The sequence below is a fragment of the Budorcas taxicolor genome, chromosome 13, assembly GCF_023091745.1.
Source record: "Budorcas taxicolor isolate Tak-1 chromosome 13, Takin1.1, whole genome shotgun sequence".
Classification (NCBI taxonomy): domain Eukaryota; kingdom Metazoa; phylum Chordata; class Mammalia; order Artiodactyla; family Bovidae; genus Budorcas; species Budorcas taxicolor.
Genome location: NC_068922.1, coordinates 30,661,406 through 30,805,584, shown reverse-complemented (window position 1 = coordinate 30,805,584; position 144,179 = coordinate 30,661,406). Strand labels below are relative to the sequence as shown.

Sequence of the window (144,179 nt, the reverse complement as noted above, 5' to 3'; positions counted from 1 at the left end):
CACCCCAGATCTAAAATGATACGAGAGAGTGATGGTCTAAATTGCAGGTGCATGGAGTACACATGTGAAGAGGCCCAAGTTCCACAGAACAGGAAGAAGCCGCAGTCAGAGGGAACTGCCCTTGTTGATGGAGGGGCAGATGGACACAGGCTTTGGCTGTTCTTGGACACAGGTCATCTGTCTGCCTTGGGTACCAGGCTGGGTTGAATAGTGTCCTCTGCAAGGTTCATGGCCACCTTGAAACTTTGGAATGTGATCTTATTTGAAAACAGAGGCTTTGCAGATGTAATTATTTGAAGAATAATTAAGTCATATTGGATATATTGTTTAATTGTTAAGTCGTGTTTGACTCTGTGACTCCATGGACTATAGCTCACCAGACTCCTCTGTCCACTGTCTCCCAGGGTTTGCTCAAACTCATGTCTATTGAGTCTATGATGCCATCCAACTATCTCATCCTCTTGTCACCTCCTTCTCGTCCTGCCCTCAGTCTTTCCCAGCATCAGAGTCTTTTCCAATGAGTCAGGTTTTCACATCAGGTGGCCAGAGTATTGGAGCTTCAGTGTTAGCATCAATTCTTCCAATGAATATTCAGGATTGATTTCCCTTAGGATTGATTGGTTTGATCTCAATTTGGTATGCCCTAAATCCAAGGACATGTTAGAAGGACATGGAGCAGACTGGTTCCAAATAGGAAAAGGAGTACATCAGGGCTTTATATTGTCACCCTGCTTATTTAACTTATATGCAGAGTATATCATGAGAAACGCTGGGCTGGAAGAAGCACAAGCTGGAATCAAGATTGCCGGGAGAAATATCAATAACCTCAGATATGCAGACGACACCACCTTCATGGCAGAAAGTGAAGAAGAACTAAAGAGCCTCTTGATGAAAGTGAAAGAGGAGAGTGAAAAAGTTGGCTTAAAGACTCAACATTCAGAAAACAAAGATCATGGCATCTGGTCCCATCACTTCATGGCAGACAGATAGGGAAACAGTGGAAACAGTGGCTGACTTTATTTTTCTGGGCTCCAAAATCACTGCAGGTGGTGATTGCAGCCATGAAATTAAAAGACACTTACTCCTTGGAAAATAAGTTATGACCAACCTAGACAGCATATTAAAAAGCAGAGACATTACTTTACCAACAAAGGTCCATCTAGTCAAGGCTATGGTTTTTCCAGTGGTCATGTATGGATGTGAGAGTTGGTCTATAAAGAAAGCTGAGCACTGAAGAATTGATGCTTTTGAACTGTGGTGTTGGAGAAGACTCTTGAGAGTCCCTTGGACTGCAAGGAGATCAAATCAGTCAATCCGAAAGGAAATCAGTCCTGAATATTCATTGGAAGGACTGATGCTGAAGCTGAAACATCAGTACTTTGGCCACCTGATGGGAAGAGCTGACTCACTGAAAAAGACCCTGATGCTGGGAAAGATTGAGGGCAGGAGGAGAAGGGGACGACAGAGGTTGAGATGGTTGGATGGCATCCCCAACTCAATGGACATGAGTTTGAGTAAACTCCGGGAGTTGGTGATGGACAGGGAGGCCTGGCATGCTGTGGTTCATGGGGTCGCAAAGAGTCAGACACAACTGAGCGACTGAACTGAACTGATATCCAAGGACTGGTGACCTTATAAGAAAGCCATGTGATATCAGAGGGACACACACAGGGGGAGGCCACATGACAATGGAAGCAGAGACCGGAGTGAGGCAGCTTCAAACTAAGGGGTGCCAAGCATTGCTGGGCAACATCAAAAGCTGGAAAAGGAAAGGAAGGAGCCTTCCCTGGAGTCCTCAGAGCAGAGCCCTGCCGACTCCTTGATTTTAAACTTCTCACGTCCAGAACTGTGAGAAAATATATTTCTCTTGGTCTTAAGATGGTGGGACTGTGTTACAGCAGCCCTGGGAAATGAATACAGCCTCTGGAATCAGCTCAGAGCAAACCCCGGCAGCTTCCTGGAACAGGCCAGCGAGGCCCATTGAACATAATACACGGCCATCAGTGCCTGCCCTGCTGATCAGAACCGACGAGCCACGGCAGAGCAGTGCCGTCTGCGGCTTCTGTTCCGTTGTTGGCGGGCCCAGAAATCTGTGTGGCCAGCATCGTTGGAGCCAGTGGGTCAGCCTGGGCTGTGAGTCCCAGGAACAACTAAGGGAGATGCCTTTTCTCCTTCCTGGCTGTGCATCAGATTCTCCAGTGTAGAACCCGAAAAATTCCTGTTTCATCAGGTGTCTTCTATCATTGCAGGAAAAAATGGAATGGTCTCTCTTAAGGGAAAAAAAAACTTCTTGGTGACCTCATTCAAGAAATCTTGTCTCTTTATAGATATTGTGTAACATTCTGTATTCATGCTTATTTTCTGATCCAGAGCCATATACAAATACAGAAGCAATGTGAACATTTTTTTTTCTGAGATTGCTAAATTATTTTTTCCTTTGTTGCTGAGGTCAAGCTTACTTTATATAATTCTTTTATAGTTTTTATTTATTTTTCTTTTGAACTTTTTATTTTGTATTGGGGTATAGCCAGTTAACAATGTTGTGATGGTTTCAGGTGAACAGTGAAGGGACTCAGCCATACATACAGATGTATCCATTCTGCCCCGAACCCCTCCCATCCAGGCTGCCACATAACATTGAGCAGACTTCATGTGATTTTTGGACTTGTAAAAGGCCAGAATGGCTGGGGAAAATGGAGAGGAAGGCAAAGTGAGCAGGGACCCAGATCACACAGAATTTTCATTCATTTAGCAAGTGTTCAAGTGCCCACTTCAGGTCTGGTACTGTCCCAGCAGTAGAAACAGAGCAATAAGCATACGTAGGACTTTCTCAGCCATCTGTGGAGTTTGTGTTTCCTCGTGAGCCCAGAGGGAATCCACTGAAATATTTGAAGAGAATTCACGTCATCTAATGTGAAGACCACTTTGGAAAACACAGGTATCAGACTCCCTGGGTGTAGTAACACCCAGGTGATGACCTTTGTCGGGCTGCCTGGCTGTTTGGATACCAAGGTTAGCCATATAATATTTAGTTCACTGACCTCTGATAGCAAAATGGTAGCCATTCCCTTCCATGGCAATGGCATGCCAATTCTGAAAGTCTTTGAAGGACACCCAAAACCGAGAAGGTGGTATTTAATCTGGTTATTTATTTTGACCACTAACTTTCTTGAAGTTATAAGCTTCATTTGCACATGAAGAGCAATGGGCACAAATGAAGCTCCCCACTGCACCATCGTTTAGCTGACTGTCATAAACTTAGGCTGCCACGCAAGGGCATCAGAGTAAGTGAGCGAAGTCGCTCAGTCGTGTCCAGCTCTTTGCAACCCCATGGACTGTAGCCTACCAGGCTTCTCCGTCCATGGGATTCTCCAGACAAGAATAGTGGAGTGGGTTACCATTTCCTTCTCCAGGGGATCTTCCTGACCCAGGGATTGAACCTGGGTCTCTTGGAGGCAGATGCTTTAACCTCTGAGCCACTAAGATGGCACCAAATTGTCATGCTGAATCAATATTTCTGTCATAATTTTATTTACCATTTTACTCTTTAAGACCACTAACACAGCTCTCCCAGCAGTTCTTTAGTATTTTTTCAGTATGATTTCTGATTGCAAGAGAACAGAGGTCACCTATTTTCTGTTTTGGGCCTCCCTGTGTGGCATATGTGATCTTAGTTCCCTGACCAGGGATCAAACATGTGTCCCCTGCAGTGGAAGCACAGTCTTAACCCCTGGACTGCCAGGGAAGTCCCCCACCAACTTTACAAAGTAGTGATCATATGTGTGCATTATAAAAGTGTTCTAACCACATTTACATTTTTCACATTTTCCCGAGGAATGCTTCCTTGCATATAGTTAGCAACTTACGCCGTTATATATGGAGACGAGAGTAGAGAGATGTAAGTTCCCTACTCAGCCAATTTTGTGTAATCAAAGCTTCGGGAAATAAAATATTGCCATTTTATCCACATTCCCCCTCCCCTTAAAGATTGAGGTATGAAAACAAGATGCCAGAGAACCTTGGAGCTTTTATTCAGGCAAGGTTTTTGGAGACCATCTCTTCCAACCCCTGTATTTAGCAAATAAGAAAACAGACACACACACACGGACACATACACACATATAGCTGATTCACTTTGTTGTACAGCAGATACTAACAGCATTGTAAATCAATTACACTCCAATAAAAAATTTTTTAAAAAGCCATTTTGGAACGGTGAAGCAGAGCAGAGATATGAACTGAGATACGCACACCTATCGTTTAGCATTACCATGTTATGCTGGGGTTATTTAAATGTAGGTGAAACACACACCAAGATCCAGGCACATTTCTGAGGCCAGTTAAAATGAGAGATGGTTCCCTTCCTTTACATTTTACTTCGTTGTTACTTTGGGAGGGGAATCTAGTCCTGACACTAAGAGATTGGCCCAGAGAAACCCACTGACAGCCCATGTCTCTGTTAAATTGGGTTAGATGGATTTTTTTTACTCAAATGTAGTTCTTCAAAATGCAGATGAAACCTCCAATTTCATTTCACCAGCCTTTGATCATATTTAATCTTTCTCTAGATTTTTCCAACGATGCTCATCTTTGGAAGTATTTTTGCTCTGTTTTTCCCAAATAACTAGCGGAAGGTATTTGTTTTTGCTGTTTGGGGTTGTGTTTCCCCTGGTTACAGACAAAGCTCTGGGATTATCCACATAAATATCCTCTTACATCCCATTTCAGATGTGGGTGGGAGCATTTGCCATGTGGCCTTTGAGCTAGCTATAACTTGATTTGGGTGTTTGGCTCCAAATTTGGTGGTGGGGCTGAGGCTTTTGCACTATGGTTTTTGTAATATATTTGCATATATATGTATATATGCATATATATGTGTGTGTATATATATATATGTGTATGTGTATATATTATGTATATATGGTGGAGTGATTTAGTCACTAAGTCATGTACGACTCTTGTGATCCCATGGACTGTAGCCTGCTAGGCTCCTCTGTCATGGCTTTCTCCAGGCAAGTATATTGGAGTGGATTGCCATTTCCTTCTCCAGGGGAATCTTCCCGACCCAGGAATCGAACCCGGGTCTCCTGCATTCCAAGCAGATTCTTTACCAACTAAGCTATGAGAGAAGTGTATATATATGTGTGTGTGTGTGTGTGTGTGTGTGTGTGTGTGTATGCATGTGTATGCATATATATCCTTTTTTAGTTTCTTTTCCCATATAGGTCATTACAGAGTATTCAGTAGATTTCCCTGTGTTATGCAGTAGGTCCTTGTTAGTTATCTATTTTATATATAGTAGTGTGTATGTGTCAGTCTCAACCTCCCTATTTATCCCTCCCCCCATCCCCCCTAGTCACCATAAGTTTGTTTTCTACATTTGTAACTCTGACTTGTAAGTTCATTCGTACCATTTTTTTAATATTCCATGTGTAAGTGATAGCATCTGATATTTGTCTTTCTCTGTCTGAACTACTTCACTCAGTATGACAGTCTCTGGATGGCTTAAGTATTAAGCCTGATTGAAATGCAAAGAAGCATCTTACCATAACTTTGCCTCGCCTGCTCTCCCCTCCAGACCTCAGAATCCTCCATCTCCTTTAAGAGTTACAGTTCCTAAGCAGCTCACCCTAAGTAAGACGGAGGCTGAGTAAACGAAACATAAGGAGTGATCAGAATAAATAAGCATCTAGAAAATGTTTAAATGAGGGCCCTTGAGTAGGCTAGTTCTTGGATATCAAAAGCCTTAGAACTACTAGAATAAGGTTGAAAAGGTGGGGAAGTTTAGCAGAAAGGTGGTCATGAAAAGGCCTGCATATCAATGAATAATTGAGGTCATTATTAAAACTGGGATGATGGGATTCATATTTTCATTCAACATTATATGCAGTAGCAGTAGATAATCATTAGGTCTTCAGTACACCTTCACTTTAGACATGCAAATTAGGTTAAATTAATTTTGTTTTGCAGCCATATCAACCGAAATCCTCCTCTTAAGGGACACACAGCACTTTATATCATGATATTAATTCTTCTCCAGGAATATGTAGCAAAGCAATGCATGTCTATTCTCTTTTTGACAGCAACGTTTAAAATGGTGGAAGGTTTTAGGATGGTGTTGTCTACCATAATTTTATGCTTAGATCTGTATATGGTGCAAGCAGTTGTTAAGCATCAGTAGAAGCTATGGCTACATTCCACTGCTTAAAAAGGTTCCCAGGGGTCGGATCTGAAGCCTACAGTCACAAAAGGGTTCTGTGCTCAATGGAGGGGGTTGTATTACGAAGAGTCTGTTATAGATGTGAGTCTATTGCTGTATTTCAAAGGCTGTTTCTTGAAACATTTTAATGTCCTCCCTCAGTTGGAATCATCTGTGTCCAAAATAACAAATGGTCCCATACTTTTCCCCTTCTCTGTACTTCGGGTGGCTTGCTTTTTTGAAGTTGATGAAAATTGGTGTGGAAATCATGAGGGAGGTCCAGAGAGGGCTAAAATCAACCATTCAAAGCTGCCGGCAGCCCCTGGACCCCCCCTCTAAATGGCTATTTCCATGTCACAGAAAAATTTTTTTTCATTTTAAAACATTCTGAGATATTTTCATGGTGTTGTGGCTAACCATTTTTAGTCAGTTAAAAAAAATGCCTTTATCACCTCCCACCAGGAAACTCATGGAACACACTGTTGGAGATGCTGAAACTTTTTTCATTTCTCCTTAGAAAATATTAATGGTAAAGCATTAAAAGAGAAAAGAAGAGTCTTTAATTTGGTTTTTCCAGAAGCTTAGCTTGAAATTAAAAATTGTGCATACAAGCTGCAAGTCATCACAGTGAACAAATCTGATTGTCTTAATTGAATGGAAAGGCAGTGCTGGGTTCTCCGTCTCACCGGCTGGGCACAGGTAGTGTGCCAGGGTGCACCAGTGGCAGCAGCTCTGGGATGGTAGGTCCGGGTTTACAAAGTTAAAAAGCTCCAGTTCCCTAGCACTTGTAGATCCTGTGGAAAGAAAATCTGAGGGAAGAGGGTGGGGGGAGACAGGAGCTGGTAAAATGAAGGAGCAGAGAGCAGACTGCTTCTCAGCTTGAATAACCAAGAAGCCAGTAGTCCTGCTGGGGAACAGGAAGGAGAATCCCTATCAGGCCCCCTCTGCTCTTCCCTCTCTTTCCAGAAATGAAACCTAGTCCTCTCTTCCATCCGACTTCCCTCCAGGCCCAGGACAGAGTGACTGTGGCCCCAGGTAAAAGATGGACCAACAGTCCAGATGGTCTTGGTGTTTGTCTTGAGCAGCCCAGAGCACTCACTCAACTTTTAATAACTTACAAACTCTTCCTGCACCCAGGAGAACAGCGCAACTTGGTAGAAAGTATTATGCTTTGTTTTACTCTGTTGTTGTTCAGTGACTCAGTCATGTCTGACTCTTTGCAACCCCGTGGACTGCAGCATGCCAGGCTCCCCTGTCCTTCTGTATCTCCCAGAGTTTGCTCAAACCGATGTCCACTGAGTCGATGATGCCATCCAACCATCTCATGCTCTGTTGCCCCCTACTCCTGTTTCACTCTGTGGCCACATAAAAGCCAGGGCCCAGTTCCAGGCACAGTCTCAACCAGAAGAAAAGGAGAACAGCAAATAAGAATGTACTCCAGACTCTTCACTATTGTTTTTCTCCTCCATGTAGGGAAGAAATGCAAACACATACAAGAGGGTGTTTTTGGTCTTTTCTTAAAGAGGGCAAGGAAGTAGGTGCGATGAAATTGGAGGGGCGAGAATAAAGGAAATAAGGCCAGGAGAAGACAACATCATCCTTTACCAAAAGACCTCGATATATAAAGAATTCCCCATAATGGCTTTCACATCCAAATGCATTACAAATCCACCCATAGTCAGATAAAAGGGACTTGTCACCTAGAAGGGAGATTCTAGTGTGCTGAACACTTGACCAAAGCCTTTTCCCCTATTTTCTATCTCTGGAAATGTCCTTTTAGAAGTATTGATAAAGATACTTGCACTGAAGCACATTGCTAAGCAATGTTAAAACAGGTTGAATTTTGTCCCAACCCTAACATTCATAGGTTGAAATCCTAATCGTCAACACCTCAGAATATAGATTTGTTTGGAAATAGGGTCATTACAGATATAATTAGTTGAAAAGAGGTCATACTGCAATAGAATGAACCCCTCATCCACTATGGCTGATGACTTTATAAAAAGAGAAAAAGATAAAGGGAGAGAAGATGGCCATCTATATGCCAGGAAGAGAAGTTAGAACAGATCCTTCCTTCACAGCCCTCAGAAGGGACCAAGTCCTGCTGATACCTTGATTTTGGACTGCTGGCCATCACAACTGTGATACGGTACATTTCTGTTGTCTAAGTCACCCAACATGTGATACTTTGTTATGGCAGTTCTAGCGTAATATCACAAAATAATAAAAGCTAACATCCCTTGAGCCATTTCTATGTGCTAGGACCTATGCTTTATATATGCATTATTTCTCATAAGCCTCACAGTCTCACCTGTGGTGGCTTCAGGATGTGATGTCTGGAATTACAGCAGCCATCTTGACTCATGAAGCCAACACTGAGGATGTCAGTAGAAAGACAGAAAATACCTGGGTCCTTCGTGATGACACAGGGACACTGAATTAGTCAACTTTGGAACTCTCTGTCTTGAGATACTTTCTGATGTGAAATAATAATTTCATATCAAAATTATTTTTCATTATTTAAGCCACATTCTGTTGTATTTTTTGTTACCTATAGTCAAGAGCATCTTAACAGGTACAGTTCCCTCCAGTAAAGTTTGTTTTCTCATCAGCTTCATCCAAAGGTAAGGGTTATGTTGCTTTCAGTTTTAAATTTCTTGATCTACCCCAGGAACAGCATATGGAGGTAAAATTCAATATTTGTTGAATAAGTAGATAGATGAATGTATCCTCAAACAGATAATGTCAGTGGCATTTAACAGCTGGAGAGATACAGACTCCATGAATTGAACCACGTTGCTGAAAACTGTTCGGTGATTCCATGAGGGGGAGGGAGATGCCCCTGACCACCTCATTTCCACATTGCTTTGTCTTCAGTGCCATTTTGTGTGACTATTGAAATTGTCTCCCCAGTATGACTCTCTTCCCCTGTACTTTCAACTTGTATGTGATGAGCATATTGTTGGAATGTTTTATTATTTAGAATGTTTCATTTATTCTATTTATTCTATTCTTATTGTTTAGAATGTTTTATTCTATCTGTAAGTGCTTTACCTATTTGTATCAGTAAGAGTCTAGAAGTCAGGGACCACATCTGTGCTGTTATCTTTGTGCAGTACCTGATACAGCGTGAATTTAATTTGGCAATAAATAAATTCCTCTGGATGTTGATGATATCTGAAAACATAAAATGAACTCCTCAGAGAAATAATCTTCTCAGCCTGTATCTTATATACTCTTCAGGAGGGAATGGCTAAATAAGAAACTAATAGGATTGGAGACACTTTGTACCTTGTAGTCTGGGTCACATAGATGTTTTGCTTTTGTTTTTAAGTTTGTGAGTTCAGGTTCTTTGCAGAGCCAACCACAAGCTCAGCCTCACCATTTTGAGGTCATATGTCTACTCCTGGGACTAGTAAAAATGGAATGATTCTCTTAAACCACTCTGGTCTTTAGCCCTAATTGCCTGGTGGTCATTACTCTTTGGGTATCTCACTGTGACCTCAAATTCAACATGTTGATGAAGAAACTCATAATCATCTATGAGAGAAACTTGGCTTCCTTTTAAAAAATAGTTTTATTCATTCGTTTACTTATTCACTTATATTTGGCTGCATGGGGCCTTCCTTGTTGCACACGTGCTCTCTCTGCTTGTGGAGTGTAGGCTCCTCATTGTGGCGGCTCCTCTTTGGGGAGCACGGGCTCTAGAGCACGTGGGCTCCAGTAGTTGTGGCTCACAGGCTCCAGAGTACAAGCTCGGTAGCTGTGGTACACTGGCTCAGCTGCCCCATGGCATGTGGAATCTTCCCAGGCCAGGGATCAAACCCGTGTCCCCTGCATTGGCAGGCAGATTCCTAACCACTGGACCACCAGTGAAGTCCCATGGCTTCCTTCCTTGACATTCCCATTCCTGTTACTTTTACACCATCACTGTGGTCACTCAGGATCAGACAGGACATTTTTGATAGTTACAACTGGGCCAGAGAATATTACCTGCATGTAGAGAGGCCAGGGATGCTGGCAAACTAATTCTGCCATGGGCAGGACAGCCTTTCACAGCAAAATGTGCCTCGATTAAGCCAATCTAGCCTAGCAGAATAGGTACTGGGTTGGCCAAAAAGTTCGTTCAGACTCTTCCATAGCCTTATGTGGTAAACCCAATACAAGAAGCAATGGGGACAAGAAACAGCACTGCTGAACAACTTCAAAATGTTCCCTGAAGCTTGATGGCATTTCCTGTGTCAAATGAGGCAAGTGGGCCACGATGCCCTGAACGCTTTCCAACCCTTTCCTTCTTCTGACTCTGCTGTAATGTTCATGCATCGGTACTAGACACTGTGACTCTTCAGATGTTGTGTTGGCTGTTGTCTCCCGTTCCATATATGTGTATCCCTCCGCTCAGGGAGATCCTGACCTTCCCAGGCCTGAAGGACAAGGCCAGGTCTCATTCCTGTATTCCTCCACAGCGCCTTACCTCTTGAGCAAAACAAAAGCCTAAGAAGTCTGTGTTGCTTGATTGGATGAGCACATTCCCCAACAAATATGCCCACGCCTCTGTGTATTCACAAAACCAAACACTCCAATGTGTATGGTCAAGCCAAATGTTTTAGGTTGGGAATGTGTTGTTTTGCCTAATGAGGTAAAAGAACATCCTATTCCTTCAGTCTGTCCCATTTGGGATGGCTGAGAGAGCCAAATTCCAGAGAGAAGGATGTTTCTCCAGGGATTCACATAATTTAGGATGATTATAAAAGTAATGCATATTCATTAAGGAAAGTTATAAAATATAAAGATCTATGCAACACAGAATTCAGAGGAAATCTTAGTCCCACCATCCAGAGATAATCATTGTTACATTTTGATCTATTCACATGTATATTTCATATTTCAATGTATGTATGTATATATATGAATATATTGTGAAAAGTAAAGAGCAATGCAAATTCAAATACTTTGCTTTTCTTTAAACACACAGACACATTCTCATTGCAGACGTCTATGAAGACCTAAGATGACTTAAGTTTCCCCTCCTTATCTCATCAATACTTCACTACAATACTTTACCACTTTAATAGCTACCATTAACAATTAGAATGTAGGGACTTCCCTGGCCATCCAGTGGTTAAGACTTCGACTTCCAAGGCAGGGGTTGCGGATTCAGTCCCTGGTTGGAGAGCTAAGACCCCACATGCCTGTGGCCAAAAAGCCAAAACAATAACACAGAAGCAATATTGTAACAAATTCAATAAAGACTTTAAAAATGGTCCACCTCAAAAACAGAAAAAGAAGAAACAACTAACACATATCCGTTCAGATTTTTCTCTTCATACGTCTTTTTATTCTTACAAAAATAATACACATATTGTCATGCAACCTGTGTTTCCACCAAATACATTTTGGATAACTTCCCACATCATGTAAATCTACCTCTTTCTTTGAAAGCTGCGTAGTAATGTTATTTTTTTAATGTAGCAAAACTTTTAAAATCATTCTCCAGTGATGCTCCTTGGGTTGTTTCAGTTTTTGCCAGTGTAAGAATGTTTGCAAAGAATGTTTTTGGACATATGTGTTTGGATACTTGTGCAAATTTCCTGCAGGACAGATCCTGGAAGTGGAAATGCTTAGTCCAAACAATGCATAATCTAAACTTTATTTATGCCAATCTTTCCTCCAAAGCATTTGCTAATTACCTTTTTAAATGAGTTTATTTGGATCGACCTTTTTGAAAATTGGTAGAGTGTTAGGAGAAGGTGAATGTATACCAATATTCTTATTTTAACAGATTTGCAGTGTATTGCAAGGTCAAAATTATATTTCAGGTTGACTTTTAGATTTAGTATGAGTCTATTGCTTATTCTCTACAGAATCTCTGTCCCATTGAATACGGTGAGATTATCCTTGATGTCTCAGTAAGTAAGCACTGAGTTTCCCAGTAAGAAAAGCTGAATGCCTTGGTGACTTTGGAGTCAGACAGATTACATTTGACTCCTGCCTCTTCTGATTGTGAACTGTGTGTCCTTGGGCAAATTACATAACTGTTCTGTCTCAGTTTTCTTTTCTGCAACATGGAAAAGTAGCAATAAAGACTACTTTGTAGAGAGATTCAGAGGATTAAATTAAAACTTTCTACAGTGCCTGGTACTAGGTGTATGTACCTGTATTAACTTCGTGGTCTGAAGTGTTTAGCTATTGCACAGATTCTTTAATAGACCAAATCTTTTGTCACTGAAGTGTTCTGAAGTATCTGCCTTCAGTATTTACCTTATACTTGGTTCTTTTTTAAGGAAGGGATGGATGTGGATCAAGCAAGAATGAAGCTTATTACTGAATATGTTCCAAGAAGAAAAGCCAGACCCCAAATTGTATTTTCCACATCAGGTGGAGTCTCTGCTGTAGTGAATCCATTTCCCTAATAGCTACAAATGAAAAAGAAAAGAAGGTCTCAGGACTACAACCTGTTGTGTCTTGGGTCTGAAGGGGATCTTTCCACTCCATGTTGCTTGACAGGGTTACTTATAATCTACAGCTTTAGAATGAACCAGACTAGGAACATTCCACAAGGGTTAAGGCAGCCGGGGAATGCCGTCATTCTTGGCTAACTGAAGTCTGTTATTCCACTGTAACCAGCGCTCTCTGCAGTCATGAAACAATTCTTGTTCCCTGTGGATACACCAGAGCTCAAACTTGTCATGAAAAGGTAATGGAAAGAAATTCCACAAAAGAATGAGTGACAGTAATTGGAAATAATTTGAGTAGAAGGGAGATGAAAAAGTAGCTTTTTATTATTAATTCTCTTTTTATAATATAAATGATCATTTGTAACACATTTATTTTGACAGTAGTTTAAGCCTTTAAAGCTATTCCCATGAACCAGTTATAAACTGTGATAATCAATTTCTTGGAGATTATACTGATTAAGGAAATTATTCATCTACTGTATTTTTCATCTTGGATATTTTTCAAATGTCACTTAAGTCTCTGAAGCTTAAAAAACCTTGCTATTAACCAGTAAGCACAGTAAATGTAAAACTGATGACACAAATATTATGAATAGTACCTCTTAGGACAAAATTTGAATTGTTTGAAGGCAGATGACATTATAAAGGATAGTCAAGATGTCAGTAGAGGGAGTTGGCATGCTATTTGATTTACTTAGCATCTTTGTCACTTTATAGATTGAGATATGATTGATAGTTACATTAATATAGAAAGTATGTTAATATTAGAACAGGCTTTAAGATCCTCCTACTATAAAATTCTCCCCCTCCTCAAATTGATATAATTTGGAATAACGTGCCCCAAGGATACAATGCTTCTTAGACAGCAAGTCCTCTGATGTAGAGATTCTTCCTTTATTTTTCAGAAAGGTAAATCAATGTTTAGAAGTATACTTTATATATAGTAAGATGCACCCATTTTAAGAACACATTTCAATAAGTTTTGGCAAATGTATACAGTCTCCTCAAGGTTTGAGACGCTTCGTCACCCTAAAAATTCTCTTCTGCCTCTTCCTAGGCAACTGCCCCTCCTCCTCTGCCCTAGGCAACTGCTAAACCATTTTCTGTCACTATAGATTGGTTTTGTCTTTTCTAGGATTTTATATAAATCAGATCTTACAGAGTGTGGTATTCTGAGTCTGACTTCTTTCAGCATACTGCTTTTGAAATTCGTCCACATTGTTGCACATACCAGTAATTCATTCTTTTTTTTTTTTTTTTTGCCTTGTTATGATTCTAGTCTATGAAGATAGCGTATGTGTGTATTCATTCTCCATACACTTGATGATGGACAGTTTGTTTCCACTTTTCGGCTATGATAAATGAAGTTGCTTTATACATTCATGAATGAGTCTTTATGTGAACATATGTTTTTATTTCTCTTGGGTAAATATGCAGTGGTAGTATGATTGAATGCCTGTTAGGTGTATATTTAACTTTATAGGAAACTGTCAAACTCTTTTCAGAAGGGGTTGGACAGTTTTATCCTCCCACCACCAGTTGTTCTATATATTTGCCAACACTTGGTATTGTCAAGTCTGTTAAATTTTGGTCATTCTAATGGGTGTGTAGTGAAATCTCATTGTGGATGGTGACTAATGATGTTGAGCATCATTTCATATGCTTACTGGCCATGCATATATCTCTGCTTGTGAAGTGTCTATTGATATCTTTAGCTCATTTTTTAAAATGGGGTTGTTCATCTTGTAAAAGTTTTTTTTTTATTTTATATTTTTATTCCTTATATTTTTAGATATAGATATTTTCTCCAGTCTGTGGCTTGCCTTTTCATTTTCTTAACACTGTCATTCGAAGACCAGAAGTTGTGAATTTTGATGAAAAGGGATTCTTTTTAATACCTGCTTGTTCTACTTCACCACTTTGAATAGAGAGTTCTGAGCACACAAGTTGACCCTTAGGGAACCTTTGTTTACTAACAAACTGGGACTAGCAAAAATGTGAGCTCTGAATTGAGAATTCTGTTTTCAATATTGACACTGTGGCTTCCATCAAGTAAGTTATGCAGATTTTTTAAAGCAATCTGTGAGCCAGAAAAAAAAAAAAAAAATATATATATATATATATATATATATATAAATTGCTGCTCCCATTTTATAGAGAAATAATCTGAGGTGTGAAAAGCTGAAAACCTGAAGTACAAGACCTGAGGTGTTGAAAAGTGTCTGAGGCAGAGCAGGGAATGGGGTGAAGCTAATTGGTCACAGTGCTGGGTCTAATCCAAGCCCTTCAGGGGTCTGTGCCTGGTGCCCCAGCCCATTGAGCTAAGTAATTACAGCAGGCAAGGGCCTGAAGGGATCCGCCCTTCTCGGCTGGTATTGATTCTTTAAATCTTATTTTGTTTCTTTTCTTCCTCCACCCTCCTTCCCGTCCCTCTTTCCTTTTCTTTTTTCCTTTTCCTCTTTCTTGTTTTCTGCCTTCAGCTCCGTATGTGCTTCATTCAGCTCTGCTTTGTTTTGCAATTCTGTCTTCTTTCCACTCCTCTCTCCCTCCCTCCTTCTCTCCCCGCCTCTCTCTTTGCCTGTCTTAAAGGACAAACTCAACTCTTATAACTAATCAAAGCCCGATTTTCATGTTGTGCAGGAAAACTTACAACTGATAATGTCTGTAAAATCTCCTGATTGGGGTAGAGCTAAAAGCAAAACCCAGAATGCACTTTGGGGCCCCAGATGCCAGCTGGGGTGGAAATGCTAGATGAGATGAATAAGAGAGAAGAAATTCACCTTGTTTCAGGTGAAAACTCTGATGTGTTCTTCTTGGCGGTGGGGGGCGGGGGGTTGTTTTTGTTTCTTAAATCTTCTATTATTTTTATCGGAGTAATAATTTTAATTGGAATATAGTTGATTTAGAATGTTGTGTTACTTTCTGCTGTACAGTTAAGGGAATCATTTATACATATGCATATATCTACGCATTTTTAGGTTCTGTTCCCATAGAGGTCATTACAGGGTATTAAGTAGAGTTCCCTGGCCATACAGTAGGTTCCAATTAGTTATCTGTTTTATATGGAGTAGTCTTTTTGTTTTGGTTGTGTTTTAAATTTAGTTTACTCACAGTGATTATATTCCTATCACTAAGCATCAGTAACTAACAGCAGCCACCTGGGTAAATTTTTAAAGAGGGGATCTTTTTTTTTTTTTCCTTTTTACTCAGTCCTTTATTTTTATTTTTTTATTTTTCAAGGAGTGATCTTTTTATTATAGAAATTCTATTGTATTTCTCTGCTTCAAACTTGGATAAAGTTCTCGGTCCCTGAAGCAGCCTTCAAGGTCTATGTAATTAGGATCTCTGATCCTCGGCTCATCTCTAGCTACTCTGTCATGAGCCCTCGCTTCTGTTTCTTCCTTTCTTTTCGGGCTAAGACCCTCCTACTGCAGGCTGTTCCCTGGAGTACTCCACCCTGGGTCAGACTTTCTTCCTCCCTCCCAGTTGACCCTCCTCCTACTCTTCTCCTCACTTTCCTTCATCTTCATAACAACTATGTTTCTCTATAAAAAAGCATATAAAATGGAAATAAACTCAAGCAATAGAGAAGTTCAAAATCTAATTTTTAAAAAATTAACCCACCACTAAGAAATAACTTCCTTCACTTTCAACATTATTTAAAACCTTGTTTGTATGTATACACACATACAAATATGTATTTGATATGTCTGTATATATTCATATATATATATACATCAGTTCAGTTCAGTCACTCAGTTGTGTCCAACTCTTTGCGACCCCATGAATCACAGCACGCCAGGCCTCCCTGTACATCACCATCTCCCAGAGTTCACTCAAACTCATGTCCATGGAGTTGGTGATGCCATCCAGCCATCTCATCCTCTGTCATCCCCTTTTTCTCCTGCCCCCAATCCCTTCCAGCATCAGAGTCTTTTCCAGTGAGTCAACTCTTTGCATGAGGTGGCCCAAATATTGGAGTTTCAGCTTCGGCATGAGTCCTTCCAAAGAACACCCAGGACCAATCTCCTTTAGGATGAACTGGTTGGATCTCCTTGCAGTGCAAGGGACTCTCAAGAGTCTTCTCCAGTACCACAGTTCAAAAGCATCAATTCTTCAGCACTCAGCTTTCTTCACAGTCCAACTCTCACTACATGACCACTGGAAAAACCATAGCCTTGACTAGACAGACCTTTGTTGGCAAGGTAGTATCTCTGCTTTTCAAAATGCTATCTAGGTTGATCATAACTTTCCTTTCAAGGAGTAAGCGTCTTTTAATTTCATGGCTGCAGTCACCATCTGCAGTGACTTTGGAACCCCCCAAAATAAAGTCTGACACTGTTTCTACTGTTTCCCCATCTATTTCCCATGAAGTGATGGGACAGATGCCATGATCTTCGTTTTCCGAATGTTGAGCTTTAAGCCAACTTTTTTGCTCTCCTCTTTCATTTTCATCAAGAAGCTTCTTAGCTCCTCTTCACTTTCTGCCATAAGGGTGGTGTCATCTGCATACCTGAGGTTATTGATATTTCTCCTGGCAATCTTGATTCCAGCTTGTGTTTCTTCCAGCCCAGTGTTTCTCATGATGTACTCTGCATATAAGTTAAATAAGCAGGGTGACAATATACAGCCTTCATGTACTCCTTTTCCTATTTGGAACCAGTCCGTTGTTCCATGTCCAGTTCTAACTGTTGCTTCCTGCCCTGCATACAGATTTCTCAAGAGGCAGGTCAGGTGGTCTGGTATTCCCATCTCTTTCAGAATCTTCCACAGTTTATTGTGATCCACACAGTCAAAGGCTTTGGCATAGTCAATAAAGCAGAAATAGATGTTTTTCTGGAACTCTCTGGCTTTTTCCATGATCCAGCAGATGTTGGCAATTTGATCTCTGGTTCCTCTGCCTTTTCTAAAATCAGCTTGAACATCAGGGAGTTCACGGTTCACGTATTGCTGAAGCCTGGCTTGGAGAATTTTGAGGATTACTTTACTAGCGTGTGAGATGAGTGCAAATGTGCGGTAGTTTGAGCATTCTTTTGCATTGCCTTTCTTTGGAATTGGAATGAAAACTGACCTTTTCCAGTCCTGTGGCCATTGCTGAGTTTTCCAAATTTGCTGGCATATTGAGTGCAGCACCTTCACAGCATCATCTTTCAGGATTTGAAACAGCTCAACTGGAATTCCATCACCTCCACTAGCTTTGTTCGTAGTGATGCTTTCCCTTAAATCTATTTCTCACTTCCACATACATGTATATAATAGGCATACTAAAATATGTAATTATTTGTTATAATATATGTATCATATATAATGTAATACATGTGTATAATATGTGTTATATATTATTAATTATAAATATAATTCATATATACATATGTATGTACAAATACATATAGCTTTAATAATTGTAATATATCACAATATTATAATTAATGTATAGTATAATTGTATGTTATAATATAATATATTATATAATTATGATATTGATATGATTATGTATCCAATTATATATGTATAAATATATATGTTATATATATTTGTACATATATAATTTATATATAATATGCATTGTGTATTTTATAATAGATAATACATAAATATATATATAATATACTGTATTATAATATATACAGTCATAAATTGGAAATAAACAGTAATAAGAAACTCTGTAAAACAAGGGATTTTTATGCGGTAACTCCCAAAAGGTGAACAGACTTATTTTCTGTTTATTTCACAATCAGGTAGAGAGAACTTACTCATTCTTTCAGCATCTCTTGAGCATCTACCAGGCATCATGAACTATACAAGTCCTGGGGGCACAGCATTTAGCATAACATATAAGATTTGCCCTCAAGCTTCTGGCTTAGTGAAGTTTTGGGTTTTTTTATGTTTATTTATTTGGCTGTGCTGGGTGTTAGTTGTAGCATGTGAGGCCTAATTCCCTGACCAGGGATTGAAGCCAAGCTCTCTTTGTTGGGAGCACAGAGTCTTAGGCACTGGACCACCAAGGAAGCTCCCAGTTTAGTGATTAACATTTGAGGATTACATGCTAAGGCTTGCACCACAGAAACTGACAAGTACAGCCAGTCTGAGCTTGATTTATTGTTCTCTTAGTTTTCTACACTTAAGATTAAATGAAGGAGAAAATGTTAACCATGCAGATGGCGTTTAAAAGTTGGTTATATTTGTAGCTACTATACCAAGAATACCGCAAAAAGTGGAGACAGTATTCTCATATTCAAAAATTATTACCTGACTCGGCAGGGAAGTCGTTCATGTCACTGACAAATGAGTGAAATTCCAACATATGTCTTCTTTGTTGTTTCACCTTTTTCTTACTCATTAACGTAAACAAAAATATCAACCTGTGTTCACCTCAGAACTCTGCTCATTTATCATTGGTGGCCTTAGCTTGTCTACAGACACAGAATTCTTCCGAAGTCAATAGAAGCATTCTGTACATTCAACTCACTTTTGAACCCATTGTTGCTGTTGTTTCCATACACAGCGTCATTGTGAATTTCACAAACCAGAAAGGTAACCGCTCTGCATTGCCTGTTGGCATGTAACCAAACGCCTTCTCTGTGGGCGTCTCCATAATGGCGGAAGGTGGGGAATGACAGAACCGACTGACACGCCAGGGTAAGTGAGTCTTCATAGCGGCGCTGCGAAGCCAGCTGGGGTAAAATAAAGTTTGCATATCAGGAGGTGCATGTCCTGATCCTCTATTATGAATTAGATCACATTAGAGCGCATTGAATTGTTCTCCGCTTCTCTGCCTAATGCTAACGTTGGCCGCTTGTGGATGATACATCTGGTTAAGTCCAGCGATTGAGTCAGCCTTTATATGATAGCTTTATCTCTGTGAAAGGTCGAGAACTCATATGGAGCCCTAGTCCACAGTCCAGGCACTGCCTGCCTCTTTAATACATACATGGGTGTTAAATAAAGAGATGGTACAGCAACTTCACTTTTGTTGGGTCATTGAGCCTGCACCTGAGTGTCTCTTCCTCTTTTAAAAAGAAATTTTTTATTGGAGTATAGTTGATGTATGGTGTTGTGTTCGTTTCTGCTGTACAGCAAAGTAAATCAGTTATACACATACATGTATCCACTCTTTTTTAGATTCTTTTCCCATATTGATCATTACAGGGGATCGAATGGAGCTCCATGTGCCATACGGCGGGTCCTTACTATTTATCCATTTTATATATAGTATGAATAGTATGTATATATCAATTCCAGTCTCCCAATTTATCCCTCACCTCCTTTTCCCCTTGATAACCATGTTTGTTTTCTACATGAGTGTCTCTTCCTTTAATATTTTAATGTGTGGGGGAATTTAAGCCATAAGTAGTATACCATAAAAGGAGTAAGAGGGTTGAAGTTTTTTGATGGTCTAGGAAGTTACCTCTTTGGCAGAGTATCTTCACTTTATAACAGAGTTTGCCAAAATGAGCATGACCCAAAATGAGTGGGTTGCTGAAATGTCTTGCCTTATTATGGATGAAATATATTGTTGAATGACTAGGACACTGTGGGGACCACACCTTGCTTCCAGCACTTGCTAATTCTGGGCTTTTTGTGCATTTAGGCCAGTGATGTAACCTTATATTGAAGCTATGAGAAGATGATAGGGGAAGGGGAGGTAGAATTTTTCTTCAGAGTCCTCTTAACTGACTCAGCTTCTCGTACAGAAGACACGGCTGTGTGTACTCAGCCATGTCCAGCTCTTTGTGACCCCATGGACTGTAGCCCACCAGGTTCCTCTGTCCCTGGGATTTCCCAGGGAATACTGAAGTGGATTGCCATATTTCCTCTTCCAGGGGATCTTCCGTATGTAGTGATCAAACCTGCACCTCCTGCATTGGTGGTCGGATTCTTTTACCACTGAACCACCCGGGAAACCCTAGGGTAAGGACACCCAAAGATGTGTGACATAACAGATTAGAGAGCGAGGCTAGACTGGGGAATCCCGATTGTAATAAAGATCTGGCTATGAAAGCTCTCAATATGTCATTTTACTAAGTGCCAGAAAATGTATTTCTTTTTGAAAGTTTATTAATCAGTGTGAAAGCATTCTGGAAACAGTAGTCATCCATTGGACCTGCACTGGCTCATTCTTTTACTGAAAAAATTTTGTATGTAAACATGTGTTTCCTTACTCTGCCATCTTCTCCTCTACACGTTGCCAAATGCAGGTTCTGACACTGCCACCACTGGAGCAGAGGGGAGAGAAGCCTACAGATTGAAAGTGGAAGGTGGGCATGGATATCCTTCCATGTCTGGGGCTCTCAGTGTTGGCTTCAGGCTTTCTGGGTCTGGCAAGGATCAAACACTTTCTCCTTCTTATGGCTGCTTCTACGGAGACATCTTCAGAGCTATCCTATCTACAGTTTCCTTAATGAGGGAAGATGAACCCCTCTTCACACTGGTCCCTGATGGCACCTTCCTCTACCTCTGTGAGTCTGCATTCACCTCCAGCCTCTCTGTGCTGAAGTCCCTTTACTGGCCATGTAGCCATCTTAGGCTAGACTAAGACCAGCTCTTGTTGGCTTTCTCGCACATGGTCCTTCTTCAATTCCAGGAGACCCTGGTGGGATCCTTTGCTCTTGCAGATTCTCCCAGGCAGGGTGATCCCCAGCTCAGTCATCCTTTCTTCAGCTAACCATCCTGCTTTCCACCCTTCAGGGGTAGGAACCAGATGCACGTCCATCAAGCCCCACCATGTCATTCTAACCATGGGGTTTCAGGTGAAGCACCTGTGGGCTTAAGTGCAGGACACAGTCTCACCACCCTACTCTGAGGTGAGTGTGGTGAAGTGGAGCTTAAAACACACTAATCACTCTCTTTTGCACCCTTTTATTCCTTATATGTGGGTAGGTGCTTAAGGTAAAAGTAACTCTTTTTCTTTTCCTCTTTTGAGAAAACTTGCATCTTGACCAAGCACCTGACTTAGGAATATTATCTAATTAACTCAGTGATTCATCTGAAACATTTTTTCCCCCCAGATGGGGAATCTTAAAATCAAGGGAATTCCCTGATTGCATAGAGAGGACATACCCATGCTTCAGGGGAAACTAATCTATCTTCCAGCCCCCTTTTTCTCTCCCAGAGAGGGACTCAACTATCATGAGAAACTATCCAAGATACACGCCTGGGAAGATCATTTGATTTTTAGAGCTGAGAATCCAACTTCATCCTCAACAGCTTTCAGACCTATGCAGTAATTCTAATAAACTTAATAACTTGGACAAGTGTCTGTGAACATTATAAATCATGTTTCATCAGCAAGCTGTCATAAGCAACTTTAGTTGACTTACAGCCCAAGAAAAGGAACGGAATCCACTTCGTTTCCCTGCAGCTTTCTTGTTATGCCGTTGGTGTTTCAACGATTTCTCATGTCTCAACATTGAAACATCCATCTTGACTAATGGCAAAATTACACCCACGGGGTTTTACAAAAGACAAAAATTTGTCCTCATCTTCTGCGTATTCTCCTAGAATGTCTAAGCCCAGTATCTCTAGAACACCATGTTTCTTTGACGGTGTTTATCTCCATGTAGACAGTAGACCCTCTATGATTTTTCTTTTTCCTGTTTTGCTGAGAAAATTGCAAATGAAGATGTTCCATACTACAAATTAAGATGGAAAATATCAAAGTTGTATTTGGGTAGAGAAACAAGTTCTTCACACAGGAAAGCAAAAATCCACCCAAAAATAAATAAACCACACTTAGAAAGCAGTTATTTCACAATAAACTCTTCATTAACATAGATACAAATCCTTCTTTCTGGGCTTCTTTTCTGCCACCATCTTATATGTCTTTGACACAATTTCACATCTTTCCCAAGTATTCATTTTCTATCAGATATGCCTCATTGTCAAATATGTTTTTGTCTGCTTCAAATGCCATTCTTCTTTGTTGCCCAATAGCCAAGACTTACTTGAGATGTCTACCTCTTGTAGACAGAGTTGGTGCCTGATTTTTCATAATCCCCTCATACAGAGCACAGACGTTGGCAAACTAGAGTCCTGTGGGTCAAATCCAGCCTGTCACCTGTTTTTTATAAATAAAGATTTTTTTTAGAACACAGCCACCTCATTTGTTTGCATATTGTCAGTGGCCGCTTTCTTGTTGCGATGGTAAAATTGAGTCATTGCAGCAGGGACTGTATGACCCGCAAAGCCTAAATACACACTGTCTGGCACTTGGCAGGAAAAGTATGCTGACCCTTGGCCTAAAACATCTGCATATATATAGCAGGGCTCTTACCATCTTGAACTGAAATTGTTTGCATTTTTAACCGATTTGCTCACCTACATCATCTTTGTCTTAGTCCTTTGGGCTCTGGAGGTGGATTGCCTGCCTAGTTTCAGGTTTTAGCTCTGCCACTTAAGAAATGTGTGACCTTGAGAAAATTACTTCATTTGTCTACATTCCCTGGTTTCTCATGGGAAGAATACTGTTTATATTATTGTTATTGCTAATATAATCTCACAGGCTTGCCATGAGGATTAAATGAGATATTGTAAAAGGGCTCATTCACCTATCAGTCATCCTTGTCTCTCACATGCCTTTCAAATGCCCCACATTGTTAGATGCCTGAAATGTGGTCCTTTTTCCATAAAGATTTCTTGCACTCATTGAGTGAATGGAGAGGAAAAAACATAAATATTCCTAGAGGCTTAAACTAAGAGAAGATACCCACTGTTGTGGACAAATTCCACACATAAAACCAAAGTTTGACTTAGAGTACTTAAAGGAGGGACAATAAAGTAAAGACATAAAAGCCTTCCTAGAAGAAAGAGAAAAGGAAAAAAATGCAAAGCTTTTGTTAAATAATAGAAGCTCTTCTTGAGTTACATGGTTTGTTAATAGAAGAAAAATACAGAAATGTTGTAGGAGAGCTTGCCCTTCTCTATTCTGTTGGGTTTGAAAGGAAGGAAGCTGTGATACACACGTAACCTTCACCCACGGTATATGGTGAGGGAGGTGCTTTTCTAAATCCTTATGTGCCATCACTATGAAATTAACCAAATATGTACCTGTAAGAAATAACCTACCGTCTGGCTCCCAATGGGACTAGCTACTTCTCTAGTTTGTGCATATCCAGGACTTCAGCTGTGGCTCTGTCCAGGGTTGGTGGTTCCTATGCTTTTTTTTTAATCCTGCAGGCTCTAAGCAGAAGCCAAAGCCAGAGCACTGTAGCCTTGTCACTGCTAAGAGGAGCTGTATTAATTTGCCACGATTAAAAGATCTTTGAAGGTCTTTGCCAGTTTTTATCAAGGCATAAAAAGCAATTATTACAATTAATGCAATTTACCATGTGTTACTCTTCCAGAAAAGCTATTTCAGGGTAGGTCTGCCATCTGTCCCTTCCAGAGTTATGAATGTTGGAATTAAACTCTGTCCAGAATCTCAGGTTTTGCATGCTAAACTTCAAGGAGCATCCTCAGAGAAATCAGGTCGATGATTTGCCTGTTGAGCTATCCGAGGTCTCAGGTTCACGGACCCTCCTTAGCTCCATTGTAAGAGAGAGTTTCCTGGCAGGGCTGGGACCTGAAAGAATCAATCGAGCCTCTAAATGGATGAGATGTTTATTTCTGCAGAGAGCGGACAGCCAGCAGAGGGCGCTTCTCTTTTTTTTTTCCGCCAGTCAACAACCCTGTCCCCTAACACAATACAAAGCTTAAAGGTGCAGTCCATCAACAAGGCTTCTGACAACCAGGAAATAGAAAGGAAGCCTGGTAGTTGGCATATGCTGTCACCCAAGCCAAGGGAAATAGAAAAATGCTTGCCAGCAGAAAAGGAGACAAAAATGTGACTCCTAGTTTATATCACGTGTTTTAAAAAATTTTTAAGATGGACATCTAAGATCAAAGTTCAGCTATCAAAGATCAAGATTAAAATGTAAAACAACTACTTGTTATCCTTTGGGGAGGAAAAAAAACCACTTTAGCTCTACCTTGATTTTCCTTTTGGAATGATTTGGGGTTCTTGGGAAATACAAAGTGATATGACCCATTTTAAAATGCATCGTGCCAGCCAAGTGGCTGGAAAACTCGTACAGTGCTTCTCACCAGCCTTCCTCCTTCCTCAGAGAGAAATCTGGCTGCAGAGCTGCTAAGTATGTAGTGAAAAGAAAAACGGGGCAGTCTTTTCCCAGTGAAAACAGGATTCCCAAAGACAGTGAGAAATAAACCGACTTTCCTCCCTGTTCACGCATTTTGGGGGAAGCTGCCATTTCTCAGGTTTGGCACCTCTTTCTTTTCCAATAAACGAGAAGATTTTATGTAAGATGTTTGTACATCTAAGAAGCACTATAGTGTATGGGTTTTTTAAATGGCTAAATGTTCTTGTCATTTTTTATTCCTATGCTTTGGCTTGTACATCTTTTTTTTTTTTTTTCCACTGAGGTCCACATAGCCCTTGGATTTTTAAGACGTTGTTAGAAAACAAATTAAGTTCTTTGAGATGACCAGTAAAACCTTCAGAATTTGTTTTTGAGGACACAGACTCTTTACTCTTTGTCTACCTTCAGATGAAGCCAGGAAGCTGCAAGGAGGACGTTTGTCTGAGGTATAGTAATAAATGTGTCCTTCTTCAGTCAAAAGGGCTGGGAGGGCAGAGAGTTACACATAGTGTTGCTGAAAACTTTTCATTTTCCTCAGATCACGTGGGCCAACTTCATGGTCTCACCCACGTAGCAAGGGAAATAGGAAATTTTCATCTAGACCGAAATTCTTTCTGTTTTTTGCTGGAGTATAATTGCTTTGCAGTGTTGTGTTCGTTTCCGCTGTACAACAAAGTGAATCATCTCTATGTATCCATATATCCCCTCCTTCTTGTGCCTCCTTCCCATCCTGAGACATCAGTTTTCAATGTCAGCATCTTAAAATCTCATTTACTTGACAATTTTTAACCATCTATTCACTATCATATTTTATATTTGATATCAGGCTTTCTGTTTACAAGTTAGGATAAATATTGAGAAATTGCTATCAAGATAATTGCACTCAAGGTACATCTGAAGGTTTTTTTAACAAGGTTGGGTTTTACATATACTAGCTCATGGGCAAAGAAAATATAATTTGCAAAGAAATACAATTAGTAGATATGAAAATAACCAATAAAGAGATCATCATTGTTATATTAAGCTTTCAGGGCCAAGCTCTACTATACCATTTCAGACGGTGAGCCTTAATGCAGAACTTAGGTGGCAACTGAGATTCAAGTGAATGTCATGGTCACAGGCCCTCCAGTTACTCCTTCTGGAAGCCTGGGCTCTGACTGGACCAGTGATGTGGCCCACAGGCAGCCCCAGAGTCTCTGTCGCTGTAGAGTCAGCGACCTGTAGGGCCCTGAGAAATGGTCCTGGGCAGCCTGTCCACTGACCTGTGATTTCTTTATACGAAGGACTCTGCCCAAAGTTACTATAGTAATGAACTAAACAAAGAAGACTGGGTCCGTCCAGAATCTGAGAATACACAGAAGAAAGATCGATTAGGACCTAGAGAACTGAGCCCGCATACACAGAATCAGGAAAACAAGAAGCGAGACTTCAGATAGAACATGGACACTAGAAAATTGAAGCCAGGCAGAAACAGCAGCTTATTTTCTGATGGGTTTTGCTCTAGTGCATGGATGTTTTTCTACATACCCTTTTGCGTCTGTCACTGGAGTGAACCTCTGTTCCTTCTTTCAGAATAATCCCAATACCAGAGGTGCTACTATAGATAGTACTACCATGTGTGTGCTTAGTTGCTCAGTCGTGTCCAACTCTTTGTGACCCCATGAACTGTTGCCCATCAGGCTTCTTTGTCCATGGGGATTCTCTCGGCAAGAATACTGGAGTATATTGCCATGCCTTCCTCCAGGGGAATCTTCCCAACCCAGGAATCAAACCCAGGTCTCCTGCATTGTAGGCAGATTCTTTTTCATCTGAGCTACCAGGGAAGCCCAAGAATACTGGGATGGGTAGCCTGTCTCTTCTCCAGGGATCTTTCCAACCCAGGGATCAAACTGAGATCTCCTGCGTTGCAGGAGGATTCTTCACCAGCTGAGCTACCAGGGAAGCCCTACTACTACTGTTTGTTCAGTCACTCAGTCGTGTCCAACTCTTTGCAACCCCATGGACTGCAGCACACCAGGCTTCCCTGTCCATCACCAGCTCCTGGAGCTTACTCAAACTCACGTACATCGAGTTGGTGATGCCATCCAACCATTTCATCTTCTGCCATCCCCTTTTCCTTCTGCCTTCAGTCTTTCCCAGCATCAGAATCTTTTCCAATGAGTCAATGAGTCCACTACCATAGACTATTACAAATAGTTTAGTTTAATTCCTAGAACAGATATTGCTGTTATTGTCAAACATCTTATAAAGGTACTCTTAAACCTATGTAGAACAAAGATGACCACTTTTCACTTTCACATGGTACTATGTAGTCTTGATTTCCATCTTGAATATTTATTTTTCATTTATTTATTTGGCTGTACCAGGTCTTTAACTGCTTCCTGAGAATTCTTAGTTGCAACATGTGGGATCTAGTTCTCTGACCAGGGATCAAACCTGGGCCCCCTACATTGGGAGCACAGAGTCTTAACCAGTAGACCACCAGGGAAGGAAGTCCCATGTAGACTCAGTGACTATTTGGAGAATCTCACTGCATACCAGCCCTCTGTAGACAAGTAAACAGTTCTCCAGAGAATGTAGGTTCCTGGTACACTCTACCTAGTGAACCAGCTGCTCCTAGAGACTTCCCTGGTTAGAATGATGAGGGAAAAAAGTGAATATCTGTTTCCTTATGGTTTTTGCTTAGGTGCTTAAAAAATAACATCAGAGAAAATACAAATAGGAAAATTGTAAAATTTTGATGAGAAGGAAACATCAGGGAGCGTGTGGCATTTTTCCAAACTGTGGAAGATATGGGCGTGTAGATAGGACTGTTTCTGGATGGTGTTGACCCCCATTCCCTGTGAATTGTTCATAGAAAATAAAGGAAGGCTGTGAGGCAGTTCTTCCCTTTACCTGAGGGAAAGTGGTACTGAGATTTGTAAAGGGACTGGGAACAGACAGACAGATGGACAAGAAGTTGGTGTACATGGAGCAGCATAAAGCCATGTGTGTAGTTCACTTATTCAACAATATTTAATGAATTCCAAACATTATTTCAGGGGTTGGGGACATAGCAGTGACCAGAACCATGCCCCCTCCCTCACGGAGCTTATATTCTAGTTCAAGGGCATCCCAGGGCATTGTCTACAAACTGCTAGTCTGTGGAGTGTCAATAGTCTATAGTGGAAAGGGGGTCCTCTGATTTTAAATGTTGGAAAATACTTGGTTGAATGAAATCAAGTCGATTTTCTCATAGCAGATCCTCACAGCCGTATTGGTTTTTAGGGAAAGTTGCACAGACTGGGAAGCTTAAATGACAGAAATTTATGGTCTCTCAGGTCAGGAGGCTGGAAGTCCTAGATCAAGGTTTGGGTAGGATTGTTTCTTCTTCAGTCTTTCTCCTTGGCTTGTAGATGGCCGTCTTCTCCCCCATCTTCACGTGGCTTTCCCTTTTTATCCGTGTCATCATCTCCTCCTCTTATAAGGACACTGATTGTCGTTGGTTAGTGACTAAGTCATGTCCAACTTGCAGTTTCATAACTGTAGCGCTACAGGCTTCTCTGTCCATGGGATTCTCCTGGCAAGGATGTGGGAGTAGGTTGCCATTTCCTTCACCAGGGGATCTTCCCAACACAGGGCCGGATATGCATCTCCCGCCTGGCAAGCAGGTTCTTTACCACTGAGCCACCGGAGACCCCAAGGACACTAGTTATATTGCACTGAAACCCACTCCAGTGACCTCATGTTACCTTTATTATCTCTGAAGGGCCAATTTCCAAGTATAGCCACATTCTGATGGACTGGGGCTTAGGGCTTCAACATAGGAATTTGGGGGAGAAACAGTACAACCAGTATCAACAATTTTGTGAACCACATTCTTTCAAAATTTTAAGTCAGACCATGCCAATCCCATCCCCCTGCCTATGCTAAGACCCCTTTAATGAAACAGTGAATCCTAATATAAACCTCAGACTTCTGTTAATAATAGTGTATCAGTATTGGTTCACCAATTATAACAAATGCATCACACAAATGCAAAGATATTAATAAGAGGGAAAACCATGCAAGGAGGGCAGATGTGGGATATAGGAACCCTGTACTTTCTCCTCTGTTTTTCTGCACAACTAAAACTTCTCTTTAAAATACCGATTTTTTTAAAAAAGAGGAATCCTCCATAGACCACAACCGAAAAAAGACTTTTTAAATTATCAGAGGTCTTGAGGTGCTGTCCTCCCTGCCCCACCTCTTCATCCCCTCATTTTACTCTGTTGCAGCCACACTGACCTTTCTTGTGGTTTTCAAGTCGGTCAGTCTTGTTCACAAGAGAGGGTGTTTTGCTAGTGGGTTTCTTAACCTGGGTTATTTTTTTCCTTCCCATACATTCCAGGGCTCAGTTTACCTATTAATTCCTCAGAGGCATCCTAGGTGACTACTACTAAGGTAGCCCACAGGCCACTGTCCCATCACCCTGCTTTTATTTTCTTTACACAATTTATCCTTGCTTGGTTCATTATATTCTTGTGTCTATGAACTATCTCTTCATTTTTTGCCCCACTGGGTTCTTGTTCTCACTGAGCCCTCACTGACTACTTATCACCATCTCCTGGGATATGTGAGACCTCCTGGTCCACACCTCCGTCTGACCTGCTCTATTATAGCAACCTCCTAACTGGCTATCAATAAGATGCAAATGAAGATGGGTGGGAGTCCTTGGAGGTGATTCCAACAATTGTGTCCTTTTAGTCCAATCTGGATTTAATTTCATACAAGGATTCCCCCCACCCCCTTTCTCACTTGAACAGTATAGCTGTAAACACGAAGAAAAAAATGAACACCCTTCTTCCCATAAAAGATCTTTGTTTAGCATTTCAAATTTAACATCTTGGAACTCTTCAGGTAACCACCTGAGTTGATCTCAGCTGGCAGAGTTGAGAAAGGTGATCCTGAGACCAGCCAGAATTTATGAGGCAATTTAGCAAAAGATAGATTTAAAAACATTGAGTGTTCCTGGTAGACTTCGGAGCACAGGTGTACTTTCTTCTATTTGGAAAGAATTGCAAAGAAATACTGTCCAACACTGTACAATAACTGATGCATGGCAGCGGCTTCTCAATTACCTGGAAGTAAATGGGCTTTAATGGATGATTTGAGAGCTTCAGGAGGGGCTCAGGGATTTTTATTCCTCATTCTCTGAAGGGAATTACACCTATACCTCAAAAAACCATCATGGGGTGAATGCATTAATGGTTTTGGTTACTTTTGTTTTATCCTTGTGTGTTTTGCTTTGTTCTGCATACAACTGAAACAAACCACTTTAAGTAAAGATGGGACAAGAGAGGGAGAAATTGGTAACAAAGATACAAGGGTGTCTCCTGGAAAGGATGGGCAGAAGTGGAAGTTGGCTCCAGGTGGCTCCCAGGCTCCTTTCCTCTCTGTCTGGCTGCCTGCACCTTCAGTTTCTCTGTGGACTACCTTTCCTTCTGTGTCACAAGGTGGGCCTCAGTTGCCCTCTTTCTGTCATCTAAGTGTGCAAAAATAAGTCTGGCAGCTGCGAGAGGCCAGCATGAGTCTCTCTGTCTCAGTCCAAGAGGTTACCCTGGTGGGACAGCATCCATCTCTGGCCCAGTGTCTGTGGCCATGAGAAACTCATGGTACACACTCACCTCTATCCATCTGTACGCCGTGTACATTGATTGTGGAGGAGAGCTGAGAGGTGAGAAGAGAGGAAATCTTCCGAGAAGGAGAGTTGTTGGCACTGGACTAATAACTCCCCCGGGGTTCCACACCGCATGTGTGTTAGTCGTTCAGTCATTAGTGGTTTACTGAGCTGCTCTGGTAATAAAAGGACACATGCAGGTACTGAGAACAATCTCTGCCTTCTAGAAGCTGGTAATTTAGCCAGAAATAAAAATATACATGTGGAAGTTGTCGGGAACCATGTAAAGGGGACATAGGGATAAAAATTCACGAAGTACCTGTGTTTATAAGATGCTACAGAATGTTAGGGAGCAAGGGTACTGAAACCTAGCACCTTGTCCTCCCTGCCCAGGTTTAAGACCAATTGAGAAATAGTATAAAGCAAACAGAGACCAAAGTACTACCTTTATTACCAATAAAAGCTATGTTTTGAGGAGGGGTAGTTGGTATCTGCTGGCCAATGGAGTTCCCCAGAATTAGGCAGAGATGGCTGGAGCTGGGCATATAGAATGGGCTCCAAATTTCATTTCTTTGAACACCTACTATCCACCAGGCTCTAAGGTCTAGAAAATGAAGATACAGCAGTGAATAAAATTCAGTTTCTGCACTTTTGAACTTGACTTTCTAGTAGAGGATATGCTAAGTCACTTCAGTTGTGTCCGACTCTTTGCAAACCAGCCTGCCAGGCTCCTCTGTCCATGGGATTCTCCAGGCAAGAATACTGGAGTGGGTTGCCTTGCCCTCCTTCAAGGGATCTTCCTGACCCAGGGATCAAACCTGCATCTCTTAACGTTTCCTGCATTGGCAGGTGGGTTCTTTACCTTTACCACTAGCACTAGCTGGAAAGCCCCTAATCGAGGGAAACAGATTAAGAACAATAGGTAGTAATGTCCACACCTGTACTGTGCCACCATTTTGAAGGATTGCAGACTGGATGACTGCAACAACAGAAACAAACTTTCTCGCAGTTGTGGAGGCTGGAAGTCTGAGATGAAGGTGTCTGCAGGGGTGGTTTCTTCTGAGAGCCACGAAGGGAGGATTTGTTCCCAGCTTCTCCCCTTGGCTTATAAATGACCATCTTCTACTTGTATCTTCATTGGCTCTTCCTTCTGTGTCTGTCCTGATTTCCTCTTATAAGGACATCAGTCACGTTGGATTAGGGCCCACCCTAGTGACCTCATTTTAACTTTATCTCTCCTCTAATATCCATATCCCCAAATACAGCTGCATCCGGAGGTACTAGAGGTTAAGACTTCAACACAGGAATTTTTGAGGGAAACATAATTCAGCCAATAATAACACCATAAAGAAAAACAAAGCAGGGTGATAGGATGTCAGTGGATGGGGTATCATTGTAGACAAAATGGTCAGGGAAAACATGTCTGAGGAAGTAAAATTTGAATGCAAGTTTTCTTTTTTAAAATTTGTATTGGAGTATACTTGATTTCCAATGTTGTGTTTCAGGTATACAGCAAAGTGAATCAGTTATATGTACCCATGCATGTGTGTGTGCATGCTGAGTCGCTTTAGTCGTGTCCAACTCTTCGTAACCCTATGGACTGTAGACCACCAGGCTCCTCTGTCCATGGAATTCTCCAGGCAAGAATACTGGAGTGGGTTGTCATGCCCTTTTCCAGTTATATATACATATATCCTCTGTTTTTTGGATTCTTTTCCCATATAGCTCATTACAGAGTATTGAATAGAGTTGCCTGTGCTACAGTAGGTTCATATTAGTTGTCTGTTTTATATATAATAATGTGTATATGTTAATCCCAGTCTCCTAATTTATCCCTTCCCCCATTCCCCACTGGTAACCAGAAGTTTATTTTCTACATCTGTGATTGTTTCTGTTTCATGAAAAAAAGTTCACTTGTACCATCTTTAAAATTTTGCATATAAACAATATCTTATGATATTTGTCTTTCTCTGCCAAGTTTTCTTTTAAAGAATGATATGTCTCCTAAGAGCTGAGACCTTTTGAGATATTCCAGATGGAGTGATATAAGCAAGGACTTGGGCTTGGAAATGTGTATGAAATGTGTGAGAAGAAAGTTGAGGAACTTGATCTAGAGGGATTCAGAAGGGAGGCTTTTGGGGTATTTTTGGTAGTAATAGAAATGAAAGTCCTAAGCATGCACTTAGCATGACATTAGGAATGTAGGATTAATCTGAGAGAGCCTCCTTTGAAGGTTACAAGAAATGGAAAGAACAATGGACAATGTCTCTTGGGAAGAAAAATCTAAGCTTAATATGTACAGCAAGCAAGAACCGAGCCAACTGGAGGCCAGGGGTGGAACAGGAAGCTATTATGAGGGTCCTGATGTTGGTCATAAAGATCTGCTTTTGATAGCAGTTGGAGGAAGAAAAATTCAAAATTAGAGGTGATTTCAAAAGAAGACTCGACTGAGTCACAATTGATATTCAAACCTCATAGTTATATGAAAGAAGTCACACTCATTAAACTCCCAGGAAATGGTAACCTAGCATCAAGCGATGCCCATGTCTGTAATTCATCTGTTGCCACAATTAAAATGCAGAAAATGCAGCCACACTTGGATTGGAAATGCTTAATAGGTCTCCAGTCTCAAGGGAGACCAGTTTCCCAGCCATGCTAATGATTGGAATTTTCAGTGCTTTGTCTCTCAGGCATATCCACACTAGACATTGGTTGTGGACTGAATTGTGTCCCCTCTGCAGAATCCACATGTCCAAGTCCTAACCTCCAATATCTCAGAATATGACTGTATTTGGAGATAAAGCCTTTAAAGGGGTCACGAAGATAAAATAAGGCTGCAGTTGGGGCCTGGTCCAATGGGATTGGTGTCCTGTAGAGGAGATCAGGGCACAGACACACACAGAGGGAAGACCACACGGAGACACAGGGAGAAGACAGCCGTCTACAAGCCAAGGAGAGAGGCCTCAGAAGAAACCAACCCTGCTGACACCTCAGTCTTGGACTTCCAGCCTCTAGAACTGGGAGACAATAAATGTCTATTGTTTAAGCCACCCAGAAAGAATGGTCGGCTTCTTTGGAAGATATAAAATACCCCACAGGATTAGAACAGACAAAAGAGCCAGGGACAGCTCAAACAACTTGTCATTGTTCTCAATATTTATGTATTTATTTATTTGGCCATGACTGGTCTTTGTTATGGCATGTGGGCTCTTAGTTGTGGCATGTGGGATCTAGTTCCCTGACCAGAGATCAAACTTAAGCCCTATGCATCAGTAGTGGGGAGTTTCAGCCACTGGATCACCAGGGAAGTCCCTAACGAGTTTTGCAATTGGCATTTGTGAGCCTTTCTTCCATGGAACTGTCAATGTCCACGTCTTTCTATTCCACATCTCAAAAATCAGGAAGGAGAAGAATCTGAATGGCCCATTCTGAGCTGAAGGTCTACTCAGCCAAACATGGGTGGTCAAGAGATGGCCCCTTAAGGACAAAATGGTCATGTGATGTCCATCCGCGTTTCTTCCTCGTTATGTCAGGGATCCAGGAGTCAGTGTAAGTGGAGCCACCACCTCAGTTAGGGTTCAGTGCTCTGGATAAAGGTATCTCTTTAGTGGTTGATCTAGAACCATCCATCACATAGTTAGCATTGTATATGTTTTGCTCTTTTTGTAAGTCACAAGCAGCAAATAGAATGGTTCTCTTTATGGACTTGTGGACACAGCTGGGGCAAGAGAGGGTGGGATGAATTGAGATAGTAGCATTGAAATATATATATAGTACTGTATGTAAAATAGTAGTAGAAACCTGCTGTGTAGCATAGGGAGCTCTGCTCGGTACTCTGTGGTGACACAGAGGGCTAGGATATGGGGTGGGTGGGACGGAGGTTGAAGGGAGAGGGAGTATATGAATACACATAGCTGATTCATGTTGTCGTATGTTGTTGTTGGCCGAAACCAACACAACATTGTAAAGCAATTATCCTCTGATTAAAAAAAAAAAAGATGGTTCTCTTTACCCATTTTGACAAACAATTATTGAAGACTCACTTGGCGCCCAGGTGCTGGTATGGATGCTCTGGGAGATATAAAAGGGAATAGAATATATTGTGTTAAAAATACATCTAGTTCCTTCATACAACTCATTCTGTACAAAACCGAATCATCTAAGAACTGAAAAGAGGCTGGTTTCTCTGGCTTCTTTGGACCCTTTCTTTAACAACCTGAAGAAGTACTTTTATGCTTTTGTGGCTTCATCAGTATGAAACATTACACAAAACAAACAGCCTTCAAACCAGAGGCCCTCCTTTCCAAAGCAGCCACCTCGTTTACTTTCACTAGCTCTTATTGCCAAGATCATCTGTAGTGACATCTTGCCAGAGCCCAACATTTCATGTGAGTGAGAAAAATCCTGTAATTTTCCATTTTCATGAATAGTTCACTCAAAAAGAGTTTTTTGATTCGAATTCTGTACGTTTTATTTAAGTCAGCGTATATATAGCCCCCAATCATCCTGCAACACTGAGCTTTATCACGGCAGCTAAATTCCACACAAAGACTTCAAACCCCTTCAAAATATGCTCTCTACCATCAAGAGGCCACTTCATTTCAGAGAACTCAGTAGAGATTGAACTCTCTCCTACTTTAAATTGAAAAACGTTCCATGAATGAATCATTAAAAATGATTGCATTTGGAGTTGAAAAATTAAATCACTAATGAGTCCAAAATTAATAATCAGCAAACAAATGGAGGAGTATGTGGAGTGGGTGACAGCAAAAATGAATCTCCGGGCCAACAAAACAGGGGAGATTTTAATTTGGAGTTGCCCACTCCCAGCTATCAAGCCCCTGATGAATATGAGGGATCATAGTTTATCATGAGACCAGAGGGCTAAGCACTTCAACAGATTGGGGGTTGATCAAGGGAAATGGCAGCACTTGTGTGACAAATCTTCCCTTTCCCTCTGATTCTTTCCTATTCCTTATTTCCAATTTCACTGATAAATACTGTAATTGCATTTCCAAGGGGCTCCATTCTTTAGAAATGCTCGCACTGCTTCAAAGCTCTCCATGACCATGACAAGAGGTAAACGCAGAACTTAATGTGCAGCCATATTTGAAACTTGAGTTATTCTAAGAAAGCTCGGTTTGTAAAGCCCTCCAGGAAGGAAAACCAGCAAGTCGTTTTTCTCCCTCATTCAGATTCTCCTTACTAGTTTAAACCACCTGTATTTATTCTTGCATTTTTATCTCCCTGGCTCTGTTCCCTTTTGTGTTGTGAAAGAGTATTTATTTCCCCCTCTTTGTGTTATACGCTGTTTATCGGTTTGTAAGAGCAGTTTGCCTTTTATCTTTTGCTGATGCGGAGAGTGTTACCTTCTGAGTGATTTCTGAACCCCAGGTATTAAAGCACTCAGCACAGAGATGGCTTTACCATCCACTGAACCCATTTCAATTTCATTTGCATCAGCCAATACATATTTCTATATTTGTGTGTGGATCTAAGAGGAGCTGAAAAATCATTAACATTCACACAATGCTGCATGCTCAAAAATCTTCAGAAAATTCATTGGCTGTCTCAGGAGTACTGGGATGCTTTTAGTTTGCATACACTTGTCCATATTTTAGAGATCGCGAGTAAATATCCAATGAGTTACTATAGGCTAAAGTAAAGAGTTGTTGGTGTTGAAATCAATAGACTTACTTAAAACTGACCAGTTGAATGTGAAGGGAGAAAAGTGATTTTTTTTTTTATTTGCAGTAAGTAGATCAGTGTTTGTAATTCACAGGGGCACATACAGTTATTAATTTTTTATATGGATAGTTCCCAGTGTTTATGAATATCCTTGTCAAATAGTATATGCTTCATTTCCTGTTTGCAAACTTGGAGATTTAGGTGGGATTCAGTTAACTTCCTATCAGCTCAAAGTTGTTTTTATAATACAAGTAACATTTATATCTCAGTCATAATTCACAGGTCAAAATATGGTAGTCATGACTTGGGAACAAATCTGCCAAATAGTTTAACTTTTTTTTTTTCCTGTAGCTAATCACATTTGACTGATTTTTTCAAATTACACACAAAAAGGAAACAGAAATACGGAATTTATTTGCATTTGTTTTCACTGAGTTTTGTCACTCCAGGAATATCATTTACTGCCCTTTTGATTTTTATTTAAAAATAAGTCATCACCTCTTTTGCTCTGAACGTCACTCTTATTTTTACCCCCCATCATTCTGTTCTTGCTAATTATGTATTTTCTGAGGGCTGTATTTGCCTGTTATTCAATATGTCAGCTTTCTTTGAATGAATTTCAAGATATTCTAGGGTTAGTAAGCTGAATTAGACTTGGGCTACTTTAGTTCCTCTGTGGGGAATATATTTTTATTTCCTGCAGACCATCTTTGACTGTTATCCATAATATTGGTTCATACCCCCTCACTTGATAAACTCTTCTTACAATTCTGTGTGAGGAAAAATTCTCTTTCTCCTGAAAGTCGGATATGTTTCTTTCAATGAGTCATGAGCTAGAGTTCACTCATGATGTTTCCCTTTTTGCCTCGGCTCCTGGGGAGCTCAGGAGTATTTGATTTTCCATAGAGCAGCTACCATGTTTGCTATAATACTTCCGATGCAATTTTTTCTCCCTTGTCCAGCCTTTCTTTCAATCACATAGCTCAAGTTCTCATATTTTTATTTTAAAGAAACTACTTTTAAGATAATTTTATTAATTTATTTATTTTGGGCTGTGCTGGATCTTTGCTGCTGCGTGTGGGCTTTTTCTAGTTGCGGTGAGTGGAGGCTATTCTCTAGTTGTGGTGCACCGCCTTCTCATTGCAGTGGCTTCTTTTGTTGTAGAGCATGGGCTTTAGGGCATGAGGGCTCGGTATCTGTGGTTCTTGGGCTGTAGAGCACAGGCTCAGTAGTTGTGGCACACGGGCTTAGTTGCTCCACAACATGTGGGATCTTCCTGGACCAGGAATTTAACCCATGTCCCCGGTATTGGCAGGCAGATTCTTAACCACTGGACCACCAGGGAAGTCCTTGGGCAGTTTAAAGAGTTTTCAGTCCTTGGAAATGGGCTTCCCAGGTGGCTCAGTGGTAAAGAATCCACCTGCCTATGCAGGAGACACAGAAGGTTCGGGTTTGATCCCTGGGTTGGAAAGATCCCCTGGAGTAGGAAATGGCAACCCACTCTAGTATTCTTGCCTGGAAAATTCCATGGACAGAGAAGCCTGGCAGGCTGCAGTCCATGGGGTCACAAAGAGTTGGATACGACTGAGTGAATGAGCAGTCCTTGGAAATGTCTCATTTCCAGTCCAGCTTTGTTCAGTACATCTGGATTTCTTCAGTCTTTTTTTAAGATTCTTTTGAAAATGCTGCTGCTGATTCCCAGTTCAGCGATTCACATCCACAAACACATATTTAGTCCCTAGTAAATGTGTCTCTAGTGCATGTGGGTGGGGGAAGGAGTAAGTGGGGGGCTAAAGATGAAAGACTTGGGATTTTTCTCTGTCACAGGAGAAAGGACATGAGCCTTTAGGAAAGCAGAATGAGGTTAGTGCTATAAAGTGAAAGTGTTATTCGCTCAGCCGTGTCCAACTCTTTTGCAACCCCATGGACTGTAACCTGCCAAGCTCCTCTGTCCATGGAATTCTCCAGGCAAGAATACTAGATGCGGGTAGTCATTCTCTTCTCCAGGGGATCTTTCCGTACCAGGGATTGAACCCGAGGCTCCTGCATTGCTGGCAAATTCTTTACCATCTGAGCCACCAGGGTTGCCAGTGCTGTAAGACAAAGGGAACTCACCAGAGCTTGGGAGGCCCAGAGAAGAAAGAGGCAGTGAGGTGGGAGGTAGGGGAGGGGAGCTGTTGAGAAACAGGATGACAGAGGTGGCTTCCACAGGCGAAGGAAGGTGCCTGCAAATGCCGTGTGAGAGAGACAGTTTGCAGAAGGGAGAGACTGGAGGCAGAGGAAAAGACAGCCAAGTCCAGCTCTCTTCTTGCCTGTTTTCAATTAAATTAAATTGAATTAAATTGAACACATTAATGAGAAGATAATAGAAGTGACTTATCCAGAGAATTCATTCTAACTAGTGCCGTCAAACACCAGATAAAACATTAGATTACGGCCTTCTGAGCTTGTTCTGAATTTCTGAGGAAAAAGTTAATTATGTAGTTTAGGTATAATGCATGCTTTTTCCTCTGAAAACCACACTTCTCTTAAAATTTCTTCTGATTAGCTCCTATTTTTTTTTTCTTCTCTTTTCTGTCCAAGGCCTTTATAGAAAAGGGACCATGTGGAGGCCTCCCTCAAGCCCGAGGGAAATGGGCAAAGAGCACCAAGCAGTGGTCTGTGTAATGCAAGGACTAATGCTCACATGTCCTGGGGTGTCAAGGTCATGGTCTGGGGCTTTTGAGAAAGAGAAAGCACCATGGGTGGTCCATAGCTGGCTTTCATTATCTGACCATTAAGACTTTCTGCCCACCCACAAAAACAATCCTTACAAGTTTATGTAAAAGAAATTATATATAAATAATCACATATATATATATATATATATATATATATATATATATATATATATAAAATCTATGTGTATATATATGTAACAGAACAACAAATTGTGGGAAATTCTTAAAGAGATGGGAATACCAGACCACCCAACCTGCCTCTTGAGAAATCTGCATGCAGGTCAGGAAGCAACAGTTAGAACTGGACATGGAACAACAGACTGGTTCCCAAAAGGTAAAGGAGTACGTCAAGGCTGTATATTGTTACCCTGATTATATGCAGAGTACATCATGAGAAACTCTGGGCTAGATGAAGCACAAGCTGGAATCAAGATTGCCAGGAGAAATATCAATAACCTCAGATATGCAGATGATACCACCCTTATGGCAGAAAGCAAAGAAGAACTAAAGAGCCTGTTGATGAAAGTGAAGAGGAAAGTGAAAAAGTTGGCTTAAAACTCAACATTCAGAAAACGAAGATCATGGCATCTGGTCCCATCACTTCATGGGAAATAGATGGGGAAACAGTGGAAACAATGACAGACTTTTTTTGGGGGGGCTCCAAAATCACTGCAGATGGTGACTGCACCCATGAGATTAAAAGATGCTTGCTCCTTAGAAGAAAAGTTATGACTAACCTAGACAGCATATTAAAAAGCAGAGACATTACTTTGCCAACAAAGGTCCCTCTAGTCAAGGTTATGGTTTTTCCAGTGGTCATGTATGGATGTGAGAGTTGGACTACAAAGAAAGCTGAGTATCAAAGAATTGATACTTTTGAAATTTGGTATTGGAGAAGACTCTTGAGAGTCCCTTGGACTGCAAGGAGATCCAGCCAGTCCATCCTAAAGGAAGTCAGTCCTGAATATTCATTGGAAGGACTGATGCTGAAGCTGAAACTGCAAAACTTTGGCCACCTGATGTGAAGAACTCACTCATTTGAAAAGACCCTGATGCTGGGAAAGATTGAAGGCAGGAGGAGAAGGGGATGACAGAGGATGAAATGGTTGGATGGCATCACCAACTCAATGGACATGAGTTTGAGTAAACTCTGGGAGTTAGTAATGGATAGAGAAGGAAATGGCACCCCACTCCAGTACTCTTGCCTGGAAAATCCCATGGATGGAGGAGCCTGGTAGGCAGCAGTCCATGAGGTCGCTAGGAGAAACATGAGTGAGCGACTTCACTTTCACTTTTCATTTCATGCATTGGAGAAGGAAATGGCAACCCACTCCAGTGTTCTTGCCTGGAGAATCGAAGGGACGGGGGAGCCTGGTGGGCTGCCGTCTATGGGGTCGCATCGAGTTGGACACAACTAAAGTGACTTAGCAGCAGCAGCAGCAGCAGCAGCAGTGAGGCCTGGTGTGCTGCGGTCCATAGCGTCACAAAGAATTGGACACGACTGAGCGACTGAACTGAACTGATGTAAAAGCGATCATATATATGATATATACATATCAATATAGCGATCATTTATAATATACATACATGTGTTATGACATACAATATGTGCCATATTTAACATATATAATTGGGATTATATGTATATATACAAGTACAAATACATGATGACAGGTACTGGATAATAGACATGTTCAGTTAATTCTTCTAAGTTAGCCAATAATTTAAAATTTTTCTGTCATGAAAATTTACTGCAAATTCACAACAGCAGCCATTGGTAATAAAATGAACAGTCTTGTCTCTGTTCCCGCCTCTGTGAAGTTGCCGGCTTGCTGGAATGGTCCCAGCCAGGCAGCAGCAATAAAAGGCTAAAACACCCAGAATGATTAACATCACACTCAGAATCTTCCTGCCTGCTGATGTGTGTCAGAAGAGCCCCGAGTGAAACCCGAGAACCTTTGTGGATACTGACAAGTGGAAGGATGATGACTTTTGTCTTGAACTATCTAGGAAAAAGAAAATCACAAAACCCTGGTCTATATGGGATCAACTTTGACTGACCTTTTCCACTTTCCAGAGCCAAAGATAAAGTAATTCACTGAATTATGAATCGTGACAAGTTCTTTCAATGGGAAGTATTGGCATATACTGCCACTCGTATTGAATATACTACTACCCCTGATAGGTTTATTTTGGATTTTCTTCCTTTGAGCTTATTACAAATCTAAACTACCTTCACAATTTATTTTGGTTTCAAATTAAATCTATTTTTACACTGTTTAAGACTATTCCCAGGAGATTGCCTGCATCAGGGAAAAGCTGATATGTCTGTTGATGTACAAATACCCAAGGGACACAGTAGTTCTTCATAGCACATACATATTGTTCCCTTTTGAAGGTCAGTTACTCTGGGAGGAGTGGGAGTGGGGAGTGGGACCATGTTCACCTCACTTGATGCTCATGCCTCCTGCAGCCTAATTACTCTCTGAGCTAGTTTCTAGAATATTGGCTGCTCTTGCCTGGATCTGGTTCCCTTGGGAGCTCTCTGTAACCTCTCTTCTCAGAATGCCTAATGGTTTAGATTTTTTATAACAAAACATCAAGACCACCCTGGTTCTTATTGCTGCCTGTCAGTTCATCTGTCTGTTGCACAGCTTCTCAACTGTGTCCCCAGGATACATCTTCTGCTAGAAGTTTCCCGCTTTTAGTTTCTTTCTTTATTTCAAATATTTTAGCATATAGTTGATTTACAGTGTTTTGTTAGTTTCAGGTGTGTAGAAGAGTGACTCAGTTATGCATATATATCTATTCATTCTTTCCTAGATTCTTTCCTCGTATAGGTTATCCCAGAATATTGAGGAGAGTTCTCTGTGCTACACAGTAGGTCCTGGTTAGTTATCTATATATATAGTGGGGTGTGTATGTTCATCCCAAGTTCCTGATTTATGTCCCCCCATATTTCCATTTGGGTAACCATAAGTCTGCTTTCAATATCTATAAGTCTGTTTCTGTTTTGTAAATAAGTGCCTTTAGTTTCTTGAATTCATCCATCTACCTTGTATGACTGAGTTATCCTGGGCACAGCTTAGGAGGACTTGCCAGTTTCTTAGATCTCAGTCTTTGTAATATTTCCCTTCATTTCTATGTTAAGTAGAGTCGTAGGGACCAAAAATTTGACCCAAGGCAAGCAAGTAGGAAATATCATATCCATACTAGAGACTTCATCCTTCTCTGGACGGACAGAGCAAGAATTCAAGGCCAACTTGAAACCATGTATTGTAACAGAGTCTTACATAATGTGTTAGTTACGGTCTCCATCTGGCTATTCGATCATTTTCTGACAGTAGTTCTGCCATGCTAGCTGTTCCGCTCACTATCTTCTATGCAAGGTGAGTGTCGGAAATCCTCTCCTGCATGTGGTTCTGATTTAGGTCTGCAGCAGAGGGATGGCTCTTTTGGCTGTCTGTTCAAAGCCACCCTCTCTAATTTGTCTGCATTGTTGAGAATCACCATCCAGAGGCTCAGGTCCTAAATAACTACCTCAGTGATTTTTAAATACACTTGCTACTTCAGATTTGGAGAACTTTCAAAAAAAAGGGGACAAAAAGCATATTCTGATGCTTCCTTGCTGTGTTGTGCTGGGCTAAGTCCCTTCAGTCATGCCTGACTCTTTTGCAACTCTATAGACCATAGCCCGCCAGGCTCCTCTGTCCATGGAATTCTCCAGGCAAGAATACTGGAATGGATTGCCATGCCCTCCTCCAGGGAATCTTCCTGACCCAGAGATCTAACCTGCATCTCTTAGGTCTCCTGTGCTGGCAGGCAGGTTCTTTACCACTAGAGCCACCTTGGCAAGTCCTAGGTTTTAAATGTAAAAACTTGGCCTGGCAAACTTCAGTGAATTCAAACTGCTATAAGGTTTTTTTCTTCCCTTGAAGAGTAAAGTGATGCTTGTTTTGAGTTTTATCTTGCTTTGTTTTATATTATAGAAGGCTGCTCTCCTGGACAACTTCTGTATTCTTTCTCGTTTTATCTAAGTCTGTATTACTCATTGCTCATTGGATACAGTTTTTCTGAAGTCTGGTTCTTTAGCTTTAACTCCCTTGAGAGCCTTGTATTCTACATCCAATTCATAGACATACACACACTCCTCAGTAGGCTTACAATATATTGGGTTGGCCAAAATGTTCATTTGGGTTTTTCCCTAAGATGAAACAGAAAAACCCAGATGAACTTTCTGGCCAATCCAGTACCAAGATAAAAATTGACATTTACTGGCTTCTCACTGGGCATTGAGTATCATTGTAATTAGATACATTAACTCTATCTTCACCACAATCCTGATTTAGGTATTTCATAGAAAAGGAAATTAAGCCTCAGGAAGATTACAAGTAATTTCCCTAGCTACTAAATGAGGAAGCTAAGACTCAAATTGGGCTTCCCAGGTGGCTCAGTGGTAAAGAATCTGCCTGCCAGTGCAGAAGACGTGAGTTCAATCCCTGGGTCGGGAAGATCCCCTGGAGTAAGAAATGGCAGCCTGCTCCGGTATTCTTACCTGGAAAATTCCATGGACAAAGGAGCCTGATGGGCTACAGTCCACAGGGTTGCAAAGAGTGGGACACAACTGAAGTGACTGAACACAGCACAAGAGTCAAGTTAAGACCCTTCTGTTTCCAGAGCTTCCCTGTATAACTTGAAGCAGACTCTGGCTGGAAACCTCCAATTCTTCAATCAGAGGAGTGCGTGTCCTAAAATACAATATGAAGACCCAGAAATTAAAGATCAATAGCTGATCCAGCCCCAATTATTATTATTATTTTTTTTTGCATTTTTAATATCTATTTCTTTAGCCCTTGGGTTTGTGAATTCATTATTTTTTTTCCCCACTGTTATAAGAAATGCTATTTCTGCTGAAGTGCTGCTGGATTTGAAAATTATTCTCATGACTAAATATTTATCTGCCTCAGATGAGCAGGGCTGGTGCAGGGCTATGCTGGCAGTGAGCGCTCAATAAAGATTAATGGATGGCCACACACATCCGTGTGGGAGTCGTGGGTTGAGGATCTGCTCAGTTCTGCAAAAGAGACAGAAATGATGTGGGGAAGGTGAAAATCACAGGATTATCACAAGTCCAGATCATGGGCATTTGACTTTATTATTTAATGGCTCCAAAGACCCAGGTGCCATAGGAATGGGAAGATGGAGCCTAGTGTTTTCTTGAGAAATGACTGGGAAGTCCTGTGAAAATGAGATTCTAGGGCCTGCTTCCAAAACTAGTATCAATTATGAGATACAACTTGATTCTCTGATGAGGACTGAAAAGAAGCAAATATTTTTTTTCAATTGACACATTTTCTATTATTATAAACATATAAAGATGATGAGTAATATGCCATATCAGATGGTTTATTCAAACTGTCAGAATAAGGGCTGAAGCGTGAGTAACTTTCCAGAGAAACTTCTGAAAAATTGAAGCAGTGGAAAGTGGCAGAAATCAGCCATGAGTTCGTCTACCACACAGGTATCCCTGAAAATCTTGAGAAAAGAAGCTTCTCCCTAAGTATTGATATATGATTTATAGAGGAAAGGAAAGAGAAGGAGCATTTAAACTTCCTTCATTAAAAAGCAAATGTCCATGCACTGCCCAGGTGTGTGCACTCAAGGGAAAGACCAGGGTCAGCCGTGTGAACTCAGAAGGTGCACTTCTTATGAAGGATGACATGACAATTGAGCACCAGTCCACATCGCAGCAGAACTTTGAGATATTAAAGCCCTCATTTGCAAAAATCAAGCTCTGCCTTGGCATTAGAGAATGTAGGAGGAAAGCCTGAATTACTAGGAACAGTACCGCAGGTCTTGGGCTGGGCCAGAATGTGTCCATACTACCATGCAGAGGGAAGTGTACCAGCAAACACTGGATGGATTTCTATGGGTCAGTCTCACCATCTGCCAAGTGAGCAAGTAGAAAACAGCTTTCCAGGGTCCCTTTTAACTCTACTGTTTCATCCTTGATGGGTTCCTCTATGGGATAAGTATTCAGCCATGTATTGGATTGGCCAAAAAGTACGTTCCGGTCCATAAGGTGTTACAGAAAAACCCACACAAACTTTTTGACCAAACCCAATGTATTCATGTTTTTGATGAGAGTTTATTTATACAATTCTCCCTTTAAAAAAAAAAAAACTTTGCTTTTATTCCCCTACTCAACTCTTCTTCGCAATAAAGAACTCGGATGACATCTGATAATTTGGTGTATCAGGGAAGAACTTATTTGACACCACATTTTGTCCCTCACTCCTCTCCACCCCACAAAGAAAGGTAACTTTGAGAAGCAACCCAGAAGAGATGTTAGGAAAATATATACTGTTGCCTGGAGAGAACTATGTGTTTGTTGCTTAAACATATGAAAAAATAAGGCAACTCATGTGAACAAAAACAGTGTGAAATGTATGTGTAACTATGTCCAATGTAAAGGCAGATGTTTATAAAATCAACCCCTTCAAATAAAAGTGAAAGGTTTGAGAAGTGAGAAGGACTGTGTCCCACTAGCAGGAGGAAGGGCCATGTCAGCAGCCAGAAGGCGTGATCCTGGGGAGTAGGGAGACCTGGGCTAGGATGCCCCCCACTGCCCAATGCCTTAATGTTGATTCTCCGAGGAAAGACCTGACGAGCCGCTGACATTTCTCTTAGAAGAATCAATGAATCTTTGTTTCCTTCTGCCTCCTCATTTGACCTTATTTTGTTCTGAAATAGAGGAGGAGAGAAAGAACTGAACTGGTGGGGTGGGATGGGGGTAGGCAGAAAGCAGAGAGGAGAGGATGTCCATCCATGCTGTGGAACCCACAGACCAGATCACAGGCCCCTGATGGTCACCTGGGATGCTATTGTTTGCTGGTTGTGCAATCTTACTTGTTTCTGCTTCTCATTTCAATTCTCGCCCCGATGTAATAAGTCACTGTCTTCCCAGCCATCATCCCCGTATTGACAAGCAAATGTCACCCACGTTTGATTGACATCCGTTGCTCCTGAATGCAGAAGTATGATTTACGAATCAATTCTACTTGTTTATTTAAAGTCGTTCTTGTGTGTCTTATGTATTTGTCGGTGGGATAACTTGCTTAATATCTACTGTGGAGGGGCTTTCCATTAATATTATAAATTCAGGTTGGTCCTCTGCTTGCCATCACAAATGGGAGCTCTTCTTTCTCATATTTTGCCCATTTTCCCCCTCCCCCAAGACACATGCAGGAAATGTGCTTGACTTGCAGGGCTCTTTCTGTGTCTTCGGAAAAGATTTTGTCCAGTACTTTTGTGAACGCTGCCTGCTTTCTCTCAAGACTTCTGAAGGCATCCTGATGAGTGATTATTTCTCATGCATGTACTACCTTTAAGTAAATGCAACTTAGGTCCATAGCTGAATCTCCTGAAAGGTTGCTAGAATTGTAGGCCTATAATCAGAGTGCCTGTCTGTACTCACCATTTGCAGCATTTGTCAAAAGAGCCCCCCTGCCCCCTTTTATGTGGTGGGCATGTTCATTTAAAATCCTTGAGAAAGGTCCTTTGGCTTTTCAACACACCTTACTGTTTTTTGGGTAACATCTTATTTCACTTTGGAAGGCTGGTGAGGAAAATCATAAGGTTAAAAAAAAATCACATCTGCCATCTGGAAAATTCTAAAGGGCCCTCCTTATGTTAAAAGTGGCATTTTGAGAAAGGAAAAAAAAAAAAAAAAACACCTTAAGCGCCGATTGTGGGTGAGCCATTAGAGAAATACTGTCAACCCAGCTACCCTCCATTCAACCTTCAACTGCACCTTCCAACTGGGGCTGCAGGCAGTGGGGAAATAGAGGACTTAGGTGTGACCCTTGAGTTCTGAAGGCTCCTCCTGTACATCTGTCTCACCTCCCCCCACCCCCCACCGCATATGTCCAGGGAGAGCGCTGCCATCGCCTGAGTTCAGCAAGGGAGTATTCAGGATCTCACTGTTCATCCATGTGCAGGGAAGGAGAAAAAAAAAAAGAGAGAGACCGAGGGGGGGAAAAATCCCACATTGTCAGAGTAATGCCAAACTCTCTTTGAGTGGGATGAGCAGAGCAGATGCCGCAATGAGATGCCAAAGCGGCTCCCCTTCCTCTGCGCCTTGGGTGCCTATAAATTGCTCCGGCGCGCGTTTGTCAGCCTCCTCTTCTCCTGGCAGGTGGTACCCAGGCAGAATTCTGCGTTCAGTCTCTTTCTCGCTCCGCTCCCGGCCGTGAGGCGCTCGCCACTGCTCGCCAGCTCCTCCGATCCAGCCTGGAGCCTCTCCGAGCCGCCACTGGTGCCCAGCGCCACCGCTCCACTCATCCGGGGGGCGCCGGGCCCTAGCTTGTGCGGCCGGTGCGCGGGGTTTTGGGGATGCGCATCTATTAGAGTTCTGGTGGTTGCCGAGGAGGGGAAAAAAAAAAAAAAAAAAGAAAGAAAAGGCAGGAGAAGGGCGATCCCAGCGAGCGAAAGAAGAGAAGGAGGCAGAAAAAGGCAACTTCAGACGGAAAGTTGGTGCGAACTGGCGCAGTCGGCAAAAACGGGAAAGTCGATCGCAGGCGGCGGCATAAAAGTGTGAGCGGCCCGGGCGAGCGCGAGAGGCGGCGGCTGCTCTGCACTCAGGGCGGCCGCGCCGGCGCCCCGGCAGCCACAGGTGCGAGGGGCTCGCGGGAGGCGAGAGGGCGCCCTGCGCACCCCTCCCCCTGCCCCCACCCCCACCCGCACCCCCAGCTCGGGACTTCAGCTCAAGTCACTTGGCGTCCGAGCTCCCTCCCCAGCCGCAGCCTCAGCTTGGGGGAGAGCCAGAGCCCGCGAGGAGCGGCCGGCGCGCGCCCGCCCAGGGGACTTGGGGTTCGCAGGGGGTTGTTTTCGGCTCTGAGGAGGTCCCCGCCCAACCTTCAAAATTTTGTCCAAAAGCAGACAAGAGGATCGCCCCGCGCTGAGCCGGCTGGTGGGCAGCAGGAGGCGCCTGATTGCAGCCGGGGCGCTGGGGGTGGTGATGGTGCTGCTGCTGGTGATCCTCATCCCGGTGCTGGTGAGCTCGGCCGGCACGTCGGCGCACTACGAGATGCTGGGCACCTGCCGCATGGTCTGCGACCCCTATGGGGGCACCAAGGCGCCCAGCACGGCCGCCACGCCCGACCGCGGCCTCATGCAGTCCCTGCCCACCTTCATCCAGGGCCCCAAAGGCGAGGCCGGCAGGCCGGGGAAGGCGGGCCCGCGGGGACCCCCGGGTGAGCCCGGGCCGCCGGGCCCCGTGGGCCCCCCGGGCGAGAAGGGCGAGCCCGGCCGCCAAGGCCTGCCGGGCCCGCCGGGGGCGCCGGGCCTGAACGCAGCCGGGGCCATCAGCGCCGCCACCTACAGCACGGTGCCCAAGATCGCCTTCTACGCCGGCCTCAAGCGGCAGCACGAAGGCTACGAGGTGCTCAAGTTCGACGACGTGGTCACCAACCTCGGGAACCACTACGATCCCACCACGGGCAAGTTCACCTGCTCCATCCCGGGTATCTACTTCTTCACCTACCACGTTCTGATGCGAGGAGGGGATGGCACCAGCATGTGGGCTGATCTCTGCAAAAACAACCAGGTGAGAGCAGGCGTAGGGCGGGGAGGGCGCGCGGGAAGGTGCAGGCAAGAGGGAGGAGACCCCGGAAATGGGGGGTGGGAGCCCTCGGAGGAAGGGCGCGGCAGCTCCCGCTCCCGGGAGCTTCCAGCGAGGGAGAATGCTGTCTCCACCCTGGGGAGGCGGGGGTCGTATGCCGAAGAGCGCCCGGAGGCCGGGCGAGGGTGGCTCCCGAGCCCGGGCACCTGCGCTCGGTGCGCGCGACCCTAAGAAGCGGGAAGCAGGATTCGGTCCGGGACAGTTCGTGCACCTCGGGCAGTCCCGGAGGAGAAAGCGACACGCCCCCCTCCCCCCACCGCGCGCCCCGGCTGTGGGATGCTCACCAGCGTGGGGTCACTGTCAGGTTTTGCCGGGAATTGGGAGGGCTAGGGGAGCCAGAAGTGGGCGTGCCAGCGTGACAAACCCGAGGGAGAAAGACCTGGGCCCAAAGGAAAAAATAGAAGGGGCGCGGAGGAGTGAGTCCGAGCCCAGGGCGCACCCCGGGCCAAGGCAGGACCATGGGATCCGCGGTCGCCAGGCCCGGATAAACTCACAAGTAGTCAAATTCGAGATGCAAAACTCTGGTTTAGATTTCAGCTGAAGAAGGGGGAGAGGCAATAAGTGCTGCTAACAAAAGGAAAAGTTGAGAATCCTGGGTTTGTGCCATAAAACACGCTCCCAAACACACAGCCCAAACTCCACTGGCTGGAGCCGGAGGAGGCACATGCGGGTGGTCAGGAAGCTGGTGGCCCAACCCAACCCCGGGGCGATGAGCCTCCCTGCCAGCGAGCCCCAGGGCGCCTTCGTGAGGGTCTCTCCAACCCAACCTTTCCCTCACAAGCAGCGGTGGCCTTGGCCTGGACTGTGAAATAGCCTCAGGTTAGCCCTCGGCCAGACGGCTTGCTCCCCTGAGCCAAGCCGTTGCGCGCTGCTCCAAGGGCCACTGGTCTGCGGTGTTAGGCTGGGGCCACTTTCCCGATGCCTTGAGAAATTCGCAGTCCTTGCAAAACTGAAGTGTGTCTGATCTCTTAGTCAGGGGAGGAAAATCATATTTGTGTCTACCTCAGGGTGTAATCAGACCCTCAGCACACGGTAAATCAGCAGCCGCTGAGGGGGGCCTTGCAGCCTGCAGTCTGGGCTGAGTTCTTGGGTTTAACTTTGCTTCTCGGGTGGCACAGAGTGCCCCCCTCCACCCGGCTCCCCATGACCCTGCGAGGGCCAACTGTGATATAACAAGGATTCTCAGGCTTCAGGTCGCTTGTCCCTTGAATTGAGACCTTTCTAGCTATAACCCTGGTTTCTATTAAGCCACATTAAACCAGAATTTATTCCAAACACACAATTCACAGTGTCAGAATTCTTCCAAAGTGAAACACAAATGCTCTAAATAAATAAGAGAAAGGGCGGAATATCCTTTCGTTCTCATTCCTATCACCCCTCACTTCTAAAGGAATTCAGAAGTAAATGGCTTAAGGGACCCTAAGGTCGGATAGAACAAAAAAGAGGAAAAATGGCCACCAGGAGGCACTGACAGGGTTGTTTATTATAGTTATTATGCATGAAAATAATATTAAGATAAATAAAAATTATTCACAGAGCAGTGGCTTCGTTATAGGTAAATGGCTAAAAATGGCATGACTCATTGTAACCAAAATAGAGCTATTGTGTCACCCTAACAAAATGATTTGTGAACAGCCCCTCAGTAGGCAGTGATGAGGCACCCATTTATTTACATTTTGGCTGCCTTCTGACTCAAAGATTAAGTCTAGCAAATACTGTCAGGCTGAAGAGATTGTTTTTAGAGGTATTAATTCAAATTAAAAAAAAGATTCAAGTTGTTTCAGCCAGAGTATAAAAGCACAGATCTTTAAGTCTCTGGAAATTGCAATTGCATGAAAAGCTGGGGAGCAGTACATTTAAATTAGGTTAAATGTTGACGCTGAGGCCAGATTTAGATTCCAGGAAAACCATGCCATATATGTGTTCCATGTGCAGTTTGTTTTTTAAAATTATTTCATTGTTTGGAGTGTCGAAGGTTTCTTTGTATCATCCTAGGATATGCATTCTGTGAGGATCAGGGAAAAAAAAAAAGGCAAAACAGCTGACCTGATAATGTATAACGCTTTTCATTGGCATTATTAAGCTGCTGCTTCTATAAAAGGTGAGCAACAAGTTATTCAGAAAAACAAATACCGTAGCAAACAATATATTTTCGAGTTCAGCAAGGACTGTTTTGCAAAATGGTTATTACAATATTAGTGTTAAGAAATTCTATCTCCAGAATAGAACTATTTTGTAAAGTCTGGTCTGCAGGCATTACAAATGACAAATCTTACAAAATCTTTTTTTAATTAATATTAAAGAAAGGGTTGATCCTTGATTTTCAATTTTACTCTTGTCTGATCACTTCTCAGACAGCAGTACCCTCTTCTGAGCTGACCTAATTTGTTTTCATAAAACAGAAACTCAAGAGATCCATGTCAGTGTAATGTTCTATGGATTAAGCAGATTTGAGAAGCACAAAAAATTAAACTAAAAAAGCAGTTCACTCTAGGATAGAGGAATGCCTCTGGACCGTAACCATATGAGAGCCATTTTATTTATGCTTTGTGTTTGAATGCAGAATCACAGATGGAAACATCAAAGGCCAGTAAATTAACCTGATACACCACTTAACCTTTTGTTTATGATTCCACAGAAGTACAATGAAAATGAAATTATGAGAGCATCAGTAGCAATTAATTAAATTAGCAAATGTTACCATAAATATTGTCTCTAATGATAAACCCTCACTAATAAGATAATGCTAAGGCAACATAACCTATTATATCCTCACAAACAGAGAACTAAAAGGACCATGATTCTCATATTCCCCATGAAACCATCAACCTAAATTTAATCTTACCATGTGTTAAAAGCCCATGACAGTGCATATTAAAGGCAAAAGTTGGACTCAAATAGCTTTAACAGAGACAGGAATTTTTTTTTTTAAGTTTGTATCCTGAATAAAAAATGCAGCTATTTGAATCCAGTCACTATAATACCACTATAATAAGCTACTCTAATTTTCTGGAAAGAAAAAAAATAATAAGCTACTGTAATAAAAAATAAAACTGGCTTAAGATAAGAACTATAAAATAATTAAAGATCTATTTTTACTCTAAGAATTTATTAGTCATGGCACCAGTAAATATGAGATATATTGGAAATAATGGACAGTTTGTGGACTGGTATTAATTTATTAGCAAGATTCATTAAGTGTCAAATTAATTATCTTTTTAGGGGCTGTGAAACATGCACTAAAGATCAGCAGAATCTAAATAGTTAACTTATAAGATGAAAAGATATTAGAGTACATTTAGGTAGAAATGGGTATATGGGGCAAAGAAAAGAATGGATCAAACTCTCAGAGAAAATGCTGAAATCAGTACACATTTTGGAACCTGAAAATAGTCTCCAGGGTAGATACATCACTTTCCTCAATAGTTTGATGGGTTAAAGGAAGAATTGTTGGAAGTTACTGGGCTGGATACTAGAGCTTGAAATTTCAAGTTCCATTATACCTTCATAGTATGATCAGGTGAGCAGGCATACAAAAATCCAGCAAAGTACACTAGAATATGGCACGTATTTAATTGGGAGAGTATTATGGTACAGTACAGGTTAAAATCTTAGAGAATCACTTTCATTAAAAAGCAATCACACTGGCTTTATCCAACAAAGGAAGTGAAAACTGTAAGGGTAACCTGGGTAACCTTCCAGTCTGTGGGATCACCCTAATGCATTTGCAGATTTTCATGGTAACACCTACTGAATAAAAATGGTAACATTTACATGGGTTTGTGGTTAGACCCCATAATGCAATAGAACAAAATTGCATTATTTATGTGTTTAAGACTGTTATCTCTAAATCAACTGATTTTGATCATCCCAATTCTCAAATGCCCTCATGAAGAAAACAGTGTTAAAGCACAATACCCATAGAATTTCATACTAAATACCTAAAGTGCTAAATAAAAATGTGTGGCTGATTATTAGGAGAGAAACCTATTATAGATTGATAATTCATATATTACTAATATGGCTAGCTATTATTTTGTATTTTAATTTTTCTCACTCATTAAAAATCCACACATTAAAAAAAAAAAAATCAAGTCCTAAAAATGCTGTCCTCCTTGTAGATTATTTTCTCCTGGGAATGTAATGACTAGATGAAATTAGTGAATCAAAGCATCCAACTCCTATAATCTAATGAATTAATTTCTAAGAAATATTATGACATTAAGTTGTATTTTTATTAATGTTCAAAACAGATGACTTCACTAAAGTGGTGTATACATTTGAATCAGTGCTTCTCAGCATAATTATATATTGCTTTTACTATATTAGTGTCAATTAGCACAGTGTTAAATGATTCTAAATCTTTAAGCCCTTTTCTCCTTTTGCCATATGATATCCAGAAAGAAATGCTTAAAATACTACTCGAATTACAAGTTCAGCAGTGTCAAAGAGCCTTCTCCTTTTTTAACATTTCAGCATTACTGTGAGAACATACCACATGAAAATTTAATTTGAAAACCTATCATTTAAATTTTGAAAGAAAGGAAATGCTTGACTTATGTCTCATTTCTCATTTTGCCAAGTGATAAAATCCCACATATTGCACCCCAAGTCATGCATTATTACATAGTACAGGTTTACAAAACCACTAAATCACTCGCTGTGTTATTTGGGGAAATATCATTACAGTGGAATAGAAACAAGCCACAAAGTAGATGTTTTACTGAAATAAATCAAGTACAAGTCTGCCTATTGAAAAATTTTTTTTCCAAGGTAGACTCAAAATACAACTAAATGAATGTGAAGCCTAATTGGAGTTGAGAATGTGACAGAATGTCCATATTACTTGATATGATGGGGAATTGGACTGTTTGCAAGTGTCTGTCAGCTCTCTAATGAGATCACAGGCTCAACCTGAGTGGAATATAAGCAAACCTCCATCCTCAGAGCAAACCACAATTTAGAATCACCTAAATATAAAAGGGTATTCCATGAGATCATTCAAAAATTCTAGAAATTTTAGAGACACTCAAATCATGGGAATGTTGTTCCTTCTGTAAGTTTTAGATGTATTGAAATTAAATAGTTTAAGTGTCCACAAGTAAGTGATAAAAAGGCACAAATAGAAATAAGAGCTATGTAAACTTTTAAACCAATAATGTTTGATTCAGGTACAGAGGCTTTTCCTTGAATTAGATTTTGAAAGCCCCAAATCAAAACGATTTCTTCTTTTCTTCTTTCTGGATAGTAGAGTTAGAAGAGTCAGATTTCTCTGAGTCTGTACATACCATGAATCTCAGTTTTCTAATCATCAGAGGGACCAACTGAAGTTTGGTTTGAACTTCTGTACTCATAGACAACTGGTTAGAATACTGCTGCTTGGTTTAAATTAAAATACAAAAAACAACGGCCATTTCAGGAAGTGATTGGGTATAGAGATACAAGGAATTAGAAAAGTCTTGATTTAGGAAGAGAAGAGATTGGTATGCATTGTTTACCACATATAGTTGAGAAAAAAAAAAAAAGACTGCTACAATAACCATCCGAAAAGCACTATTTTCTGTTTTCCAATAGCGTAGTTGAAACCGTTGCAAAGATATCCTCATAAAGCCCCAAGGCCAAGGTGGACTTGGCTGTGCTAAATTCAGGGCCCTGATGGCCAGTCTATTTATGGTGCTGTGTGAATGGCAAAAAAAAAAAAAAAAAGAAAATCTCTTTTGCAGATTCTAATTCTTGTCTGTTTCACACAGGTGCGCGCCAGCGCAATTGCCCAAGATGCGGATCAGAATTACGACTACGCGAGTAACAGTGTGGTCCTTCATCTGGAGCCAGGAGATGAAGTCTACATCAAGTTAGATGGCGGGAAAGCCCACGGAGGCAACAACAACAAATACAGCACATTTTCTGGATTTATTATCTATGCTGACTGATTGTGCAAAAACTAAGCTTTTTGCTCTGAGTTCAGACCTTGGATTCATGTGGCTAACGTCAGTGAACCGAGGACCCCGGGGGATGCCGGATGCGGGGCACCTCAGCTGTGTATATGATGTGGGGGATTCAAATGCTACCTGACTCACATCTGTGTACTCAGAACATGATGTAAAAAAAATATATTAAAATCAAGATAAGCAGATGTGTGATCCACTACCGCCAAAGCAAATACTCCTTATTGTTAGTGTCCATGTGAATGAAGTCCTATATATAGATCACAAATTTTTATAGAAAAATCTAAGACACTGAATTATTTCTTCGATATATATGATACTTTGGTGTACTGTGATCTCACTGCTTTTATCCATATGTCAGCTTTGGTTCCTGTGAGTTTATCTGCTAATTATGAAACTCGGGGTCCATTTACAGTGTGGGGAAGAATGACTTTTACCCTGCAGGAGAGGGTCTCATTGACACAATGCTGCTTTGTCCCCAAAGAAATTGTTTGCCTTGTATTCTTGTTAACTTTAGCTTAGACCTGGGAATGATTCAACTTCAAGCCTTAACCTGGAATTTTCTGGATTTGAGGGAATTCCCAAGCCTATGGTCATTTTCCACATTTCCTTTGACTTAGGAATCTTCTTTTCTTTTTGGGTGATAGTCCTTAAAAATAGAGATTGAACTTGTATCATAGGATTACCCTCTAAGTGTGTAAATGTGTAATTATGTATGGTATTTAGAAAAATCCCCTGTGTCCAGTTTGTCAATAGAATGTGTTTAGGTTTACTTGGACAAGTCAGAGAAATTTATTCTTTGGTGTTAAATCAGACAGAGGCTTTTGCCTTCTTTGAAACAAAAGATTATTCATAACCCAATGCACATAGGTTTAATTTGCACTGCTGCATGCATCACCGAGGGAACACTAAATAAGGCCTTCAAATAGTTACAACAGGTCGTGGCCTGAGGTTATTTCAAAACAAACCATTTCACATATAACTAATATGACAACAAAGTGTATATATTTTATACAAATACCTGCTACATATATATATGTGTATGTATATATATATATGTTAGATGAAATATATATGGCTTCAGACCGTAGGTACAGTGGCTATATAGACCCAAAAATTTAATTTAAAAATATGTACATGTAGGCACAAACACAAACTTGCATAAATTACTTGACTTATTTTGGATTGAAATATATTTTGGAAGACAAAAATATATGCAGTAGCAAAATCATTCAGATGACTTGTAAGAGTGATCCAGAAAATTAAATTTTATCAGGTTAAAATGCCCCAGAAATCACATGTCTGTAAGTTAAGCCTATGGCTTCTGTATTACCATATGCCAATCAATACTTTCACTGCATTCTGTGACTGTTACTGTTAGGACTTCAGAGATGAAGTAGCTGTCCTTTGCAGTGTTTATGAATCATATGCATTTGAATGATCAATTTTTGTTTCTCAAGTGGCCTGAAGCTGACAGTAAGGTAGATTTTGAGAGTAGTGCAAATCCTCCCTCTCTGTTTAAAACACACTGCCAAAAGCCATCTCTTTATTCTAAGAAAAAGATTTGAAATGCATGTTGGTATATCCTAACTCTCAGACCACTTCCACTATTACAATGAAAAATCTGTTCCACTCTCAGTTGCCTTTGAAGACTCTTTGACAACTAGATTTCAAAAACAGAGACTGAAAAATCTGTCTCTTTTACTGGTGAAGGGCATTTGCATTTGTTCATTTAAAGGAATTAGTTTGCTCTCCTGGCTCCTTCCTCTTGGGTGCTTTCTGTTCTAATACACAGAAAGCTTGATCATCCTTGATCCACAAAAATACCTTTTATTTCACGAACCTCAACTTTCTGAATGAGTTACGCCTGGTGTTCCCATCTGCAAGTGCTGTTTGCTTGGTTTAAATGCCTTGGTCTGAGTAACTCTCGTGGTTTGCATGATTAGCAACACTTAGCCCCTTTATCAACACTAATGACTAACTCTATTTGGCCTTTCTAATATGTAAGATAAATTATAAAGGAGTTGCAGTGGATTTTATTTCCATTTAACAATATGTATTTATCGAAGAGGAATTAGCAGTAAGGGTTTGGAGACTTTTCTTTTTTAGGTAGCAAATAGTATAGTGAAGGATTCAACCAAAAGATTAGTTTATAAACAGCAGTATGTATCAACTAAGAGTTTCGAAAAATGTTTTATTTACACTAAACATCAGGTCTGGGTACCTTTTTAAAATTTGGCTCTAGAATCAGACTGTCATTTCTAATAGATCTGACCTTTTCTTCAGATAAATAAGCATCATTTCCTGTTCAGGCTCAAGGAAAGACAAATGAAAGGTAAAGAAAATAAAGGGAATATATATATAAGGCAAACATTTCTCTTTTTTTGCATTCTATATTATTAATTAAATTGTGGCCTTTGTTATTATAAATGTAATGATTCATTAAACTATATTGTGTAATATATTTTGACTTTTATGATTGAATTTTTATAATAGAATACTACGCTGTGTGTTCATATCCCCCTATATAAATTTTTCAAATCACAAGAAAATATAGGAAAACTGGATACCAGAAAGGCACAGGCAACAAAACTGATTTATTTTAAGTATATGAAGATAGGTGAACAGATATAATTAACCTTCCACAATATTTTTACTGTTGTGAATTGGTTATTGTATTACAGTATTGTTAAAATAAATGTCTCAAAATTTAGCTTCCTTTGCTGCAGAAGCTATTTTAAAGTGGGATATTATTCATTAAGCATTAATTAAAGAACAGCAGGATAATTAGTAGAATCATCAATTTTACAAGAAACATTAGATTCCTCCAGATGGGGGTAATTTAACTAAAAACAGTTTAAATTTTCTCAAGGAGTGCTGCTGATGGATTAAGAAAACAAAACAAAAGGAAGCAAAACTCTACTCAGGGGATCTAAACTGTAAATCATCATTTGGAAATGGCTACTTTTGTATTTATTTTGTGAAGGAAAAACAATAGGGCTTAATTAGGCTCCGCAACTCCCTAAAGGTACAGATGGAATAGCCAGTTTCTGAGAAGGCAAAAGTCTCCTACTTCTTATAAAAAGGAAATATTCTGTCATTAGTCCTTTGTGGATCTGATTAATATCTCACAGTGGGTTTAAAATCACTCTGTTCCCGGGCAAGCTTTACATTCAAGGTGTGAATTCGTAACAACCATCCTATTTGAAAGTTAGCCATTGCTTGGGGTTCTCGATCAGTATCTTATCAAGTGCACCCTCAGTTATCCCCCTCAGCAACATTTTAGGAACAATGTTGGTAAGGATATGGGAATAGCCGTGACCTCCATATTTCGTCAGCCGATTCTTCGTATGTATGTCATGTGCCATCAGAATTCGGTCCTCGTAGCCCTCATCCACCAGAAGTCGCACCCTGTGAAAAAATGGCAATTCATTATATGGCACTGGTTTCACGTTTACAACATTCAGAATGCTTTAAACTTTTTGCTACTCATAAACCTATTGTGTTGTCGTAAATATACCATCTTCCATTGCAAAAACACCCTTAATAAATATTGCGTGGTGATGCTAAAGATATTATCCTGTCGTACTAGGAAGAGGATTTTTATTCCATGCACACAGAAATTCCTAGCCTGTGATATTTATGATGATGCCTGGCAAGCCTGCATTAAAGATAGCTTCTAATCAGATGTGCCAGTTTGAATAAACGGCCATTTTAGCATTTCATTAAATAACTTTATCCTGAATTTGTATCCAGCTCTCCATTCTAAAATACCTCACTTACTGAACCCATTCTTCAGATCTCAGTCTCTCTGTCTCTCCTATTTTTGTTTTCTAGCAAGTAAAATCAATGACTATTTGGGATTAAAATAGTAAAACGATAGGAATCTTCGTACAAGTAAAATGTTCTGAAACTAAAATTGGTTGGTTTTAAAATGAAGGGCATGTGATGCAGTAGACATCTTTTAAAAATATTTATTTATTTTATTATTTATTTGGCTGCACTGGGTCTTAATTGTAACATGTAGGATCTTTAGTAGCGGCATGGGGGATCTAGGTTCCTGACCAGGGATCAAACCTGGGCCTCCTGCATTGGGAGCACAGAGTCTTAGCCACTGGACCAGGGAAATCCCTTGGTTGTCATTTTTCTAAATTACTTTTATTGAAGTAGAGTTGCTTTACAATTTGTGTTCATTTCTGCTGTATAGCAAAATGACCCCATTATGCATATATATTCTTTTTCACATTCTTTTCCATGATGCTTTATCACAGGATATTGAGTATTGCTCCCTGTGTTACACAGCAGACCTTGTTTACCCATCCTGTTTCTAGAAGTTTGCATATCTGCTAATCCAAAACTCCCGGTCCTCCCCGGCCCCCCACTCCCCTTCCTTGGCCACCATCAGTCTGTTCTCTATGTCTGTGAGCCTGTTTCTGTTTTGTAGCTATAGTTCATACGTGTCATATTTTAGATCAATCATCATTTTTAAAAGGTCAGTTTCAGTCCCTCTGCGTTAGTCCTTTGGAAGCTGATGGGTCTTTTGACTTAGTAGTAGTGTGGGAGCGTTGGATTAAATTGACCAATAAAAATTTACTCTATCTTCCTTCTATGGCAATAAGATTGCTATAAATAGTGAACTGTTCCTTTAAATTTATAGTCAGTGACCTATAGAACCGCTTTCTGCCTATTGTCTAAACATCTAATCCTGTTTGCTTTGTTAAGTGCTGTAATCCATAGTGTGAGGCAGTCCCCTCGTGACAGCCACCATCTGTGGATGTCTGGACGCTGGGCACTGTCTGCCGTGACTTCTATGGGTCTCTGAGGGCAGGACATGCAGCTTGGAGACCCTGGCTGTTCTCTGACCTTTTCTATATTATCTTGTTGGCCCCTAAATTCCCCAGTGGATCTAGATAGATGGGCAACACTTTCCTCCAAGGGCAAATTATTTGAAAGGTATCCTTTTTGCTTCGATAGTGCTTCTTGGCATTCTAGTGCATGTCATATTTAATAAATACTACAGTAAGCAAAGGGCTTCCCTGGTGGCTCAGTGGTAAAGAATCTGCCTGCTAGTACAGGAGATGGGGGTTTGATCCCTGGTCTCAGAAGATCCCCTGGAGAAGGAGATGGCAACCCACTTTAGTTTTCTTGCTTGGAAAATCCCATGGCTCCATGCCAGGAGCCTGGCAGGCTAGAGTCCATTGGGTCTCAAAAGAGTCAGACATGACTTAACAACCAAACAACAACAATAGTAAGCAAAATTTGGGTCGCCACAACAACACACTTGAACACAAAGCTTTGCCTTCTGAGAATGTGTGTTTTATTTTATTCTTATGAATTTTTATTGGAGTATAGCAGCTTTACAATGCTGTGTTAGTTTCTGCTGTTCAGCAAAGTGAATCAGCCACGTGTATACATATATCCCCTCTTTTCTGGATTTCCTTCCCATTTAGGTCACCACAGAGCTTTCAGTGTGGTTCCCTGAGCCACACTGTAGGTTCTCATTAGTTACCTATTCTGTATGAGAACATACATTTTAAAACAAATTACACTTAAAGGGATGCCAGAAAAAAGCCAACCTGGCTGTTTCGTCTAGAAATCTTCAGTCCTACCACATGTACCCCAAGTGTGTCCTAAAAATACTTGGAGTGTTATCTGTGCCACTATCATTATTTGCTTCTTTTTTTTTTTTTAATTGAAGGATAGTTGGTGTACAATGGTATGTAAGTTACAGGTATATAGTACAGTGATTCAGAAGTTTTAAAGATTATACTCTGTGTATAGTTACTATAAAATATTGACTATGTTCCTTGTAGCTTATTTTATAGTTAATATTTGTACCTTTTAATCCCCCACCTCTGTATTCCATGTACCCTTACCTCCCCCTATATAGGGGTAGGACATTGGTTTGTTGGTCTTTAAAATTTGTATAATGTCCAAAAGTTCTGATCTAAAGTTGCTTTTGGAACAACCTCTCTTTAAGGGAATTATCTAAGACAGCTCTATCATCATTTATGAAGGAAGAGAAATATTTCACAGATGCATGCATAATGCTGAAACTTAGGGTGACAAACCCAGATCCACAATTTAAAGGGAATTTCCCATTACAGGAAATTTTAAGGTATACTTTCCCCCATGTATTTTCTGAGCGTTTCACAACATTTTTGTCTCTTTTCCTTGTCTGTGAAAAAATGATATCTTATTACTACAGAGGCATATCGTATAGATAAACAGATACCTGTAAGAGGCCTGAGTCATATCCTGGAACACAAAGTTACTAAATTTCACAGTAGCAAGGAAAGATACTCATTTGAAAATGGGAACCGTTAGAACTCAGTGAGTCAAGAAACTGAAGACTAGTTATCTCATGAGAAAGAGAATGTTCTGGTTCTAGAAACATAATTTTATCTTGACTATCAAGAAAGCTGCCTGGTTGCTCCTAAAATAAGGGATCATCTCACATACTGTGCCATTGTGTAGAAGAACAGTAGTTAGAGGCTGCCAGAAGGAAGGAACCACTACAGATGAGAAGACAAAAAATCACAGTAATTATAGAAATACAAATGAGTTAGTGTTTTACAAACAAATATTAGAGAGAGACTACAAAGTGTGAAAAGGCAGAGATATAATAAGATTTGAGAAATGGAGCAGAAGATTGAAAACAGGTGTTAGACACAGAATTTCTGGTGCTGAAAACCAGAGGTAGGCAGAAGCATGCTTCTCTGTTCACGTCAAAGCTTTACGATTCCTGAAGCTCAGAGAAGGACTGCTGATGACTAATGAAAACCAAGCACCCGAGAGGTGGGGACAAGGAAATAAACTAGGGCGTACACAACCCCAACGGTCATTTAATAATCACCCTGAGCTGTACTGGAGTCCAGTGCATGACTTAAAAAAAAATTAATTTCTGGTGGAGTATAATTGCTTTACAATGTATTAATTTCTACTGTACAGCAAAGAAAATCAGCCATACCTGTACATTTATCCCCTTTTTTGGACTTCCTTCCCATTTAGGTCACCACAGAGCACTGGGTAGAGTTCCACGTGCTATACAGTAGGGTCTCATTATTTATCGATTTTATGCATAGTAGTGTATGTATGTCAATCCCAATCTCCCACTTCATGCCATCCTCCTTTCCCCCCTTGGTATTCATACATTTGTTCTCTACATCTGTGTCTCTATTTCTGCTTTACAAATAAGATTATCTATACCTCCAGTACTCTTGCTTGGAAAATCCCATGGACAGAGGAGCCTGGAAGGCTGCAGTCCATGGGGTCACTGAGGGTCGGACACGACTGAGCGACTTCACTTTCACTTTTCACTTTCATGCACTGGAGAAGGAAATGGCAGTCCACTCCAGTGTTCTTGCCTGGAGAATCCCAGGGACGGGGGAGCCTGGTGGGCTGCTGTCTATGGGGTCGCACAGAGTTGGACACGACTGAAGTGACTTAGCAGCAGCATACCATTTTTCTAGATTTCACATATATGCGTTAATACATGACGTTTGTTTTTCTGACTTACTTCACTCTGTATGACTTATAATTTACAAGAGATTAAAGATACGTACTTATACTGACACATAGATATACACAAACGCAGATGTGTATATATACATAAAATTTTTATGTAGTTCCATACATCTAGAATGTTTACATTTGGCACAATGAAAGCTCCTATCTCCATCGATCTCCCTCTATGGATCCCCTCTTTTATTCCAGAAAGTCTAGGAGCCTTATGCAAAGCATAGGGGTAGAAAAGATACACCTCACTGCCACAAGGGGGCTTAGAGAAAGGAAGCGAGCCCTGGGAGCAAGCTTCCTATTTCCAAGATGAATTGTAAAATATGTGTTTAGGGCATTCATCAGGAAGTCATGATTTTGAGATCATGAAAGATGAGAAAGATCTACCACACAGGCTCATCTTAAATTCCAGAGAATATTCACCTCTGAGTTCAAGCTAGTATGGTTTGCCAATATTGAATGGTATTACTGGGCAAGTAAATTTAAATTATAAAACAAACAATAACTCTGTTAATCAAAGAATTGGTTTGAGTAGTTGGAAAAAAAAAAAAAGACCTAGTGATACTAGTCAGGGCACTCAAGGCAGTTTAAGGATGTAGAGTGAGGGTCTCATGTTTTTGTAACCACAGTGACATTGCTCAACTATCTTCTCTAATGATATTAAACTAGAAGGTATTTTAATTAATGAGCCCATCAAGGAGGTATGTCAGTTCACGGGATAGCAGAAGACACACATGTAAAGATCAACTGCCCAGGGGAAAGACCCTAAAGCTGTTGGGCCTTCCCCATACCCCAGTGTACATATGTACATATGGTCACAGTAGTTCATGTGCCGCTTAAGCCTCACGTTTTCTGGACATCACTTCTTTACTCCAATTTGGCTTACTCCCATTCCAACAAGTTTTCTACACTCAAAACGCTCTTCTGCTTTTGTCATCATGGAGAACTCCTCCTCTGCTCAACCTTCTGTTTTCCACCCTGACCACAAGTTGCATCTTTCTACTTTTTTGCTCACCCTCTTCCACATTCTGTATTCACTCACTTCATTAAAGCATCCAGGGATTTACCCCTGCTATGTTACTGCTAGATATCTCTTTCCATCTCTCTCTATACTTTCTTCCCTCCAGCTTAGACCTCATGACCCTCATCTCAACCCTGCCCTTGTCCCCTTTGGATATCAAGCACGTTCTTCAGACAGAATCCCAACCTTCTCTCTGTGTACATTTATTACTTCTACTCACAAAACTGTTTTGGCCCTACTACCAAAACACAAAACATCTTTTTTAGGAAAATAACCACCAAATTATGCAGCTTGGTGCTAATAGACAGTCATGCAGTAATGATCTCTGGCCTCCACTGGGTCTTCCATACAACATGTCCTGAGCCAGTATCTCTCTCAGTCATTCCCCATCCACTCCCAGCCTTCATCCTCCTATACAAGGTCCGACCCTGAATCTATTCCTTCTTTCACAGGAGACGACCATATCTCTTTCGCAGGAGCTTTCGAGATCAAATGGGACCATCTGTCCTCAGTGTTCTGTCCCTTTCACCAAGACGTTGATCTGCACTCGCTCCATTACCTGCCTCGCCTCCTCTCCTTTCTATGGAAATAGCATACCTCCTTTTCTAAAAATATTGGTTTATTTTTAATTGAAGGATAATTGCTTTACAATGTTGTGTTGGTTTCTGCGATACATCAACATGAATCAGCCTATGGCTGATTTAATGAACCTTCTATTTGTGCCCAAATTCCATCTCTTTGTCTCCTCAGGAGTCTTGCTCTATATCTCTTATCTGTCCAGATTTTTTTACGTTAACATTGACTGATCACTTCATAGTATACCCCAGACACTCAGCTAAAAACTGCATGCTTTATTTCATATACATTCTATACCAACCCTATAGAATAAGCGCCAAGTCTCTGGATTCATCCTCTCAGTCTCCTAACAAACCCTTTCTTTGGCCCTGTCTGGTCTTCTTTTTTTTTTCATATTTATTTACTTATCTATTTGACTGCGCCAGGTCTTAGTTGTTGCATGCAAATTCTTAGTTGCAACATGTGGGATCTAGTTCTCCGACCAGGAACTGAACTGGGCCCCCTGCATTGACAGTATGCAGTCTTAGACACTGGACCACTAGGGAAGTCCCCTGTCTGGTCTTCTAGCTCTAGCTGTACAACCCTGCTTCACTTTACTACCAAGTTTTTTGAAAGAGTCGCTTCCATATTCTCTGTCCTCTTACTCACCTTCTAGTCTTTCCTCAAGTCTTTTCTGCCAAGGCTGCACTTACTGACTGTGAAATGAAAACTTCCTGATGGTGAAATCCAATGGATACTTTTCCATGCTTATCTCTCTTGGTATCTGCCACTTAGTACAAGGGTTCAAGTCCTTCTGCTTTAAGTATCCTTCTCCACCAACTTCCATAACAATGCATTTCCCTGATATTCTTAATGCTTTGAAGATTTCTCAACCTGTCCTTGAGGGACTGGTTTCTGAGTTCATCCCTGAAATGTGGGTGGTCACCAGGGTTCTGTCCTCATTTGCTTCTTGGAGTGATCTCATTCATTCCCACGCTACTGACTGTCACATGCAAACCAACAGTGTCTAGCTGCATGTCCAAGTCTCTGTCCTGAGCTTCACACCCTTTGCCCATGGCCCCATGGGATAGCAACACTGTATTCTCAAACTAAAGTCATCCTGCTGATCCCAAATCTATTTCACCTCCCAAGTTCCCTAACTTGGTGCATTCATTCTTTATATCACCAGGTAACCAAGGCAAACCAGGTAACCATCTAGTCTTGGCTCTCAAAAATTTCCACTTGAGTGCAGAAAATGACTTGTACAATTATTTGTTTTCCCTCACAAATATTGAACAATTTTGAGAAGTTGGACTTTATATAATGTTTGACCTTATAGCCTTTCAGTTGCAATTACCTCTTTAGTGAATATTTTAAATAAACATTCCAAAAATTCATTGCAGGAGGTTAGGACTTTGGTGTGATCAACCTGAGAAACAGCTTACTTCATTAGGAATAAAAACAGGGAAATGTCTTTTGTTCTTTTACTGTCAGAGCAGAGATTGAGTATTATCTGTGTTTCTTATCAGCTGCCCATCTGCACTGAACTTCTAAGGCTCTGCTAAGCTTTTACCTACTTAGCTTGACTCATTTTCTCCTTGAAATAATATATAGAGATTTGCTTCCTGAAACAGCATTGATATATTTTCCCTTGCAAGTCTCTGGTTCCGCCTGCTTATTGTTTCCTGAATCTTTACTAATTCCTACCCAGATATGAAAGTCCGGAAGAAATGGTGAAAGGAAATGCTATGAGAGATTTCATCATATTTACCTTTTAATTCTTTTATTATCATTGGGCATGTCAATATCTGGGTTGAACTGATAATGAAAAAGTTCAGTACCAAAGAGATCATATTCCAAGTAACAGCCAAGCTGAGCAAACTCCAGTAGTTCCTTCTTATCCAGGATAGTCCTAGAGACAAGAAGACAGACATATTGTTACTATCAAGACCATGTTTTCCACACATACACATTAAAAGTGTTAAGCGCACTATGTACTGGAATATAGTTGAAATCAAGTAAAAGAATTTTGGAGTTGGCTTTTAGGATCTAGCTATAAAATATTAAGTTCAATTGTTACTAGAAATTTAAAGAGTGAAGTAAAAGTGCTCGTTGCTCAGTTGTGTCCCACCTTTTGTGACCTGATGGAATGTGACCACCAGGCTCCTCTGTCGATGAAATTCTCCAGGCAAGAATATTGGAGTGGGTTGCCATTCCCTTCTCCAGGGCATCTTCCCAACCCAGGGATTGAATCTGGGTCTCCTGCATTGCAGGCAGTTTTCTTTTTTTCTTTTCCCCACTGTCTGAGCCACCAGGAAAGCCCAGAAATTAGGGAACATTCTCATCCAAAAGGGAGTTTTCTCATCTCAAGGACTTCAAAACTATAGACATTTTAATTATACTGCCATCTCAAAAACAATGTTGTAATTCTTTTCCAGAATTGTCTTCAGGGTAGGCTCTATATTCTTTTGAAAATCCTTAGTGGGACTGATATGAACTATGAAAACTATCAAAAAGGAAATTTGGCCAGGACTGGAGAATTAGGTGAGTAATACTGATCTGGATAAAACATCAAGCCAAGGTAAGGCAACAGGGTGATTTTCTTGTGACGATCATAAAGTGGTTCTAAAATTAATCCCAAAGGCTATGTGAATATCAGTGCAATTTTTTTTAAGGGGCAATGCTCCTATAGATATTTATGTTCTGGTGTGTTTATTTTTTAAATAGAATTTATTATTTTATGCTAATTTTATGGGTATCTTCTCACTTCAGTAGAGATCATAGCAAAAATATCACTCTTTGTAAGACTATGTAAATGAACAGAAAAGGAGAAAAATATAGGATAAGTGCAGGCTTCAGACAGAAAAGTTAAGTCTGGAACAAGAGTAGATTATCTCAAGAAATTTAAACTCTAACAGATAAAAAGGATACATAAAGTTAACCCCTGGAATGCAACAGTAGAAAGTTAAGAGATACCTGGAGTAACAGGCAAATTTGGCCTTGGAGTACAAAATGAAGCAGGGCAAAGGCTAACAGAGTTTTGCCAAGAGAATGCACTGGTCATAGCAAACACCCTCTTCCAACAACACACATGAAGACTCTACACATGAACATCACCAGATGGTCAATACTGAAATCAGATTGATTATATTCTTTGTGGCCAAAGATGGAGAAGCTCTATACAGTCAGCAAAAATAAGACCAGGAGCTGATTGTGGCTCAGATCATGAACTCTTTATTGACAAATTCAGACTTAAATAGAAGAAAGCAGGGAAAACCACTAGACCATTCAGGTATGACCTAAAAAAATCTCTTGTAATTATACAGTGGAAGTGACAAACAGATTCAAGAGATTAGATCTGATAGAGTTCCTGAAGAACTATGGACAGAAAACTTCATGACATTGCATAGGAGGTAGTGATCAAGACTATCCCCAAGAAAAAGAAATGCAAAAAGGTAAAGTGGTTGTCTGAGGAGGCTGAGAAAAGAAGAGAAGCTAAAGGCAAAGGAGAAAAGGAAAGATATACCCATCTGAATGCAGAATTCCAAAGAATAGCAAGGAGAGAAAAGAATGCCTTCCTCAGTGATCAATGCAAAGAAATAGAGGAAAACAATAGAATGGGAAAAACTAGAGATCTCTTCAAGAAAATTAGAGATACCAAAGGAACATTTCAGGCAAAGATGTGCTCAATAAAGGACAGGAATGGTATGGACCTAACAGAAGCAGAAGATATTAAGAAGAGGTGGCAAGAATTCACAGAAGAACTATACAAAAAAGATCTTTATGACCCAGATAATCACGATGGTGTGATCACTCACCTAGTATCAGACATCCTGGCATGCAAAGTAAAGTGGGCCTTAGGAAGCATCACTTCGAACAAAGCTAGTGGAGGTGACAGAATGCCAGTTGAGCTATTTCAAATCCTGAAAGATGATGCTGTGAAAGTGCTGCACTCAATATGCCAGCAAATTTGGAAAACTCAGCAGTGGCCACAGGACTGGAAAAGGTTAGTTTTGATTCCAACCCCAAAGAAAGGCATTGCCAAAGAATGCTCAAACTACTGCACAATTGCACTCATCTCACACGCTAGGAAAAGTAATGTTCAAAATTTTCTAAGCCAGGCTTCAACAGTATGTGAACTATGAACTTTCAGATGTTCAAGTTGGATTTAGAAAAGGCAGAGGAACCAGACATCAAATTGCCAACATCCTTTGAATCATCAAAAAAGCAAGAGCGTTTCAGAAAAACATCTACTTCTGCTTTATTGACTATGTCAAAGCCTTTGATTGTGTGATCACAACAGACTGGAAAATTCTGAAAGAGATGAGAATACCAGACCACCTGACCTGCCTCCTGAGAATTCTGTATGCAGGTCAAGAAGCAACAGTTAGAACTGGACATGGAACAACAGACTGGTTTCAAATTGGGAAAGGAGTATGTCAGGCTGTATATTGTCACCCTGCTTATTTAACTTATATGCGGAGTACATCATGCAAAATGCCAGGCTGGATGAAGCACAAGCTGGAGTCAAGATTTCCAGGAGAAATATCAACCTCAGATATGCAGATATCACCATCCTTATGGCAGAAAGCAAAAAAGAACTAAAGAGCCTCTTGATGAAAGTGAATGAGGAGAATGGAAAAAGTTGGCTTAAAACTCAACATTCAGAAAACTAAGATCATGGTATCTGGTCCCATCACTTCATGGCAAATTGATGGGGAAACAATGGAAACAGTAACAGACTTTATCTTTTTGGGCTTCAAAATCACTGCAGATGGTGACTGCACCCATGAAATTAAAAGATGCTTGCTCCTTGGAAGAAAAGCTATGACCAACCTCAACAGCATATTAAAAAGTAGAGACATTACTTTTCTGACAAAGGTCCGTCTAATGAAAGCTATGGTTTTTCCAGTGGTCATGTATGGATGTGAGAGTTGGACTATAAAGAAAACTGAGTGCCGAAGAATTGATGCTTTTGAACTGTGGTATTGGAGAAGACTCGAGAATCCCTTGGACAGCAAGGAGATCCAACCAGTCCATCCTAAAGGAAATCAGTCCTGAATATTCATTGGAAGGACTGATGCTGAAGCTGAAACCGCAAAACTTTGGCCATCTGATGCAAAGAACTGGCTCATTAGAAAAGACCCTGATGCTCAGAAAGATTGAAGGTGGGAGGAGAAGGGGACGACAAAGGTTGAAATGGTTGGATGGCATCACTGACTCAATAGACATGAGTTTGAGTAAGCTCTGGGAATTGGTGATGGACAGGAAAGCTTGGTGTGCTGCAGTTCATAGGGTCGCAAAGAGTTGGACACGAGTGAGCGACTGAACTGTGCTGAAAGTTAATCCCTAAAGTATCACTGCAGAGATTCAAAAACAGAAAGAAGAAAGAAAGAAAAAGGAAGAGAGAAAGGAAGGAAGGAAAGAAGGGAGGGAGGGAAGAAGGATGAAGAAACGAAGGATCCTACCAGGAGGCCATATGGAAAAAAATAAGAAGGGAAAAAAGCCTCGTTAAACGGTGCGTGAAGGGAGTTAAGAGAAAAGAAGAGATTGTTCAGGATCCAAAGCTGGCCTGGAGAAGAAGTGGAACATCAGATAATCATTGTCTTATTAGACTTTTTTCCATTCTGATATTCTATTACTTTGGTAATATCAGGATGCCAGGATTAAAGCACTATTATATGTCTATAAATCTGCTACTAAGAGGTCAGAAGTATTTTCAGAACCTCTCTTCCAAACCCTGGGAGGACCAGTTAAACCTCTGTGTCCATGAGTGAGAGGATTCTGCTGTCCCGGGCTGCTTCCTGGTAGCTGGCTCTTGACTCTGATTCTGAGCAGTCATACTCTAGCTGGTTCCTTTTTATTCTCTTCACCAATTTAGCATAACTTCTAGTTCATGATGTTGTTTTAGGCAGGGAGGCTAAAAAAACTCTTTCCTTTATACTATAAAATGCACATTAGCTCGGTGCCACCTTCTATTAATACTACTCCTTTTCTTTCTTCTTACCATGGAGACCATTTTTGCTTCCAAAATTACTCGGCTAAAAGAATATGTGTTTTTCTATAGTAAACATATTCTGTTTTCCCCAAAGAATCATGCTTTAAAATGAAATATACACAATTAACATAAGGGGGAAGAGATAAGTTTAGTATTTTTTTTTTCCTTTTGAGGAAGTTCATTTGGTTTGTTAACTGCCATTTGTTGATTACCAATATGGGCAAAATACCAGGGTGGGTCAGGGTGGGGAGTCAAGAAAGGCAATGGAGTTGCCCGTAACAGGTTGGATCAGACTCTTATTTCTGATTGCAATGTCTTTTTGCTTCTTTAGGCCTAAATTCCTTGAGACTCAGTTTTCTAAGAATTTAAGTGATATAGTGAGTCTATATCCATGGTAAATGAAAAACTATAAGAAAATCTTTCAGTCTTAGTTCCAACTGAAAAATAAATTTGCTTATTATCATCATAGCCAACAAGTATAAGAACTTACTATGCTTCTGGCATTGTGCTATGTGCTTTTTATTTATTATCTCACTTAATATTCTCTATAATCCCATCTTGTCTCAGGTGTATAGATGAGGAAACTGGGGCATAGAGATTAGATATGCAAGGTGATGTGCTGGAATGTAAATTCATTTTGAGGCTAGAATCTACTTCCTTAATCATCATACTATGTGACATCTCCGATGGCTAAATAGTTTATCCTCAAAGGACATTTTCCAGAATTGCATTGACTTTGTATGTGCATCATGTTTTTTAATTTTTATTTTAAAATGTAATTCCCTCCCCACTGTACCTTCAAACTGCACTTGAAAAATGAGAAATTTACTCCCCAAATAAGAAAGGATTATTTTGTGGAGGTCTTCAATCACTGCATATAATAGACAGGATTTGACCATTATGTCATTCTGGATATTTCCAGTGATATGGTCAGAGAAGGAGAAGAAGCTCTATTAATCATGACTGTTGCTTAGAACCTGAGGTTTGTCTAAGCCTCTCACAAATATTAAAGGTCACATATTAAGGGTCTTCCATGGTGAGGTCCTTTCTCCCAAAGTTCAGATTTGCATGTCTAATTGCCTGCTTGCCATCTCTACTTGGATGTCTAATAGACAACTCAAGTTTAACATGCCTTGAACTAAATCCCTCATGTCCCACCCCAAACCAGTTGCTGCAGCACACTGCCCTAAGTTGACAGCAACTGCATCCATCCACTGCTCAGACCAACAACCTTGGGATTTTTTCCTCTTTCTTCCTGTAAAACCCTCTACATCTAGCCCATCAAATAGACTTATGGCTTGACTTTCGAAATATGACCAGAATCCAGGTACGTCACAACCTTCCCTGCTGCCCTCTTGATCCAAAACTCCATCATCTTTTGCAGGATCCTTGCAATAGATCCTCAAACACTCTCCTTGTTTCTCTACCTTCGCTCTGTTACTGTCTATTCAATTACAACCACCAAAGTCTGTCTTCACAACTAAGTCAAATCAGGTCTCTCTTCTGCTTACAACCCACCAACAGCTCCTCATTTTCCTTGAGAAAGAGCCAAGGCCTTACAGTGGCCCATGAGACCCTGTGTGATCCTCCTGTATGTGGTCTTCCAAAAGCTTTATCTCAGGGAGGGATGGGGAATGCAGGCATCCAGACCTCCAGACATCAGTTACATATAAATCCTGCCTGGATTGTAAATGTCATCTGAAAAATGGCATGGTAAGTTTCTAGAGAAAGATGAATACGTTCAGAAAGATTCATCTACACATGTAAGTGTCAAATGTAATCCCTGGGAATTAGAAAGGAGTATGACTTAAGGGAAATGGTCCTTCTGTAAAACACCGTTAAAAATTTCACAGTAATGTAGAGGGGAGAGAAGACTTCAGAAAAGAAGCAATTAGGCTCATGTTTTAGACATTGGGTAAATGAAGTTAAAAAAGGAGACAGACAAATTTGCTGTCATTAAAAAGCCAGGAGAGATATATATATATACACACATACATACACATATGTCTCTAGTTTAGTCTAGTCGCTAAGTGGCGTCCAACTCTTTTGCAAACCCTGGACTGTAGCCCACCAGACTCTTCTGTCCATGGGATTTCCCAGGCAAGAATACTGGAGTGGCTTGTCATTTCCAGTGGGTTGCCAGATCCAGGGGATCTTCCCAACCCAGGGATCTAACCTGAATTTTCTTTGCCACTGAGCCACCGGAGAAGCCTTGCACACACATATACACGCATATATTGAGTTGGCCAAAAAGTTCATTCCATAAAATGTTATGAAAAAAATCACAAACGAAGTTTTTGGCCAACCCAATATTATGATTAGTGACATCTGGTGATGTGACCCAGCCTAGATAACTGAACATTAGTGTGAAGGCAACTAAGAAACGAGTTCACTTAATTTCTCCCTGTTAAAGAAGGGAACACAGTATAAAATCTATGGGAAAAAGTAGTGTCAGTGGTCATACATACTTTTCAGAAGAGAGCCCTGCAAAAAAAAGAAAAAAGAAAAAAAGAGTTTAGGATTAGATATTAATGAGGTGGTAGGATGGAGAAGCAGGTGAAGCAAGAAAATAAAACACTTAATAATCCTCAGGCATTTGGCCCCATATCATTTAATTCTTACAAAAACTACATGAGAAAAGTATGAGCATCCCATTTTATTTTTATTTTTTTTTGGCTTACACAATAGACATATATTGTTTTTTATAGTTTGGAGGCTAGAAATCTGAGGTCAGGGTATCAGCATGGTCAGGTCTGGTGAGAGCTATCTTTCTGGCTTGCAGACAGCCACATTCTCACAAGTTTTCTGGTGTCTCTTCTTAGAAGAGCATTAATCCCATCATGAGGGCCCCACCCTCAGTGATTGTCCTCATTTTATAGATGAAGAAACTAAGTCTCAGAAAAGTCTGGGAGTCCTTAACTTCTGAATGAGCAGCTGGTGAATAAGAACAATTTGTATTCGTCTTCAGATGTCCCGGTCTTACACCACACTGCTCCTTTTGTGATGAGAGCACCCTCCCACTTCCACCACCACATTCCCTACCACAGCACTTCCGTATGGAGAAATACACCCCATCATAAAAGCATCTCACCCAGCATACAGAATCTCTAACAAGGTGACTTAACTACACTCAACTGACAATCAGCTGGATGACTTCCAGGGACTGTCAGGATGCTACTGAAGCTGCATTTATGCATGTGACTTTTTTTTTTCCCGCTTGGAGAAAGGATTGACCCCAGATGTCAAAATGGTACCAGGGGAAAATATACTCTGCTTGACGTCTTTCAGATGAGGCTTAAACAGAGGTCCTGCCCCTCCCGGTCATCAGTGATCTCATAGCACTTCTTACAAGAGCGAAGGTGTCAACTTCAGCCAGATTTCCTCATTCCATATTCTATGTGTGTTAGTCACTCAGTCGTGTCCGACTCTTTGTGACCCCATGAACTATGGCCCGCCAGGCTCCTCTGTCCATGGGATTTTCCAGGCAAGAATACTGGAGTGGGTTACCATATAGTCTATTTTCATGAATAATTACATTCTTTCTTATTCCAGTCTTCCCCAGCCTTTGAGGTAAATATCTTTCACCTCTTGCCCTAAATAGTGTGGTGATTGTGAGACGCAGAAGAGCTACGGTGTTTCACACTGGAGAAAGTCCCTTCTTCAGGGTCAATAATGTTGATCACAAATGTTATCTGTAAAATATCCTGGAACTTCCCAAGAGGAAGATGAGATATGCGTATCAAGTATTTATTCTTGTTGTTTATATTATATCATTTCTTCTGTTTGCTCCTCAACCAGTAAACAGATTCTCTCTTTATAAGGAACAGGCATATATTGATGACAAATATATTGCTATTAGCTAAGAAAACAGTTCTCTGACACCACCTGGCTGTCTTTATTTTCAGAATATGGTTATCACGTATGTACATTTTTAAGGCCAGTACTGAAACGCAAGACGATTGATTCTGTTTTTCAAACCTCTTTATATTCTAGATCTTTATCCAAGAGCTGAGGGGTTTAGTTTAATGTCAAAATGCACTCTGAGTTGGAGCAAGGAAATCTGTGTGAAGTGATAATTTAGACACGGGCCTGTGAGCTCTCTGGGAAGAAAGGACTAAGAAGCAGAGAAAAGGATATGATACGTGGGTGTGATCCAGATGATAACATTACCTAACATTTGTCTTGGGCTTTTCCGGTTTCAAAGAACTTGCAAATATATGATTTCATCTCATACATTCAAGCACACCTTCATGAATTAATTCAGCAAACATTTACTGTCTTGTACTGCTATCTACCCTGTGCTAGCTTTTGTGTTGGGAATACTCCTATGAATAAGAAATTTAAGCAGCAGTCTCAAAGAACTGAAAGTCATGGAAGGAAACACAGATTTAAATTAATAATTACAGTTATTGTAATTGAAAGCTTTTTATAGTACAGTACATACAAAATATTGTGAAAAGAAAATGAAAGAAGCAACTCATTTGAGTTGAGTCTTGAAGAAAACTATTCAGATGTAGGTTGGTGGGGTTCAAGTTGTCAGATGAAGGATGGAAAATCCAGAAGAATACCTATTGAGAGGTAAATGAGCTTGTTGTTTCTGGAAGATAAGGCTGAATTTATCAGTGCTAACGTGCATGAGGGGAGATGCATCCATCTATCCATCCATTCATCCATCTAATAAGAAATTGTTGATCATTTATTTACTATGATGTACGAGCTGGGAAAACAAAGACAAATAATATGGAATCCCGTCCTTCAAGAAGATCCCTGTCCAATAGGAAAAACAGACATGGAAACAGATCATTGCTTTTCAGACCTTACCGAGTCTAAGAAAATACTCCTAGGATCTGGGATGACACAGAGGAGATACCAAACACTGCTTGGCTCATTCAAGAAAGGCTTGATAGAGAAAAACATCTCTGATGAGATGTATATTGAAGAAAGGCTCTGCCTAGTAGATCAGAGAATATTGTATTTACATCAGAGGGATGAGGTCATGTGAGAGGCATGCAGGAACAATCAGCATAGGTTAGTCAGAATCGTGATCAGTGTGGCTTTAGCCCAGCTTCTGCCTGTGCATCTAGAAAGGACGGGAGATGAGTTGGAAAGATTGGTAGGGACCAAATGACCCGGATGTTTGGATTTTGTGCCGCAGGTGACATGCAACCTCTGAAGAGCTGTAAATCAGGATGGAGATATATAAAGCAGATTTGTGTTTGGAAAGATCCAAATAGTGGCAACATGGAGGCTAGATTAGGGAGCAAAACTAAGAGAGATTTCCTGTTTAGAGATAATTACAGTGGTTTAGGGGACAAATGAGGATCTGAATTAAGTTAACAACAGAAGAATGGATAGGAGGGGCTGTATTTGGAAATCTTTGTGGGGTAGACAGTTATTAGTTTGTGTGGGTGCAAAGGGAAGGGGAATTGAGGTTAGCATCTGGGCGAATCATGCTATCATAGACCAGAACAGGGCAAGAAGGAAGAGTCAAGTGATGGGACTTGGTCCCCATCGTGACAGAAGTGGAGAAGGAGAAACCAGTGCCTCCTGTGGGCAGTTCATTAGATGTTGGCATCATTAAATACTACCAAGAGCATGGAAAGGGCAGGTTCTGAAACTCATAATGAACTGGTGAAATACAGATGCTGGGTACTAACACGAATGCAGAAATGAAGAAACCAAAGCTTGGGTTTCTTAACTGATCAGGAATCCAGGAATTCTAGCTTATAGGCTAGTGCACTTGCCATTATATTGTGCAGTGACTTTTTTGGAATTCGTCAGTCATCCAGCCTGTGACTTCCTGGGCCTGGAGGGTAAGCATCATGTGTTGGTCTATTTTGAGACTTGAGTTCAGAGCCTGACACATCCAGAAACACAGAATATATTCAGTGCTAAAACTTATGAACTTGACCAAGTAATTAAAATTTTCTTTAATTTAAAAATACAATAATAAGGGGATACTTATAGACAACTGATTTATTTAAAACAATGTTGAATTTCAATGACTGGTTATTATAAAAATTGTTTACCATGAAAGAAACACCCCTGAAAATTCTGTCTCCCTCATCACTGAATTTCTTAATTTAAAACCAATGAATATTTGTGCAGATCATACCGTGTGGGATTCTTTACAATTTAATGAGAGTTCTTCAACAGCTACTTAAAAGAATTATTAAACTCACCTAGAACTATTGATTTAATAACTAAAATAATTTTTAAAATATTTATAATATGTCTAAAAGAAATTAATATATAAATTACTATAATCTAATAAATTCAATGTTACTATAATTCAAAACATTAGTCAGATGTATTCCTATATTACTAGTGGCAGTTACAGCTTAATTACAAAATCTGAAAAATTCTTAATTGATGAATTTCAATTAATTTATTCTTAATGTCAAAAACAGAAACTGAATAGAATGATGTAAGTTTTAAATGTAAGACTATTCCCTCAACAATGCCTAAACATTGTCTATAGCCAGAAAGTATAATTTATTACTTCAAGTAAATATTTACCGGGAACATTGGTTTCATACAAACTCAAAACCATCAATTCACATAGTACATTCACATTAATATACTAGTTTATTCACATACATGTAGGTAGTTTAAAGATTCTTTTGTCTTTCTTTAGAGGATTCTTTTTGTGATAAAGGATTACTTTTATGCTTCTCAACTGTAGAGAGTAACTGGGAATAAAAAGCAATAGAGAAATAATTTAGATTGCCATGTGTTTATTTTGCATATTCCCTATTATCTATATATTTGAACAAACATGATTCAATTGTCTGCTTGAGCACAGTATCCTACAGAGATGTTTAATGATGTCATAGGAGAGAATGACGTCACATTCTCAATATTATGACATAAGTCTAAGCTTAAGGAAAAGGAACAGATGGCTGCAAGAGAGAAAAACCCTTGTTTAAATTACACTAAAACCAGAAGTTGGCTCTGAATTGCGAAATGTAATTAAAACTTCATTTTAAAATGCATTTCACAGTTTATCCACCCTAGGAAGAGCTTTTTACCATATGAACTTTGCAGCTGCCACAGAGCACAAAAGAGGTTGCATTTTTCTGTAAAGCGATACATAGTTCATGGAATGATGGTATTGAAGAGAGTGAAGATAAATCTCATAGACATGGCAATCCTATTTGTTAAAATGTCACAGTTCTTGGGAATGGTGTCAGAGTCATGAAAAATGGCTTTAGAAGAAAAAATTACTTGTGGGAGGTTTTGGTGGCTATAATGTGTTGGAGAGAAGACAGGACCAGTGTCTTCATTTGCTGTTGACATTGGGCTGATTCGCCCAAGTGTCTGTGTTAAAGAGTGCAATTTGGGATAATTAACACATACCAATTACTAGCATAAGTTAATTAATTGCATTTTATTCAGTACTTTTAGGTATACTAAGTAGTTTTGCTCCATTTCAGTTTGTCCAATATTTGTCTGGATTTTCTATTTGTTTTTAAATAGGTCTTTTTACTTTACTTTTATTTTACTTCTCTCAAATAGTAAAAGGAAAACTATTACAAGCAATACTTGGGGAAATTTGTCTAACACTTTAAGGGTTAAAAAATAATTTTTATTAACCCCTTTTGACAGATGCGTAAAAGACTTGGAGGCTTCAGTGACTTGCTCAAGGTCACTCAGAAAGTAGGTGCTGTTGACAGAGGTAGGATCAGACACTGTGTTCCCAGCACCCTCTCGTTCTCCATTGTCCCAGACGCATGGAATATGCGCTGCATTCGTGAAGGGGTAGCTGTGGCCAGCGTCACTACATAACATCACACTGAAATGTGCTCACATTTTGTGTGTGTTTCTGTCTCACTGAGTACTCTCTACAAACCGATGTAGATCTCTTAAGAAATTTTATTGGGGTATAGTTGATTTGACAATATTGTGTTAGTTTCTGCTGTACAGCAAAGCGAATCAGTCATACATATAAAATATCCACTCTTTTTTAGATTCTTTTCCCATATAGGTCATTATATAGTATTGAGTAGCGTACACTAGGTTCTTTTTAGTTATCTATTTTATATATAGCTATATAGTAGTGTGTATCTGAGTGAACTCCGGGAGTTGGTGATGGACAGGGAGGCCTGGCGTGCTGCGATTCAAAGAGTCGGACACGACTGAGCGACTGGACTGAACTGACTGAACTGAGTGTGTATATGTCAATCCCAATCTCCCAATTTATCCCTTCCCTCCTTTCACCCCTGATAACCATAAATTTGCCCTATATGTCTGTGACTCCACTTCTATTTTTGTAATAAGTTCATTTTTAACATTTTTTTAAGATTCCACATGTAAGTGATATCATATGATATTTGTCTTTCTCTGAGACAGATGGTCTCTAGGTCCATCCATGTTGCTGCAAATGGCATTATTTTGTTCATTTTTATGGCTTAGTAATATTCCATTGTAAATATGTACCATATCTTCTTTATCCATTCCTCTGTCAGTGGGTATCTAGGTTGCTTTCACATCCTGGCTATTGTAAATAGTGCTGTAATGAACACTGGGATACATGTATCTTTTTGAATTATGATTTTTTTCATATGTATGCCCAGGATTGGAATTTCTGGATCATATGGTAGCTTTATTTTTAGCTTTTAAGGAACCTCCATATTTTTCTCCATAATGGTTGTATCCATTTATATTCCGATCAACAGTGTAGGAGGTTTCCCTTTTCTCCACACCCTTTCCAGCATTTGTTGTTTGAGGAGATTTTTTTCGTTTTCTTTTTAATTGGAGGATAATTGCTTTACAATATTGTGTTGGTTTCTGCTGTACAACAATGCAAATCAGCCATATATATATACACATAGACATACACTCCCTCTTGAGCCTTGCCCCCACCACCACCCCGCCCATCTAGGTTATCACAGAGCACCATGCTGAGCTCCCTGCGTTGCATAGCAGCTTCCTACTATCTGTTCTACACACGATGGTGTACATACAGGGCTTCCCAGGGAGCTCAGCTGGTAAAGAATCTGCCTGCAATGCGGGAGACCGGGGTTCAGTCCCTGGGTTGGGAAGATCCCCTGGAGGAGGGCATGGCAACCCACTCCAGTATTCTTGCCTGGAGAATTCCTATGGACGAGGAGCCTGGTGGGCTGCAGTCCATGGGTTGAAAAGAGTCCGACATGACTGAGCGACTAAGCACAGCACAGTGAATATATGTAATGCTACTTTCTCAATTTGTCCTACCCTCCACTTTCTTAGTTTGTCCTACCCCACTTGATGATAGCCTTTCTGATTGGTGTGAGGTGATACCTCATTGTAGTTTTGATTTGAGTTTCTCTAATAAGTAGTGATGCTGAACATCTTTTCATGTGCCTCTTAGCCATCCATGAGTCTTTTTGGAGAAGTGTCTATTTAGATCTTCTGTCCATTTTTGATTGTTTCTTTTTTTTAATTGATCTGCATTAGCTGTTTGTATATTTTGGAAATTAATCCTTTGTTGTTCGATTCATTTGCAAATATTTTCTCCCATTCTGTGGGTTGCAATGTAGATTCTTATGTAAAATTTAACTGCAGAATAACTAAGTTTATACAGTAGCTATGATGACATGTTTAAAAGCACCTAGTTTTTCTTATATTTTCCTGTTGCCTGCAATAGTGGTAACAGAAGAAATGTCAGTGGACATTAGGAAATGGGAAAGAAGCAGTGTCATTAGTAAATATTTGCTTTTAAAAATTTTCATGTGCTTACCAGGCCCTTACTTTGTTCCTCATTAATTTCTTTTGTTGCTTGTTTGATTTTGGTTTTTTAAAAATATTTATTTAATTGACTGCATCGGGCCTTAGTTTTGGCACATGGGATCTTTGTTGCACCTTTGTGATCTTTCATTGTGGTGCTCGGATTCTCTTGTTGTGGTGCACGGGCTTAGTTGTCCTGCAGCATGTGGGATCTCGGTTCCCTGACGAGGGATTGAATCCATGTCCCCTGCATTGCAAGGTGGATTCTTAACCACTGGAGTACCAGGAAAGTGCCTGCATTTCTCACTCAGTACTTAGATCTGAGCCTATTTGACTAAATAAGTTGTCCTTACTATATATAATGTGTATAAAGTATATACTCTACAAGGCACACTCATTTCTGCCCCACATACATTTCATACATAATGCATGCGTAAGCATAGTCCTAACAATAAACTATTAAGAAATATAGCACTGTATGCAGGGAATTCTAAATGTTATAAATCATTTCACATGCAAAACATTCCAGTTGTTTTTTTAAGTATTTCCATTCTATTTACATATATTAAAATATTTTGGTCAAGTTTAAGTTTGCTAAATTTCTGCCTGGAATTGTTTTTGAATGGTTGCACATTAAGTCACTAGCATTCATAGAAATTAAAAGGATGCAGTTCCAAGGACCCCACATGATTATTTTGGGGTGGCTTTACAATAACACCCTTAAGGTTAAGCCACCATAATTATAATGGAATACTCATGTTGAAGCCAGAAAGTGGGCCTTGCTCCTTGCTACACCCTAGTGTCTGATATGTGGTACTTAGACACTTAACAGATATTTGGTGAATGAAAGAATAAATGAAATTATTCTTCACTCCATTACTTCATCTAATTAAGAGCATGACAAAATGTATCAATATTGCATCCTTTAAAGACGTGGGCAAATTTGGTATGAATAATTAGGGCTAAAGAGAATAACATGTGTTGATAGTCCATCCCCTGTGCTCTGCCTTCTCTTTCAGAAACCCTCAGGTAATATTCCTCTGCCTTCCATGGGTAGAGATTTTCAGAGAGATGTGCCGTGTTCCTGCACTTAATTATCATCGTGCCCCTAATCAAACTCTAGGCCCTGGGTTTCCATCAAAGCCCTCTGTTTTGTTAAATACATAATTAAGTAGAAAAAGACTGAGGCACAGCACCTGTCTATTGCCCTCCCAGGGGCTTGGAGTTTGATCAGCAAATAGCTAGTGCCCAAATACCTTCCAACCATGTCTTTCTACCCCACCTTCCTTGGTAATGAAATAATTTTGTTGTCATAAAAATACCTACAGCTACTCTATAGTCCATGGCAGAAAAAACTTCCTCGGAGGCAGGTGGCAACAAGACTCTCCCTGGGTTGTCTTCTTCCATCACATATATCCTATATCAGACCAGGCCCAGAGGCAGGGCTATGATGACATGCCACCTGAAAATGTGGCTGGAGTTTTAACAGATAGACAAGTTTTAGTAAGTGATTAAAAGGCACAAAGCCTTTGTGGATTAAAAACCCAGACAGCAACACGGAAATGCTGGTGTTATTTTCTGACAAATGTTGACTTTGGGTGGCTGTAACTGTCAAGGGCACCCCCCTGTGATGTTCCCTAGGGTTACACCCGCTGCATTCCTGGGCACTTCCACCGGCCTGCATTTCCTAAAGAGAACAGATGGTTAGGGGAGGGGACTAGACACAGAAGCAGATTTATCTTGTCAGGCTGTTGTCTCCAGGCAAATGACCTGAAGCAGGTCACAAATGGTCACGTGACAACAATGTGGTTTAGAGTGTCCTAAGGTGATGGCCATTCATTAACCCTTCCCTCTCAGGGTCCCAACTGCTTCTTTTGGCTAGGCCTATCACAGTTTTGTTATTTTATGTGTATGTGCATGTATTTTAAGATAAAATACCTTATGTCTGAATGTGAGTGAAGAGTTACATATCTTCAAAAATATTTATTGCTTTAATAAATTAAAGGTGTCCAGGATTATGGACACCCTGAAGTATTTTATTTTTTATCATATATCATTTATTTACTTATATTTCCCTATCATTAAGTACTCTGACTCTGAAGTAATTGTATTTTGTATTCTCAAATGATAGAAATCCTACCTTTAAAGAGAGGAATGAACAGTTTTACAGGGATTAAAAGCCTGTAAAAAGCTAGAAAGCCCAGTGTCCTAAAACAGGGTCACAGGACAGAGCTAGCATCTTAACTTGCTACCGGCAACCACAACAGCCTGCAGGTTCAGAACCTTTTCCTTTATGCCCCCAAATTTCTGTTGTTGTTTTCCTGGAAGGCTTGTTTTCAGGATTCTCTTCTTTTTGTGTGTGTTGTCTGTGCATTTTGTTACATGAAATACATGTTCTTTGTGATGTGTCCCCATTATAGAAGCTGAAGTCCTTGCCCTTTCAACACAGATCAGACTGTGTGTGCAGCCCAGTGGACTTCGGAGAGTCTGTGAAAAGATGACCTAGTCAAACATTAGCCTGGCAACTGTCTTGCTGTGAACACTCACATCAAAAAGCTAAAGTTGCCCGCCTCTGCCCCCCCTGAATTTTTTCTTCTGTTTCTTTATTTGGTTTGTTTTTCCCAGTGCACTCCTTTTTGTGAGGCCATTTCCCCTAATTTGCCTGTGCTCTGAAATACTCATACTTATAGGTACAGTACTGTTTTTTTAGACACTGGAACCCTGAATCATCCCTGTATGGGTACAGAATGTGTGACTGTTCTAGGACTGGTCTCAGGATTTTCTAGGATGCTCTGAGTTTGGCTGATGTCAGGTCAAGGACTACTTTCCATCCCAGGCCATTTTTAGAAGAGGCAATGAAATGGCAGTCAATGAAACTGAGATAGTGTAGCTTTATCGTTCAAAAGAAAATACATATACAAGTGTGTGTACACATATTTGTGCACCTATACATGTTGATTTTGTGAGCCAAAAATAAACATATATATATATATACAGACATATATATGTATACATATATATTATATATTTTTTATTTATTAAAATATTTTTAAAGACTCAATTTTATTTTATTTAACTATTTTTTAAACCTTTTGGCTGCATGGCATGTAGGATCTTAGTTCCCTGATCAGGGGTATAGTTTGATTTTTCTGAACAGAGAAGTCCTACTGTTTTAAAAGTTAAGGTTTATCTCACAATTTCCAGTGAAAGGTTATGTTCTATTAAGGCCAAGCATCATTTTCTAGGGCTTCCCTGATGGCTCAGTGGTAAAGAATCCATATGCCAATCCATAAGTTGAATTTCTGGCTTGGAGAAGGAAATGGCAACCCACTCTTCTTACCTGGGCAATCCCATGGACAGAAGAACCTGGTGGGCTATAGTCCATGGCATTGCAAAGAGTCAGGCATGACTAAGCAACTGAGCAAGCATCATTTTCTAACTTGCTTACATATCTAGCTATAAACAGATAGATTCTTTAAGAATCTTAAAGATTCTTTAAGAATTAGCTGGAGCCAGTTTAAGCAGTAAGGCAGGCTGAACATTCACAGGAAAACTTCCAAGCAGAGTACATGTAAAATAATGAATAAAATGAAAGGGGACAACAGATCATATTTTAAAATGCCTGTCTAAGCTGGTAGGAAAGCAAAGGACTTGCTTGGGGGGTCGGGGGCGGGGCAGAAACAAAAGAGAGAGCAGAGAAATGAGGTGTAGGGGTGACCCAGAGCTGCCGTTTTCCCCATGTTTTTTTATTGCAGTGTAATTGATGTATAACATTATGTAACTTTCTAGTGTACAACATAGTGATTCACAACTTTCAAAGCTTGTATTCCATTTATTAGTTATAAAATATTGACTATATTCCCTGTGTTGTATAGAATATCATTGTGGCTTATTTATTTTATACATAGTAGTTTATACCTCTTAGTCCCCTTCTGCTACCTTGTCCCTCCTCCTCCCCTCTCCCCACTGGTAACCACTAGTTTGTTTTCTTTATCTGTGAGCTTATTTCTTTTTTGTTATATTCATTGGTTGGTTGTATTTTTTAGATTTCACACATAAGTGATATCATATAGTGTCTGTCATTCTCTAGTAGCACCCTATCTATCCATGTAGTTGCAAATGGCAAAATTTCATTCCTTTTTATGGCTGAGTAGTATTCCATTATATATAATGGAGTACTGTATATCACTTCTTTATCCAGTCATCTGTTGATGGGCACTGAAGTTGCTTCCACATCTTGGCAATTGCAGATGATGCTACTGTGAGCATTTGGGGTGCACATATCTTTTCGAATCATTGTTTTTGGCTTTTGGGGCTTTATATCCAGGAGTGAAGTTTCTGGGTTATGTACGCCTTCTATCTTTAGTTTTCTGAGAAACCTCCATGCTGTTTTCCATGTGGCTGTACCAACTTACACTCCCACAAACACTATACAAAGGTTTCCTTATCTCCACATCCTTGCCAACATTTGTTATTTGTGTTCTTTTTGATGATGGCCATTCTGACAGGTGTGAGATGATATCTCACTGTGGTTTAATTTGCCTGATGATTAATGATATTGAGCATCTTTTCATGTGCCTGTTCATCATCTCTATGTCTTCTTTGGAGAAATATATATTCAGATCTTCTACCCATTTTTAGTCAGATTGCTGTTTTTCTGTTCAGTTCAGTTCAGTCGCTCAGTCGTGTCTGACTCTTTGCGACCCCATGAATCGCAGCCCGCCAGGCCTCCCTGTCCATCACCATCTCCCGGAGTTCACTCAGACTCACGTCCATCGAGTATGTGATGCCATCCAGCCATCTCATCTTCTGTCGTCCCCTTCTCCTCCTGCCCCCAATCCCTCCCAGCATCAGAGTCTTTTCCAATGAGTCAACACTTCGCGTGAGGTGGCCAAAGTACTGGAGTTTCAGCTTTAGAGTCATTCCTTCCAAAGAAATCCCAGGGCTGATCTCCTTCAGAATGGACTGGTTGGATCTCCTTGCAGTCCAAGGGACTCTCAAGTGTCTTCTCCAGCACCATAGTTCAAAAGCATCAATTTTTCGGTGCTCAGCTTTCTTCACAGTCCAACTCTCACATCCATACATGACCACTGGAAAAACCATAGCCTTGACTAGATGGACCTTTGTTGGCAAAGTAATGTCTCTGCTTTTGAATATGCTATCTAGGTTGGTCATAAATTTTCTTCCAAGGAGTAAGTGTCTTTTAATTTCATGGCTACAGTCACCATCTGCAGTGATTCTGGAGCCCAAAAATATAAAGTCTGCCACTGCTTCCACTGTTTCCCCATCTATTTCCCATGAAGTGATGGGACCAGATGCCATGATCTTCGTTTTCTGAATGTTGAGCTTTAAGCCAACTTTTTCACTCTCCTCTTTCACTTTCATCAAGAGGCTTTTTAGTTCCTCTTCACTTTCTGCCATAAGGGTGGTGTCATTGGCATATCTGAGGTTATTGATATTTCTCCCAGCAATCTTGATTCCAGCTTGTGCTTCTTCTAGCCCAGCATTTCTCTGAATAGAGGTTAAATAAGAAGGGTGACAATATACATCCTTGATGTACTCCTTTTCCTATTTGGAACCAGTCTGTTGTTCCATGTCCAGTTCTAACTGTTGCTTCCTGACCTGCATATAGATTTCTCAAGAGGCAGGTCAGGTGGTCTGGTATTCCCATCTCTTTCAGAATTTTCCACAGTTTATTGTGATCCATACCTGGAGGGTTTCAAAGGGTGAAGTGAGAAAGTGCTGGGGCTGAACAGAGATAAACCAGAGATATAGCCTCCATCAGCACATAAAGGGAGTACTAATTTCACTCCCCAAAAAAACACCCATGTGGATTGACTGAGTAAAAACCTGGCCCACAGAAGGAGTCTTTAGAGATTTTATTTCTTCCTCAGTCTTGTCTTCTGGTGGAATGGAGGTAGTCAGGAAAAGAGTCTCCTTCCATGAGAATCAATAACCACAAACCTGTACTTACTGAATTTAGGGGCCAAAATTCATAGCATCTGTGTGGTTCTAAAACCCTGAAACATTTAAGCTGTTACAAATAGACAAATACGGTACAATTGTACATATATGAGATACCTGTAGTAGTCACATTCGTAGAGATGCCAGTAGAATGGTGTTTGCCATGGACTGGGGGTGAGGAGTGGGGAAGGGAGAGGGGATATTGTTGTTTCATGGCCATAGAGTTTCAGTTGTGCAAGATGAAGAGAGTTCTAGAGATTAGTTGCCAGACAATGTGAATGTACCAAAAACAACCGAACTTGACACTTCAAAATGGTTGAGGTGGTAAATTTTATGTTCTATGTATTTTCAGTTCAGTTCAGTTGCTCAGTCATGCAACCAACTCTTTGCAACCCCATGCACTGCAGCACGCCAGGCCTCCCTGTCCATGGCCAACTTCGAGTTTACTCAAATTCATGTCCATTGAGCTGGTGATGCCATCCAACCATCTCATCCTCTGACATCCCCTTCTCCTCCTGCCTTCAATCTTTACCAGCATCAGGGTCTTTTCTAATGAGTCAGTTTTTCACATCAGGTGGCCAAAGTAGTGCAGTTTCAGCTTCAGCATCAGTCCTCCCAATGAATATTCAGGACTGATTTCTTTTAGGATAGACTGGTTGGATCTCCTTGCAGTCCAAGGGACTCTCAAGAGTCTTCTCCAAGAAGCATCAATTCTTCAGCAGTATGTATTTTACCACAGTAAAAATTGGTTTATAATTTTTAAAAATTTAGTTCAAAGTAGTCTCAAGTTAGTAATGACCCCTAACTACCTGTAAGAAGCAAACAAAAGAAAACAAAAAAACAGGAAAATACCCTCCAACCCAGAACTGATAATAATTTCCAAGCAGTCTAAGATCACAGTAACATTTTACAAGGAAATAATGAATGAGGGCCAGAAAAACCAACAAACTATAAGGTCAGAGTAAAAAGACAGTGGAAATTAGGTTTATTAGCTACAGAGTTAAGATTGTATTTTTGATAATTTTTAAAAGATGAAGCTGAAAATATGATGAAGGAAAAATAAATGATCAAAATTAACCAAGGAGAATTGAAAAGTAACCAAATGGAACTTATAGAAGAAAAAAATCTACAGTTCTTAATGTTATAAACCAAACTGATGGACTAAGCTGCAGATTAATTCCACTGGAGAGAGAAGTAGTAAATAGGAAGATGAAACTGAAGAAATTACAGCTCAAAGACACAAATGGATAATGAAGTACAGGTATTAAGATCCTACATGTATCAACGTACAGTCTACAATGCATATAATAAGGAAATAGGAAGCAATATTTGAAGAGACAATGGCTGAAGTTTTTCAGAAACAATGGAAAAATACCTTCCTACCCAAGAATTCCAAGCAACAAAATAAGAAAGAAATTCACACCGAGATAGCTCATAGGGGAAAACACAGAACAGGTGACAAAGATGCGACAAGTAATCTGAAAAAAGGACAGATAACTTAAAAGGAAACACAATTACTAAAAGCTGATATAACAGCAATAATACATGTCAGTTGAAAATGGAATATCTTTAAAGGACTTAGGGAGAATAACTTTTAAGTAGAATTATCCATTCTAATTCATTATTATAAATTATCTATTATATTAAATTATTCCTTATGCATGAAGGAATAAAGTCATTTTCAGACACATGAAATCTAAGTATTTATTACCAAAACAGACCCTCAGTAAAGAAACTTCAAATGATGTACCTCAGGAAATTAGTAATATTTCAAGGGTAAAGATCTGACATGTGAGGCAAAAATCGTAAGCAAAGGAAAAAAGCAAAAACATTAATCTAAATATATACTGACCATGTTTTTAATAGCAAAATAATATCTAATCACTGGGTTTTAAAAAATCAAGTAAACCCCACATCCTGAAAAATTTAGCATAAAACTTAGATTATAATTGAGGCTGAAGGATTTTAAAGTCCTTGTATTACTTACTAGGAAGGAAGGTAAAAATATTTACTGTATTCAAAACTTTTAAAATTCTATGTGTTAAATATACATGTTGAGTTTTCTACTGTAACCACTAATAGAATATAAATAGTATACATACCTTCCAAAGAAGGGGAAAAATAGAATATGGAGATGAAAATGAAACAATAAAAATAAATCAAGAAATTTTAACAGTAACTATGACGAAAAATCAGTAAACATCGTGAATGTAAAACATTGGGTTTACCATATAAAAAGAATATGGCTGGGTAAAACTCCAAACCCAGCTATATGCTTTTTATATAAGACACACATAAACTATAAAGACAAACATGTGAAGACTGGTATAGGCACATTAACATCAGGTAAAACAGCTTTTAAAATCAACCCCCCCACCCCAGTATTCACATTACAATGTAGAGCAGCTCAATACATGTTGATATATTGCACTTCACCAGGAAAAATAATAATTTGTATGCACGTGATAACATAGCTTCAAAATATATGATGCAAAAATTGAAATATGTACAATCAGAAAATAAAAATCCACCGTGATGGATTTTAACATACTTCTCATGGTAACCAATAAACTGAGAAATCAAAAGATCAGTAGAAATATAGACTATTTGAACACCACCATTAACAACTGTAGTCTAATGGATATATAGAGAGCATTTACATGATAACAGCAGAACACAGTGTTTTCAAGAACCTAATAAATATTTTTAAATTTTAAAAATATATATTATCTATATACTTTTGCATGTCTGATATATTTCACACTGTTTAAAAAGAATTAAAAATCATCTTATTGATTAAAGGTGCTATATACATTCCATATCATACAAAATATGATAAAAAATACATTATTTTAAATTCAAATGAAGCTATGGTAGAGGCAAGATTTAAAAGAAGGTGTCTCTGAGTCCAAAGATTCTATTCTCCACACTGTGATGTACTACCTCAGTGACCATTATTGAGAAGCATCCTTGTATTTTATCAGTACAACCAGAAGATTCCTGAAGATTGCCAAGTATTGATCTGGATACCAGCTGCCCCAGAACAACTGCCTTTACCTCGATGTCCCTCAGTTTTCCCATTAACATTGGCTTCTCTGTTCTGCCACAACTGTAACATGTTTAATATTTTTTCTGCACAGGATTTTACAGTGTTTTTATTAAGATGAAGCATTTTGCCAATACATTCCATAGGAACATTAATTTATTAAATAGTAGACTGTCAGGTCTCATGATCAGGATTTATCAGTCTGCTAACATGGCTTTATTTCACTTTGCAAGATAGAAGCAATTGTAATGTATTATTATCCTCATTGGTACTATGTTAATTCCTTCGTCAATTCAGTGTAAGGACCAGTGTCTAGCCTTTGCAACATTCTTGGACTTTTTCATTCCGATAACTGTAGCTAATGTCTCTTTATATAGTCAGTTATTTTACTGACCCTACACATCCAATATAATATGAGGAGGCTGAGTGGTGGACCTCAAAAAGACATGTCCATGTTTCAACTCTCTGAATCTTTGAAAGTGACCCTATTTGGAAAGAGGGTCTTTTCAGATGTAATTAAGTTGACGATTTTGAGATGAGGTCATTCTGGATGATCTGGGTGGGCACTCAATCTAATAACGGGTGTCTTCATAAGAAACAAAAGGGGAGACACAGACGGGCTTGAGGAGGCCATCTGAAGACAGAGCAGAAATTGAATTTAGGTGGCTACAAACCAAAGAAAGCCTGGAACCACCAGATGGTGAAAACAGCAAAGAAGTCGCCTCCTTGTAGGTCCTTGGAGGAAGCACAGCCTTGCCAACACCTTAATTTCAGACTGCTGGCCTCCAGAGCTGTCAGAGAATACATTTCTACTGCTTGAAGCCTCCTAGTTTCTTACAATTTGTTACAGAACCATAGGAAACTAAGATATAATACCACCAAACAAATAATATACATATTACTATTACTTTTTTAGCATTGCATTTTCCAAAATTCAGATGATTCAAACCATCAGTCACAACAGCAAACCTCAACATTTATATGTGTGTTTTTATTCTCAGAATGAAACCAATTTGCCCTCCCTTTATATTTGCAGATAAATTAATCACTCTAACTACTGGTAAACACTAAGCAGTTGGAATTGACACCAACTGTGACATCATACCTTGAGGCAAAGCAGTGATACCTACCTTGAAGGGTTATGAAGGATTAACTAAATTAAAAGAAATGGTGTATGCAAAATACCTAGGGTACTGACACAGAGTAGGGACACAAAAACGGCATCAGTGGCTTTTATTAATGTTTATGGTAAAACTTTCTAAATACTATCTAACGTGTAGTTGGTAGTTTTCTCTAGTGTTTCATTGATCTGATGATTCTATTTATTTGATTATCCATGAATCACGTGATGGTTGACATTAATTGGTAGATGTTCTGCTTACCTATCGAGGTGTGACATAACTGTTTTGGAGATGTCTGCTCCAGCTTCTTGCAACACTCGGATAATCTGAAATGGTGCACTTTGATTCCTTCCGGGATGAATAATAACAGGACAGCCAAGCTGAGTCTGGGCGTGAGCTGTTGCCTGCAGAACCTTTCTTTCACTGTCAGTCAGAGGCCAGGAGCAACCAATTTCCCCAATAACGCCGCACTTGATACTGGTTCCATCGGCTCCACAGAGAATTTCATTAACAAGGACATCAGTAAGCTAAGGAAGAGAGAATGAAAATTTATAGACTAGATTTTTCAACAGAGAGCCAATACAGTATGTGAGTGAATTTATTCATTGAGTCACTCATTATTTTAAAAAGGTATAAATGTATTCAACATTCATTCAGTTAATATTGGCAAATGAGAAAGGCATTTTACTGGCAAAATCTCAAATTCAAAAAGTTACTCTAAAAGAATTTAAGTGGTTAAGACTCTGTGCTCCCAATGCAAGGGGCCCGGGTTCAGTCCCTCATTGGGGAATTAAGATGACACATGCTGCACAGTGTGGCAAAAAGAAAGAATTTGAAAAGTTATACATGTATATGTATCACTGAATCACTTTGCTGGACACCTGAAACTAACACAACATTGGTAATCGAATATACTCCAAAGAAAAATTTTTAAAAGTTTTAATTAAAAAAAAAAAACACACAAAAAACACAAGTTACTCTAAATCAAAGATTTGATAGTATCTTACTGTGATTATTTTACAAGAAATTCATGGATTTAGGAAGCTACATGGGGAAAAGTGACTTAAGAAGAGTACATAATTGTACATTCATTCATTCATTGAGATAAAAAGCCATAATTTAATCTTAGGGGCATGTAGAATGTAAAAAGACTGTCTTTGAGTCTGTGTCAGCCGTAGCAAGTAATTCTTTAATCCTCTATTATTTATTCTGTCCTTTGCCCTACTGTTCTTGTTGTTTAGTTGCTAAGTTGTATCTGGCTCATTGTGACTCCATGGACTGTAGCCTGTCAGGCTTCTCTATCCATGGGATTTCCCAGGTGAAAATACTGGAGTGGATTGCCATTTCCTTCTCCAGGAGATCTTCCTGACCCAGGGATTTGAGCTAGTGTCTCCTGCATTGGCAAGTGGATTCTTTACCACTGAGCCTCCTGGGAAGTTCCCTTTACACTATGAAAAAGAAAGCGTAGTCACTCAGTCATGTCTGACTCTTTGCAACCTCATGGGCTATAGTCCTCCAGGTTTCTCTGTTCATGGCATTCTCCAGGCAAGAATACTGGAGTGGATTGCCATTCCCTTCTTCAGGAAATCTTCCTGACCCAGTGACCGAAACTGGGTCAGGCAGATTCTTTACCATCTGAGCCACCAGGGAAGCAGCAAAGCAAATTCCCAGCACACAATTCTAAGGTGACATTTTGGGACAGTTCCTTTTTATAGTTACTGCTAAGTGTGGTTAGAGGAATGTGTAATCCCTGATATCAGGATAGTCTTCAAATAATATCAGTGTATATAAAGGGACCAATTAAAAAATATATATATATATTTGAGTATGTCCCTGGGCTTCCCTGGTGGCTCAGTGGTAAAGAATCCATCTGCCAATGCAGGAGACACAAGAGACTTGGGTTCGATTCCTGGGAAAATCCCCTGGAATAGAAAATGGCAACCCACTCCAGTATCCTTGCCTGGAGAATCCCATGGACAGAGGAGCCTGGCAGGCTGGCAAAGAGTTGGACACGACTGAGCACACACACAGACTGGCAGTCCATGTTCCCAATGCAGGGGGCCTGGATTCACTCCCTGGTCAGGGAACTAGGATCCTGCATGCTGCACGGTGTGGCCAAAACTAAATAAATAAATAAATATGACACCAATTAAAAAGAGAAAGGCCTGATTGGGAAAAATGCAGATAAAAATCTGAAATATAAAGTATTTTAAAGATTAACTGATTCTTTGCAAAGGCTGCAGCTGACATTCTATGCCTATGAAACAGATAATGGAAGATACACATGAATATATACATATACATGTAAATACATATACATTTGTATTATGTGCATATATAGAAGGAACACACACAGACATGCAAAAAAGCTTTGTGGCTTATTCTTTCTCTTTAATCCCTGAAAGATTTACTTTTCCTTCTGCCCATTCTTGCTTAAGATCCTATTTAAACAAAAACAGGAAAGTGGATTTTCTTCTACCCGTCTTGTTTTGTAAAAGGAGAAGGAAACATATTTGCAAAAGTGCTAAGTCTATGCCTGCCAAATTTCACCCTACAGTGAATTTTTATTGCCGGTTACATGATAAAATCCAGAAAGAAAACTGAGGTTGCATAACTGAAGCTTACAATGGAAAGTTGAGATTTACACAAAGCCTGTGCCACCACTACTGAGCCGATATCATATACGGGAATCAAAGTATGAACATATCAGGTTTTTTGGTGACCCATGCATTAAGATCTTCTTCCAGGACACTGTTTCTTTGTAAAATGAAATGTTTCTAATTTAGGTCCCAGTGACAGATGTCTTTGCTAGCTGGCAAATTTCCATAGCATGCCTCTGAGCCAATGACATTTCCAAATGTAGATGACATGTAGGGATAATCCAAGGTTTGAAGGGCTGACTGTTCTGAATTTACACACAAATACTGTCCAAGAAGGGCTTCCCTGGTGGCTCAGTGGTAAAGAATCCACCTGCCAAGCAGGAGACAAGGGTTCGATCCCTGGATCGGGAAGATGCCCTGGAGAAGGAAATGGCAACCCACTTCAGTATCCTTGCCTGGGAAATCCCATGGACAGAGGAGCCTGGTAGTTTATATAGTTCATGGGGTTGCAAAAGAGTTGGACATGAATTAGAGGATAAAGAACAACAACAACAATTGTCCAAGAAATGAAGGCTTTTATTGATACCTGCTCCACTGACATGGCTCTGGTCTCTGAAGAGTGAGTCGCATCCACATAAAAGCCAGCCCCAGCTATGATGTGGACGCCAGTCTCTTCCGCAAGCCACTTCAAGGTCCGCACGTCTCGGCTGATCCCAGTGGTTGTGTTTTCCACCAAAGCTCCTCCACCTTTGGCTTTAAAATCCAACAGTTCTTCCTTGATGGCTTCCGTCTCCTGATTCAGCTGCAGATTTTCTTTATGGGAATAAGGGTTTTTATGGATCCAAAATAAATTTTTCATTATAATAGGCTCCTTGGAGATAACTTCGTGGCTTGGAGGAGGTGGGTAGTAACAGCAGTCAAAGGTCATTGTCAAATGTTCGTGGGTCAGGGTGCGACCCAGTGTGCCAGGCTCCACAAGGCCCAGGACCGTTTGAACTTTCCCACTTAAGGAAGACATTTCTGATGGGACCAGGCGATGCTCTAAAAAGAGTGTTTCCTGTAAAAAAGAAAACGATAATCAGAAAATTTAACACACACATAAATTCTGTCCATAGGGGATGTGAGGCTGTGAATGTATACCAGGGTAAGAGAATCAATGAAACTAGAGATAGGATCTCACTCATCATCCTGCCAAAGTCAGAGTCTGTCGCTTGTACATTGTTTAAGTTCACTGCAGCTCGAAGTAGCATTCATGGTGTTAAATGTCCCCCAACCACTTCCACTGGGACTTCTCTGTCTGATTTAATCCCAAGTTCATCTACTGGAAGTATTTCTTGATATTCAGTTCACATTTTTCTTTTGCTTAATTTTATCTCATTAGAGCTATGCTTCTTTGGATAATTCAACAATAATGTCCATTAAAAAACCTTCATAATCAATAACTTATATCTGAAGTAGCCATAGATCAGTAGCCATATGTCATTTTTCAGCTAAATTAAATATACTGTGATGACTGATCATTTCATGACTCATTTACTAGCCACATGATGCCAGGTCCACTGTGTCAAAACTGGAGATATAAAAAGGAATACAACAAAATTGATCATTTCACAGATTATTCCCCAAAAAACAGCTAGGAGGAGCATGTCTAGGCCTAATAATGAAAAAACACAAACAAACAAACTTCTCCATTCTAGGTGTTTTATTTTGTCTAGAGCACACAGTCAGAAATACATTTCAAAAATTTTAAAAGCAAAAATTCTTAGGCTTAATGGAAGCAACTGTGCATTCTAAAACGGAAATCTATTGTCTCTAAAAAGAACAAATGCCACTCTGTTTATCCTCTGTTTACTTTCATTTGTAACACAAATAAGTCTGCACCAAGTTTGTATCGGTGACAGCAAAGATCCCAATTCCACAGCTTTTCATTTCATAAATGAAGGGGTTTCACTTGGAAAAGAGAAAGGATATCCTGAAAGTGATGAAGGTACACGGTCAAGGACAAAACCATGGCCAGAGACAGACACTGGAGGACCAACCAGACACATCCAAGGGATGGCAGAAGAAATCCACCGGGAACTGAGTAAAACGGAGTGTCCTTTGAAGCTCTCACATTGTTGCTTTTTTTCCCCTCCTCTCCCATCTTCTTTTATTATAGTAAAATATATATGTTGTTGTTTAGTTGCTAAGTCATGTCTGACTCTTTTGCGATCATATGGACTGCAGCCCACCAGGCTCCTCCATCCATGGGATTTCGTAGGCAAGAATACTGGAGTGGGTTGCCATTTCCTTCTCCAGGGGATATGGACTATAGCCCACCAGGCTCCTCCATCCATGGGATTTCCTAGGCAAGAATACTGGAGTGGGTTGCCATTTCCTTCTCCAGGGGATATTCCCGACCCAGGGATTGAATTCCAGTCTCCTACATTGGCAGGCGATTCTTCAACACTGAGCCACCTTTACTGTGCTCAGTCATGTCGGACTCTTTGCGACCCCATGGACTGTAGCTCGCCTGGTTCCTCTGTCCATAGGGATTCTCCAGGCAAGAATACTGGAGTGGGTTGCCAAGCCCTCCTTCAGGGGATCTTCCCAACCCAGGGATCAACCCAGGTCTCCCACATTGCAGGCAGATTCTTTACCATTTGAGTCACCTGGGAAGCACAAAATATATATAGCATACAATTTGCCTTTTAACAGTTTTGTGGGTTTTAAAAAATTTGTCTCTGTGGAGTCTTCATTACTGCATGTAGGCTTTTTCTCTAGTTGAGGTGCACTCAAGCTTCTCTACTTACAGCTCTTCAGTTGCAATCTTAGCTCCCCAAACAGGGATTGAACCCACGTCTCCAGCATTGGAAGGTGGATTCTTAATCATTGGACCATAATTTTTAAATGTACAGTACAGTGGCATTAATTACATTCACCATGTTTTGCAAACATCATCAGCATATGTTTCCAAAACTTTTTCATCACTCCAGACAAAACCTCTGTAAACATTAAGCAATAATTTCCCATTTTCTCTTTCCCCAAGACCCTGAGAACTACTAACTGACTGTGTCCCAATGAGTTTAACTCTTTTAAATATTTCATTAAATATTTGTTCTTTCACTTTGTTCCTTTAAATGAAATTCTGAAACTGTTTCCCCCTTTGCCAGGGAACCACATCCCTTTGAGGATGGTCCTTTGTGACTTTCTGAGCATCAGTTTTCCGATCTGTAAATTAGAGCAACAGTGCACATTTCATAGGCTGTCATAAGAATGAAATTAAATTATATAGCACAGGTAAAACGACCCATCCAAGTGTCTGGGACTCAGCACACACCTTTTGTTATGCTGACTTTGGAAACTCATATATGTCCTGCATTATTCCTTTTTAGAGGAAGTGATTGATTAAAAAAGTCATCATTTAGGGGCATAGTGGGTATAGGACAAATTTGTAACAGGTACAGTGCATATGTAAGACAAGGTGAAAATAAAGATACAGAAAGCGGAATACTGAGTTATGGGGTCACTTTATATCAAGCCACTGCAATCATCTGGAATCCAAGTGTTTGACATATATTGGTGTGCAATCCATAGAGGATTGATTTAGCCTGTTTGACAGAGAACTTTAGGACTTGTGGCTAGCATGGCCATTAATTTTTGCTTGAGAGTGCTCTTCTGCAAGTCAGGCTTCCAACAGCTAAATATTTCACATGGCGGTCATAACAGAAGATGTTTGTCTATTTATAGAATTACTCTGTAGCTGCCAGTCACTACAGAGGGCAATATTTTCCATTGATGATGTCCAAGAACCCACTGTTCAATGCTTTATTCCTTGTGACTGTAGCTAGTTCCTTCAGTTGATGGAATCAAAGTATCATTTAATAATAGACTCAATGTTCCATATGGGTTCACTGGTTCTTTCCCTCCTTCTGGCTGGTGATCTTACAGATGTGTTCCTGGAGTATCTCCAGGGGCCAGAAACTTGGATAAATTGACAAAACGCTATTGCTTTTACTAGAAAAGTGCCAAACCACATATTTAATTGATATAGATTTGAAAGATCAATGTTGGAAATTTCAAGCTCACAAACTGTGAGTCTTCGTGAAAAAATATCATTTAAGAACTGTCATCTCCTCTAGGAAATTCCTCTAACACTCTCAGGCAGAGCTAGTTGGTGCTTCCTATGATCAGATACAATGTAGCCCATACTTAAAAGATAAGAAAAGATTAAAGAGCAAAGTAGACCCAACACCACTCTAAGCTAGAATGTCTTTCAGTGCAGTGATCTCCATCCTTGTTGGCACCAGAGACTGGTTTTTCGGAAGACAATTTGTCCATGGACGAAGGGGTTGGGTGGTGATGTGGAAGGAATAGTTTGGGGATGATTCAAGTGCATTACATTTATTGGGCACTTTATTTCTGTTACTATTACATTGTGATACATAATGAATTAATTATACAACTCACCATAACACAGAATCAGATCATCAGGCCTTAGATTCTCAGAAGGAGCCCTCAGCCTAGATGCTTCGCATGTACAGTTCACAGCAGGGTTTGATCTCCTACTATAGTATAATGCTGACAGGCTAATCTGACGGGAGGTGGAGCTCAACTGGTAATGAGAGCAATGGGGAGTGGCTGTAAATGCAGAGAAACTTCACTTACTGACCCACTGCTCACCTCCTGATACGTGGCCTGGTTCCTAACCCGGCCGGTACAGGTCCATGGCCCAGGGGTTGAGGAACCCTGTTTTAGTGAGATTAAAGTATGCAGGTAGATTTCATAGTTTCTGTGCAGAAACTATGGGGTTTCTATGAGGCAGCCCTTTGGGGTCTATTTTCAGCCTGGAACTTGCTCTCTTCTTAATCTGCAGGCAAAGGGCTATTAATGGCCTTCTGCCATAGAGAGAGAGCACAGAACACAGAGGACAATAAGTGCAGAATAAAAGCTGCAGTGCACAGCTGTGCAAATAGGAGTGACCTCCCTGCCCCCCAATCCCCCCACACCCCTCCAGCCCCAACCCCAGCCCTAACACAAAAAGGAGGCTTCTGGCATTTTACAGAAGACTTGCAAACTTCAGCACTGCATACACCTGCCCAGAAGGTACTGGGGAAAGTGGTGGTGGTGGTGGTGGTTTAGTCGATAAGTCATGTCCAACTCTTGCAACCCATGGACTGTAGCCTGCTGGGCTCCTCTGTCCATGGATTCTCCAGGCAAGAATACTGAAGTGGGCTGCCATTTCCTTCTCTGGGAGGGGAAGGGGTTAGGCAGAGCTATAAACACAATTGCCACAAGATTTTTGTACTTCACATATGAAATCTGAACAGTCAGAGAGACTGAGGAAAGTCTGCAATTCCTATTAGAGCCCAGTCAGAGAAAACAGCACTACCAATTCCAATGGGTATGGAGTCGAGAGAGAGAGATAAAAAGAGCATAGAACATTAAAGAAAAAAAAAAAAAAAGAAGAAGAAGAACAGACTCAGAGAAAGGCACTATACCATTGAGCTGGAAACAAGAGATGACATGTAGGCTCAGTCTTTTTTGAAAATATATGCGTCAATGATTTATAAAATATAGAGTAAATCGGCCTAATTATTAGAGTTGGGAGGTAAGTGGGTAGTTTGGGAGCAATTTAGTTTTGTTTCATTGAAATTGTGCCACATGCTTCCCCCTCGTCATTATGCTTAAGACTTTTCTGTCTACCTAGAGTGAGATTCATTTCAGTTATATTTCATATTTCAGAGTAGGACTTCTAGAACTCTGAATATTTTACATATGCCTGAATGGAATTTCTCTAATGGCAATGCACTGTCCTATTCCACAGACATAAGCCCTCTTTCTGCCCTTATGTCTTCTGTGCCAGGTACTAGACTAGATTGGAGATACACAATTTTAATTCTAGAAGCAATGGTGAAATTGGCAAGTTGATGTTTGGTGAATTGATTTTCAGTTCACTTCTTCAACAACTTTTTAAGTTCGAAGCTCTGCCTTTCTCAGTGATCAATGCAAAGAAATAAAGGAAAACAACAGAATGGGAAAGACTAGAGATCTCTTCAAGAAAATTAGAAGTACCAAGGGAACATTTCATGCAAAGATGGGCACAATAAAGACAGAAATGGTCTGGACCTAACAGCAGAAGATATTAAGAAGAGGTGGCAAGAATACACAGAAGAACTATGGAAAAAAGATCTTCATGACCCAGAAAATCACTATGGTGTGAGCACTCACCTAGAGCCAGACATCTTGGAATGCGAAGTCAAGTGGGCCTTAGGAAGCATCACTATGATCAAAACTAGTGGAAGTGATTGAATGCCAGCTGAGCTAATTCAAATCCTAAAAGATGCTGCTGTGAAAGTGCTGCACTCAATATGCCAGCAAGTTTGGAGAACTCAGCAGTGGCCACAGAACTGGAAAAGGTCAGTTTTCATTCCAATCCCAAAGAAAGGCAATGCCAAAGAATGCTCAGAGTACTGCACAACTGCACTCATCTCACACGCTAGTCAAGTAATGCTTAAAATTCTCCAAGCCAGGCTTCAGTTGTATGTGAACCATGAACTTCCAGATGTTCAAGCTGGATTTAGAAAAGGCAGAGGAACCAGAGATCAAATTGCCAACACCCTTTGGGTCACTGAAAAAGCAGAGAGTTCCAGAAAAATATCTACTTCTGCTTTATTGACTATGTCAAAGCCTTTGACTGTGTGGACCACAACAAACTGTGGAAAATTCTGAAAGAGATGGGAATACCAGACCACCTGACCTGCCTCCTGAGAAATCTGCATGCAGGTCAAGAACCGACAGTCAGAACTGGACATGGAACAATAGACTTGTTCCAAATCAGGAAAGGACTATGTCAAGGCTGTATATTGTCACCCTGCTTATTTAACTTATATGCAGAGTACATCATGTGAAATTCTGGGCGGGATGAGGCACAAACTGGAATCAAGATTGCTGGGAGAAACATCAATAACCTCATACATGCAGGGAGAAGGCAATGGCACCCCACTCTAGTACTCTTGCCTGGAAAATCCCATGGATGGAGGAGCCTGGTGGGCTGCAGTCCATGGGGTCGCTAAGAGTTGGACACTACTGAGCGACTTCACTTTTACTTTTCACTTTCATGCATTGGAGAAGGAAATGGAAACCCACTCCAGTGTTCTTGCCTGGAGAATCCCAGGGATGGGGGAGCCTGGTGGGCTGCCGTCTATGGGGTCGCACAGAGTTGGACACGACTGAAGTGACTTAGCAGCAGCAGCAGCAGCAGATATGCAGATGATACCACCCTTATGGCAGAAAGTGAAGAAGAATTAAAGAGCATCTTGATGAAAGGGAAAGAGGAGACTGAAAAAGTTGGCTTAAAACTCAACATTCAGAAACTGAAGATCATGGCATCTGGTCTCATCACTTCATGGGAAATAGATGGGGAAACAATGGAAACAGTGGTAGATTTTATATTTGGGGGCTCCAAAATCACTGCAGATGGTGTCTTCAGCCATGAAATTAAAAGATGCATGCTCCTTGAGAGAAAAGCTATGACCAACTTAGACAGCATATTAAAAAGCAAAGACATTACTTTGCCAACAAAGGTCTGTCTAGTCAAAGCTATGGTTTTTCCAGTAGTCATGTATGGATGTGAGAGCTGGACTATAAAGAAAGCTGAGCACCAAAGAATTGATGCTTTTAAACTGTGGTGTTAGAGAAGATTCTTGAGAGTCCCTTGGACTGCAAGGAGGTCCTGTCAGTCCATCCTAAAGACATCAGTCCTGAATAGTCACTGGAAAGACTGATGCTGAAGCTGAAACTGCAATATTTGGCCACCTGATGCAAAGAACTGACTCACTGGAAAAGACCCTGATGCTGGGGAAGATTGAAGGCAGGAGGAGAAGGGGATGACAAAGGTTGAAATGGTTGGATGGCATGAGTTTGAGCAAGCTCCAGAAATTGGTGATGGACAGGGAAGCATTGAGTGCTGCAGTCCATGGGGTCACAAAGAGTCAGACACGACTTGGCGACTGAACTGAACTGACTGAATAAATCTCTTGGTCCATCTCACTTAGAGTTGTTTCCTTTCCCTAGTCAAACCCTAACACATTAAAAAAAAAATGGGAAAGCATTTCAGAGTTTTGTGCAGGAGAAGATATGATCTGAATAACCTGGCAACTGTGTGGAGAATGGACAGAAGAGCAGCCAGTGTGCCTGTGGACACCAGCGGGGTGTGGGTAGAATCTGGACAAAAGGAGGTGGTGGCTTTGTCTGAGCTGGACGCCAGTGGAGATGGTGAGCCAGCAGAAGCAGAAAGAAGTACAGCAGATGGAAGTTTCTCACTGGCCTTGCTGATGCTATAAAAGAATCCCCCAAATAAATGGGCTCCTTAGAGAAAAGTGCTGTCTGATGGAAATGTGTGGGCACTTCTATTTTTTATGGGTGACATCATACAGAGCAGCAGTGCTCCATAAAAGCTGTACTTACAGCTGACATTTGATTTGTGACTAAAATATTTTAAACACCACCTAATACTTTGTTTGAATACTTCCATCATGCGCAGGTTCAAGACTTTGACACGCCTCCTCTCAGGCAGCATCGGTCGGGTGGCTGAACAATAGTGACGCAAGGAATCTCTCTTCACACACGTTACCCCATGTCCACTTACCCAAATATTTATGGTTAAGTGGCTCTACTGTGTGGAGATTTATAAGTTTTCCTATTAAACACTGTCCAAAGATCAATAGCCATGCCTGAATAAAGAAAAAGAAATCCGACAACCTCAGTACGCAGAGCAGTAATGGGACTCAGCAAGCTCTTCAAACTGTGACATAAATAAAACAAAGTCATGGACTTCCTTTGGTGGTCCAGGGGTTGGCACTCGGCTTCCACTGCAGGGGGCACAGGTTCAATGCCACATGCTGCGCAGTGAGGCCAAAAAATAGAAATGAAAAAACAACAACAAAAACCACTCAGGGATACAAATGAGCAACTTGTATCTACAACTCAAAGGAAGATGGTGGGTTTCATCCCCCAGTTTCTTTCTTCTATTTGACTAAGAAAGTAAATAAGAGAAGGTAAGAGAAACCCAAGTAACATGGTAGGTGTTGCAAGAGGGCATCAGAGGGCAGACACACTGAAACCATACTCACAGAAAACTAGTCAATCTAATCACACTAGGACCACAGCCTTGTCTAACTCAATGAAACCAAGCCATGCCCAGGAGGCCACCCAAGACTGGCGGGTCATGGTGGAGAGGTCTGATAGAATGTGGTCCACTGGAGAAGGGAATGGCAAACCACTTCAGTTTTCTTGCCTTGAGAACCCCATGAACAGTATGAAAAGGCAAAATGATAGGATACTGAAAGAGGAACTCCCCAGGTCATTAGGTGCCCAATATGCTACTGGAGATCAGTGGAGAAATAACTCCAGAAAGAATGAAGGGATGGAGCCAAAGCAAAGACAACACCCAGTTGTGGATGTGACTGGTGATAGAGGCAAGGTCCGATGCTGTAAAGAGCAATATTGCATAGGAACCTGGAATGTCAGGTCCATGAATCAAGGCAAATTGGAAGTGGTCAAACAGGAGATGGCAAGAGTGAACGTTGACATTCTAGGAATCAGTGAACTAAAATGGACTGGAATGGGTGAATTTAACTCAGATGACCATTATATCTACTGCAGGCAGGAATCCCTCAGAAAAAATGAAGTAGCCATCATGGTCAACAAAAGAGTCCGAAATGCAGTACTTGGATGCAATCTCAAAAATGTCAGAATGATCCCTGTTCGTTTCCAAGGCAAACCATTCAATATCACAGTAATCCAAGTCTATGCCCCAACCAGTAATGCTGAAAAAGCTGAAGTTGGACGGTTCTATGAAGACCTACAAGACCTTTTAGAACTAACACCCCCAAAAGATGTCGTTTTCATTATAGGGGACTGGAATGCAAAAGTAGGAAGTCAAGAAACACCTGGAGTAACAGGCAAATTTGGCCTTGGAGTACAGAATGAAGCAGGGCAAAGGCTAACAGTTCTGCCAAGAGAATACACTTGTCATAGCAAACACCCTCTTCCAACAACACAAGAGAAGACTCTACACATGGACATCACCAGATGGTCAACACTGAAATCAGATTGATTCTATTCTTTGCAGCCAAAGATGGAGAAGCTCTATACAGTCAACAAAAACAAGACCAGGAGCTGACTGTGGCTCAGATCATGAACTCCTTATTGCCAAATTCAGCCTTAAATTGAAGAAAGTAGGGAAAACCACTAGACCATTCAGATGTGACCTAAATCAAATCCTTTATGATTATACAGTGGATGTGAGAAATAGATTTAAGGGCCTAGATCTGATAGACAGAGTGCCTGATGAACCATGGACTGAAGTTCATGACATTGTACAGGAGACAGGGATCAAGACCATCCTCATGGAAAAGAAATGCAAAAAAGCAAAATGGCTTGTCTGGGGAGGCCTTACAAATAGCTGTGAAAAGAAGAGAAGCGAAAAGCAAAGGAGAAAAGAAAAGATATAAGCATCTGAATGCAGAGTTCCAAAGAACAGCAAGAAGAGATAAGAAAGCCTTCTTCAGTGATCAATGCAAAGCAATAGAGGAAAACAACAGAATGGGAAAGACTAGAGATCTCTTCAAGAAAATTAGAGATACCAAGGGAACATTTCATGCAAAGATGGGCTTGATAAAGGACAGAAATGGTATGGACCTAACAGAAGCAGAAGATATTAAGAGGAGGTGGCAAGAATAAACAGATCAAAAAGATCAAAAAAGATCTTCATGACCCAGATAATCACGATGGTGTGATCACTCACCGAGAGCCAGACATCCTGGAATGTGAAGTCAAGTGGGCTTTAGAAAGCATCACTACGACCAAAGCTGGTGGAGGTGATGGAATTCCAGTAGAGCTATTTCAAATCCTGAAAGATGATGCTGTGAAAGTGCTGCACTCAATATGCCAGCAAATTTGGAAAACTCAGCAGTGACCACAGGACTGGAAAAGGTCAGTTTTCATTCCAATCCCAAAGAAAGGCAATGCCAAAGAATGCTCAAACTACCACACAATTGTATTCATCTCACATGCTAGTAAAGTAATGCTCAAAATTCTCCAAGCCAGGCTTCAGCAATACATGAACTGTGAACTTCCATATGTTCAAGCTGATTTTAGAAAAGGCAGAGGAACCAGAGATCAAATTGCCAGCATCCGCTGGATCATCGAAAAAGCAAGAGAGTTCCAGAAAGAGAGTTCTATTTCTGCTTTATTTACAATGCCAAAGCCTTTGACTGCATGGACCACAATAGACTGTGGAAAATTCTGAAAGAGATGGGAATACCAGACCACCTGACCTGCCTCTTGAGAAATCTGTATGCAGGTCAGGAAGCAACAGTTAGAACTGGACATGGAACAACAGACTGGTTCCAAATAGGAAAAGGCTGTATATTGTCACCCTGCTTATTTAACTTCTATGCAGAGTACATCATGAGAAACGTTCGGCTGGAAGAAACACAAGCTGGAATCAAAATTGCTGGGAGAAATATCAATAACCTCAGATATGCCAATGACACCACCCTTATGGCAGAAAGTGAAGAGGAACTAAAAAGCCTCTTGATGAAAGTGAAAGAGGAGAGTGAAAAAGTTGGCTTAAAGCTCAACATTCAGAAAACAAAGATCATGGCATCTGGTCCCATCACTTCATGGGAAATAGATGGGGAAACAGTGGAAACAGTGTCAGACTTTATATTTTTGGGCTCCAAAATCACTGCAGATGGTGATTGCAGCCATGAAATTAAAAGACACTTACTCCTTGGAAGACAAGTTATGACCAACCTAGATAGCATATTAAAAAGCAGAGACACTATTTTGCCAACAAAGATCCGTCTAGTCAAGGCTATGGTTTTTCCAGTGGTCATGTATGGATGTGAGAGTTGGACTGTGAAGAAAGCTAGTGCTAAAGAATTGATGCTTTTGAACTGTGGTGTTGGAGAAGACTCTTGAGAGTCCCTTGGACTGCAAGGAGATCAGCCCTGGGATTTCTTTGGAAGAAATGATGCTAAAGCTGAAGCTCCGATACTTTGACCACCTCATGCGAAGAGTTGACTCATTGGAAAAGACTCTGATACTGGGAGGGATTGGGGGCAGGAGGAGAAGGGGACGACCGAGGATGAGATGGCTGGATGGCATCACTGACTTGATGGACGTGAGTCTAAGTTAACTCCGGGAGTTGGTGATGGACAGGGAGGCCTGGCGTGCTGCGATTCATGGGGTCACAAAGAGTTGGACTTGACTGAGTGACTGAACTGAATGATTGAACTGAACTGAAGAAAGTAAAAGAGCCAAACTGGGGATATTTCCAAATCTCAAACAACAAATATGAAGATGGCAGCAGAGATGTACCCCAGGTGTGACATTCCTAGAAAAATTTGGTCACAGATGAGTGTGCTTGGCAAAGGTACCCTCCTCTAGGTCAGCTCCGCCCTTCCTGATCCTGTGCTCCTTAATGCGAACAGTTCCTCTAAACTGACAAATCATTCATGTGATTATTAAACCCAGAAATTACATGAGGCTCTCGACTAAAGGGATGGAGCCTATAGCTTCATTGATTTTAATTTAGTCAGACATGTGCTAACTGGTCAACTCTTCAAGTCACATACATTATAGCTATGATAAATGATACCACTGGCTTCTTGAATCTATTACCTGTTTAGGCAACAAACAGAAAATATATTCCCCTCAACTGGAAGAGACCCTGATGCTGGGAAGGATTGAAGGCAACAGGAGAAGAGGGCAACAGAGGAGGAGATAGTTGGATGCTATCACCAACTCAAGGGACATGAGTTTGAGCAAACTCCAGGAGATAGTGAAGGACAGGGAAGCCTGGTGTCCTGCAGCCCATGGGGTTGCAAAGAGTCGGACACGACTTAGCAACTGAACAACAACAACAACAACAATGAAACAAAGGGAGAGAGGAGGGGTGTATGGAAGAGGGTGGAAGAGAGGAAAAAAATATTTCTTTCTACTGAGGCCAAAATACAATATTGCTAACTGCTTATTGTTGTAATATAAGTAATAGTTTTGCAATGTTGGCAAAATACTGTCTGCAGAACTGAACGGATCTTTGTGTTTTTCTTCATTTGAAAAACTAAGATGTTAACTCTTCTTAGCCCTTCTCATTCTCAGAAGAAGTTTCCACATTCAGTGCTGAGAATGTTTGATGCAAACTTTTTGATTTTGCTAACATATACTCTTGGAAATGAAACATAGGACAAGCTCTTGGATGCAATAGTTAGAACTTCTTTTTCTTTGTAACGAACTCTCTGAGGTGAAGTTAGTGCTCAGCTTATTATAGAGGATTTTTTTTTTCTTCTGTGGATTCCCAGCACTAGGTTGTCTCTTGGAAACAGCAATATTTTGAGCAAATTGCACAGCTGGTCCTTAACTGTATTTAGTCATTAAGAGTCTTAAAATTTGTGTTACTTTTAATTCCTGGCAAATTAAATTCATGTCTTAACCACAAAACATCTCTATTCCTCACACAGTTTCATCTGGGAGGCTGTTTTTGAGGTGGCTTGGTTTAATTGGAAGAACAGTTTGGTTAGTGTCAAAACTCTTGGCTCTGCCACTAAACAGCTGTATGACTTTGGGCAGATAACTTCACACTCTTGAGTCTGTTTCCCCGTCTGTGAAATGAATGGGTTGACCAGATGACTTCTAGATGACATCCATGTTTTGGTGATAGCTTTGAACTTGAAGTGGATATTACTGACTTTCTAGAGATCATTATCCATGAAGATAGTACTTTTTAAAACATTTTGTAACATTTTAAAAAATGTATGTTTTATATAGATATGCATGTGCTAAGCCACTCAGCCATGTCCAGCTCTTTACTACCCCATGGACTGTAGCCTGCCAGGCTCCTCTGTCCATGGGACTCTCCAGGCAAGAATACTGGAATGGATAGATATGCATATATGCATACATATCATAAGAAAGTGAAAGAATGAACTTCATTAAATATTAGTGCTATTCATTCACTATGAATAAAGGCTGTACTTTAAGAATGATTTTTAAAATGTACATTTTAGGGAGTTCCCTAGAAGTCCAGAGGTTAGGACTTGTCACTGACATGGGCCTGGGTTCAATCCCTGGTTGGGGAAGTAAGAGCCCACAAAGCTTGTTGCCAAAACCAAAAAATGTACATTTTATATACATGTGAATACTTACAAACATGAGAGAGAGTCAGAGACAGAGAGTTAATTAATTAATTTCAGTTTCAGCTACTGTTCGGCTTAAAAGAGGACTCTTCAGGAGGCTAGGAGGGATGGATGATTTGAAAGGACCCCGAACTTGAAGTTCTGGCTCCAGTGTGCCCATCTGTGTAACTGAAAAATTTTAAAGCTTACAGTGAGCTGATATGTTGGTCTCCTCACTTGAAAACTGTGGTGGATCTGCCTGACCTACTGCTTAATATTTGAAACGAAAAGCAAATAAGATGGTACCCAAAAGCATTATGTAAATTATAAAGCACCAGACAAATGTCCTGAATTATTATTATTATTTGCCCAACTGTATCTTTTCCAAATAGTTGCTGAGTATCCTTAGGCAAATGAACCTAAATTTGTTCTCTAAAAAAAACCCCTAACAATAAGAGATTGGAGTCGATGAATCAAACTGAGACTAATTTGCTTAGAAAGGAATTCCTTCACTTGAGGCCCATGATTGTTAAAAGCAGATTGACTGTTGGAATTGACATCACAACTCACTGGGCTTTTGGAAATGACTGACTGAAGTGATTACAGCTACAGGAGGTCCTCATTATCCACAGATAACTGGTCCTAGAAATGCCTCTTTAAATGAAGGCACTTCACACTGTGTGTTAGCTGGTCTCCATAGCTGGTTTTCAGTAAACTGTGTTTTCCAATATTCATACACTTGTGCAGCCTGTTTCTAGGCTCAACCTGAACTGGTCTGAGATTGGCTTTAACCAACAGAATGCGGCGGTAATGATGCTATGTCAGTTGGGGACTCACATTTTTGGAAATAGCTTGTTTTTGTGATTTGGGACATCTTGAGCTACAATGTAAGAAGTCTGGCTACCCTCTCATGTGGAGAAGGAGAGACCCTAAGACTACCTGTGTAGTGCAAGAGGCTTATCCCCACCCCATCATCCCACTGAGCTCAGCCTTGTGGCTGTCTCTTGAAGGTACCACATGAATGAGTTGTCTTGAACCTTCTAACCCAACTAAGATCCCACCTGACTGCTGGCCCAGCTACAGCCAACCCAGCACAGTCTGGCTAACCCACACAGTTATGATTATGGGAGATAATCAAATAGCTGTTATTTAAAACCTGTGTTTTGGGGGAATGGTTTGTTACACAGCAGTGGGTAATCAAAATACACAGAAACCAACATTGAATAATAGGTCATATTTAAAGGACTTGATTAAAATTTCAAATTAGAAACATAAAATATTATAAAAACAAGTCAATATAGATAGGTCCTAATTCTTAGGATGGAAAAATTAATCGAATGTTGGATTTGGGGAAAGAAGGCATGTAATTTTTTTGATGAAATTCAGTTCAGTTCAGTTGCTCAGTCATGTCCGACTCTCCGCGACCCCATGGACTGCAGCACGCCAGGCTTCCCTGTCCATCACCAACTCCTGGAGAAACTCAAACTCATGTTCCTTGAGTCAGTGATGCCATCCAACCATCTCATCCTCTGTCATCCCCTTCTCCTCCCGCCTTCAATCTTTCCCAGCATCAGGGTTTTTTCAAATCAATCAGTTCTTTGCATCAGGTGGCCAAAGTATTGCAGTTTCAGCTTCAGCATCAGTTCTTCCAATGAATGTTTAGGACTGACTTCCTTTAGGATGGACTGGTTGGACCTCCTTGCAGTCCAAGGGACTCTCAAGAGTCTTCTCCAACACCACAGTTCAAAAGCATCAACTCTTTGGTGCTCAGCTTTCTTTATAGTCCAGCTCTCACATCCATACATGACCACTGGAACAACCATAGCTTTGACTAGACGGACCTTTGTTGGCAAAGTCATGTCTGCTCTTTAATATGCTGTCTAGATTGGTCATAACTTTCCTTCCAAGGAGCAAGCATCTTTTAATTTCACAGGTACAGTCACCATCTGAAGTGATTTTGGAGCCCCCCAAAATAAAGTCTGTCATGGTTTCCATTGTTTCCCCACCTATTTGCCATGAAGTGATGGGACCAGGTGCTGTGATCTTCGTTTTCTGAATGTTGAGCTTTAAGTCAACTTTTTCACTCTCCTCTTTCACTTTCTTCAAGAGGCTTTTTAGTTCTTCTGTGCTTTCTGCCATAAGGGTGGTATCATCTGCATATCTGAGGTTACTGAGGTTCCTCCCAGCAATCTTGATTCCAGCCTGTGCTTCATCCAGCCCAGCTTTTCTCATGATGTACTTTGCATGTAAGTTAAATAAGCAGGGTGACAATATACAGGCTTGACGTACTCCTTTCCCGATTTGGAACCAGTCTGTTGTTCTATGTCCAGTTCTGACTGTTGCTTCTTGACCTGCATACAGATTTCTCAAGAGGCAGGTCAGGTGGTCTGGTATTCCCATCTCTTTCAGAATTTTCCAGTTTTTTGTGGTCCACACAGTCAAAGGCTTTGACATAGTCAATAAAGCAGAAGTAGATGTTTTTCTGGAACTCTCTTGCTTTTTCAGTGATCCAAATGGTGTTGGCAATGGTGTTGGTTCCTCTGCCTTTTCTAAATCCAGCTTGAACATCTGGAAGTTCATGGTTCATGTACAGTTGAAGCCTGGCTTGGAGAATTTTGAGCATTACTTTCCTAGCTTGAGATAAGTGCAATTGTGTGGTAGTTTGAACATTTTTTGGCATTGCGTTTCTTTGGGATTGGAATGAAAACTGACATTTTCCAGTCTTGTGGCTACTGCTGAGTTTTCCAAATTTGCTGGCATTATTGAGCGCAGCACTTTCACAGCATCATCTTTTAGGATTTGAAATAGCTCAACTGGCATTCAATCACTTCCACTAGTTTTGGTCATAGTGATGCTTCCTAAGGCCCACTTGACTTTTGCATTCTAGGATGTCTGGCTCTAGGTGAGTGATCACACCATTGTGGTTTTCTGAGGCATGAGGATCTTTTTCATATAATTCGGTTTATTCTTGCCACCTCTTCTTAATATCTTCTACTTCTGTTATACCATTCTGTTATACCATTCTCCATACCATTTCTGTCCTTTATTTTGCCTATCTTTGCATGAAATGTTCCCGTGTTATGTCTCTAATTTTCTTGAAGAGATCTCTAGATTTTCCCATTCTGTTGTTTTTGGAAGGCTTTCTCTTCTTTCCTTGCCATTCTTTGGAATTTTGCATTCAAATGGGTATATCTTTCCTATTCTCCTTTGCCTTTTGCTTCTCTTCTTTTCACAGCTATTTGTAAGGCCTCCTCAGACAAGCATTTTGCCCTTTTGCATTTCTTTTTCTTGGGGATGGTCTTGACCACTGCCTCCTGTTCAATGTCACGAACCTCTGTCCATAGTCCTTTAGGCACTCTATCAGATCTAATCCCTTGAATCTATTTGTCACTTCCACTGTATAATCTTAAGGGGATATGATGATATTCTTTACTTTTGCACCCCAGTGATGAAAAAGGTTATTTTTGAAAAAATATTTCTGAAGATGTTTTCATTTTCTTTTTTTACCACAGTCCTCCATTAACCAGTTTTATGCTTCATATTCTCTTTTGAAGCAGTGATCCGTATACTGTTAAAGGTCTAATTCTGTCACATCCTCATTTGTGTGGGTTTGTATATATCATAGGATTTGTGTGGGTATATATCGTAGGATTTCTCCAGTATCACTTTCCTCAACTTCATGATACAACGGCATCTCTCTTTTTTTAACTTTCAATTTCAGTTTGCAATCTATTTGCATCTTATCCCTTGATATTTTTGACTATTTGTGCCAAGCCACAGAGATGAAGAAAAAGATATTCAGATGCAAGGCAGGAACAGAAATTGGGATGATGGAAACAAGAATGCTTAAATGGGAACTAGTTTTTGAATGGTCAGTTCATTAGTGTATAGATTTGGTTTATCTAAACCTGATAATGTTGGAGGGGGAGGGGTACTCATAGTGAATATATCACAGTATGAAATTCAAAAGTAGATACCAGCAAATGTCACATTGCACTGAATTGACCTATGAAGGTATGAGTCTCTATTTGACTATGTGCTTTGTGTGTGTGTTTGTGTGTGTGTGTGTGTGTATGTGTGTAGTAGTAGTAGTAGCTGAAGTAGTAGTAGCACTAGTAGTAGGGGAAAGGAGGAAATCTCTTTTCCTTAATAGTGTCAGTTCAGTTCAGTTGCTCAGTGGTGTCCGACTGTTTGCAACCCCATGGATTGCAGCATGCCAGGCCTTACTGTCCATCACCAACTCCTGGAGTTTACTCAAATTCATGTCCATTGAGTCGGTGATGCCATCCAACCGTCTCATCCTCTGTCATCCCCTTCTCCTGCCACCTTCAGGGTCTTTTCCAGTGAGTCAGCTCTTCGCATTAGGAGGCCAAAGTATTGGCGTTTCAGCTTCAACATCAGTCCTTCCAATGAACACCTGGCACTGATCTCCTTTAGGATGCACTGGTTAGATCTCCTTGCAGTCCAAGGGACTCTCAAGAGTCTTCTCCAACACCACAGTTCAAAAGCATCAATTCTTCAGCACTCAGCTTTCTTTATAGTCCAACTCTCACATCCATACATGACTACTGGAAAAACCATAGCCTTGACTAGATAGACCTTTGTTGGCAATGTAATGTCTCTGCTTTTTAATATGCTATCTAGGTTGGTCATAACTTTCCTTCCAAGGAGCATGCATCTTTTAATTTCATGGCTGCAGTTACCATCTGCAATGATTTTGGAGCCCCCAAAAAAAGTCTGACACTGTTTCCACTGTTTCCCCATCTATTTGCCATGAAGTGAAGGGACCAGATGCCATGATCTTAGTTTTCTGACTGTTGAGCTTTAAGTCAACTTTTTCACTCTCCTCTTTCACTTTCCTCAAGAGGCTCTTTAGTTCTGCTTCACTTTCTGCCATCAGGGTGGTGTCATCTGCATATCTGAGATTATTGATATTTCTCCTGGCAATCTTGATTCCAGCTTGTGCTTCATCATAGTGTAAACTTTCCTAAAAATCTGTTTCTGTCTTCCTTTTTTGGAGTATAATTGCCTGACAGTGTGGTGTTAGTTTCTGTTGTACAACAAACTGAATCAGATGTATGTATACATATATCCCCTCCCTGTTAGCCTCTCTCCCACACCTCTAGGTCATCACAGAGCATGGAGCTGAGCTCCCTGTGCTACACAAATGAGTCAGAAAAACAAATGTCACATATTAACACACACACACACATATGGAATCTAGACAAATGGTACATGTGAACCTATCTGTAGGGCAGGAATAGAGACGCAGACATAGAGACTGGACTTGTGGACACAGAGGGGGAAGTAGAGGGTGGGATGAACTGAGAGAGTACAGTTGACATACATACACACTAGCATGTGGAAAATAGATGGTTAGTGGGAAGCTGCTGTATAGCACAGGGAATCTCTCTTTTATCCCCTAGGCTTATATAGTATCTAGGACGTAATTTGCACCTGTGAAAGTAGACTGAACTGAATAGAGAGAAAGTCATTTGTTGGTACATTAAAGAATGAGTGAAAGAGGAAAAAGTTTCATGAATAAAGGAAAATTTACTCTAACTCTATGATTCCTATAAGATTCCCCCCTCCTCCACTTTTTTCATTTTAGTTTGCAAGAGGAAAGGGCACATAATATGTAGAACTATACCCCAAATCCCAATGGATTATCCCACAAATAATTACTTTTCTTTTATATACAAACAAATGTGACAGTCTAGTTTCAATTACGCCTTCTTAGTGAGAAATGAAGAGAGCAGTGGCTACATACATAAAATTTTCAAGCCTGCAAACTAAACCTCAAGCATGATATATTTTTTAAAAATAATTTCCAGCAAATACAGCATAATAGAAAACTGTCCAAATTTCAAATAGCTGTCAAATATCAAATAGCTAAGATATTTATTTGACATTACTGCTGCCAGATAATCCCCAAAATGTGGTGGCAGAGAGGGGAGCTTGATTTCAATTTTTTGCAAACAGTGCTTAATAATAAAAGTATTTAGGGACTTTTCTGGTGGTTCAGTGGTTAAGAATCCACCTTGCAATGCATGGGACGCAGGTTAGATCCCTAGTCAGTGACCTAAGATCTCACATGCCACAGGTCAACCAAGCCCGCATGCCCCAACTAGAGAGTCCTCACACTGCAATCAAAGATCTCACATGATACAACTAAGACCCGATGCAACAAATAACTAAATAAAAATATATTTTTTTAAAGTATTTAAAATACATACCACATTTAAGGAACATAACTTCCATCTGCAACACAGGAAACATAGATAACCACTTGAAATTTTTCACAGAAATCTAGCGTCACATTAAAGAAGAAAAAGCTTTCCACTGTAAGTGACAACTGGGTCCTAAAAGTTAGCAGAAGTGGCCACATTTTGGGGGACCCAGCAGAAAGCATCAGTTGGGAGATGGTTAAAATAAAGATGGTTAAAACAAACCAAATGGTTTGTGAAAAATAAGTAATATAGTGAACATGGTGACACATGGGCCTCCTTTCTGTAACCCTGGCAGAGTGCAAATTTGCCCAACTTTTCTGAAAAGCAGTTTAGCAGTATGCAGCTACGTTCATTAAATGTTACAGTGTTCCTGGAGATCTGTCTTCAGGAAATATTTTGATACCTGTAAAAAATATTACTCCCAAAGATTTCTTTATGGCATTATTTGAAAGAGTGGCCAAAATATCTAATAATATAGGAATATTTCCCTATAATCTAGCTATATTTAATGATAGAATAAAATGCTCTTTTAACATGTGAAAAAAATGCAAAACTGTAAATTTTTGCATATAGCCACATATATGTAGAGTTTAACTAGAAATACTAAAGTGTATTGTGTATCTTTGGGCAATAGATAGTGAAGACAAATTTTTCCTTTGTTGCAATTTAATGTGTTTTCCAAGCTATGAAAATAAAAAGCTTATCTGTTTTGTTAAGTTCATCTTACCCCCCCTTTTTTTTAGATTTCACATGTAAGCAATATCATATGATACTTGTTCTTCTCTGACTTACTTCACTCAGTATGACAATCTCTAGGTCTGTCCATGTCGCTGCAAATGGAAAACAGATTTGATCATGTCTCTTGCTCCTTTAAAAACCCCCTGAAAGTTTCCCATTGCCCTTAGGATAAAACCCCAAATACTTGGCATGACCTGTAAAACATGGTATGATCTAGTTCCTGTCTACCTCTCCAAGCATTTCACTCTACTCCACCCATTTACTCTACTCCACCCATTCACTCTACTCCACCCATTCACTCTACTCCACCCATTCACTCTACTCCACCCATTCACTCTAACCATTCTCCCCATGGCCTTTCAGTTACTCAAAAAGGCCAAACTCTCCAACTCAAGATCTTCCTACAGATTCTAAGATTTGTGTAGTTTTCTCCCTCACTGATTTTGTGACATAATTCTCAACCCAATGTCATTTTCTTAGATGCCTTCTCTATTTTCAAGTTCGTGTGGTCCTGAGGGCACCTGAGAATGGTCCTAAGTGTATTCCTCTCACCCCTTCCTTGCCACAGTGCACTTCAGGTACTTTCTCCCATCATCCACATCTCTCCAGAAACCTCCGCAAATTAACCCTTTCACACCCAGTTTCTCCATTCTTTAAAAAAGCCGGTTATCAGATTCCTTTAATATTTATTGTGTATCCCTTAAGTGCAAGACCTGGTGCTTGGCAGGTAGAGCCTATGAGATATACTCAACATGCTTGCTCCTATCTCTAAGTCTTTGATTGTGTGTCTGCCTCTTTTTTTCCTGAGATAACAAACCCAGCCTACTCCCCCTCCACTTCCTCAATCCGTTTCCTCTCCTGACTAACTTGTACAAGGCCTTCAGGAGGCAGTTTTTGCATCATTTCTAACTGGAAGCTTTTCCTGATGTTCCTCCTTGTTGCTCAAGCAATCTGGGTAAGATGCCCACTTGAGGTGCTCTCATGTCTGAGGTTACCCTTGAAACTCACTTCTTGTCTCAACGTCTCTCCATCGGACTTTGAGCTTCTTGAGGACACGGTCCCTGTCTTATCTCTCAGTTTTCATCCCCTGGCAGTGTCTGGCCCATAGAGGTACTTAATTAATAACTATATGCTTGCTGGTTTTAATCCAGCCTTTTTCCATGAAGGATTTGGGGTAACTTACACAAAAGACAGATAACATAAAGAAAACAAATATTAAAGCCAAAGTGAGGAAATAATAAGCAGAAGTAGAATTAGGACCAGAAGAGAACAACACGTTTGTGGTTGTTAGAAAATGGCTAGAAATTTTCTCCCTGGAATATTTATAAATATATATGTGATATAGGTAATCCCGAGATCATAGCATGCCCCTTTTATGACATATCACATTATTTTCCTAAATTAAAACCACTGAAATTTATTTAAAAGTATGGGAAATGTTTTCCCCAAAGTTTGGGAGCTATGAATTTTGATGCCTTGTTTGTTTTTCTCACTTTCCTATATCTTTGCCTTCTCAGAACATAGCAAATATGCCATTGTAGCTTAATCCTTCTGCACCCCATGCAGTACTACATAGGAATACATGTACTTAAAAAAATTTTTTTTTCCCTTATGAAATAAAACTTGAACATACAGAAAAAAAATCAAGTGGCTTTATCTTCAAGGATGTTCCTGCCTGAATTTGTAGACACCAAATATAAATCAGGCAACTAAAAATACTTAGTAAAATTGCTACAAGTGATTCACAGTAGTAACCACTCCTTTATAAGGAGTAAAACGGTAACATCTCTTACAACTAATTTTTTTTTTAATACATAGGCCAACCACACTAATTTCTCTTTAGGACAGCTAAACTTCAACATAATTTTCCTGGAATCCCAGAAAGTCTTTCTGTTGCACAAATACCTATCTATCTAAAAGGTATGGCCCACAAAATCATCTCAGGCCGGGTAGACCACACAGTAGACTGTCTTAGTTTCTGTGTCTTAGACACAGAAGAGTCTTGAATTTCACTATCCTGCTTAGCTAGTTCAGACTTAAAGACTCAGTACCAGGTATGTGCTTTTAGATTGTCAAGCTTAGCCTGTTTGGAGTAAAAAAATAGTCTCGCAGAAAAAGGTCAAGGAGAGCCAGAGGACTCTTCACCTGAATATAGCCCTTGTCTTATTCTAGAGACTTCCAAAACACTATCTGTTGTCTACCTGGATACCTGTATGAGACATGCCACCCATGCTTGAGGAAGAGGTGCTGACGTGCTCAGTCATGGCTGCCTCTTTGCAACCCCATGGACCATAGCCCATCAGGTTCCTCTGTCCATGGAATTTTCCAGGCAAGAATACTGGAATGTGTTGTACACATAACTACCTTGGCTTTGATAACCACTTTAATTCCATTCCCACACATGGAGAAGTAGGTACCACCTCTGAGCAGTATTAGTTATAGGCAAGAAGCAGATGCCCAAAAAGTGTCTATACAGGGACTTCTCTGACAACCCAGTGGTTAGGAATCCATGCTTCCAATGCAGAGGGCATGGGTTCGATCCCTGATCAGGAAACTAAGATCCCATATGACCCATAGTGTAGCCAAAATATTTTTTTTAAGTGTCTGTTCAACCAATGAACAGTTTGAGCTCTACCCACCCTTCAGTTCCACACTGATGGACCATAATTTCAGCCAAAAACAATCTGATGCTCTCATCAGCACTGTGGCCTCTTTATCAGCTTGTGATCAGCTATTGTTTTTGTCTTGAAATAGTAAGAGAAGCAACTTTGCTTTGTAGGTTTGAGGGGATAATTTGAGCCTTCAGTTCTCAGAACATTGAAAGGTGGCATAAAAGAGCCTGCTTTCCAGGGATCCACAAGTTTCACCTGCATACATTTCAATTTAATGTCGGCTGAAGATGTTTGCTGAGGATCTACCATGTCCAAAGGAGGAGGATACTATGGCACACAAAGATGAAAAAGGAACACTTGTGCCTTAGGAAGCTGAAGCATTCCAACATAAGTGTGTGATACAGGGGGAGCTTCCAATGCAAGATTGCTATTTTCTGTGTATTAGTGGCACAGCTATGGTATAAAACAGAGTGCAGTAAATGTTAGAAAAGAGGTACAGAGCAAGTGCCCTGGAGAGTACTGTCTGGACAATGTTCACCAGTGCTAGAGGGACTGGGAGGGCTTCCTGGAGGAGGTGGCATTTAGGCAAGCCTGCAGAACATTAAGATTTTAGCAAAAAGGCATTCGGGTAGCATGAACAATGAAAGGCATGTTTAGGGGTTTGTAAGCAATCTTTAGAGGCTCATACAAGGATTGACTAGCAGGTCTGTAGCAAAAAACACTACAGCATGGGCTAGCCCTAGAGGATGAAACTTGTATTAGGATGGTAATTAAATGGGCAGCGCAAGGATAGGCTGAATGCTGGAGACTGAAGGCTAGGATGAGTTAGGAAACAAAAGTGAATTTTCATTCTTCCTCAGAGACTTTAAGAGCAGGAGTACATTTCAGAGGAAAAGAATTCTGGATGAACATGGGCTTTTTTTCTCCTCTAACTTGCAAAAGTGTTACAATGCTAGCTGCGTAAAATACCTTTCCCAATCATAGTTTGAAAACACGATTGGAAAGTCTTAAACACTGACTGAACACAAGTGACTTGAGTACTCACTGACCTCTCAAACTTATTTATGGGAAAAATGAAATCAAAATACTTTGAACAATTAGAACATTCCCAGTAACTGAACCCTGACCTCTCAAATGACGATGACCATTACAAATATCACGTGATATGAATGTGTTTCCCTAAAACTGTGACTGTTGTGCAATCCCAACTTTCTATATTGCTGGTCTCATTACCTTCAAGAGATTATGAAATATCAAAAGTATGATCTACAATGATAATGTCATGTATTTCTCTGAAAAGCTCAGGACTCTCTCTGAACTTTGATTAAATCCCCTAATGTCCTTGTGACATTAACAAGGGATCACCAGAAGGCGAGCCACCGAGAAGACAAGAAGACTGGACCATTGGACATACTTTTAGCTGAAATCCACTTTTATTATTATTAATCCCATTTCACCAAGGAGGAAATGGGGTTTATTCAGATAAGAATGATGGGCTATCTTCCATTTTCACTGAAGGCAGAAAGTACTGCTCTAGTCCCTGGAAGCATCCCCTAGGAGGCCTTTAAAAATAGTATAAGAGAAATCTCTCAGGTTTCTCCTTTGCAATTCAACTGGCACTTTTCTTTTTCTTTTTTTACTTATTTATTTTTAAATTGTAGTATAGTTTATTTACAATGTTGTGTTAGTTTCTGCTGTATAGCAGAGTCAGTTATCAATATACATACAGCTACTCTTAGATTTGATTCCCACATAGTCAACCTGCACTTATTAATGAACACTTAAAATGGTCACCAAAAAAATAGACATCTCCCTTTTCTTGCAAAAGAACACAGGACAAGAATCCAAATGTATCATGATATCCAATCTCTTAGCTTTGATTGGTGGGCTTGTCAGAAGCTTGGCTGCCTTCCCTATATCCTCATCCTTCCCTTAGCAACACAGAGATTGGGTACCAGTCTTAAGGAGGTTGGTTATGTTAAAGACACAGTTGCAAATAGTAAAAGCTAGGAAAAATGAAGACTAGGAAACTGAGTAAGTCCTGACTCTTGGTTCTACTCTTAGGATAGTGGTATGGATTCTAAAGTTAGACTCTAAATAATAGACATGCAGTTATCATATATTATCTAGTTTATAAACTAAACCCACTTCTTACGAAGGAAATTACAGGGCCAAAACCACTTCACTGGACTATATCAACACTGTTTCGATCTTACCACCTCCTAACAAACTACTGGTTTTTCCAGTAGTCATGTATGGATGTGAAAGTTGGACTATAAAGAAAGCTGAGTGCCGAAGAATTGATGCTTTTGAACTGTGGTGTTGGAGAAGACTTTTGAAAAGTCCCTTGGACTGCAAGGAGATCCTGTCCATCCTAAAGGAGATCAGTCCTGGGTGTTCATTGGAAGGAGTGATGTTGAAGCTGAAACTCCAATACTTTGGCTACCTGATGTGAAGAACTGATTGATTTGAAAAGACCCAGATGCTGGGAAAGATTGAAGGCAGGAGAAGGGGACGACAGAGGGTGAGATGCCTGGATGGCATCACCGACCCAATGGACATGGGTTTGGGTAAACTCCAGGAGTTGTTGATGGACAGGGATGAAGCCTGGCATGCTGCAGTCATGGGGTCGCAAAGAGTAGGACACGACTGAGAGACTGACCTGAACATCCTACAAACCACAGTCATGGCTCCCAAGGAAACAAAGACAGTTTGGGAGAGGGAATCAGAAAAAAAGATAGATGCTGCCTGTGGTTTTAGGTAATAATTTCTTATCACTGAGGTCTAAAAAACAAATGGAGATACAAATAATGAAATCTTACAGCAATGATCAGATATAAGATGCTATAATGATCCAGACTATGCTTACAGTTATTTAGATTATCATAAAAATGGAAAGAAAAAAATAAAAAATTTTGTTGAGAATCTGTAGATCCTCAAGTTTGAGAAAAATAGTGTTAGAGATAATCTTCACTGATGGGTCTAGGAACTGATGGATTTAGGAAAGAAGGCGATAAAATGAATTTTGCCTGGTCCTAAGAGAGGGTGGCATCTGACACAGAAACCTCTTTTGGGGAAAGGCTGGTATTTGGTGTACTAAAAATAAAGTAACAAACAGCTTATTTCTACTCCTGAAAACTGATTTACTACAATGGGACCAGGGCAAGTCTGTAATAACTACGTGTGTCTTAGAGCAACAGTCACTCTTTCTCAATCTTTGATATGGCAGAAAAAGTGCTCTAATGGAATTCTAAATTCTCTAGATAATGTCTCATGAAATTAGGAAATTGCCTACAACCAAAACAAACTTAACTGATCCCTAGTCATGTATATGCATTTAAATATAAAGGAAATATATTATTTATTTTCCTCCTAAAAGTAAGATACCCTAAAAGATTTAGAAAGTTTTTCTAATATTACAATTTAATGTCATACCTCAAATCATTGCTGTTCCTTGCTTTCTAAGAATTCACAGAAAATAATATATTTTAAGTATTATTCAACACACTATTTCCTTTCATTGAGTTCTAACTGTACTTTAACAAGTATGTTTATGCCAAAGCACTATAATTTTAATCTCTTCTTTGCATCAGATTTACATCTGCAACTTTAATCATTTCCATCAATTTCCTAAATATAAAAGACTTTGAACTCAAATTACAAGTCTGCTAAAACATGACAAATTATTAGCTGCATCTAAATAAGGCAGGGTTTTGCATTTAGATGAATGGCTTTGAAGCAGGTAAAATAAACATTAAGATTAAATATTAAAATGCATATTTATAACTAAAATGTGAAAGCTTCAATTAATGTTACATACTATTTGATCTTGAAATTTTTGAGCTCAAAGGGACTACAGAAATTACTTAATTCAACTTCATTTTTATTTTTACTGTATTTTAAATATTTATTAATTTATTTGGCTGTGCTGGGCCTTAATTGTGGCATGCAGGATCTTTAGTTGTGATATGTAAACTCTTAGTTGAGGCATGTGGGGTCTAGTTCCCTGACCAGGGATTGAACCCAGGCCCCTCAGCACTGGGAGCATTGTCTTAGCCCTTGGACCACCAGGGAGGTCCCAGCAAAGGCTTCATTTTCAGATGTAAAAACTGAATCTTTTTTTTTTTCCTGGTAACTTTGACCAGAACTCGGTCTCCTAACTCATTAGTCCGGTGCTGCCTTTTTTCAACCATGTAGATATTTACTGTAATCACCACATTAAGGTATCCTGGCGTCCATTAATGTGGAAATACCATTCAGAGGGAACATCACTTACTGGCCTCAGGAAGAAGAAAATCTAATCCCAACTCAGCTGTGGCCTAGATGGCACGAATCAAGCCATTAAGTGTGAGTATAAAAATAAGGACTGGAGTAATTTGCATGTATCTACCTAAACTGGTTGTTGCAAGTAGTGGCAATAAAAAATGATGATAAAGCGTCCAGCATCTCTAAGTGCAAATGAAATACTTAATAACAAAAAACTCAACTATATTTAAACCAAGGAGTAATAACCCCTTTGAGTCATCACTAGGAGGGAGTATATATTAGCTGTTGTGTGTCCTTATGCCATCGGAACAAGCTAATGCAGGGGTTTATCTAACAAGTTCAGCAGCTCCTGAATTTTCCTAGTTTTTCATAATCTGTCTTTATGTTGACCTAAGCCATATAGAAATTATCAATTAAGAACAAATTAGAACTCTGTGACTTATCAAATGCACCACTCATTCCTAAACAGATATAAATGTTAATGAAGCATTTGTAGTGTTGCCAAGAATCTGAAAATTTTACTATGGAACTATCCTGTAACTGATATATGCAGAGCATAAACCCTGACAAATACTATTCTCTAATAGCAAAATATAATTTCCTGGGTGACATGTACAATCGTCCAGTTTGAGCTGACCTTTAGAAAACAAAAACTTATCAACTAGATTCTCTTGGATAAGAAATAAATCTTGCAACTTCGAGGGATGGGAAGAATGAATAAGTAGGTTTTTACAGTATTGTAAAAAAAAACCAAACATATTTTGAGGGATAAATTGCATATACTATGCATAGGAAATAGTCTGAAAGAAAGAAAATACCCAGAGGTGCTGATAGAGGTTATTTCTAGAGGTAGAATTTTTTTAGTTAAATTTCTATTAGAGTATAGTTGATTTACAATGTTGTATTAGTTTCAGGTGTACAGCCAGGTGAGTCAGTTATACTTATACATATATCCACTTGTTTTTAGATTCTATCCCCATACAGGTCATTACAGAATATTGAGTAGAGGTCCCTGAGCTATACAGTAGGGTTTTTTTTTTTTTTTTTTTTTAATTCGTATTGGCATATAGTGGCTATAAGGGTAGAATTTTTTCTTGTTTTCTTTTTCTCCTTTGTGCTTATCTGTTTTGTTGGATTTTGAACGTGGATTAAGTGTATCATATTTTTAAAAAGATTACTTTTAATGGCAAAAAAAATTGCTTTAGTTTCTTGTGTTGAGGGAGGTAAGGTACTCTCATGCCCACTTCAAAATAAAACCAGAAGGCTTCAAATGTTAATTGATGGCAGTGATAGAAATGGGAGTTGCCTCTAGGGTTCTTGGGTCCTGATGTGGCTCTTGGTTACTTTAGGAAGCCAGCAGAGGGGGAGAAAGTCTCGGGAGGCCACTTCAAGGTGAGCTTTCACCCTGAGTAAGTACTAAAGGGCAGAATTGTAAATGGCTCTAACCATTCCTAAACCTCTACTTGGCATGCATTCCTTCCCACCATTTTCACTTCTGGTTTGTATGTCTCCGTCTTAAATTTAAACAAGCATTGCTTTCAGTGTTTAATTACAACTTAATGGAAACACTACTTGCATTCAAATTAGCTTTTCGTTTTCAAAACACGAATGTGCATCCAAGTTATTGTGTCATTATAATCTCATGTTATAATGGCTTCATAATGCAAGTCCCTGCAGAGTTGAATTACTAGTTTCCTATGGTAATCACCCATCACTAGAATATCATAATCACATAAGCACAGTCCCCACATGCTTCCACTGCAATCATTTTGGCATTGTAAGAGCATTTTAATAGTATTAGCATAGGTTCTCCAGAGAAATCATCTCATTGTCACTACATTGCCATATAAGATTAATCGTGATGGAGCCCTGTCGTTGCGATATGAAAGCTTAAAAAATGTTTTTTTAAAAAGTGATGCTTAGCAGTAAAGCATTTCACTTCTCAAAAGGTCAGCGCATTTTACAGTAAGGTTGGCCTTGAGACCTTTAATTGAAGAAATTTCCTTTCACAGGAGGTGAGGTTTTTGTTTTCCTTGTTTCTTTGTGTTTGTTCAGGATTCACACAACAGTAAGAAAGGAGGTCCGTTCCCTCTCTGTGGTACAGAAAGGAAAAGCAGACGTTGTCCTCTCTTTGAGGACTTTGTAATTTAGTCAGGTTTATGACCAATTACATGCAGCATTAATACTCTTATGCTAATTTTTAAAAGAATTTTTTTTAATGTGGCCCATTTTAAAGTCTTTATTGAATTTGTTACAATATTCTTTACCAGTTGAGCCACCATTGAAACCCAATGTTACAATATTGCTTCTGTTTTATGCTTTGGGTTTTCTTGTCCATGAGGCGTGTGGGATCTTAACACACACCCCCTACACTGGAAGGTGAAGTCTTAACTACTGGACCGTCAGGGAAGGCCCTGTATGCTAAATTTTGAAGTAACTGGTGTTACATACCTATGAGAACAATCGCACAAGGTGCTCCTGAAAAGAAAAGGTTTGCCAATTAATAAAGGGTCAGACAAAAACTGTATGGCAGGAATGGAGTCCAGGTTATCAGCCTTCCTTACAGTCCAGCTGGCATCTCTGTAGCCGTTAACCCCAGGAAAAAGGAAAGATTTCACAGCCACAGCCCCGCCCAAGGGTGAAGCAAAAAGAGAGAGCAAAAAAACCTGCTCCTCTGCTGGGGTCTGAGCAGAGCATGGAAGCTGGACCTTGATCTTTCTCACTAATAGAGGAATGAGCAGAGATGGTCTCCCTAAGCACCACATCAAGGCTCAGAAAAGCACCGCCCAGGCCCTGACACTCTCCTTGGTTTGAAGCCACAGAGTAAACTGCCTATGTGTGTCAGTGACAAATGGCATGTGATGCAGAGCCTGGCAGGGCACTGTGTTCACTGGAGGAGCCTCTGATCTTCTCTGGAGACACTGTGGGGGAATTGCAAACGGATTATCCTAACTCTCAAGGAATCCTCCTCTCTGCTCAACGTTCAGTGAAAGTCAGGTCACAGCCAGCATTGAGCATGGTGACAGGCCTGTAGTAGGCGTTCTAGAGATGCTGATGGATGGAGGAGTTCATTATCGTGGCTGGAGAGAACACGCAGGCTTCAGAGCTGCCGTGGGTCTGAAAACGCAGGGGGCAGATGTGGAATACGGACTGTCCGGTCGCATTAACGGCAGAGGATTTACCAACTGGCTGTGTCTCTTACTTTATTAAAGATTGCCCGTTTTCTTAGTGATGGCAAATATCAGCATTCAGAGGGCTCATGGCTGCTAATTTTGCCCTTTTCTAGTTATATGTGCCTGGGAAATTTCAGAACTACGCCACGGCTCAGTTTCCCAAAAAAACTAATGACACTTTTAAAATTGGAGCGCGATGAGATACAGATGTGCTTTCTAAGTGCTCAGAGCTGCTTTTACTGACAGGCTGTGGAGCAATATTATTACATAAATGAAATTAGTTGTCCTTCCTTTAGACGTGATTTTTAATTTCATAGGTAAAGTCTATGGCCCTTGATACCTAGTCTTCCTTGATTTCTTGCATGGGCATCACATGACATTCAACTCACTTCTCAGGCTAATGCTCAGAGTAACTCATGTCATATACTTTCCATTATGAATTCATATCGAAAATTACTTTGATTACCTTTGGTTTTCAGTTTTCTATTATTTTATTATCAGACATACTGAGATGAAAAAATCAGGAACTCAGGGAGATTTGAATCCAAGAGCACTAACCATAAGAACAGAAATTTTATTTATCATGGGAAATATATTGAAATCTTGATGCTGCTTAAAAAATACCAGTTTCCCTCTCTTGTTCAAATGTATTGAAGGCAACAGACATCATTTATGATAATATGCAATAGGTTAATCTTTTGATACAAACAAAAGTTAGAAGCTACATGAAATCACTTATATGTGGAATCTAAAATATGAACATATCTGTGAAGGAGAAACAGACTCACAGACATAGAGAACAGACTTGTGGTAGCCAAGGGGCAGGGGGTGTGGCAGGTGGATGGACTAGGGCTTCTGGATTAACAGATGCAAACTATTACATATAGAATGGGTAGATAATAAGATCCTACTGTATAGCACAGAAAACTATATTCAATGTCCTAGGATAAACCATAGTAGGAGAGAATATGAGAAAGAATTTATATACATGTATGACTGATTCACTTGGCTGTACAGCAGAAAGTAACACAATGTTGTAAATCAACCATACATTGATTTTTTAAAAAGCTAGAAGCTATATAATATATTAAGTGCGATCAAACATTAATGCTAATGTGCTGTATTCCAAAAATGGAAGAATACACACAGATGGGACAGCATACTACTTTATGAAAACATCACTATTTCCCAAAGAGAAAGACAAGCTAGAAATTTACCAACTACATCTATATTACAAAAAAAAAAAAAAAAAGTTGACTTGCTCAGAGTGTGTCTTTGGGTAAATAGACCATTCAGGTATGACCTAAATCAAATACCTTATGATTATACAGTGGAAGTGAGAAATAGATTTAAGGGTCTAGATCTGATAGATAGAGTGCCTGATGAACTATGGAATGAGATTTGTGACACTGTACAGGAGACAGGGATCAAGACCATCCCCATGGAAAAGAAATGCAAAAAAGCAAAGTGGCTGTCTGGGGAGGTCTTACAAATAGCCATGAAAAGAAGAGAGGCAAAAAGCAAAGGAGAAAAGGAAAGATATAAGCATCTGAATGCAGAGTTCCAAAGAACAGCAAGAAGAGATAAGAAAGCCTTCTTCAGTGATCAATGCAAAGCAATAGAGGAAAACAACAGAATGGCAAAGACTAGAGATCTCTTCAAGAAAATTAGAGATACCAAGGGAACATTTCATGCAAAGATGGGCTCGATAAAGGACAGAAATGGTCTGGACCTAACAGAAGCAGAAGATATTAAGAAGAGGTGGCAAGAATACACGGAAGAACTGTACAAAAAAGATCTTCACGACCCAGATAATCAGGATGATATGATCACTAATCTAGAGCCAGACATCTTGGAATGTGAAGTCAAGTGGGCCTTAGAAAGCATCACTATGAACAAAGCTAGTGGAGGTGATAGAATTCTGGTAGAACTGTTTCAAATCCTGAAAGATGATGCTGTGAAAGTGCTGCACTCAATATGCCAGCAAGTTTGGAAAACTCAGCAGTGGCCACAGGACTGGAAAAGGTCAGTTTTCATTCCAATCCCAAAGAAAGGCAATGCCAAAGAATGCTCAAACTACCGCACAATTGCACTCATCTCACATGCTAGTAAAGTAATGCTCAAAATTCTCCAAGCTAGACTTCAGCAATACGTGAACCGTGAACTCCCTGATGTTCAAGCTGGTTTTAGAAAAGGCAGAGGAACCAGAGGTCAAATTGCCAACATCCGCTGGATCATGGAAAAAGCAAGAGAGTTCCAGAAAAACATCTATTTCTGCTTTATTGACTATGACAAAGCCTTTGACTGTGTGGATCACAATAAACTGTGGAAAATTTTGAAAGAGATGGGAATACCAGACCACCTAACCTGCCTCTTGAGAAATCTGTATGCAGGTCAGGAAGCAACAGTTAGAACTGGACATGGAACAACGGACTGGTTCCAAATAGGAAAAGGAGTACATCAAGGCTGTATATTGTCACTCTGCTTAGTTAACTTCTATGCAGAGTACATCATGAGAAACGCTGGACTGGAAGAGACACAAGCTGGAATCAAGATTGCCGGGAGAAATATCAATAACCTCAGATATGCGGATGACACCACCCTTATGGCAGAAAGTGAAGAGGAACTAAAAAGCCTCTTGATGAAAGTGAAAGAGGAGAGCGAAAAAGTTGGCTTAAAGCTCAACATTCAGAAAACGAAGATCATGGCATCTGGTCCCATCACTTCATAGGAAATAGATGGGGAAACAGTGGGAACAGTGTCAGACTTTATTTTGGGGGCTCCAAAATCACTGCAGATGGTGACTGCAGCCATGAAATTAAAAGACGCTTACTCCTTGGAAGAAAAGTTATGACCAATCTAGGTAGTATATTCAAAAGCAGAGACATTCCTTTATAAGGTCCGTCTAGTCAAGGCTATGGTTTTTCCTGTGGTCATGTATGGATGTGAGAGTTGGACTGTGAGGAGAGCTGAGCACTGAAGAATTGATGCGTTTGAACTGTGGTGTTGGAGAAGACTCTTGAGAGTCCCTTGGCCTGCAAGGAGATCCAACCAGTCTATTCTGAAGGAGATCAGCCCTGGGATTTCTTTGGAAGGAATGATGCTAAAGCTGAAGCTCCAGTACTTTGGCCACCTCATGCGAAGAGTTGACTCATTGGAAAAGACTCTGATGCTGGGAGGGATTGGGGGTAGGAGGAGAAGGGGGCAACCAAGGATGAGATGGCTGGATGGCATCACGGACTCGATGGATGTAAGTCTGAGTGAACCCCGGGAGATGGTGATGGACAGGGAGGCCTGGCGTGCTGCGATTCACGGGGTTGCAAAGAGTCGGACATTGCTGAGCAACTGAACTGAACTGAGCTGAACTGCGGGCCTGTTTTCTCATTAATAAGACAAAGGAATAAGCAAGGTGATTTCTAACATTCCTTTCAGATACAACTTCTCTGATTCTATGTGAAGTAACATTCAAAGGCCTGTAAACTGATTTTGTGGCCACCCCTCCACAAGCTCACTGTGTTTAGATGTTAAACAAATGGGGATTTATATGTAGTAGAAAATTAGGTGAAACACTGCTATGCAAGGAATGTAAAAATATTGATCTTTCTAGTTCTTTTTCTGATTTCCCACCAAGGCAAACTATCCTATAACAAACTGTACTATAGTATTTACTGGTAAATTCAGATTATTACTAGCAAATGAAAGAAAAATATTTTGCTACCTGGATGATTCCTTTCTATGGTCACCCTTTATACTGCTTATGACTAAGAGTAAATAGAGGCACTAGTATTAAATAATGGTGGTGATTAGCCCTCAGATAAATGATGCTGACTGTCTCAACTGGGACCCCCAGGTAAGAACTGGGCTGCAGAGCAGGTGAGAGGCAGGTGAGCAAGCAAAGCTTCATTGTATTTATAGCCATTTCCCATCACTCATATTACCTCCTGAGCTCTGCCTCCTGCTAGATCAGGGGCAGCGTTAGACTCTCATAGGAGCCTGCGCCCTGCTATATGGGAATCCTCCTGAAACCATCCCCCACCTCACCCCACCTCACCTCCACCCTGGGTCTATGGAAAAATTGTCTTCCATGAAACCAGTCCTTGGTGCCAAAAAGGTTGGGGCCTACTGGTCTAAGCAACTGGAAACTTTTGCCTCTTTCCCAAGTACCAGCTAAAATGATCCATTATCTAAGTATATGTGTACACTGATACATATGGACACATAGGTAACTACATTTTCTATTGTTTTCAGAGTTTCTAATCATCACAGTACAGGTGCAGAAACTATTCTGAAAATGACTGTGTGCCAACTTTTCAACTAAGAATTACTTTACTTTTTAGTGGGCAGTGAGATAAGTATAAAAAGTCAATTTGCTTGTTTTTTGTCACTGTTTTCAGAAAGTGATATATACTCCACTGGTGTTCAAATTGATTTTAGGTGATATATGGACATTTAAAAATGTTTTAAAAAAGTATTTACTTATTTAATATATGTTAGGGGAGAAAGTAATAAACACTGCAAGCCTGTGATTTCAGACATTTTTGCTTAGGATGAGGCCAAAGAAAAACAATGGGTTGGTTTAAAGAAAAATATTGTCATTAGTAGTGAAGGTAGTACATAGGCATAGCAAACACTCTTATTTTTTTAAACTTTTTTTTATTAAACCTTTTATTTTATATTGGAGTATAGCCAATTAACAATGTTGTGATAGTTTCAGGTGAACAGTGAAGGGATTCAGCCACACAGATACATGGATCCATCTCCCCCAAACCCCCTCCCATCCAGGCTGCCACATAACATTAAGCAGAGTTCTCTGTGCTGTACATTAGGTCCTTGTTGGGCAAACACTCTTAAAGATGATATGAGAGTGAATCAAATTTGATGAATACCAATGAATGATGAATTTACTCATTCACTCTGATGACATTATACACAGAGAGTTCAAATCAGGTACTCTGTGATAACCTAGACGTGTGGGATGTGGTGGAAGAGAGGTTCTAGAGGGAGGGGACATATGTATACCTATGGCTGATTCCGGTTGATGTATGGTAGAGACTAGCACAATACTGTAAAGCAATTCTCCTCCAATCAAAAATGAATGAATTTTTTAAATGACATTTAACATCTCTGCAATGTCTTGTAACACATTTAATTTTTCTGGCCTATTAAGGAACTAATTCCTGTTCTGGAGGTAACATCCCCACAACATATCAGAAATATAATCTTGACTTCTAATTAGTCAGAGAAAGTTATTATCCAGTTTTAATTCTCAGACCTTTTCATTGATCCTATAATTGAGATCATTTTAAATGATGTGGATATAAAAATATAAATGTAATAGTATATGGTGTAAAAAACTATAGATCGAGACACTGTGGTCAGACAGTAAAACTACTTAGTAAGTTTTCCAATTTTTATAGAGTAAAACTCTAAAGGTTTAATACATCACTCTTTTTAGAGAAACAAGATATAAATAAACTCTCCTTTAGTGACAGTGTTGTAAAATCATCACATTATATAAGAATAATTCCTGAAAACTTGGGCTTCCCTGGTGGCTCAGACAGTAAACAATCTGCCTGCAATGTGGGAGACCTGGGTTCGATCCCTGGGTTGGGAATATCCCTTGGAGAAGGGAATGGATATCCACTCCAGTGTTCTTGCCTGGAGAATCCCATGAACAGAGGAGCCTGACAAGCTACAGTCCATGGGGTAGTGAAGAGTCAGACATGACTGAGTGACTAACACTTTCACTTTTCTTAACGAAAACTTATTTTAGCCAAATTATTACTAAAAACAAAAATAAAAATAAGTAAGTGGAAACAGCTTCATCAGGTAACACAGTATCCTTACATAATGCCTTATGAAAACTCCACATTAAAAAAAAATTGCAATTCTGATTTTTAAAAGCAAAATAATTTGGAAACTAATCATTTTGAGCTCACTGTGGCAAGAATACGTAATAGCAAAGGCCCATGAAATATCCCTAATGCTAGAAACTGTATATGTTCTTGTATATATTTTAAATCTTAACAATTCAGTGACATTCAGTAGGCAAGAATTTATAGAACTATGTAGAATCTGTGTGGAGACTGTTTAAACTTGAATCTCCTAGCTTGACATATGTTAATTTTTCCACTGAAATACTCTGATAGACAAAAAGTTAAAAAGGCAATACCTGGGAGGAATGAAGAAGGTCAGAAAGGAACACTGCAGCTGGATCTGCCGGAATCTTCTATCTCCCTGGACACGTAGCAGGGCAGATACGGCTGTAAGGTCAAAGTCTCTGTCATGTCTATGCTTAAAACAGCAGAATCTTCACTACTCATGCACTCAGCTGCTCCCAGATATTTAGTTCCACAGGAGAAAGAAGAATACTTGGAAACTATTCTTTCTTGGTTGATACTGGGGCAAGTTCAAAAGAACACAGAAGCCAAAGGGAATCAGTGTTTAGGCCTTAGATCTGCACTGGAGGCCAGTGGCCCCTTCTGAAATTCCTGTGTTATGTGAATTTGTGCAGTGGCAAATGGAGGCGCTGAAGTTAAAAACTGAACTTGGAGAAAATGCAGCCTGGGAAACTCTATAACTTGTAGAAAAGCACTGACTCATCATATGATAGACGTGCCATAGACCAGGGAGTTTAAATAAGAACATGTGTCAAATAATCTAGGCTAAAACTAGCAAAGACATCCTTGTAGCCTTTCCTGGGTAAAGGTTTCAACAATACTTTTCTATGGAAAACCACATTCTACCTATGTGTGTATTCTCTTAGGTAAACCTGCATACCTTACTGTTCAAATTTAATCTGTCCCTCTAAATGTGATGGTATCAAATTTTGCATTACAGGATATATATATATATATATATATATATATATATATATATATATAAGAAGAAATGAATTATATATTCATATGATTATATTATGTGATTACATAATTATAATTTCATCTTTGAAGAAAGAATTCTCTTATTTGAACTTATTAATGTGGACATTTTAAAAGTTTACAAATGTAGAAAGATCAGTGTAATGAACCCTTATGTATCATCACACAGCTTCAACAGTAATTCCAACTACAAAGTTTTTGAAGGGAAAAATAATGTTTCACAGCTCATGCAAAACCATTCAACCAATTATCCCAAATATTACTAACATACTCTTATAAACCCACATAACAATCCTCTAAGGATTTCTGGCTATCCGTTTACTGCAAAAGGCACTTTTAAAAAGAGCTTTAAAAGAAAACTATAATTCTGTTCTGAAGCTGAACATGGTGAAATTTTCCAGTATCAACTCTAGGATGTGTGGTTGATGCAGACAGGGGACATCGACGCCTTTGAGGTTTTCACGTTCCCAATATTTCTTCAAATATAAGAGCTTATCTAACTTCCTCTTGGTTCATCATCTTTCTTCAGAGACTCTTCTGCTTTCATGGACATTTTCAGCTGATAATAAGGAGGCAGAGATTCTGAACACATCTTACAGCAGGAGCACAAGATGTCACCCTCCAGGGAAAAGATGTGCGATAGGACCAAAGTGTATTTTATATCCTGTTACCCTTTTTGATGCCAGACTAGTCAAGGCATGTTTTTGATTCAGAGAGGATATTTTAGGTTAAAAATATGTGCTAGTTGTCATCACAAATATCTGGATGGTGATAGTTCAGACAGCAAGATATACTTGCTTACATGCATTTTATGGTTAACAGCTTAATACACTATGTAGAATTCATCTAATCATGTTGCTTTGATTTTCATCAGTTCAGTCTTTTAAGTCACAAACATAAAGCTCTCCTCTAAGTAATGTTAAGAGGTTCCTGAACTGAGTAGACTCTACAAAAATTTGTAGTTATCTCTTGATTGTTCAAATTTGTAAATTTTTTTAAACCCTCCAAAAATGGTAGTTTCTAGAGACCATTGGGTTTCCCTGGAGGCTTAGACAGTAAAGAATCCACCTGCAACTCAGGAGACCCAAGTTTTATCCCTGGGTCAAGAAGATCCCCTGGAGAAGGGAATGGCTACCCACTCCAGTATTCTTGCCTGGAAAATTCCATGGACAGAGGAGCCTCGCAGGCTACAGTCCATGCGGTCACAAAGAGCTGGACACAAATGAGCAACTAAGCACACACGCACACACACAGACCATTATTACTGTAGGCTAGTCTGATGGGCTGAATTGTACCCCCTCTAAACATTCTTAGGTTCAAGTCCTAACCCCCACTATCTCAGGATGTGACAGTATTTGGACACAGGGTCTTTAAAAAAGGAAACTATATTAAAAAGAGTTTGTTACAGTAGGTTCTAATCTAACATACTATTTCGTGTAGTCGGAAGAAAAGATTAGGACACAGAGGGAGGACTATGGAAGGATATAGGGAGGAGCAGGTAATGAACAAGCCAAAAAGAGAAACTTCAGAAGAAACCAAATCTACCTACAACCTTGATCTCAGACTTCTAGCCTCCAGAAAAATGAAAAAATCAATTTCTTTTGTTTAAGTCACCCAGCCTGCGATATTTTGTTATGCAGCCCTAGCGAACCAATACAGTCAGTAATAGAGGTCGTGTAGTCCAAGCCATGGAAGTGGCCTTTAATTACACCAGGGGGCTCTGGGTCTATCAAGTGAGTAGAAAATTTGTCAAGAGTCTGGCCAGGCATATGCAATATAATCTAATCCTTTTTGACAAATGTTGATGCCAATGAGGTGACAGCTCAGTGTATAGACTGAGAGGAAATAAATCATTATTGCAGTTATTTGTCAGGGCTTAATAGAAAAGCTTGCTGAAAAGTTAAGCAGATACCACACACAACAGATGTGGCAGCTGTATAATGTGAAATACCCCTGAACCAGGGAATCCACTTCATATTTCCTACAAACTTTCACAGACCAAGAATATGATGTCTAACTTTTCAGAGACATAAGGAATGTAGTAGATGAGATCTAGAAATGTGACCGAATAAACATGATAACTTTGAGATTGTATGAAAGAAAATATTTTAAATATTTCAAAAATCAATAATATACAAGTTTGAAAATAGTAACCAACATTAAGAAAGACATCTTTTTTGGTACAAAAATACTAAGGATTTTGTGGTTGCAGTGGACTTTCAATTGCACACAGAACATTAAATTCATAATAATATTTACCAATAGAGTCTTCAAAGTGTTTTTCAAACACTAAATAATTACCCAATTAAGCCATTGTGAGATAAGCTATCATTACTCTGAATTTAATGGAAAGGACTAATAATTATTATTTTAACAGTTTCTGTGAAGAAAGACTCAGTGTTTACTGAACACAACTGTGAGACAGAGACCAGCCTTTTAGTGAATAGGGAACAGAGAAAGCAAAAGGTTGATTAGCTAAGTGAATTCAGAGGAAGACAGAGATGATTAAGAACTAAAACCATGACCAGTGAGAACAGAGAATTTAATATGCAAAACAGAGATCAAAATTGGCAGAAAGCTACTTATGAAAACTGCCAATATTCAGTGTGGCCGACTGACAGTGGAGGATCTTTGGTCATGCTCTGAACAACATAATTCATCACACCAGTGCTCAGGGCAGTCATGTCCAAGCAATTTATCATCATCATATCATTCGTCTGAGCAAGAGAGGGGGAGAACTTTGATTGTTAACCTCTAGGGAGACTGGATTTATAGCCAACATCCCTAAGAAGGCAGCATGGCTCTGCCCTAAGCAAAACGCTCCCTGCTTCACTTCTGTTTAAGTCAGAGGAAAAGAGGGAACACATTGCTTCCTGCATGGGGAGAGCAAAATCTAGGTCTGATCCTCTTAGATCTGAAATAAGGAAGCAAGGAAATGATATTTAAAGTATTGTTTGAGGCTGCTTTAAAAAAAAACTAGAAAGTAGTCAATGGTAAGTATGGATGATTCATTTCAAGTGTCCCTTGGTGACAAAATAATTTCTGCAATGCATCTATTGATATAACTACATTTGGAAAGAACTGTCTCTTAACAATGAATCTGTGAACCTTCCTCTATATAGGAAAATTTGGGAAGAATGCTAAAATTTTAAATAATGTATTTATATAGAAAAATACATTTATATTTTACAAGTATACAAGATATATTTATATATGTAAATATACATTTTATACTATATATTTTAAGTATGTAAAATATTTACATTTTATGTATTTATAAATATATCTATATCTATAGATATAAATATATTTATATATAAATTGCATTTTTCAAAATGAAAATGACAGCCTTAATTCCTATCCCTTATGGACATTGAACTTTTCTGTACTTTACACTTTAACACCTGCTGCCCTTAGAGAATGTGATTAAACATCTAAATGCCATCTTCCTCACCTTTGATTAAAATCACAAAGTTGACTTGAGTGTTCGGGAAACAAGTCTACCTGCTATCTCATCTGATAGTTAAAAAGGAACACTGGCCACAGAAGCACACTTCTTACAGAACCTTCCCTCTTTTAGGCTCCCAGGATATCTGATAAGCTGGAAACCAGTAATCCCTGCAGGCATGTGACTCAGACCTTACTGACTGTATTAGTCAGGATAGGCTAGGTTATACTGATTTAACAAACAAATCCCCAAACCCTGGGGCCTAAACCCAACAGAAGCTGGTTTCTGGCTCACACTGTGTCTAACACAGAGTGATGGGGACTCTGCTGGTTGTCCTCATTCTGTGTTCCAGGCTGACAGAACAGCCACTGTCTAGAAAACCAGTGGTCACTCTGGCAGAGGGAGAGTGAGGTATGCCTCTCATTGGCTTTTAAAGCTTCCACCTGGGAGTGACACAGGTCACTCCACTTATATTTAATTATCCAAGGCAGCTCCATGGCCATGCCTCATTGGAAGGGGACAGGGACATGGATAACACTTAGGACTCCCATGCTGAGCAGGCAGAGACAGTTGTACTCAGAGAGATAATGGTTTCATGAGACAGGTCGTCAGAACCACAGAGCCAGTTTATGCCAGATGACTAAGTGGGAGCAGATATTTTATTTTTCGTCTTCCTTTTTTTTTAAGTGAGGGAGGAAAGTCTATGAATGAGAAGGCTTTTTTTAAATGAAACATTTTTAGAAAAACATGAACCACTGAGAAACAGAAAGATGCCGTATTCAGTATATGAAAAACGTATTCAACAACCATCTCAGGTTTTCCTATTAACAGTGATGTTCATAGGCAGTGCACAGCTTAAGGACTTCTCAGCAGTGTTACTGTTTGGTTGACTCAGGTATTTAAGATATGTAGAAGAAAGATTCCTCATATAGTAACCCTTTAAAGCATATGGTAACACGAATGGATATTTTCCAAGGTCAGAAAGCTCCTCCCATTCTCTGTAGTTCATTATTTTGTCTTCAGGCTTATTTCTGAGAACAACTTCTACAAGCCTTACATAGGGGTCCACTACCTACTACAATACCAGGGATCTTAGGGCCAAGCGCAAGACTAAGAAGGCATTAAATACATAGGGATAGACTTTTCAAGACTGTAAATGATCTGTTGTTCTTTGCTCCTATCTGGATCAAATTTTAACTATACGCACTGCAAAGTTTATAAGGAGATCAAACCAGTCAATCTTAAAGGAAATCAACCCTGAATATTCATTGGAAGGACTGATGTTGAAGCGGATGCTCTAGTACTTTGGCCATCTGAGGCAAAGAGCCAACTCGCTGGAAAAGACCCTGATGGTGGGAAAGACTGAAGGCAAAAGAAGAGGGTAGCAGATGATGAGATGGTTGGATAGCATCACCAGCTCAATGGACATGAAACTGAGCAAACTCCAGGAGATAATGGAGGACAGGGAAGCCTGGCATGCTGCGATCCATGGGGTCGCAGAGTTGGACACGACTTAGCGACTGAACAACAACAGAATATTTATTTTAAAAAATCTACATTACATATAGTTTAGTCACTTTTATAATAATAAAGCAGCATCTAGCCTCCACAAATGAACACAGCATTTCATAGAGTAGAACTCTTACCCTTCTAAAAATTAAGTTGCTATCTTGCTATCAGCAGTCAGTCAGCTGTCTGATCCCTTTTTCTTTGCCTCTTGCACTGAGATTTCTTTTCGAAGGGGCTAGGTTATTTCTGGAATTACATCAGGCCTTCAGGATAAAAGCTGTACACCCCTCCTGCCAATGTAAAATAAAATGTAACTGGCCAAGGAGGAATTCTACTTTTTAGGGCTTTTTTCTTACTGATATTCATTCTATATGACAGTGAACGTGACAGACCCTTTAGGATAGGAGTCAATGCTTGTCAGTTTTCTCCACTGGAGAAGTGATTTAAGGATGAATAGACTCATGTATCTACACATGGAGGAAGTTCTCTAAACGTCTCCCCACCCCAGGTGTCTCTGCACCTGAGGCGTCTTCAAAATATCACATCGCGGCTGTAAATACCATGATCATATCCGCACCTAAGTGTATCTGGAGTATCTTTACAATGGAAAGACCACGACAGTAAAATAAAGCGGCAAGCTGAGGCCCAAGGCTTAGAGGTATGATTTCAATGCTTATAAAGGAGAACAAGCATGGAAAAGATGACCCTGAGGCCAGCACAGCTGCCCAACTACGACCCCAGAAGTGAAAACCAGCATAGCTGCCAAACTACAACCCCAGAGCACTTCTGCCCACCAACCCTGAGCTGGAGCCACAAGGGGCCCTCGGCCTTGTTCTGCGCGGGACTCTGAATCTCGGGTTTCAAGCTTGACTGTGCAGGACTTGAAACTACGGGACTGAGGAAGGAAATGGAAACTCCAGTATTCTTGCCTGGAGAGTCCGATGGACAGAGAAGCCGGGCAGGCTATATACAGTCCATGGGATCCAAAGAGTCGGACACGACTTAGCGACTAAACCACCACCACCAGACTTCGGGGCAACAAGCCACCGGCAAGCCTAGACCAGTCTCCCAGGCCTCCCGCAGCCTCAAGATCCCCGTCTTTGCAGCTTCCCCGAGAGCGATAGGAGAAAGGCAGCAAGAAGCCAAAGCCTTAGGGACTCGTTCCCCAGGCGGGACCTTTGCCACGGCCCCTGCAGGAGTTCACGCGCCCAGCTGTGCAGCGACCGCACCCTTCCTACCGGGCCCACAGCTCCCGAGCCCGCTCCGGTTCCAGGGCGCCTTCCCTCCACTCGCTGCGTGCCGCCTTCTCCCTGGAGACCCTCTGCAGGGCCAACTTTCCGGGTCTTTGACTTGTCCCCAATCCCCGCCCACTTCACCCTCCGGTCTAGTCTTTTCCCAGCCCTCCGGCCCTGACCGCGCCCACCTGCCCTCGGCCACGCCCACTGGGCGCCCGTCGGCCCCGCCCCCGACCTTAGCTACTCGCAATGGGCTCCGGTTGGGCCGCGCTCCAGACTCGGCCACGCCCAGCAGGTTTCTGCCAGGCCCCGCCTTCGGTCCCGCCCCCGCCCCGCCCGCCTCCAGGCTATTTGAGCTCAAGTTCTGGGCGCTGGGCCTTCCCCTGAGCAGTCTAAGACTTACAGCCTGAGAATCCGCTCAACTGCTGAGCTCAGAACCCACTTCCTCTGCGCGAGTCTCTTGTACCCGCCAGATACTCTGGAAGGAGAGGTTTCTCTTTCTAGTTTGGCTGAGTCTGAAGGATTAGGAACTACAGCCCCCGGGGAGAAAGGAAGCAGTTGCATTTACCCCAGATCCCAGTTCTCCGTGGCAAAGTCTGGAACGTGGAGGCCTTAGAAGCTATTTTGAGTTTCCTGCAAGGACAGCAAGCCAGGGGGAGTGCACTGGTAGTTTAATGGCAAGAACAGAATTTGGATCAGCGTCCTGAATACGGACAATGTTGAGTTTCTTTCTTTTTCTCTTTTTCCCTCCCAAATGATTTTTTAAATTGTGGTAAAATATACATAACATTTACTGCTTTTAAGCTTACAGTTAGGTGGCATTTAGTAAAATCATGATGTTTGACATTAGTTTATTCCTTCATTGTTTCATGTTCTTGGGCCTGAGGCTTCTCATCTTTAAAATGAGAGTGGTGCTGAGCACTGGCCCAGGCACTTGCTGTGACGAGATAGGCTTCCCTCGTGGCTCAGATGGGAAGGAATCTTCCCGCAGTGCCGGGGACCGGGGTTCGATCCCTGGGTGGGGAAGATTTCCTGGAAAAGGAAGTGAGAACCCACTCCAGTATTCTCGCCTGGAGAACAGTGTTCTTGCCTGGGCAAGAATTATTATTGTCCATGGAGTGGCAAAGAGCCGGACACAACTGAACGACTCACGTGAGCTCTGGTCAGGCACTTGATATGACAAACAGGCTTCCTGAATGCTTGTGAGTCAGTCTAGGAAACAGTGCGTAGAGCAGTTACCCTGCATAGAGTTTAAGTATTACTCTGTGGTTACTGCTCTTTGCACTGCTTTAACTTTATGCTGAATTCTGAGGGGGGAAAAAAAAAAAAAAGATGAGTACTCAGATGGGAAGAACCTCCAGGTGTCTTTTGAAATGAAGGCAAACATTAATAATGATAATAATATTAATAGTAATAGATGTTTCCTGAGGCCACTTCTGCTACTCTAAGGACCGTCTGTTATCTTAACTTTTAGAACAGTCTACATGATAGGATCAATTTCTCCTCTGATTACAGATAAGAAAGCAGACAGAAAAGTGCCTTGTGCAAGGTCAGGGCTAGAACCCAGTTTGATGATGTCTTAGCACTTGCCCTCTTGGTAGAGGACAGAGAACTTCAATATGATGCTAGGAAATACATTAATATATTTAAGTGAAAATATGGTGGTCCAGTGGCTAAGACTCCATGCTCCCAATGCAGGTGGCCCAAGTTCAGTCCCTGGTCAGGGAACTGGATCTGACACATGCTGCCTGCATGATCAATGAAGATCCTGCCTTCTTCAACTAAAACCTGGTACATCCTAAATAAATAACCAAAAAAATGTTTGAAAATATATATGATGAGAAAAAAAATAAGGGTTTTGGCAAGGGTTTTTTTTGTTTTATCAAGAGGTTAAAAGTATAAGACATTGGTTGGTGAGGGACAGGCAGAGAGAAAATACTGGGAGAGCAGGCTTTTTACATCCTAGGAACCAAGAAGGGGGTAAAAATAGCACCCAGGGGTGGCAGAAGAAAGAATAAAAATGTTGGGGTTAAAAACTCCAGGGGTGTGAGTCTTGGAGAGGTGACAATTACCAGGAATGACTGGGGCTCATATGAAGATTATATGATGAATAGATGGATCAGTGGAAGCTTCTGGAGTGATTTCAGTGCTGTTGGCCGCTCTGATTGTACCATAGCCATGAAGCCCTACAGATGTGTACCTGACTGTGGTTGTTAAGGAGAGGCCTAAAAGTCCATTATTTATAATGTTATGTATTTCACTAGTCCACGCTGCCAGACATGAAATTATACACAAGATTCATGTTAAAAAAAATGACTCCAGTTTTCCTTTATGGAAGTTACTAAATTCTCCACTGCCCACATTACACCCATGGTGGAAGATTTGTGATGGATTTCACATGCAGGCTCTTCCTTCTAGGACTTAACACCTTAAAAAGATAGTGTTAAAGAGAAACTGCTCTAGATTTTATTTCTCTTTGTTTTGAAAGAAGCAGCTTCAAAGAAACTTCAAATTAATAGGTAGGAGTTTTATTTCAGGAAATTTCTCAAACTATTGTGAACGCGTGTGTTTGAACACGGGGAGCTAAATTATGCAAATTCAATGTACAGCAGTGAAAAAACTTGATAGCGTGTAGCATTTGAGTTTATAGACTCTAATTCCATTTCATGTCACATGTGATGTAAGCACTATTGTTACTGAAACACCCAATGTGGTCCTATTTAAAAATAATGAAAATAAACGTGCTCCAGAACTGGACCCCAGATCTATTAGCCCTGATGACTGGTAGGAAGAATGGATGAAAGAGGTCTTTTATGATGTCCTGCCATGACAAATCGTAATCTGCCATCAAGCCTTGTACCCAGTATCATTTTTTCCAGCCTTTCTTCCTGGAAAAGCTTAACTTGGAGATATTTTTTGAAACCTAGAATATCACTGTACTATCATCTTTCTGTGATGAAATAGTTGAGTTAAAAATCATATTATTAAGGAACCAAAGCTTCCCAAATCAATCTCTCTGTTAAGGGTTTAGTTCAAATACACTCTCATTTCCACAGTACCTGCTTTTTATTTTCATAGTATCTTTGAATTTTGACAGTACCTATACTCAGAAACACTAAATTGGCAAAGAGAATAAAATCCAACCCAAACATCCAGTACCCCTTGCTGTTTGGGTTCAACTTCCAGAAGACAGTCAGGTTTTCATCACCCTATTTAACTGTATTAAATATTTATGCAGAAATAGACTATAGGAAAAAAATCTGGAGAAGACAAAATATAAAGTAGTCCAGATAATTATCATATGAGTGGCAGGGGAAAACCACAGTTAATGATATTAATTCTTGAAGAGTGTTGCTGTCAGGTTTTAATTGGTAATTAGAAGTTAAAACTTTCACTGCTACAGAAATTTTTCTCAGTTTAATTTTTGGTCATGATGTGATAAACTAGTCCCATCATTTCTAGGAAATCTGTTAGATGCCAATGTCACAAGAGAGATAGGACGGAGCTTTCCACACAATTTTCCCATCAAACTCCTATTCTTTTTACCTCTCAGAGAATACAACTAACTATTCAATGTGTTTTATTATTTAGAGGCAAAGAAAAAGTGAAATTAGAACTATTCTAGTTCCTAAAGAACTAGAGTAACATAACCCCACCCTCTTCCCCATCCAGGGAATTATTTTTACATTTTTAAAAAATATTCTTTTCCATTATGGTTTACCACAGGACATTGAATATAGTTCCCTGTGCTAAACAGTAGGACCTTGGGTCTATCCATCCTATATATGATACTTTATATCTGCTAATCCCAAAGCCCCAGTCCTTCCCTCCCCCTTGGCAACCACAAGTTTGTTCTCTATGTCTGGGAGTCTGTTTCTGTTTTGTAGTTAAGTTCATTTGTGCCATATTTTAGATTACACATATAAGTGGTACTGTGTGGTATTTGTCTTTGTCTTTCTGACTTCATGTAGTGTGATAATCTCTAGTTGAATCCATAGCGCTGCAAATGACATTGTTTTGTTCTTTTTTATGGCTGAGTAGTATTCCATTGTATATATGTACCACATCTTTATCCATTCATCTGTGGATGAACATTTGGGTTGTTTCCATGTCTTGGCTATTGTGAATAGTGCTACTCTGAACATAGGGGTACGTGTATCTATTTGAATCATAGTATTATCTCAGTGAGGCTTCCCAGGTGGTGCTACTGGTAAAGAACCCACCTGCCAATGCAGGAGACTTAAGAGATGCAGATTTGATCCCTGGGTCAGGAAGATCCCCTAGAGAAGGAAATGACAACCCACTCCAATATTCTTACCTGAAGAATCCCTTGGACAGAGGAGCCTGGTGTGCTACAGTCCATGGGGGTCACACAGAGTCAGACACAACTAAAGCGACTTAGCATGGTGTGACATTATCTCAGTATATGCTCAAGAGTGGTATTAGGATTGCTGGATCATATGGTAATTCTATTTTTAGTTTTCTGAGGAACCTCCACACTGTTTTCCATAGGCTACACCAACTTACATCAGAAAACTTTTTAATAGGGACTATACTTTTACACAGGAGTCATTACAACCATTTGTAGAAGCCAGTCACAAATTTATCTTCAAAAACTATTGTGATTTACAACTACTTTGGAGAAGTAGAGCATTTCCTCAAAAATTAGTGTTAACAAATGATCCAGCAACTCCGCTACTGGGTGTAAATCCAAGAAGTGAAAGCAAAGAACCAAACAGATATTTGTATGCCTGTGTTGGTAGCAGTGTTATTCACAATAGCCAAAAGGTGGAAACAGCCCACATGTTCATTGATGGACGGATGGATAAACAAAATATAGTCTGTATATACAAGGGAATATTATTTAGCATTAAAAAGGAATGCTATCTGATAATGCTACAGCTTGGATGAACCTTGAAGGCATTATGCTAAGTGAAATAAGCCAGACACACAGAATGACAAATATTGTATAATTTCACTTACATAAGGTGCCTGGGAATAGTCTAATTCATAAAGACAGGAAGTAGAATAGAGGCTGGCGTTAGGAGGATAGGGAGTTAGTATTTAATGAGTGCTGGGTTTCAACTTGGAGAAGATGAAAAAATTGTAAAGATGGATAGTGAGCATACTTTATGCCACTGAACCAGACACTTAAAAATAGTTAAAATGATAAATTGTATGTTTTGAATATTTTAACACAATAAAAAATATTTGACTTCAGGTAACTGTGTGTAAACAACTTATGAAAGTTGACTTGAATTTCGAACACCTATTACTCACACTAGATTTGCTAGTATAAGTAAAAGGTCATAATTTTTAATTACATCATCATTAACTTGAAACAACTTTTAAAGTGAATTGCCTGGTTTTTTTTTGTTTGATTGGTTGGGTTTTGTTTGTTTGTTTCTGTTTTTTTCTGGCCTAGCAATTTCTTTTGGTATTTGCAACAGAGACTCAATGGTATTTGTGGTTTGTTGTTGTTTTTATTTAATTGCTAAGTCATGTCCGACACTTTCAGGATTCCATGGACTGTAGCCTGCCAGGCTCCGTTGTCCATGGATTTCCCAGGCAAGAATACTAAGTGGGTTGCCATTTCCTTCTCTATGGAATCTTCCCAACCTGACCTAAGTATCAAACCCGTGCCTCTTGTCTCTTGCATTGGCAAGTGAATTCTTTACCACTTAGCCACATGGGAAGCCTGCTGCTGCTGCTGCTAAGTCGCTTCAGTGCTCACTAAACCTATGTTCTTCTCTTCCTCCTCCTGGGCAGATAAAGACACTGCATTTCCCAAGCTCCTTTGCAGTTAGATATGGTTCTGCCCCTGAGTGTCAGCCAATAGGATGTGGAAGAAGTGCCTTTGTGAACTGACCTATCAAAAAGCCTCCCCACCCCCCAAACATCCTCCAGTTCTTCTCCACTCTTTGACAGGAGGGAGACAATTCCTCAAACGTGGGTCATGGAGCCACAGGAGAGAAATAGGCTGTATCTGAATGGCCATGTGAAGGAAAGCCCTCCTGCCAACCTTAACTACCAGAAAATATGAGTGGAAAATGTACTTTTAATGTCTTAAACCGCTGAGATAGGATTATATGTTACCACAGAGAGCCTACCCTGATTAATACAGTATCTGTCCTGGTCGAAGAATGAGGTGGTTCCATTTGCAAATTGAGGATGACCCTCTTGAGCCAGTTGTTAATAACTAATACAAAATGCCTTTTGTGATGGCTTCTGAATTCTTGAGAGAATTACTTAAGTGTTAGAGGCATCTGTTAGCACATGATAACATAATTATTGGTCTCTAATATTAACTACAGTGTTGAAAGATACAGAATGAGAAACAGAATGATGTTAAACAACCCCCCCCCCCAAAAAAAAACTCTGCAAGGAAGTTATTCGTTAACTGTAAGTACAAGCATGTGTGTCTGTTAAGAATGCCAAATGGTAGTTTTCTCAGTGTTGAAAAACAAAACAATGTGGATTTGAAGCAAACATTAAAAGGATGACTTGAATGTATAATTCAAATAACTTGACTAGTTTTTTCCTTTTAAGTAATACGGATAATTTCTTTGTTTTCATTTCAGGAGCTTGAAAATGTGTGTGTGTGTTTTACCATGGATTTAGTTTAAATTGCTTTTCTGAAACCTTGTTTAAGTACTGGTTTTAAATATTTTGTGCTATGTAAGGAACACAGCCTGTGCAACCTTACGCTAAAGAACTCTTTCCTGTGAGTAGTTGGCAAAATTGTGTCTGACTTAGTAAATATTGTTAAGAGAAGTAACGGTATACTGGGGTATGTAAAAATCATGTTGTAGCTAAAATAACTGAAGAGAGGAGTTTGCTTCCATTTCTAGATAAAATCAGAGGGGTAGGGGGATGTCAGGCCTTCTGTTTGAACGAATCTCAAGACAGAGTGTGCTGGAGGCAGCTCTATCCTCTGTGAACACAGAAAACCAGGTAGAACCAACCAGTATCTTCAGAAGCAGCTCTGGAGTCTGACAAACCTGACTTCAGTTCCTGGGACCTCTTCATATCCCTGAGCCACGCTGTCCTCATATGAAATGGAAACATGATCACCTCCCTCTGGCAGCCTGGTGGTTGTCCTTAGATCCTTTCTCCTTTGCTTTCACACTAATATTTTAGCAGGGTTCATCGACACCGTTTTAAGTAACTTATGAAAGTTAAAATCTTTAAAGATTTTAACTGCCTCTTTTGCAGCTAAGCTTGGCCATGTGACTTAGCAGATTTGATTTGTGATCCCTCCCATTGGAAGAAAATGGAAATTGAAAAAGCTTTCTTGAGACTAGAGATAGAATTTCTGTGTTGAGGATGGCAGAGACCTCGTGTCTTCATAGGTTGCTGTGTGAATTAAGTGCTGCCTTATATGAAGTTGTCTTTTCTGGAGGCTTCACAGCAAGACTGGGAGGTTTGCTAGACAGGAGAGGTAATTATGGTTTAAGAATAGAGTGTTGTAGGTCAATGATACTTCAAGAACAAACAAGGTCATAGAAAAAGAGGTCAGAATTGTAGTTACCACGGGCAAGGGGTTGGGGAGAGGAGGAATCAGATGAAGGCAGCCAACGGTACAAACTTTCAGTTATAAAATAGATAAGTACTAGGGATAGAATATATGACATGATTAACATAATGGACATTGCTGTGTGTTATATATGAATGGGTGAATGATAGTCACTCAGTTGGGTCCAACTCTTTGCAACCCCATAGACTGTGGCCCACCAGGCTCCTCTGTCCATGGAATTCTCCAGGCAAGAATACTGGAGTGGCTTGCCATTTCCTTCTTCATGTTATATACAAATGTTGTTAAAAGAGTAAATCTTGAGTTCTCTTCACAAGGAAAACTATGTTTTCCTGTTTCTTTAATTTTGTATCTATATGAGATGATAGATGTTCACTAAACTTCTTGTGATCA

At 40.2% G+C, this 144,179-nt stretch overlaps 2 protein-coding genes across 5 annotated transcripts; one reads left to right on the top strand and one right to left on the bottom strand.

Annotated features, from left to right (window-relative positions):
- The first annotated feature begins 47,856 nt into the window (after positions 1-47,856).
- On the top strand, positions 47,857-54,449 carry C1QL3 (complement C1q like 3). The gene is made up of 2 exons (XM_052651210.1): positions 47,857-48,444; positions 54,270-54,449. Exons 1-2 carry the CDS (start codon positions 47,857-47,859, stop codon positions 54,447-54,449), a joined length of 768 nt encoding a protein of 255 aa, XP_052507170.1.
- Positions 54,450-57,158: 2,709 nt separating this feature from the next.
- PTER (phosphotriesterase related) lies at positions 57,159-136,368 on the bottom strand. Of its 4 annotated transcripts, none has more exons than XM_052651108.1 (6): positions 136,256-136,368; positions 129,352-129,442; positions 92,582-93,052; positions 89,657-89,922; positions 65,330-65,470; positions 57,159-57,875 (listed from the first exon to the last, which is right to left on the bottom strand). In XM_052651108.1, the coding sequence occupies exons 3-6, from the start codon at positions 93,011-93,013 to the stop codon at positions 57,665-57,667; spliced, it is 1,050 nt and encodes a 349-aa protein (XP_052507068.1). In that variant the 5' UTR covers positions 93,014-93,052; positions 129,352-129,442; positions 136,256-136,368; the 3' UTR covers positions 57,159-57,664. The 4 variants fall into 4 exon arrangements, with proteins under 4 accessions (XP_052507068.1, XP_052507069.1, XP_052507071.1 ...); XM_052651109.1 differs by having other exon boundaries at positions 136,247-136,351; XM_052651111.1 differs by lacking the exon at positions 65,330-65,470.
- Between the last annotated feature and the right edge of the window lie 7,811 nt (positions 136,369-144,179).

Bases quoted from the DNA above. Each gene is read 5' to 3' on its own strand.
- C1QL3 (XM_052651210.1), top strand. From the start codon at position 47,857: ATGGTGCTGCTGCTGGTGATCCTCATCCCGGTGCTGGTGAGCTCGGCC. The intron at 48,445-54,269 runs GTGAGAGCAGGC...TGTTTCACACAG, and splicing joins ATCTCTGCAAAAACAACCAG to GTGCGCGCCAGCGCAATTGC.
- PTER (XM_052651108.1), bottom strand. From the start codon at position 93,013: ATGTCTTCCTTAAGTGGGAAAGTTCAAACGGTCCTGGGCCTTGTGGAG. The intron at 89,923-92,581 runs GTATCAATAAAA...TCTCTTCCTTAG, and splicing joins GAGCCATGTCAGTGGAGCAG to CTTACTGATGTCCTTGTTAA. The intron at 65,471-89,656 runs GTAAGCAGAACA...TCTTGTCTCTAG, and splicing joins GTTATGTCACACCTCGATAG to GACTATCCTGGATAAGAAGG.